Genomic DNA, 121,896 nt, shown 5'->3' on the forward strand with positions numbered 1-121,896 from the left:
TTTTATGTTTATTTCCTTTTAATGAACACCCAAGTAGAGCCTCGCTACAATTGGATATAACAAAATAAATGGTCAATGTAAAAGAAATATTTAAAACAAAAATCATATTTGCAAAGCGATTCAAGATAATATCTCAGATTAAATACTATAATAGTAGAAGAATTCTCGTATATTTTAATTATCTAACATTGCTTTCTCTCAGCGGCTGAAATAGAAATTCTTAGAAATTACAGAACTAAAATATTAAAAACTACCCTAGAAAATGTTGCTTATTAAAAAAAGTAGCTTACAGTTGATGTTACAAAAAAGATATATTTAAAAAATAATTTAAACAGGTACAATGCCCTTCAATTTGCAAAAAAAAATGTACAATTCTTTCAAATTCTCACGATTGTGTTTTTGAACACTTACATTATAATATAAATCATAAAATAATTGCTAAAGTACTTGACATACTTTAGCCTCACTTTATAACTACTTATTGTGGTTAGTAATACAATTATTTAACAGTTATACGAGAAACCTAATAGTTTTATTTTCAACATATGTAATAAAAACTCGTATTACTTATTTAAAAACCTAGGGAATAGTGAATAATTAATTATTAAAAACTGTTAAATTAGTCTCTATATTGTAAACGAAAGCTACCTTGATTATAGTTTTATAAAAATGAATCTGATATTCGTATTTATCTGTTACATTTTCTTATACCTAATTAAAAAAAATTGTAAGCATTTATTTAAAAGGAGAAGATAGGAAAATAACACAAGCCATTTATTTTGTAAACATTTATTCATTCACATAGAGTTTCAATTTATTTACAACTAAATTATATAAATTATTTATTATTTACATTACTTACTATAATTTAAAACCACTCGTCATCGTTGATAAAATATCTTTAAATTTTCTAAGAGACCATGAATAATTGCGATTTCTTTGTAATAATAAAGTGGTTCTTTTTTTTACTCATCGCTTTATTAAATAAGGTGTTTCGTGTTAATAGGCGTGCAGTGTGATTTTCCTGTAAGGCATTGTTCACATGATTAATACATATTTTTTAATTTTTAATTCGGTCCGCCCCGTCTTCGCCTGTAGTACATGTTTACTTTTTCTCTCCATAAGAACCATCCTCGACTATTGCGTAGATTTATTCAAGGCTTAAGTGAACGGGTGTGTAATGTGTATCAAGCAGTTGAAATATAATACAGGGCAATCTAAGAACACCTGCCTTTATAGTTGAGGGTACAAATCGAGATTTCTACATAATTAACATTTTGCGCACTAATGTTAGATGCGAGGTGAATTATTAAATACACGGGAAATGTTCAACATTACATCTATAGCAATTTAAATTACACTGAGACTTTCATTTTGCAATGTGAGTCAATAATTTTATGTGTGCGATGTGTGTAAAATATCTAGGAAAACCACAAAATAAATGTTACTCTATACAAAAACGTGTAAATATTTGTACATAATACACATACCTAAATAAAATTTTGTTAATTGAGAGCAAAAATAGACCATATTCTATTATAATACGCTCGGTTAGTACAATTTACAAAACTCTTTATGTCCCCTTTTTAATCGATGAATACCTACGCTGTTAAGGAAAGCACGGCATACATTAAATAACATTTTATTGACGTCAATGGACGCTACAGGCTACAGCAGATGTTCTATTACAAGAACAAAGTCCTAAGAAACCAAACTAAAGTATAAAACTAAAGTACCAAACTAATGTATATAAATGAATGCTTATTCATTTATATACCTACATACAAGCGTATGCGATATCTTTTATAGAATCGTAAACTATGCATTTGATGATCTTCAGCAAATTATTGAGCATGAGCTCAAAACGGTTTTTGAGTTAGTACGACCAATAAGAATAGCAGTGCACCCCATAGTTTTCTATATTATGCTGTAGTATCCCATAGTAATACTAAAAATCGTTGATATAATTTTGTAATTACAGTGGTCAATTACCGTAGCTGCGGCAGTCGCGATTGGCCCTTTCCTCTCTCAGTTTATTATCGATTAAGTAACACCGATTAGATAATAGGTAGTTGGCCCCACTTGTCGTACAGATCTATAGCAAATATGTGAACACAATAGGACAATAATCTAAAGTGAGTTTTCACTTAATTAAAACTAATGTGGAATGCACTATTGCCGTTTGACGACCGAATTGAAACATTTATGTTCAAAACAATCACGTTTTTTATCCGATATACAATTTCATACTACAGACTAAAAACTAAAATAAATCTATTTATTTGATTTTATATTATAAATATTTCATCTACGACATCGTCTAATTTATATCTAGTTAATACCTGGAGTAAAAGCATATTATTTAGATCATTAGGACAGTTTAATGATTTATTATCACGAAGTATTCAAGAATAAACTTAGAATGTTTTATTGCTTTTTTGTGTTGTAGACATTTCAGATACTTACACCGATATTTTACATTGTTTGTTCCCAAAAAAATGGTTTTGTAGCACATTAATTTCGGAGGCACTTTATTCGAAAGCTCACTAATATTAATATGTACAAGCCCTTACATTTCTTCGTGCTGCGCTGTCAATGGGGCTTTGCATTCGTCGCGGCAAGCACTAGTTATGAAACTGTGACGCAAGCAAAGAGCGTCATTTGTTTTGCGGTCAATTATTTACAAATGGGTATTTAAATCGAAACTAATTCGAGTCACGGTCCGTTGGGCAGTTTCGCGTTAAAAAAAGGTATCAGGCTTTTTGCTACATTTGAGTATTCAAAATGCGTGCAAGATGTGCTAAAAAATTTGCGTAATGTGCACTTATTATAATAAAAAGTTCATTTAAATAATATATTGATCACGTTTTCTTATATTATATACACTTATTTACTATAATGGAACATTGCTCACACTGTATATTAACTATAAAGTAATTTTGTTTACTGCAAAATTTTACAAAAAGTTAATTTGATCTATTCAATCTCACGTGAAAGTACAATCACTCTAAGCGGATTATTATGGCATCTGAAAAAAATGTTCTAACTTGAGCTAAAAATTCTTAATGAGAGTTTCCCAAGAGTTCGTTGGCCTCTCATTATTTTTAGTTCCATCCGTACCAAGGCCGAACGGAGGATCCGCTGACGTCCGCAAAAAATAAAGACCTCGCGTCGACGATGAAGAGCCGTACCCGAGAACTGCGAAGTCTTTATCTTCACAGGCATTAGATTCAAAATGCTTCAAGCTTTTGCACCGTACGCCGATTAACGATTTAGGAGTTTCAACACTTTCAACGTAAAGTTTCGTCGCACGCAGGTGACTGCAGGAGGGCATCAAACAGCCAGGTTGCATCGGCCCCCCGCCGTTCACGTAAAAGTCCGCATGCCCCAAAGCTTCCGTTATACCTTGCACTAATTTATTCGTATGAATCACATCAACATAATCAGCGTCCAATTTGTCCAATCGCTGATCAGAATATGCGGACGAGAAGCACGGTCCCGCGGGGTCCAAACCGGTAATCCGACCCAGTTTACGCATTTTGTATTTTTGGAAATATTTCCCCGCCCACCCCGCCGTGTGCGCTCCCAAACTTATTCCGAGCAAATGAAAATCTACAGCGCTCGCCCCGAAGTCTTCCAAGTTAGCCAAGAGATTAGCCAGTCTCTTCCCAATTAAACGAGCGTTATGCACAGATAACATATATCTTTTATTCATCATTTGTTCTGAATCCACTAAAAGAACATTGAACATTTTCTTCTCGTTGTACACTTTAGCTAAATCTAGTGACACTGAAGATTGAGCACTGTCCCGATATCCGTGAATGATAATTTTGGTTTGCTTCGTTATGTCGAACACGTTCGGCTTGATGAGAGCTTTGTACGCTGTGTCAATGGGGTAATTGCTCATCTCATCGCCGTTTAGAAAGAATATCTTCATCGTCTTCAATATATCGTTCTGGCTATTCATCGAGTCAATCTGCAGGTTCATGATCGCCCTGCCTGTGAATTAATAAAAACACGATACATGTGACGTAATGAGCGTATTAAAAATGAGCGAAGGTCACTTACATGCTCCGGATATTTTTGCATATACGGTTTCAGCGAAATTAAAATCGGTCTCGGTTTGCGCGGCAACCTCGCGCAGTATCAGACAGCGCGTGGCTATCAAGAGCACAATCAAATTTAAGTGGTGCATGGCAGGCCCTCTGCGAACACGGTCACTGTGTCACTGTCTGTTGCGAGAGAAAGGTCTGCTGACCACAAAGGAGAAACCGTGGGTGGGGATTATCTCGTGCAATTAATGTGCACGCGATACTTACGTCATGTTACATTCGCTATTAGAAGGCCACGGATCATTGGTGTTTATTAGCATTATAGTCATGACACTATTGTGAATTCAAATGAATAAATATTAATATTTATGAGTACAATATCATACGTAGTTATTAAGTGTATTGTGAGTACTTTCACTTAGTGTTTAAATTAAATTAATAAGTTTGTGAGTGTTAGAATTACGTTAAATAATAATAATTAAGCGAGTTATCTCGTTGAAAAAATCGTAATGTATTGAGAAGTCTGAATTTGGTATTTAGTATAGATAATAAAATTATTATACCCCAAGTGAAGAGGGTTTTTCCCGGATGAGATAATTATGTTAAAAAAATAGAGAGAAAATTACTGAGAACTCTGGATGTAAAATAAACATTTCAAGTACAGTTGGTTATTGCATTAAAATATTACCCAAGGGTTTCAACAAACATTGATTCAACTACCGTCTTAATCCACAAAGTAACTGTAATCTAATCCCATTAAATGAATAAATTGTTTCGTTAATTTCTATTAAAATCATTGTCTTTTATTTTCAATTGTCAAGTACGAAATTTACACAATTATTGCATTTTGGCGAAGATGAAAAATTTCGTAAAATATTTAATCCAGTCTGTAGGTATTTATGCTCTACAAAAGGTGGCGTAGAAAATGTTTTGAAATGATATTGTTTAGGTATGAAAGGTTAATCAAAATCCAAGTTTTCGACCTTGACGGACCCAGGCGCTAGCCGCCATCTTGAATTAAAGGTGCTAAAATTAGGTATATTTTAAATAACTTCTCAATTGTTTACTAAATCACAAAAGTGTCTATGAGGGGTTCAAAGAAGACAAAATTACCTACATTTTTTTGATACATGATTATTCTGTAAGTCTTAAAGGTAAAAAGTTACAAGCGACGGAAATAATAATATTTACAGAAATCATATAATTTTAATTTTGTTTAAAAATTGTACAGCTATCATTTTTTAATTCTCTTTGATGGCCCGGGCTGGTGGAATGGTGGCTTCTTCATTATCGTCGCTGAAATTTTCTGTTTCATTGTCTGTATTTTTAGTTTCCAACCATGAAATTTCGTCATCATGACCAGAAGAAATCGAAGACGCTGGAGCACGCTTTCTAGTAACTTTTTACGGAGGGGACATGGATAAGGAATCCTTAGAAGATATCCGATATGAACGATTCATAAAGTTATCAATAAAAAGTAAATTTAATCGACGAAATTTCATGGTTGGAAACTAAAAATACAGACAATGAAACAGAAAATTTCAGCGACGATAATGAAGAAGCCACCATTAACCAGCCCGGGCCATCAAAAAGAATAAAAAAAGATTGCTGCACAATTTTTAAACAAAATTAAAATTATATGATTTCTGTAAATATTATTATTTCCGTCGCTTGTAACTTTTTACCTTTAAGACTTACAGAATAATCATGTATGAAAAAAATGTAGGTAATTTTGTCTTCTTTGAACCCCTCATAGACACTTTTGTGATTCAGTAAACAATTGAGAAGTTATTTAAAATATACCTAATTTTAGCACCTTTAATTCAAGATGGCGGCTAGTGCCTGGGTCCGTCAAGGTCGAAAACTTGGATTTTTATTAACCTTTCATACCTAAACAATATTGTTTCAAAACATTTTCTACGCCACCTTTTGTAGAGCAGAGGCTTTTACATTTCCCCACAGACTGGACTAATTGACGCTTTGTGACATTCTTTTTTTTAATTAGATAAAGATATTAAAATAAGAACCTTATTTTTGTTTGTTCGTTTCTCGAACACTCCATTATCGATCTAACAATATCAATGATTTCTTAACATAATATTATATTATTTAATATCCTGATAATCCATAGGATACTTTAATCATCAACACAAGAGAAGTTAGGTTGAATGCCAAGTCTAATATAACCTTCAATTATATTTCAATGTTCCTTGGACAATAATTGTTTTACATAAAATTTATTTAAATAAAAAAATGCAAAAAATAAATGAAAGGCATAAAATTAATAATAACGCTTCTGTCGTATTATCCTTGTAGGAAGTTGATATTAATTTTAAGGATCGTATGTTAGTTACAACACCTTATCTATTTTTATCCGAGTACGTTGAAAGTGTGGGTGTTGTGTTAAAAATTGCAATACAGGACAATACAGCTGCTGTTGAAGATGTGACAATAAGTTATTAACAGTATGAAACTGAAACGAAAGTGAGAGGATACAATGGAATACGCAGAAGTTAGTCAGTGTCTTAGTTAAAATGCAACTACATTTGTATGATTAAATGTAAATAAGGTAGCTTATGATATTTAGATTTATTTAAGCTTGCTGTAAGTTTGTATGCAACCGCCTGTTAGACTCAATTTTGAACTATTTTAAACGGACAGATTTCAGTCAAATTTTGAACACATATCTGGAATCAGTGGCGATACAAAAATTTGATGAGTTTTACTTATTAAAGCGTGGTTTTATGTTTTTTTAACTATAAATTTATTAAAATAAAAAATCGATTTAAGTTATTGGAAATTCCCAAATAAGCTTTATAAGCTGCTTAATAAAGGCACGTTTTTGCTGTAATATAGTCAATTAGTAGATTTAGTCAATTACTTTTATTTCGCTTTAGGCAATAGACTGAAAAAAAGGTACAAAAATCTTAAAATCTAAATGCTCAGTTCTTTTATTCAGAACGCTTATTAATTCATTGAACAGTAGAATATTTTTCAACTCTTTCGTATTATTTTCACGTTTCAATCATAATTTATAGATAAGTTGTTTTCTTATAATTATAAAATTAGATGAAATATGCAGATTAATACTGTTATAAATATAGGAAGTGTATTTATAAGTTGCAGTATTATTAGTTTTTGTGCAAATGTATGTACTCTACGCTCTACTGGCTCTACCATCACCAATTAAAACTAAGCCTCAAATTTCCTAACAAATAAACATATAAAACATTGTAAAATGTTGTAATCTGTAATAATTGTTTTATAGATATTTTATAACAATGCTATATAATAGAAGTTTTATCGCACAAGTTTAATGAAGCGGCTGAAATAACAACAGCCTTTAGGAATAGAGAATAAACTGAGATAGGGCTTTGAACGGATTTAACTTTCGTAATAATTGAATAGCAAGAAAGCCATAGTTTTTCTTTATGTAATTACATTTAAGCGCCGATTCTAAAAGGATTATAACGAGAGACAATGATGTTTAATAAAATCGCTTTTTCATTGTATTTAACATGGATTTTTATCCTTCTTTTAAATAAAATCTTTAAATTTAATTAATTAATTTTACTTTATATTTTATAATAATGTTTCCTTCATATAACGCAGTGCTGCACAATCAATGTGTACGAGTACATTTTTCATTGAGATACATTCATTAAACGTATGTGAGAGTCGTAAGAACCAGATATTTTTTTTAATAATTCATATAGACATGTAAACCACATCCAAGCTGACCGAGCTGCTTCGCGCAGCAATTCTTCGCGAGGCTGCACGCTCTGTATGGACTCGCCCTTAAGCTTTTTAGAAGTTATCCTGGGTTATATCCAAAAGATTTGGAATACACAAACAATCTTCGTGAAATCCGCAAGACGGCGGCCCTAATGTTTTTTTAGGCATCTGATACCTTTACGCCTAAGGGAGAATATATTAAGACTGGTTGTAGATATGATATGATGTGCTATACCTATAAGATTGATAAAATACACTTATGTTTCTTCTTGAATTGACATTTCATATTTGGGACTATTTGAGTAGGTATGTAGTTGGGTTATATATTGGGTTGTCTTTATAATTTCCTTCATTTGATTCAAAATACAACTATGAAACTATATTGAAGATCCACTTCAAGAAATATTGATTTCGTTTAAAAGTTTACCTTAACATTTATAGAGAGTTTCCTGCACAAATTTAAAAAAAAACTGTAGACATACATGTCGACGTGGTCCGACGATATTTCTAAAACAGCGGATAAATCTTGGATGCGTCTGGCCAAAGACCGAAAAGAATGGAAAAAACATGTGGAGGCCTATACCCGACTATGGGTGAATAGGCTTGAAAGAAGAAGAAGACATACATACTTAGCAAGATGTGTCAATTATGCGAAAACTTTTTGATCTTTATCGATGAACGTTACTTGTAAGGATCAAGAGATTTTATCGGACTAACTGATGTAAAAGTCAGTACTATCAGAAATCACTAGAAACTTTTTCAAAGTCTACCGGCTTAAAAGTCTATATCTACAGAAGTGAATGTAAAACACAAAGCGTTTAGTTTATATTATATTCTTGAATAAGAACTTGATAGCCAGATTCACATAAACTTGTTAAACCCGAACGTCGTATTCTAAATCCATACTAATATTATAAATGCGAAAGTAACTCTGTCTGTCTGTCTGTTACTCAATCACGCCTTAACTACTGGACCAATTTGCATGAAATTTGGTATAAAGATATTTTGATACCCGAGAAAGGACATAGGATAGGTTTTATCCCGGAAATCCCACGGGAACGGGAACTATGCGGGTTTTTCTTTCTTCTGCGTGGGGGATGCCGCGGGTGGAAAGCTAGTGATTCATAAACACTCTATAAAAGGTTTCAGAAATACTAAAACATGTTGTTGTTCATAGCACGCTTAAAGTAACGAAGCAAAGTAAGTAACAAAAATATACATAATGAGGCATCATATAACAAACAATTAGTTAGGATACGTTACATACTGTTTGAAAACAAAACCTCATAAAAATAATATATACTCGCATTCGAGTATACAAAAATACACAGCAAACTTCATATTTTAAATACATTTTATTAAACCGCATTCATTCACATTCACGCAACTGCAGTCGGACATAGTACAAGCAAATCATTTTTATTTTAAAAATAATATTTTAATGTACTATAAAGTATAATGCTTTTTCTTTCCCCGCTAATGTCTTTAAGCTCATGTTCTATTTAATCCAGTGCGGTCTAAATTCCAACGGCCCATTATGAAGGATGAGCAAGAGAATTAAAACTTTATAATTGTTAAGAGAAATCTGATTTCACGGACTTTTGGGATCATTTTTGCTTTGTTGTTCCCGCTGTTTTACGTAAGGAGAGTAAATTCAATTTGAGAAAATTAGGAATCACCTAATTGTTAGTTAGAATAAAGCCAAGTTTGTTCTATTTGTAGATTTTTGAATACTATGTGTATTTAGATTGCTCGAAAATATTTAAAGGTAGTTTATTATGCAGGGAAAAAGCAAGTATGTTGTATGATAAATTATAGCTTTTAAAATAAATTATATGCCCACAATTTAGCTCTTACATTTCAAACCTTTTATAAAAGTGTAAACTATTCTGATTTCATCTATACAGAACAGAAGTACGTCTTTAAACCTTTTGTAGATAATCTATACTAATATTATAAAGAGGAAAGGTTTGTAATTATGTATGTATGTATGTATGGTTTTCACGCATAAACTACTGGACCGATTTCAAAAATTCTTTCACCATTAGATGCATCTTATTAGATTAGCTGCATCTTCACTGAGCAACATAGGCTAGGTTTTATACCGGAAATCCCACGGGAACGGGAACTATGCGGGTTTTTCTTTGAAAACGCGGGCGAGGCCGCAGGCGGAATGCTAGTAACAGATAAATAAAGTCGAGGTTACCAGTAAAAATAGAAGTTATTATTAAGTTTTTAATGACAGTACCTAGGTACTGTCATTAAAAACGTCTAATATTAATCGTAAGGTTTTCGATTGCGTAATTATTAACGGTCAAATATTAAACGTAAGGTTTTCGATTGCGTAATTAAAAATACACCTAAAATTTATGCTATTCAATAAATATCTACCCATTAAAATTTGTGTTTTTGGAACATCTATTATTGTGTTCATTTTTTAATCCTTCTTTACAAAAGTCAATAAGAAAAGTTAATATTTTCACGGCTATCAATATCTCGAAATTCACGCGAGAAGAAATCTTTTAAAATATTAAATAGAGTTAAGTATTTATATTACATAGAAGAAAGCATAGAATAATTCTATTACATAATTAAGAAATTAGTGCTCTTTACCACCCCCAATTAGTTTGAATAACCAATGAAATCTTAATATTCATTTATCTCGTCCAGTAACTCGCACTATGAACAAAATGAACACTGTATTAAAGAAGTATTTACAAGAAATCCCTTTTGTATTCCCAAGTTTATTTGTACCTGACTGTTGGAAAATGTAATTCCACGTAAACGAACTATGAAATAAGATTTGTTGAGATAATTAGTTGTTCCATTTTATAAGCAAGTAAGTGGGCGGTCTGTTTAAACTTAAAAGGAGATGAGGAGGCGGTTTAAACATAATAGAAACATATTACGTTACAAGTTATAATAGTGTGGTATAGTTAGCAGAATTTTATTAATCATCGTGTAAACTGTAGATCTTGGAAATAGAAAAGGTTACATGGTGTAGAAGATTATGAGGCTTTACGATGTTAAATTTCAATTTAGTCTAGGTATACTTATTCTTATTTTGTACAATTTATTAATGTTATTGGTATAAAATTTAAATGCGATATTTACATGATTTTAAAAGAGAGAGCCTTCCTCGGCTCTGTAGAGACTGATTCCCAACCGGTGGTAAATGGTCTATGTTATTACGATTTCAAAGTACTCCTACATAATCTATTTAAACATTTTTTTTTTTGTATTATTGCACCATGATTGCGCCAAATCATGTAATTCATTTTATTTTCAGGTCTATAATATATCGTCATTCTTCAGCCGCAAGTAATATTAGTTTTATAGACTTAGGGCTTTTTATTTCTAGATCAAACTTAAGGACATACGATCGCTATCACAAATATAATGTGATTATTTATTTATATTATGTACTAGTTCAATCAATATAATGAATCATGCTATAATTAATAAATCATTTATTCAGCATCGTAGGCACACACTTTTTGAGGCAAATCACCAAAAACTTATGAAAAACAATAGTTTTTGTAAAGAAAGTATAATAAAGAATTTATTGAGCCTAGAGAGCGTGTAAATAATAAATAAAATCTAAAATATTCTCTCAATAATCTGCACGATTCTTTCCAGGTCTCTGCAGCCGTATTTTTAATCTAGATACCAGATTGAATAAGCGCGGCAATTTATTTTTAAGATTACATCCGCGAGTTCTTTATTAGGTGTGTTGCCTTGCATTTCTTTATTATTATACTATCCTGGTTACACAACACGTGGAACATATACTAGAATAAGGGAAGAAGTTGTGTTTGTGTATAATTATTATTTAGTTTGCATCAATTTTTAGGTGTGTAAATTGGTAGATGCTGTATGCATGAATAAAGTACCTACTCTAAACTGTACCTTATTGCCTTAGCAATATATTAATGTTCAATTGGTACATTTAATACTTGTAGTTTTTAACAGGCCTATTTTCTGATATTTTTAAAAATATCGTTTCGTTTAATAGAGGTGTTTGACTTGTCAATAATGGTATGAATTTTTAATGTTCAAAACATAAAGCTTTTTAGCTTTCAACAACTGACGGTTTATTCCGTTCCTTTAAACCACGCATCATTTAAAATTTGTTAGCAACAATATTTTTTGTTGCAAACCTAAAAACATACAGCGCAATATAGATAAATGTATTGCTTTCCACCGCAACTATCAAACCGACAACCGCACAGTGTAAGGAAATCGCTATCTAGCGGGATTTAATTCAAAATTTGAACTTTGATTTATCTAGCATTTATTGATGTCTATTTATTCCTTAGCTACTACTTAATAGGACAGCTTATTTTTTTCTTATGTAGGAAGGTCAACGTTAATATGAAAAATGTTTATATCGGCAGCAAAACGGAGTCACACTCACTGCGTGTTTTCCAGTGTTAATTTGTACCAATTCCGTTTACTTATTACGAAGCGATTATTAAGTCAATAGTGTTTTTTACTTTATTTATTATAGTGTTAGTGTTTAATACGTAAGTACATGCACATTTTGTTTGATTTATATAGGCAATAATAGGCAAAACCAACCATTTCTGTTCGTACACGAAATATACTTCGATTTATTTAGATTTTAAATTCATTGGACCCGAAAACACATTATATAGCATAATATAGCAAAGTGTATACCATCACAGTAAAGCTGATGATTTAAACTAACTGATGCAACTCAAAAATTTTGCGCTTTTTTGCGGCACCCATACATTTTTTTTTTCAATTTTCAGCATGGCTATCGAAATAACGAAAATGCAAATTTTCGAAATTTGATCATCTAATAGTAATCAATTTGACGAAGTATTTTCATTTTTTATGTGGTATTATCCTCGTGTAACTTATTATGGATTTTATAAAAATAAAATCAAGGGTTTGTTGAGAGCATAATGCCAACAAATTGAAGTTAAATCGACTACATGCCATCGTCATCGGGGTCGTTTTTTTTAGAAAAAAATGTGATTTGGTTAAAAACAACTTTTTCGCCTGAAAGTGTTTTACTAACTATAAAAACACTTATTATAACCTATTTCAATCAAACTAAATAATTTCCGTATCATCAGAATTAAATCCCGCTAGATTGCGATTTCCTTACACTGTGAACCGTCGTGCTATACAGGTGCAGTATTTGTGTATCTTTACCAACCTGTATGTTTGTTTGCATTCCTATTCAATAAACTTCCCCGTACATTGAATGTTCAACAACCGAATATAGAACACATAATCGATTTGAAGCTGTTAGTAAGTTGTAATTTATGTTATTGTGTTGTTTACGAATACGCTGCAATTGTTTACCGCGAAGCGTTGGGAATGGAGAGCTTTATCCGTCCAATGGCTTGTAAACTGAACGTCAGTGTACACTTTTCAATTCTATTTATTCTCTAGAAGCTGCACAGTGCACTCTGCAATGTCATCCGCGTATTTTATCCCATTCTCGTTCCATAGGGAGTGACTTTTGAGTTAGAGAATATCGCTTCCATGTCTCAGGGAACATTACACGATGCTCGATACAGGGTCTGTGTTTAAGATGATCAATTTTTATTTGCACATGATTTATGTTCATGGTACTTATGAATATAATCTATATATGTGGCAACAAATTGGTTGCAGAATTCGATGAAAAAATATTTTGAGAATTAATTGCATGACGTTGTATAGTGTATATATACTCCGAAACAAAGATGTAGTATAATGAAAATTCTAATTATACCTTTGAATAAAGATTGTGACTTTTTTGATCTATATAATCTATATAATGTACCAGACTTTATGTCTAACACAAAGCGCTATTTAGAGACGATAATAACCGAAATTCGGAGATAATATAATCAAAGTTGCATAAGCCAAACAGTAAAGGATATGCTACGGAGAGAGTTTACACAAACTCTCTGTTTTAACAGACGCAAAACTTCAAGTTTATATTGTACTGCACGATCTATATTATTTGGAATTCTTAGTAATGCAAAGAAAAAATTTAATTATGATTAAAGCATGGGTGAATATTATCCTTTATTATCTAATTTAATTGTTTGTTTTTTTATTCTATGTTTTTGCAATTATTATCGTTATTCAAATGAGTACCTAACTACGCAAAATTGTGTCGGAGTGAAATTAGGACAAAATCTCTAAAGAAGATTTCGATGGAAACTCCAGTTTTATCAAGTTAATTAACTGATTTCACTTTATTAATATTATGAGTCTGTGATAAATTATTCTTATTAAAAGTGTTGGAAATAAATTAAGATGTAGATTTCCATGAACATAAACTGAAATTAATTTATGAGGTAGCCATAATAAACGAGTGCAAATGATTTAAAAAAGAAAGAATGATGAAGCTTTACCAAGGCGTCATACAAACTATGAGTAAACAGCTAGTAGCTTTGAATAGCCCACGGAAAGGTTTCTTATAAAGTTTTCCGTATAGTAAGGACATTCTTTATGCTCTGAGAGCCGGTCAAGGTCTGCCGTTCCTGCAATCGACTTCCAAGAATACCACACTTGAATCCTCGCAAATTGACAAGCTGCCGTTTCATTTTATCTTCACTGCTGTTGTCAAGATACCAACTTTTATGGAGATTATGCGTTAAAAATATGGTAATACCTGCAAGTAGGAATTAAAGACTTTCATCTATATATATAAAACTCAAAGGTGACTGATATAGTGATCTATCAACGCACAGCCCAAACCGCTGGACGTATCGGGCTGAAATTTGGCATGCAGGTAGATGTCATAACGTAGGCGTCCCCTAAGAAAGGATTTTAGAAAATTCATCCCCTAAAGGGGTAAAATAGGGGATAGAAGTTTGTATGAAACTTTTTATTACTTGGATGTATTTGCATGAAATTTAGCACACATATAGGTTTTATCCCGAAAATCCCACGGGAACGGGAACTATGCGGGTTTTTCTTTGAGGACGCGGGCGAAGCCGCGGGCGGAAAGCTAGTTACAATGTGTGTATGGTAGTTTAGATTCACTCTAAGAAGATAAGCTACATATCTAACATTATAACCAAAGATATATGGATAGATTTTTATTATTATATGTAGAAATTACTCTTTAAATAACAGAATCCCCGAAGGAAGTTAAAACAATTACCTAAATCATAGTTTAAGTGTAAACTAAACAACCTACGTATGATTTATAATCGAGTCTCATAAATATTATTTAAATTAATGAGTCGGTTTGCAAGATAATTAATTCCATTCAAAATGTTTGGCTCACTAATATCTTGTAAGTAATATACGATTATATTCTCGAAACTTTATACATTAACAAATAAAACCCAGTATCGTATAAGGTGATAATTCAGGACGATTTAGTAAAAGTAAACGCAGATTAAATGAGCCAGCATCGGATAAGAAGTTAAGGTTTTATGTGATGCTTAAGTAGTTTGAGAGCTGCTTCTAAATTGCCCATAAAATATATTAAAAGTCGATCGCGCCAATTTGTTTTGCTCGCATTTCGCTGTTCAATTATTCAACTGATCGAACCTTTGATAAGTGTATCTTACGTATACTTTTCTTAGGAAGAAAATATCAAATGAACTTTCACTGTAAAAGACACAATATGTAAAATCTTTTGAAAGTATTGCAGAATTGTAGAGAGAAAACCGATATTTTATTTCAGTTGATGTTAGTGCATTTGAATAAAGTTTAGAAGCTATGTTCGTTGTACGTGATTTAAAAAGTTAATCTCCACATGTTTTTTATCTTTTCCTGTCGCGCCGGGAACTATACTTATCTTCAAAATATGTTTTAAATATGTCCAAGTACTTCTATTGTTCTCTACTGCACCCGTCTTGATTAGAAGTATAGAAGAAGGAAAATCATCAAAGCATTATTTGAAAAGGCCTTAGCATCAACAGATTGCGTAATACAATGTTTACAGAGGCTAATATTAGCTAAACTAATATACTGGAATCAATAATGCGGTGTCCACTACACAAATATAGAACGATAAAGTTGCAAATGGCTCCTTTGAATCCGCAGTCGACGGGTGCAATCCAATTAATTATTATCAAGGTGATATTATTCCACAAACTGTTGGTTTGAAATATTAATTAAGGATGCATTTCACACTTTCAATGATACTGAGCTTCAATTGTTAAAGTTATTAACAGTCTCTCGTTTTGTTCTTTTCATTGAATTCATTTATTTCGGTATTCTTTCTAGGAACAGTTCGAAGCTATTTTAACTCTCAGCAAGATTAATGTTCTAGGATTATTCAGGTATTATGTAGGCATTTAGTAATCATTTTGTAAAAATAGTACAACCTTTAAATGTTGTTAATTTGAATTACGATAATATAATAAATTAAGCTTATTAGAAAACGAGCTTTTTTTTTAAGGATTATCCGAATATATTTAATACTGAACGTATCACAATGATAAGTATAATATAAGAATAAACTAGAGAAATTGTATAAATTGGCAGCAAAGTTGTACTTATAAATAATAGCAAACAAACACTTTCGAGAATGATGACGAACGAAAATAGCCTAATTTGAACTTTCATATTTCGCAAATAGAACAACACCTTTACCCGTCAGGTTCGCATACTAAATATCATGTTAGCGCTAATTAATTTCAATATATAAGTCATAAATCTACAATCTGAGCCCGGAATTACGGGCGAGTGTGATGAACGCTTTCAAAATTTATTACAAACCTTTTATTTTATTTTATATTACGTATAAAATACTCGTTTAGTAAGAACATTTTCATAAAAATCTTTTCTACAGAACTGTAGTAATTAATTAACATCACTTTAAATTTTAAATTCATTAGCTAGTTCATGGATTTTTTAATTAATCAGGGTTAATACTATGTAAAATTGCAAAATTAAATTGAAAAATAGACGCCCAGCTCGTGTTAATTTTTGCTATCAATTTAATTTCTTTGTAAGCTTATTGCATCAACGCGATGAAATTTTAAGGTAAAATAAATTACGGATATTATTTGAAAATTCTTCCATTTTGAAAAATCGGCTCTATTTATAGCGTTCTTAAAAACCGTTCCTTTTTATGAGGTATTAAGAATTATATAAATTAGGAAGTAGGATAAACTGCCTAAATAACCGTATTGTTTGAATATCTTCAAGATTTTTTAGTACATTGAAATTTAAAAAAAATTTCTTACACATTGATACCCTCTGAAACACCTCATTCCGCAGAATTACATAAATGATTAAATATCAGTAACGACTGTATTTCTTTATGTGCGTCAAGCTATCAAACAAGCTGACGTGACCCGATGTTTAAGCTCATCGCCCACTAGCTTCCGACGTAATATCCGCAGGTGAATCGCCCACCTTTATATCGTAAGAAAAAGCTAGTTTAAAATATTACAAGCCATCCCATATAATTTTTCTTTCACTGTTGCCAAGCGGAAAAAATCCAGTTAAGTCCAACCATGCGGGAGAATTTCCGACAAAGCAAATATGTTTTTTATTTGCGTTTAATTATGCTAATTTGCTTTGCTCTTTCATTATTAAAACGTGTAATATCAAAGGAAGAGTCGCACATTTCACACAGATGATATAGGATCTGAATTCTGAACACAATTATAAAAGCATTATAATGATTAACGTAAATAAAATGCGAGATTTGTTCAAAATTTATAAATTAACTGTCAGGTGATTTTATAACAAACACAACCCATTGGAGTCGCATCATCTTAAAAATGAAAATATTCTAGAAAGTAAAAATAATTGTAAAAAACTGCAAGCATATTTCACGAGATCGTGCGTAGAACCTTGACCAAGTCGTACCAGCCAGCCAAATGGAGTTCGAGCCAACATTTTTGGATTACGCATTTGAAATTTACACTGGCCTTAGGTCAATTCAGTAGCATTGTCAAGGCCAGTGGAGTAAGAACTTTATATGCCACGAGGAATTTATAGATATTATCATGAAACCCCATGAATTAACATTTTTGAAGATCTATTTCATTTAGTGATAAACTTTATAATAATTATGTCGAATGTATGAAGTAAATTAGGTTTTATCGGATGTTAAACAATCGAATCTATAATAATACGGTAGTAATAATGCTTGATTCAACGAGCCAATGATAGAAATTATTGATTCGATTAGATAATTTTTATATTAGATAGTTAATAATTAATCAACGAAGGTAATAAAGTATATAAGGAATATGATACATAATATGAGAAAGGTATCAATGAAAAATGTCAGAATAGCTTTAAGTCGAAAACTATGAAAATTCAGTTTTTATAACTACTTAAAATTTTCAGTATTGTAATTGAGCAGCTTGTATGAACTATGAATTGAAATATTAAATAAGAAGAGTACAGTTTGACTCGTAAAACTGCAGTACAAACAAAGGGGTTACATTTTCAGTATTGTGAAACCAAAGCAAAGCAGATAGACCGCTAATTCAAAACCAGAACTTTGTTCTATCTAAATTGCTTTCAAATCAAACAACTTAAAATAGTCATTTATACTACACTTTTAAGTTACTTTATACAAAATTAGATTACAGATATACATTTCTTTCTTGGAGAAAAAAGTCATACAAAGTACTTTGATTTTTACTTAGACCTAATAGATTTTTTAAATAAACTTTGCTTTAGTTTTATGGGTACAATGTGTATACGTCACGATATTTTGTTAAAGCTTGACAAATCTAATTCTACGAAATTAGTGCCAACCTTTTGTTGGAAAATGTGACTAACGAGCATAGAGCCTTAGTGTATACGAGAAGTCATAAAAACTTTTAACGTGCGAAGTAAAACAATTAAATAGTGTGACTCATTGGAATCGTAAAATGAGAATTAGAAATCCTCCTTTATTCTATAATTAATAAAAAAGGGGACTGCCGCGGTAAAGCTATAATTGCATAGCATGCCTTCAAGCCACACCTCCGAGCCCGTCGGAGTGGGGAGCGTGAGGTTTTTTCGTTACGGAATTTCTCGATTCGGTCCCCGCGCTCAAGGCCCGCGATAGAAGCTATGCAATAGCTTAACTCTTTAACAATTCCAATCTGCGGTAACATAACAGAGCTGTATCTCATTCAAGATTCTGTGAAGGATTTCTATATTCGATGCAATCTGCTCCATTTCATTTATAGCTCAAAATATTCTCTGCTTACATCCAATATCAATAATCAATTTACACATAAATTTTAGTTGCTATGCAGGCGTAATTCGAAGAACTGTTCTCGGTAAACTGAGAACTTTTCTTGGTATAATATATATTATGAGTAAATTATGAAACGATATTAAGGCGCACATACATAAACAAACAAGAATTTGTAATAAAAAGTAAAGAAAAATCGCATATTACAATATGTGAAGTTAAATAAATTTCTTAGATGATAAACACAGTACAGGAGATGGAAGATACGCCTGCCATATCCCCACGGGAAAAGAGAGTAATTCCTCCCTTTACATTATCTCAATTGCAAATGAATAAAAATATGAAGCAGGTGTAATCAGTGAAATAGACACAGATATCCATCAAATTATATGCTGGGCATTCGTCACTATTTTGGTAGTTTTAACAGCGACAAACAAAACATTACGAGTTGTTACGTAATCATTTTATTTATGGGATTTATTTTTATTTATTTATTTATTTACTAGAGTTTTTCAGTTTTCTGTGCACCATACCATACACCACCACGTGCACAAACCGCTACATATGTTTTCATACTTTTGGAAAGATATGATTGAATTAACCGTTCAAAAGGCGTTATAAATTAGATTTTCCGAATATTCTTAACAGTTTTGGTAATTCACTCATACTCGTAACTTATTTGTACGGTTGCCAGATCCAATACTCGGTCTACTAAGAAGCATTGGCATTTCACATTCGAGCGGGGTCACGGTTCATTCAAGGAATCTCGAAAGGAGATGAAATTACTACTGTCATTTAAAACATAAAATCTCATACGTGCTACGAATGTTTCTAGAAATTGCTCTGGTTTTGGGAAATTATTTTTTGATTTCAGTTAAATTTAAGCTATGGTCTAGTTGAAATATAAAGGTTGTTTGAAATGTAAATACTTATAGGAAAAACATTTTGCACTTTTTGGTATTTATACCTAGTTGTAGTTTTATATTATTTACCCAATAAAGGGTTTTCATTAATATTACATAAATCTTATAACCATAAAATGCCGAATAATGCTTTATTAAGAATGAAGGTTTCACTTCAAGCCAACTGTGTATTAAGCTATCAACGCAAAAATGCTATCAAAGCCTTTCTTGGCAGCAAGCTTTTTCTCTCAGATTTAATTCATTCCACCCACATAATATATTATTAAGTATTTCTTAGGAATTGAGTCTCAATAACGTCCTTATTTGCTTTTTATTTACTAAAAACAAAGCTAGAGTAGCGAGGCTGGCGGAAAATACAAGTACCGGGGACATCACGGATAATTAAACGGCGAAGTCTTATATTTTATGATTAATGTTTTATTTACTTATTGTTGCTATGCATTGTGTTATATTTGGTATTTTGAATGATGAAGGATGCTTCATGTATTTAGTGTATCTACAAAGTATAAACTTTGTAGGATGATTTTTTAAAGGTCTGAATATTGTCTGTGTTAAGACGTGCTCTATGATCACACATAATATATATTGTATAAAAAAATTAACACAGATGTTTTTTACTTAAATACGTAGGTATATTATGCAATATAACGTACAAACAACGTGAAATTCAAACAGGTTACGTAGGAATAAAGCGTGTAGAGTGTAGAATGTAGAGTATATCTATTATTTGATTTGAAGATAATTTTTTACACGTCAAGGATCAAGGCACCAAACACCTTATACTACAATATTTATAAGCAAATATGATTACAAACAAATTGAATAAGTCGAATTGCAATAACGCGTGAATTTATTCGGCGTGATATTATTTCGTAGTGATTGTGGGGTAAGAGGCATGACGGCAGCCGTGGGCGGTCTGCGCCGTGCGCCGCCGCCTGGCAGAGCCTTCTCAGTATCTGCCCAACCTCCGTGGACGACGCTCGTGCGGACGTCACGCGTTCCCTTGCGCCGGCATAACAAAACGCATGGTGTTGTAGTGCCTCTCGACACACGGAGTCGCGTACACAACGTAAGTTTACCTGTGTCGCGCTTTTATCGCCGCTTCAAACGCTTTGGTTGCGTTTTATTCGACTTTTGTGATTGTTTTTAAGTTATGATCGATGGTTTTTTAAGTGGCTTGAAATTTTTATTTGCTTACTGTTTTATTTTTAATTTCGTGATTTTTGTTGTGTTTTAATTGCGAAATTTATGTTCTTCACAATTAAATGTGTAATTAGCATTAATTTGTAGAGAATATTGTAATTCTGCCATTTTGTATGTAATTGTTGTTAAAACTTTTAACTGTCATCATTATTTACACGTTAATTAATTTAAGAACGATGATGTATTTAACGAAAGATTTATAATTTATTGTATGAATAAAGAACGGATTGTGATCACAAATTAAGAAAGCTTATTTCGCTCCCTCGCTCATTAGCTTTTGGTATTGTTTGCTTTTCTGATTAAATTAAATGGGCTTTTCTTAAGAAACTGACGAGGCCAATTCGCAAAATTAGAGATTTTGACGTTTTCCTTAAAAATGTGTACGAGTAGGTTGAAACGAGGTTGTAGGTAGAGATCAGGATTCCTTTAGATTATTTTCAGGTTTTTAATAATTAAATTTAGGAATAAAAAAGAGTATACATAATGATCTACACTACATTTCCCAATTCTATACACAACATAAAGGCAATTTAGTATCAAAGGCATTGTTAAGAATTGCGATTGTTTTCTTATGTATATGTATACTTAATGGGAAACAAATATAAGATGTTTTATCACGATTCGCAGAGCGAGGCAATAAGGCATAATGAAGTAAACGGAAGCAGGTTGATTTCCGCGCTATGGGCGGACTTATTTAGTTAACACATGCGCTCACAATACTGGAAAAAGGCAAAAAAATGTCGATGTTAACCAATTAAATAACCGAATTTAAACAATTTATCTTTAAATTAACTGAAAATGTACAACTTCAAGTACCCCTCAGTAAGATCTCTTTTAAAGGATATCTAAGAAATGAAAAGATTAAGAAGAGTTGAAAGATTCCTTTCAAGAAATTGGTTTGTCTCTTGTTGTTTTTAAACCGAATACATAAGATCAATGCGCAATCCCAACCCTTGCCTAATGATTCTCCTAAATTCCTTGTTTTTAGAAACAGATAAATTAAACGGATACAAAAAGTTGAAAATTTTATGAAATAAAAATTATTTGATCGAAATGTTATAAATATAAACTAAAACGTTTCTTATGTTCTAAGATATTTTACGAAGAGAATTCTTGACTTGTTTTTTTTTTTGTTTTTGTCAAACACGTGAAAACAAAATATAAGGTGAAAGTAAAAGGGAAGAAATGAATGATAGGTATTGACACCCAAAAATATGAGTAGCTGCGAATAAATAATAAATATAAAGGTTTAGGAATGGCTGAAATATAAATAAGAACTTTTAGTTAGAAGACAGTTTACCTAAAAACTAGCTGACCTGCGTAATTTCGTCGGCTCCCAATAGGAACAATTTTTTTGTTAATTTTTGCTACATTTCATTTTTCTGTATCTTCTGGTCAGAGCATCATTTTATGTAGCCTTACCCTGTCTCCAAAAATAGACAAAACTGAAATCAAATCAATTAATACAAACTCATATTATCAATTTAAAAAGTTTCCCAAGAATTCTGCGAAAATCAATCAATTCGAATTAAACAACGGTTTTTTTCTTTCTTTTAAAGGTTTTTTCTTTCTTTTCAATAAATTAAGATATTGCTACCGTAATACCTACTTCATAGTAAAATTGCTCCTCCCTTCATGATAAAATAAAACAACATTGTTTTATCTTTTATATTTAATTGATGGATTACACGAAGCCATCAATCAATTCTTGTATTTGTTCTGAACGTCTTCGTAAAATAAAGACACATTTTAATATTCGTATGAAATAAGATAACAATGTGTGAATAATGCGTAATTTCTTCTTGATTAAACTCATATAGCAATCGAATAACAACTTTTTTAAGGAGTTAAGCTTTACTTAATACAAAGATCTCGTTCATGAACCAGCAATAACACAAAAGAAGATAAAATTATACATATGCGAAGTAGAGTTACAATGAGCTATAATCTATATATATAGGGGATCAAAGGCAACACTGTAGAGAATTGCTATATTTATTTTCCCAGTATAAAATAGACTCCAGGCGGCACATTGGAGTAATTGAAACTTTGTATTCCGCGTGCCGGGTACCTCAAGGATAGAATTGATCGATACGGCCTTTTTCCTCCTTCAAATTTAATGATTCATTATTATAGAACTGGGAATCATTCACTGAAAATATGTGGTTTAATATTTTGTGAAATATCTTAGCGAAATCATGAAAAATTTTCGTGGATAGTAGAAATCTTATTTTTTTTACACTACTACGGCAACATTTTTTGTTTTTTTCATTGACATAATTTCTTTGTCAATCGCCAATTTGAATGCAATAAGTACAAGATCCGTCTTGCCTCCGATACTTAAGACTTACTAATTTCTAATAAATAAGGTATTAAAAATATGAAATCAGATCACATTTTCTGCGATGCCTAAAATTGATTCTATAAATAGGTTAATTTATGCACTGGGTGTTTATACAAATGTTGAAGCAAGCTTTATAATGTAAGAAACGTAGCGACCGAGAATTCACAAAGAATAACAAACCTATATTAAATTACAAATATTATTTTCCAGCCCAATGATACCAGAAAGATGAGATGTCAAATATTACGCAATTCGTGTTACTAACTTCCGAAAAATTACTTTTTATATCTTCATGTAACCTATTTATAACTTGGTTATTATCGTCGAGAAATTAAAGTTTCCCCATTTTGTATTATGATAACTGTTTTCTATTTAATAAATCCAGATTTGGATGTTCTTACGCGAAATTACATTTCGCTTTATCTCTTTATTTGAATGTATACCTACTCAATTATTCTACTTACAAGCAATTTATAAGAATTTTGTGTGCTGGTAAAATAGATAATTAAATTCAAACTCACGGCCAGTAATTTGATTTTCGATATAAATCCACGTTAAGCTTTAATGAATTAAAAATATATATTACAAATTAGTGAGTAGAAAACTGTTGAACAAAAATGACTTGTTATTCCACACTAAAAGCTTTATAAAGTTCAAAGATGGCGCGTTTAACGCACCAGCAGTTTGAGTAATTAATGTGTTTTACTTCGCGGAACTAAGTGACGGTAGTACTTCTTAATATGTACCAGTATAGCGTTCAACTGTTATCTACTTACCACTTGTGGATCGACTTCGTGTTCCGTACATTTAACGAACTCAACTATCCGTTATTTCCAGTTGTGATTTTGAATATTTAATGACACCGATCAAGTTTAAAATTAGAAGTAATTTTTATCAAGGGCTCTTTCGAAGTCTTTGTAGGCGATATTAGAAACTCAAAATTAACATCAGCTTTTTATTACTCGTATTATTAACTTTCGATTGAGCAGAACAAAACTTCTTTGACAATTTTAAGTTTCATAATTGGAATCTTTATGATAGTATTTATAAAGACTTATTTTATGGGTGATAAAAAAATAGATAAAGAATTCTAATAATACAACGTCCTCTACCAAAATAGGCTAATAACTTTCATAAAAATACTGCCCAACTCACATTTAAGTTTGTTCATCGACTGAGATGGAGTCCTATTTACTTATATCAGATCGAATATAGCAAAATTGTCACACTATACCAAACAGAACCTATTTAAGACACATCATGATCGATACAAATACGTTTGGACAGCAAATTGATTCTATTAGACCCTATCAGAGTGATTTTGATACGAATGCCTAAAGACATTTAAAGGAAATCTTTGATATGGGTAGGCGGTCTGTATGACTATCATCAGTTATCAGTTGTCACACAACATACATATTGGTTTGGAAACTAATGTGAACTAATTTAAGTTAGTTACCTAGTTTTATAACAAGTCTGAGAGAAAACATTTAAACTGTTACACCAATGTAGTTGATAAATAGCTAAAAATATAATCCTTTTTATTTTTGTCGTCTTGTTATATTTTGTTAAATCAAAATCTCAAGATCTGCTTTGTATTTTAAATATTATTTAATGCGTTATTTCCACAAACTCTATGACGCACTAGACTCCTCTAAAATATCACACAATTTTGAATATAAAGTACGTGAGTGTGTACAACTTAGTATGAATTTCATATGACGTGACATGAATTAAAAAGGTTCGTTAGCGTTTCATTCATTCTTGAACAAAGTCCGTTTGAAATTTTCTCAAAATATAATATTCTGTGTTTATTATGATTTCTGAGTTTACAGCCATAACAAATGAATTTAATATTTATACATTCTGGTTTTGCGATACATTATAAACATTATAAATTAAGTAATGTGTTACACAATTAAGATGGTACGATTTTCCGGAATTAAAGGAAAACTTATCGAGGAAAAGGGAGATACTTAATAACTTTTGTTAATCACATCGTTTGTAAGGCGGCAGTCAAAGAAAAGATATTTAAGATAATTACAGACTACTTGTAAGTCCAACAAAGATCATCATCAGAAGTTTGTTCATAATGAAACATTAATCTTTAAATAAGCCTTCCTTGTAACGTCAAGCGCTCTTTATTATTAATAGTTGATAAGCCTAGCCAGTAGCCTGTGAGTATTAAAGTCCACCATTCACTCATAATATAATTTGAATATTTCGTGAACACGTCGAACTCTTATATATGTCATGTATAAAAATAATCAAGGAGCTAAAACCTTACGTACGTATAGTACTATACAAAAACAAAGAGAGCTAAATTTTTAAATATATTGAAAAATAAAAATGTACTAAAATGAACTCTACTTTTATTTGAATGCCCAAGAGGGTAGTGCAGGTTTGTTAGAATAATAAAATTTATGTATATCAATTTTCATATAACATGGTAAATTCTGTAAATTAAAAAAAATTGTCAGTACCACAAAGCCATCGGAAAAACTTAAATGAACTTATTCTATTAGATTTTTCATATCGTTTTCAGTACTGATGGTACTAGTGAATATGCAGCTGTTATTCATATGAATATGAGAGGTGCTAACTGCTATCCATTTTTATTACTTTATTAAAATACAGTATCTACCACATGGTTAAAAAATCGTCTATTGCATATACAAATAGTGGTCGTGCATGTAAACAAAGGCGAATTCATTAAATCTTCGGCGCGCATAAAACCAATTTACATACAGAAACACGATTGCTCGCTTCCGCAGTTGCTAAATAAAACAAACGCCGCCCATATTGGTTATATAATCAATTTAGTTTGAAACTAGTTATACTTTCATTTGATTTAAGTTAAAATTTACTTGTTTATTTTAAAATTTGAAATCCATCCATGAAAAACTCTACATTTTACTCATTTAACATTGCAATTGTTTATTTAAATTTTGTTAGCTTTTGAATATATTCAACTGAAACGCGTAAATAAATATTTTTTAAACAATGGACAAATCGAACGATACATAAGTGTTGAAACAAATTATCCAATCACTTTCGTGACACTTTATGATTCATACCTTGGATGTTTTGATTAAAATATTCACTGATGCAATACGGCATATCATAAAAACTATGGTTAAGGAGTTCGTATTCCATCACATCGATACTTTTCTATTTAAAAATATATAAGGTGGATTTGCGTAATGCCGAATAACGGGGTATCTCAATGCAATAATGCAAAATAAATACGTAAACAGTGATGAATTAAATATGCATGCTATAATTATTATACAATACCTTAATGATACAATATTCTGAAGTGATATTAACAATATTCTTAAATTCCCAAATTGCTCTTAACAATATTGTAAAATTCCCCCATTACTCTACGCATATTTCACACATTAAAAATTACTCAAAATTTCTCTTTTATAAAAATGATCCGCCTTAATTCGTGCATGATGCTTTGATATGCTAATTTTCAAATCGAATAGGTCAATAATTGTTCGGAATATGAGTAACCACGCAGAGTGCAGTGCTGACCAAATTCACCGCTACGATGCGGAACTAACGCAGTAGTTTCAAACTATGAGCTATTCGGTTAGTAATATACCTCCTAAATTTAAATGAATGTACTGGTGTGTAGTACTTGCCTGATTAATTCACAACAATAGCCATCGTATAACAAAAACAAACAATACATTCATATTCATTAAATGCTTTATTCCTGACGATGTTAAGCTATTAATAGCACCATTATACTAAAATCTTACATAACTTTTGATAGGGCTTCACTTCTTCAAGAAAAGTTATGTAAAAAACAGAATTATGCTATGACGGAAACAAACTGTAGGGTTATTTTTGGAAAGACTTTCAAAGTAAATGTTAACCACTTCCTTGTTATTGTTGTGTTGAATTTTCTCATAATTATTTTTTAAATTAGGTATTTTTAACTGCTAGTTCATTAAACCACAGCATAATATGTTTCTATTGTTCAAATCAAAGCAATTTACCGACTCAATTCTAAATAATTATGTGACAATTAACTCTTAAAAACTTGCAAACTACTCAGTCATTCAATACTTACCTTAGAATTATTTTCCTGAAATTTTCCATCGAAAGACAACATTCTCAATTTTCTTTATTCCATATTTGCCGCAGGAAAATAATCACTTATAAGAGGTTTAAAATTCATTACATCAGAGCGTCCTCGTTCAGCTGAGTGGACAAACGTTATGCAAGTGCAAACAATCCACTAGCTAACAATATTTCCAGTCGAGCAGCTTGTGCAAAGATCCTTATCAATAACCAATTTTATTAAAGCTGCAAGACTAAGATTGTGCGGAACTCCTTGCCTATTTCCAGCAAGATAACAAACTTCCACGTTCTGTATTTACATTGTTACTGTATGTAAACTAATTGCGTCTGAATATCATTACTATGCAATTCAATTGTTACAGTGGTAGTTCTAATTACGTAGATAAAGCTGTGTGTAATTATTGGGCTTGAGTAAATACTTCTGTAATTGAATGTTATAAATCAGGGGTAGCTAAACAATTGTTCATTGTCAGCCGCGCGGGTATTCGTTTTCGAGTAAAATATATCATTTAATTAACGTTTTACTAACATAGTTTGACTAAAATGTAGAGTTTCTCTTATCCATCATGTTTTCTTTATTTGTTACTTATTAAAACGTTCTATACTTAAATGTTATTGATGAATAACTTAATTTAAAAAATACTCATAATTGTTAACGTCCCACCCAATCTATATCATCCTAAAATTATACTTCCATGAACGAATAAAATGACTTCAAACTAAATGTTAAACTTAGTCAACTCTGGTCAAATTGTTCGGTCGCTATGCTCATGAATTATGACTTCAGCCGCGAGGAAATCCATTTTAAACAGTCCACAATTCTAATGAAATTTCATTTTAAAGGATTTAAGGTACATGTAGCAGCTAAGTGGCTGAAGAGTCTAGTTACAGCACTTTATAAGAGGAAGCTGTGGCTTTGTAGTTTACAGCTTAAGGATTGTCGCCATAGGGATTAGGTACCAGCTCAATGGTCCACCTAGTTTTTGGTTTTATACTTTATATAACAATATACTTAACAATTTTCTAATGTATGCAATTTGAATATGTATTCTATAGGAGTTACTTTTTTCTTTTTTCATTTTCGTGTAAAATATTATTTACACGAAATTATTAATTTTAATGTTTCTTTAAATTAAAACAATTCATATTTTAAATTATCTGCAATCAAAAATGTAAAATAAATCGAAAAATAAACATGGCGTACCTACATGTATCAGAAGACATTTTAGTGTGGTTTCGTGTTACATAAATGAATCAACATGATATTTCGGTTATGAACTTTAGAATTCATAAAGCTTTTAACGATATCCGTTGCGAACAAATCTCTGACAATATTGAATGAAATGAGAGTACAAAAATTCAAAGGAAAAGTGAGGTTCAAGGAAATCAATTAAATAAAAAAGACGGCAAACTTTGTTAAAATAACTGAATATAATTATATTTTCAGACGCACAGATATTAAATAAAAGACAATTCGTTTCCATTAATCAATCATTACGTATGGTAAATGTCACAGTTTAAGAAAACATTAATCGCCATGATTAATGGCAATATTTACATAGACACATAGTATTTCCGGTAACGTTATTTAATACGCTCGATTTCGCCGAAAGATATTGTAACTGAAAAGTATATTAACATAAAACTCGTTATAGTCACGAAGGGATACAATTGAATGTAAAACTCGCACAACGTCGGTTAATTAAAACGGCAACAGTAAATTAATTATGCTTTTCTGGAATCCGTAGGAAGAGCCGAGTGGAATAAAACGGGCTTATCTTAAAATTAGTTCACTTGTTAGTTTGACCTCCTACTGTCTTGTTATGTGCAAGAACATGAGGTCGTTACAACCCACATTTATAACTTTATAGCGTGATACCACATGCAGTAAAGGTTAACGTATTAATTAATTAGAAAGGATTAGTTGCGAGGATCTTTCGTATCATGGCTCATCTAAACTCGAGGATTGAGCTAGCTGAATTATCTAATGTTTGCAAGATCGTAACCTGTGACTGTAATACCGCCCTGCATTGCCTGTTAAAACGAGTATAATGTTATTACAGCCCACATAATTAAAAAGAAAGCATCACACGTGCAGCAAAGGTTAAAAGTCTCAATTAACTTTAAAGGTTGAGTTTGATACCGCTTAACTATCTCGCGTTTCTTCAAGATTTTTTTTTGCAACATTATTGTTAGATTCCTTCATTTTCCTTTTCTTTAAAATACGACTGCACATTATTCACATTTATTATTATTTAGAAAAAAATTTGACTTTTTTCTGGCAAAACATATTTATTGCTCAACTTTATTAAATTCTGAAACCTATTAAACACAAGTGTCATGTCTAGGAGTCATGGAGATTATTTTATACAAAATTATGTAAGATTAATTTATTTTCGCGCCATTAATTCAAGCTTGTTAAGTGGAGCTCATCATAACCACGGTGTAGACTGAACTGACGTATAGTAAAAGATAACGGTCTTAATTAATTTTAAAGGCAAACTTTCAACTACGTCTGGCGAAGTGCCCATCTAGAAACAAGTGGATGCCTGTTAACTAAATTTCATGGGCTGTTTATCACCTATCTATACTCATCATATTATAAAGCTGAAGAGTTTGTTTGTTTGTTTGTTTGAACGCGCTAATCTCGGGAACTACTGGTCCGATTTAAAAAATTCTTTCGGTGTTAGAAAGCTCATTTATCGAGGAAGGTTATAGGCTATATATCATCACGCTACGACCAACAAGAGCGGAGCCACGGGGGTGAAACCGCGGGGAGCAGCTAGTTGGATATATATGGAATCTCTCTGGATAGATTTTTCACCCTTATTGGCTCTATTGAATGTACTAGACAAACGACGGAGCTTTGTTAATATTCCGGAATATATTTCATTTTGACCAACCAAAAAAATGGAATTTTATATTAAATCACATTATATGAGTCGTCATTCGAAAGAAAAATATGACTTCATACATATTTTCCACTCCTATTGTTTTGTGATAATATCTTAACCATCACTTTAAACGTATTTATGAAAACTACAAAACACTCACATCAATTTCTATTTTTGCCGCAAACTAAAAATAGCATTATGCAAACAAATGCATGCGAAATTATTTATACATTCAAAGGGTTATACGAAACAAGCTCAGCAGAGAAAATTCCATAATAAAATTACGAACCGAACACATTCTGACTTAGTGACTTCGTTTATCGTATAGCTTGTGCCCAAAAATAAACTCGCCGAAGTTTCAAGACTCAGTGGTAGTTGCCTGAAGACATAAACTAGTAGAAACTTACTCTTGCTAGCTTCGGAATTATGTAGCAGCGTGGAAAAATATTTTTCAAAGCTACAATTCAATTACAAATATGAACGCATGAAATATTAATGTGTGTATCATATCGTACATTATTTAATGATTTCTAAAATAGACGCCATGTCTTTATTTTTGTTAGTGTCTAAAAATAAATACAAAGTTCTAGACTTCGATGGGCCTATAATTACGTTGATGATTGGTATGCGATGTAAATAAAATAACGATTTTCTTTGAATTCAAACAATTATAATACCAGTCTAAAGAAAGTATGTCGCATTTCTTCAGGGATGTTTATTTATTCTTGTTTTAATACAGCCAATGTAGCGTAGAGTTACACTGATAAGGAAATCAAGGGTCCCAGAGGAATCGTAGAAAGACGTAATATTTTACGTAATACCTTCGTCTCTACGCATACCTTGGTAGTATAGAGCACGCCCACCTGTTTTAATTTATTGGGCCCTTTTAGCCACCCAGGACGGGTGTGTCTACCAAAATTAACTAAATTAGTTCATATTTCCTTTTCAAGATGCTATTATGTATAATTTAAAGTATGTAAACCCCGGTCCTCTTATCCATATTTCATATTATGTACATAATTTATGTGATACTTCCGAAATTGAGAACAGATATAAATAGAAGAGGTTCTAAATATTTATGAAAGTATGTATTTTCTTCTAACATATTGTTAAATTTTTCATATTTTCATCTCAATAAAACAAACCACATTACTATTTATTATTTATAATTAATACTAACATCTTTAGTATTCAACAGATTATGTACAATTCAAAAGTTAAGTAAAAGGAGAATCTCCCACTAAAGCTGTTTGAGGATAAGCTTATTTCACTGCATCTGATCTGCAATTAATTGAGCCAACCGTCCGAACACCCGATAATACTAGCAACCAGAATTCACTTTGTTCATCAACACGAGTTTAATTCCTGCATCGGCAATCATTTTGATTGGTACTAAACAATTCGGATTAACGATGAAAAGTTTTTCTAATTATTATCAATGAAAGCCTACTTCCCTATCTAATACACGCGTACATTATTCAGTCAGTAATTGGTATAAGAAGCATTAAAGTTTAATAATTACAGATAGAAAAAATAGAATTATCTTTAAATATTATAGAAAAATACCCCTTGCAATGTAGTTGGAAGCTAACTCAAAAAAGTTACACGCTTAACGTGTCAAAGGCACTCAGGAAAAGTTAATCCGGGGCCAGTACGTTTGATTTGTGGTTTAAAACCAAAGGCTAACAAACGAGGGAACCGCCGACCTATCGATTTTGCATATATTGTAGTTTTCATACAATTTAGGAATCTGAACCAACGTTCTAAACTTCTGTGTGCAAACAGTGTAGTTTAACTAATGGATAGTTCGTAGAGAAGAGATATTGGTGAATCTATTTATAGAACCGATCCAAATTTATTTTACTTTATAATACATGTTTTCAAAGTAAATTAAAACATTTTGTTTTGAAAAAAAGATGTATTTTAAGAAGAAACTCAATAAGAAGATAAAATGACATACACAGATATTTTTCACTAACCTCCTTATATAGAACGAGGGGCGCTTCATAATGAAACTAAATTAAAAATCACTCAAGATTTTCCAACAACTTAAATGTCAAAAACCCCACGAAAGTAATTATAAAAGAGTAGTTGGCAATTTAAATATAATTTCTTGGTGTAAATTCATAATAATAAGAAGCGTAATACTATGAGTTCGTATAATAAGATTTTATAAAGTCTCAAAATAACGATCTCAGCTTCGAGAAGCTATTGGAATTTTATTTCAATGTAAAAAGAAAACAAACCTTTAGGTTGTCTTGAAGAATGCCATCTTTCTATTATATAAGAACAAACTGACAAAACTTGTATGATATTCGTTACTTTGGTATAATCTTTTTATTGAGTTTTTTCTATATACAATATTTATGAAAATAAGAATGTTTTTAACAAATATGTATCGTATTTTATCTTTCATCAATAAAAAAAGCATGTCTTAATTCAAGTGAGAAATTAAGTATAGTTAATAATTTTACAGCGTTTTCACAAATAAAAATTGGTGTAAGCTGCATAATTAGGCACAATTCAAATTCATATTTCTAAGTAATGTGTAATGGTGTACTAAAATTTTCCTCCAAGCCCGTAAAAGTATCGTTTACCAGATCCCAATGAGAATTTAGATACTAATTAATTTTCACCAGCTTGTATATCTTACGCGTTAACTTCCTTGCCTTACCTTATTTATTTTTTATGTTTATTTTATAGGCCTAATAAAAGTTTAATTGCACACCCTTACGTGGGAGTGTTTTAATTTATTGCATCATAGAAGATAACTAAATAATAAAGTCGTAGGGCTGGTAAACTGCAACTTTTCTATCATATTTTAAGTGTAGGCACAACGTTGTAAAAGGATACTACATTCCTATATTATTTATCTTAGTCTTTTAAATGGATTTCTCATGATCATATTTTTAATTTTACATGAATAAATATAACTCTATACCAGATGCTAAGTGAGTAAATAAATTAAGCGCTATTTGTTACACCCTTATATTCACTATTTGACGTATTTAGCATTTCCATGAAGTTATGAACCTCGATAAAATTCTATGAACATACTACATTAATTACCTTTTTCATACGTGGGACGCCACAGTGCTTTCAAAGAAATTCACTACGCGCTCCATTGCAAAAAAAATTAAGGACGCTCAATAAACCACCTTAATCTCACCACAACACGTCGAAATCAATCTGTACCTAACAATAAATTACATAAATGTGGAGACATCTCATAAAATTAGCATTATCCAAGGAATTGACGCCAATTAGGTTAACGGCACAGTCTGAGCGGCCGAGCCGCCGGCGTGTCTGCTACGGCGCTATTTACATATTGAGCACACGTATTCAAGTTTCAATATGCAATATTGATACCGGCCAATTGGATGTGAATGAAAGAGATTACTTTGATAATAAATGCATGAGAAATCTGACACTACGTAATATGTTTGTTATGCATAGCGCATACATCAGATGGAAATAGCCCGGGCGAATATACATTGAAATGTAATAGCCAAATGGACATGGTTATTCAGGTGTTTTGTTTTGAAAGAAGATATTGAATTATGGAACAAATAAAAATATATAAAAGTAAAAAGCTAAAGGAGAAGAAAGCAGGATTGGTTTAAAATTTTCGTCACATACGACAAATAACCCAATTTTTAAAGACCTGAATTTTCGAAGCTATTTGTATTCCATATTACAAATTCCAAACGGGTTCGCAACTTATACAGAAACTCATAAGCGGTTAAACATTGAGATGAAATTCAAAATAGTCAACATAATAATGATTTTGCAAGTTATTATGAGTGGAATATAATAACAAAATAAGGAGGTAGCACTTAGAGCTTTCAAATTTTGCATAAGCAAAGCGTGTAGCCAAGTGGGTTAGTCCACAAAAGAGCTGGCATTGCTCGCCACATTTACATTCGCATCGTCGCGACATATTGTGTTTCTTTTAAATATTATTATTCTCTTATTTTTCTACAAGATCAGCGATATTAAATAACACAATACTCTTTAGTATGAATTGTAATGAAAGTGATTGCAAATATTATATTACACAAAGCGCATATTAAATGGGTTAACTAAAAAATCGATGAAGTGACTCTAGAATAATTGTTTTCACGCTCTATCGAAGAATGTAAACACTAACATCGGAGAATATCGATCACCGCTAACTGCCAATTTCCATTAAAAACGGGTATTTGGTTTGACCGTTATCATGTCAAAAGCGAGTAATATAATACTCATTATTTTCTGAAATACAGCGATACGTATTCACAACCCGCCTTTCAGTTCACTGGGCGTAAAATCCAAAGCTTTGTTAACTCGCCACTGTGAGTGCATTAAAAACTAATGAAAATAATAAAACGGAACGCGAAATAAAGCCGTCACTTATCGTCGCCATATCGAGGTTTAGTATGGGCATAAAAGTCCTCTTCGTTATGATAGCCAGCCGATTGCACCGAGAGTCGCTCAACAATAGTCCCATTTATATCCACTTTATGTTTCCTAGACGTCCATTTCAACAATTTTAGGAATTCATTGTTGTAAATTGACAGTTGGCTCACGTCATGCAATGCAAATCACGTTCCTGAATAAAAGTGATTGAAGAAGATCTCCACTCCACTGTATAACCTAAAAAGAGTTAAAAAGGATTAATAAAATGTCTTTATTTAAATCTTATATTTACGTAAATTACAGAAATATATATTTATCCAACTAAAGCTGCAAATGAAACAGTATTTTTATGAAAGGAAACCTCACTATACTTTATTGATTACAATAGCATGTCGAGCTGGTTAATGGTTTTATCGGTTCAATTAATCTTAATACTCATTTATAAGATTAATGCAATAAACATTACACACTGCAATTATTCACCTTGTTTATATTTAAGAATGTTAAAAAGCACCTGTAAAAAGTTCTACTTTTTACAGGTGCTTTTTTTAGACAAAATAAATTTCCTGGGTTTCATATTATTATTCAATCATAACGGTAAAGTAGGAATTGTTTTCTGAGATTTCTTACGTTAAGAAATATGATATTTCGAATATGTGTGATAAGATAATCTATGTAAATGAAAATAGAATCAAAAGCGTTTTTTTAGCATAAACAAAATTCACTTAATTTACACAAAATGAGTCACGTAACGTAAACAAAAAAAAATGTGTCAGTTTAAAAACCGTGAAATAACTTCCAAGAAACCCTAAAGTCTAAGAATTTCTCCTTTAAATATATTCTTAGTAAAACATTTAAAACTTGTGCCTTTTAAATGCCAAAGACGGTGAAGATTTGTGAATATTTAGAATATAAATAAGGCAGGATTATTGTAGCGTATATACCGAACACTTTTTAAACATTTTAATAAAATCATCACACACCCACGTTCATTTCAAAAATAACACAGTAATTTATAAAAAAAAACATTGATTTATTTCAAAACTTAAACTATCTCGCATGATTTAAAACTGACTTTAATTCAGCTTATACTGCAATCTTAGTAGAGTATCACAAGACTAAATTTAAACATCGATTTGATTTCAATCAACAACTAATTTCAATCGTAGACATTTCATTTCCGCTGAATCTTATATCTAATATTGAGTTTGATGGTAAGACGCTGATGCTGCGTTAGCATATTTAATGTAAAAATATTTATGCATCAATTATATTACTTAGATATGTATGTTGGTTCTATTCTGAATATCGATATTAACAACTGAGAAGAGAATGTACTGCCACGAACGAACATTATAATCAACATTAATTTTCATTCATGACATTTCAGAGAACAATACCGTATTATATTCAGAGCTATAAGTTACATCGCTTTAATCCAGTCGATGAAACTCATGTCTCGCTACAAAATGCAACAAACGCTGCTCGGAGCGGGGAATATTGTGTTCCTTTCAAAGTGCTGAACTTTGTGCCCATATTGAGCGAACGCTACATGTGTGCAACAAAGAATGGAATTTACAGAACCATTTGCATACGCCATGCACCGTACACGCAGCCCCGCGGAAACAATGTTTGGCTACAGACTGTTCCGTCTCAGATAGTACTTTCAAAATATAAAGCAATACTTGACTAGGTACAAAACTTGTGCAATTCCGATAACTATTTATAGCTGTATTATTAATCAATCGATATACACGTATTGACTTTGGTGACGGTGCCAGACATTAAATACATAATTGATTTAATTAAGAAATATTTTATTCACCGGAGCGAAACTATTCGTTCTAATTACAAAATGTAATTTTACATATTCTTTAACGTTAGTTCTGTTTCTTTTAACAACTGTTCTATTTTGGGTATTTATTCATTCGTTCAAAATTCTTATCTTTCGTAATTCCTCCACCTTCATATCGATATTATTTTGTTCTTCTTTTCTTATACGTTTTTTGTATGTCACCCTTAATGTCACCTCGTAGGCTCGTTACGATCAATCTGGATAACTATCACCAAAGCCTTCTTAAGTTCATGGTGGGCATAAGAGTAGGTGTAAGGATGGAGTAGCTTCCATGCTTATCACCTAGAGCTGAGATAAGGCTAGTTCTTGTCTATTCAGCTTTAAAAATCCTCATACATTGAACGAACCTTTCTCCGATAAGTAAGATGTAAAAGTTTAACAAAATGTTCTCGTACTTTGTGTCGATGTTTCGTGTTCTCTGGTATTTGCATACGATTTTCTTATTTACAACAAAATATCGGGAAACAATGTAAGAAAATAGAAAGTTATTTTGTTTCTTTATTTGCGCTTCATAAAATAACCTCTGAATTGCTTTTCTGTACAATAAGCAAAAGATTTTACAATTTTTCTTATTGCCCATTTAGTATTGCAAGATGCAATTATTATATTAATATGTACGTTATACCTATTGTTCCTACAATGATTTTAATGCAGCAATTCATGTTTTGGAATACAATACAACTCGTTGGAGATAGTCTTGGCAGTGAGACGTCAATACAGCTATGAACATATTTTTCTTTTGTTTTTATAAAAACGTCGAGAATCGAAAACAATTTGTTTTCGATTATTTCATTCACATACGTCACTTGTTTACGTGAAAAGAGTGACGTATTTTTACTGTTTTTGTTTGTTGAATTTGCGTTATAACAATTATTTAGATCGATTCTTAATAAAAACAAAAATGGTTATTTTAGTTCTAAGTCTTCACGACATATTCTCCTTACTAGCTGTTGCCCGCGACTTCGTCCGCGATTACGTCGTTTTTCGTCATTCGTCGTTTAAAAAAAATACGTGACACTTCATTTTTGAATGTTCTTAATTGTCTCTTATAAAAATTAACTACATTAAAATTGAATACTCTGATAAGAAAATCTTAAAATCGGAGGACATCGAAAATCTGAGGAAAACATGAGTGAATTTGATTTAAATTCTACATTACTTAGTAATTCAAATAATAATCTAAATTAAATGTAGATTAACAGTTTGAGCGCATCATTATATAATATGTACCTAAGTATTAAATTACGTTAGTTTACATAGTAATTTTACTAAAAACACGATTACTTTCTTTCGCGCTCGGTACAACAAACTAAGCATGTTTGTGGTACGTGGCCCGCGTCACTCGACCCCCCGTGAGTTCCCCTCCGTTACTATGCGAAAATACATTCGTCGCCCTACCGTAGGAAAAATTGTAATATTTTAAATTCGAGAAATATTGATTTCTTGTATTCGACTATTCGTTGTAGTCGAATACAAAATATATTTGAAGAAACTTAGGTTGGCCTTCAGGCAAAAGGGATCCTATCAAATGATAAACTTGACCTTGTATCTTAAAAGTAAGCATGAAAGGATCCTCTGATAATTGTTGAGCACCAAAGGATCATTTAAAACGCACTACTATAAGAGCGAATATTGTCTAAGAACTGTTTAGATTGCACATGTTCCTCTAAAAGTAGTGATTTCAAAGGTTCTGGTGTATCTTCAAACGAAAGCCGACTCCTTACTCCTCTTTAAAGCATTACAAAAAGAACATACTACGTTAATATCGCCTATACAGAAGATGATCTGTAATCAATTGTGAGGTTATAAGCAAACCCACTTTTATATTTGTCGGACCACACCACCGAATTCGTAGATTGATCTTCTATGTATACCTCTAAGTCATTAAGCTATTCGTCGCTATTCGTCCGTTTCAAGAGACCAAATAGTTTCAATTCTTAATCTTTCATTAAACAAACTTATTAATCGTACTTGTCTCAAATAATCTTGTCTCAAATAATGGTAATATTCGCGTCCCTACTCTAGTCATTGCTTATGCTCATGTTCATCTTCAAGAGATCGAATAATATTATGGTGCACTCTATCATTTGTCAAACGGTCTTCATATTGAGTAAAAGTTTCAGATTATCGAGATAAAATATGCCGTTCGCGGTCAGCTGTGAGCCGCAATTCTCGTTGTGAAGCGGTTTCAGGTTCTCGGCATAACACATGTTGTTTTCGGTCAATAGTAAGCCTCTTACCTCTAACGATCCTTGAGAACTCTTATTTCTCATTTTCTTAGCTTTGCTCGAATTTCGATATAAAGATTTTTTAGGTGGCACTGATGCGAGTGAATAAAAATTAAGTTGAAACGGACTGAGAGTGTTATAATCATCAATCATCATCATCATCAATACATATAATAAAATTGTGGAAAAGCGATGTCTGTACAATGAAAATATGTAGAAAAAAATTAGCAGGTGTTATTATTAAATCGATCTTGAACCCAAAACTGTAGTTAAAATTTTTTTTGTCTGTTTGTATGTATGTTTGTGCACGCTAATCTCAGAAACGGCTTATCCGATTTGGATGCGGTTTTCACTAATGTATTGTGGTAATCTTCATTTAACATTTAGTGTTTAATTCATGTCAATCGGTTCATAAATAAAAAAGTTATGACAATTTATAAGTAATCACGGCGAACATTTGCTAAGGCATTCTATTGTACACTGTACAGTGTACGATAAAACGTAATTTATCTGTTATACGCTACAGTTATTCCTTTACATGTCCAGATGATCATATCAAAATTCCCCAAGGGTTTGGGGGTAAGCTGAGGTAGTAGGGGGGGGGGGGCGGGGTCAAATTAACATTATGGTTACTTCTAATAGGTAAATTTTCCACATAAAATGTCCTTTAAATTATGTCGTATTATATTTTTAACCCCCGACGCAAAAAGACGGGTGTTATGTGTTTGACTGCTATGTATTTCTGTGTGTGTGTGTGTGTGTGTGTGTCTGTCTATGGCACCGTAGCTGGCTAACAGGTAAACCGAATTAGATGCGGCTTTTTTTTTTGTTAGGCAGCATATTTTCCGACGCTGGTTCTTAGATAAATTGTATCAAAATCGGTTCATCCACTTATTATACCTACATAGGGGTAAAAGTGGGAATGAAAAAAATGATATAATAATTTATTTTTAAAGATCGTCGGGAAGTTTATGAAATTATTTATTCCTTTTTCTATACACTTTTCTTCGATTAAACGGTTTAGTTACGTGCTCCCTCTCTCTCTCTTCAGCCTTTAGTTACGTGCGTGAGACAGGAAACATCTAATTTGGATTTGTTGCTGGATTTGATAAAAATTGAGTATCGATTAAGCTGATCAGTGGCTACACCATACATTATTAAAAACATCCATTTAAGAAAGGAAGGAAATAGAATTTGCTCCTCTCCCCCCCTGGTTCCTAAAAAATAATATGACATAATTTAAAATAAATTTTACGTAGAATTAGTTAGGCATTTCTTTTTTGATTTTCGATATTATATACTAATCATAATTTTTAATTACAATATTATGTAGTAACTATTTGGAATAGGTTAGGCATTTCATTTCTTGATTTTCTTTAATAAGTTGGTACGTAAGTTTTTTAGCTCAGTTTAGTAAGAAACTTTAATAACAATTCTTTTAATTATTTATGGTAGTACGTATTTACTCAATAATTGTATGTTAAGTAGTAATTCAGCATGGGCGTAGCCACGGTGGGGCTGGGTGGGGCGCTTACCCTGGCTTTGATCTGGTAGGTACCAATTGTGAAGTGTAGGAAGAGTGGGCGTGGGCGTTGGCGTGGGCCTGGGAGTAGGCGTGGGAGTGGAAGCATGAAAATAAAAACAATTATTCTTGCCCCACCCTGAGCCCATGGTCATAGGTCCCATAGTCACTATTCCACGCGGACGAAGTCGCGGGCACAGCTAGTAGACAAATATAATCAGAAAGCTTTGAACTCCTAAGCTCAACCATAAAAGATAGACATTTATGATGTCGGGAGATATTTTTTATATAATATGGAGAACATTTCTTTCATACTTGATTTCTGTGTAGCTTTAACCCGTAGGTTGCACACGCGACGAAAGCTTAAAAATGGAGTTACTGCTCTGCTCACGAATATGAAAAATAATTGTACCAAGTTTCGTTTAAATCCGTCGAGTAGTTTTTGTTTCTATAACGGTTATACAGACAGACAGACGGAAAAATTTTTGGCGTCAGTGTCGATCCCTAATCACCTCGTGATAGTTATTTAGGAAATATATTTCATGTACAGAATTGACCTCTACAGATTTAATATAAGTATATAAGTATACATATAATTAGATTCCAATTTCCATGTAACGTTAAATTCGACTATACAATAACTAACAGACAACGCAGGTTACTCTCGTTTCCGTAAGTTGAGGCGGCTACATATTCGGTCCTCATAACATCACTTTTAGTGAACGAAACGACAGCGCGGTTTAATTCGATGCCAACACCATCAAAAAAAAGGAAATATTTTTAATTGTGAAAAAATATTATGATTTGTACACTATTAATACTATTTTAACATTAACACAAAATATAAGACTGTGAGTGTGTAAAAATAAATCCAGCTAGTTTCACACCAAACTTATGTTTTTAATTAGGTATACGACATGAAAATATATTAATTACCAAGCAATAATCATACAGGTAAATACTTACTGAACAAAAGTATTAACAGTCAAAGTATATTTTTACTTACAACATGTAAATGATGAAGGAATAATAATTATCAACGAACTAACCTTTTTGTATTATTGTTTATAAATATAAATTCATAAACAATAAATTTATAAAGAATAGAAAAAATTCGACCACTAAAGAATGCTGGTTCGAGTCCCGCCTCGTTATCGAATTTTTAAAACACGAAGATTTTTAAAAATGTAACCAATGAACACAATCAATATTAGATTAACTGTAATGGTGTCTAGTTTGACTTAAAATAATAAACATCTACCCTCACTTTTAAAAATGTAGTATATTCACACGAATTATAAGCGCACCAGGGAAGGGAAGATATGGGTTAAAGAGTTAAATAAATAAATAACATAATTATATTTAAATTATTAATTTTTAACATTGTGTCCAGTAGTGTTAACATGTAAATTGATTTGATTTTTACGAAATCTCATAGATGGCGCTGTTTCAAATTTGTATACTAATAAATTCATTAAACTGATTCTCTGCCCAAATTACGTAAATGACATAGTTTTTATTGTGTAAAGCTAGATAATAGCATGGCTTACCCGAAACCAACATTTAAACATGAGTCTTTAGATTGTACGCTGTCGTAGTACACGGAATACGTAAGAAAAAAAAAAGGTTCACAGCTCCTCCTCCGGAGGTGATAGCATGATAATATGTTTAAAAAAGCCTCACTCGACCTGTTAGTAATATTCATGCAAAATTTGAAGTCAATCTATGCAGTACTTTTCGAGATTAGCCTGGACAAACATACAGACAAACAGACAAACAGACAAACAGACAAACAGACAAACAGACAAAAATTCTAAAAACTATGTTTTTGGCTTCTATATCGATTATAGATCATGGATTATGTATTCTTTTAAAAAAATATTCAATGTACAGTTTTGACTTTCCTACGATTTTATTATATGTATAGATTTTTTCCAATTTACTACTTGTTTAGTATTAATTAAAACGATTAGTTTGCTTAGGCAGAATGTGTTGTTTTCTGAAATCATTTTTCGGCTCATGCGGAACATTTTTATAACAACAGTTAAAACACAATTAATTATATACGATGCGAGGAGTATATTTTTTCTTTTACTATCGCATTTTTTAAATTGATGAAATATTATGTTTATAAACACTTATTACTAAAAGTATACTTTTTATATATTCCTCAAAATTGTGAGAGCTACTGATACATGAAATTATAATTCAGTAAATAAATAATATGATCGACGCTTAACATGAAAATGGGCTTGTCTTCCCTATCATTTAACCAAATCTAACCTTTAACCATAAAGAATGAGTATCGACAGTAAGTACGATAGAAAATAACAGTAGATATCGAATCGTACAGCCTTAATCTAATTTTAATGACTAAAGTATAGGTATTGTGAAACATACTATGATTATTCTAATTTTGTAAATAGCGCCACGGTGAATAAGTATATACTTGAACAAAGTGAAAAATTCACAGAATTAAATAATTGTTACGGTCAAATACTGCAGAAGCATGCTTACAGAAAAATTCCTTTAAACACAAAATAGTTATGTGTCAAAACGATTGAAATATTTAAGCATCATTTAGCGGAGAATATTCGACTTATTTAATTAATTTCAATTTTATGAATATAAGTAACAAAAATATTCCTATATCAATTACATCAATGGTTTTATCAAGCTTAAGAGTAAATAAACACGCTCCAAATAGCCAAGAATAAACCCGACTTCCTTAACAATTACGTAACCCCATGGAGTATCAACGTATTCAGCATGTAAAGGCTTAATCAGTGATCTAGTCGCGTACATTCAGTCTCAGGGGATAATTCGATTCTTTCATTCATGGAGGTGCGAATTTGCAAGTGCGTAGAGGGCGCGCCCGCCTCCCTCCCGCGGCCTCCCCGCGCCTCGACTCAACTGCGATGACGTCAACGGCCCACCGCTCGCCTGGCTATAAATACAGCGACGATAGCACGCCACAGGTTTTGGCTCTTTATTTTAAGTAAATATATTTTTAAGACTCTATTTATATGATCGATGGAACTTAATGCCGGGTTCAGTCACCTATATTACCTACTTTATAGCCACACCTAGTATATTATCCAAGTCTTACTTATAGAAATACTTTTAGTGGTTTATAGCAACGACTTCAAGAATCTGTATCGATCGTACCTATGTCGAATAAACTTTAACTAGCTTAAGTGCGGCAATCCGCAATGCACACGAAATATTTTGTGACGTTTCACAACACTTGTGCACTATTATTTATTACTTTATATTCGGTATTTTAAAAACAAATAAGTGAATATTAATATTTACCACACCCTTTAATCAGCATATTTAAATTAGCAATTTACGAGTGCTTTATCATTTCATGAAAGCACATATAAAAATACAGCCTTGAACTCTCCCCGATACATCAAATTAAAGCGTAACTGAATTAACCAGAAAAAGTAACAGGATTGCCGTAATTACAACCTCTAAGTAAATGCCTGTAATTAAGACTCATGATTTATACTCCAATAGATAGAGCAATGAAAACTGACGAATCATTCGTCTTCTCAGAAATGGTAATAAAAGCTGATGGATAGACGTTTTAACCAAATGAACCTGTACAATTTACATCGCGGTCCAAAATCTCAATTCATTGCGTGGGTACACAAAAAGATAAACAAATGACTCGACTGAAATCGATACATATTTGTATAGGAATTCGGGAATACATAATTAATGTAATATCGATTATTACATTCATTTATAAAGCATCTTGTTATAATATTGTTGTGGGTATCCGGTACATTTAGTTTTATCTTCTATTTCATTGTGTCTTATCAAATTAATTCTGATATTAAAAAAGTATGTTTTAATTCAGTTACCAGTATATTTTCAATTACTCATAGAAAATACGAGAAGCAAGAAAAAGTGTTTCTCGATATTGCTCCAATATTCATACTTTATACTCAACTAACGGTTATTGTAATCACCTTGTACAAACATCATTTCTTATTTTATATTTGAACACCTTCTACGAGTACATATTTTTACATCGGAATAATAAGTTTTGCGTTAATTTTTTAAAGAACAACTATTATTATTATGTTTATTTGATCAATTCTTATGAAAATATACAATCCTCAAAATCAACATTTTGCACTACGATTCTTGAAATCATCTAGTTATAAACGTTAAATTAAGAATTGAGATATGATTATAATGTTCCTTGGTAGAGCTTAAAAAATATTTTGTAGGTGACTCTTGAAAAAACATAACAGATAAAACACACATCCCAAAATAGGATTACGAGGTTCCTACATCTGACGTAATAATTTAAGCAAGAAAAATAATAAAGAACAAACTTCGTAAAAGTTAAAGAGAAGTTGCGAACGTGCGTACTTAGAGCAGCTAATTTGATTTTATTGTGAAAGTTTCCACATTATCAGTGAAGTCAACGGAATCGTCCACTGGATAGAAATAATTCTCAATACACGTCAAATGTTAAATGTTAGTGCACGCAGAGATCTACTTTTAGCTAGATTTATTAACAAACTTACGGAGTTCCGAGATTTTTAGTACTGCATTGAGGTCGACCGTAAACATATAATGTATTTTATCTTACCACAATAGAGGTCATTTTCCAAAACAAGTAAGCAATTACTTGTTCCACCTTACATACATTTACGTCAGTAATGACGCACTATGTGTTCAAATATACCATAAGTACCTTCAGGTAAAAATTAAGAAGCTTCTCAAGACAACCTCAGCTCCGGTTAATATGAAAAAAGGTTTTGAGAACATAAAACTGCTATTCTCCGAGGTATATAAAAGCGAAAGGATGACATTAAATTCAACGCCCTAGCTTACATTTTTTCTATTTAAGCATTGAAAATTGTTATCTTATTGTTATTTTTATTATTGGGATACTTTCGTTTTTTCATACCGCAAGAATAATTTATCATAATATATGAACTGCAAATCATACCTCAAATTATATAGGTACCTAAAGTGAACACGTGTTTTACGTTGTATTGACAAATACTCACACATTCATCGTCTCGCATATACAATAGAATCGAGGTCGGGATAACGAGCTAGGTTATCTTAATCTTATACAACGCTAGCATAAGCATCCACTTCGACGACTCCGTGCACAAAATATGTCATGAGCCATAAAACACACATCTCTAGGAAAGGTTAGTTGTGTTAAGAGTAGTTAAAATATTGAGGTGTTTCTGAGGTTTTTCCTTATGACTTCAGAGAACTGTTTGAAAACTAATTTCCTGCTACTTTCAGGTTTTTTCTTTGACGTAAAAGTAGATCTATCCTCCATATCTACAAATGAAATTTATAAAAAATAGTTTTCTTACTATCTTAAGTGTGTATATTTAAAAATTGAGAAAATATCTCGATCCAAAGGCTCTTGAAAAAATATGCATGGATTTTGCGATTCTTTTCTACTGTTAGGCACATATTAGGAACAAGTACCTTCAGTATAAGACTGGTTCGCGTGCGTACTAACAAATTGCGAAATTTGACGACCATGTTTGTTTCCAAAAATAGAAGATTGTTTGTCTCACGTAAATAAATCATTACCATTAAAGAACTGCTTATAAAACAATAAGTTCCACAGTGTCTTATTTTAGCTTATCATAAAAATAACTTTTTAAAGTGGAGTTTTATTGCTTCTCATAATAGCAATAGCGCACAGGTTTCGCTACAAACAGATTGACGTTAATATACGTTTTATTTTCCTACGAATGTTTTACTTTTTGTTATGCGTGAGCTTTCATATTAGTGTCGTTGTCGCGTGTAACCGACAATGAAATGGACTAATAACAAAAGAGAATATGCACACCTTGTCACATTCTGTTTTCCTTTTGAAATTGCATAAAAATACACCCCAATTCGTTTTTTTTTTTTTTAAATATACACGATTGTGTAAGCTTGATAAAAACACTTACATGATATGAAAGATCAGAATAAAAACATACGAATAAATCGCTCTTTAGGTCGTTAGAAATCATTAATATCTCAAGGTAATGTTACTAATACAGATTTATATTATTATCTGTGATTTCTCATATAAAACCGAACACAAATACCTGTACAATTTTGTTTAATCTAAATTTAATTTTTCCTTCGAGGAAATTCAAGGTTCCTTTAATACTGTCCATTCACGTTCAAATTATGTCAGTGAACCGATTTCTCAAAGGAAAAGCGAGTTCAATAAATTGTCAGTGGAGCTACCTATCAATTACTGCCACAGCAATTTGCCATCCATACAGTACGTACACCCGACTTTTATCAAGCTAGACTTGCTATAACCTTTGCGATGAAATGAAACGTGAATGGCCCTTGAAAAACTCAACCTTCTGAATATTTCACACTACTCTTCGTTTCAATATAATTTAATACTATTTTTATATCACGCGCAGGCATCACTTTGTAGGACCTTTGACATAGAATCCCTTGTATAGTGTGAATGGCCTTTGAAGATGTCGACCTTCTAAATATTTCACTGTCCTTTAAGTTTCGATATAAGTTGATACATATTAATTCTATCCGCAAACCAAGGATTCAGTTAGTTTGTTAATTGAATTTGCTGCTGGTAACAATTTATTATCTTCTACAAATTATAGCTTCGTAAATCACTTTAATTATATTTATAATAAAATGAAATCTTACCTACTTGTATGATTTTATTACTTTTAATGTTATCTTATTACATTTCTTAGATTTATAACACTTTAATTAACGGGACGTCAGTAATGGCACAATAAAGGTTAAGCCTTTGCCCAAACACATTTCTCTTTCTATAATCTGTAACATCAGTCACCTGTCAAATTGCTGTCAGTGTGTCGTTTGCAAACAAACTTCGCTCGTGATATTTTTTAGTTTCTTCTCCGTTGTTAACGCTGAAGTTATTTTTAACACAACTCTGTACCTCATTAGTCTAGCTCCACAATACAACACTGTTTAACACAACATACGCCAGAATTAGCCAAATTTTAGAACAAACATGAGGTTTATACGAGACTTGATGCTCGATATCAATTAGTGGTCACGTCAAAACAATGTAGATACAGCCTCAAAAGAAAACTGAAAACAAAAGAAAATGAACGCAAAATTTCTTCAAAGGAATGAAGTAAACGATATTTTTTAAAACAATAGGTAGCTTTTAAACGATCCGGAGGCCGATTCCACGAAATGCCTTTGGTCAAAACTCAATGAAGCTAAATCGAACTTGAAAAAAATATAAAGGTACTTAACCTTTATATTTTTTTCAATACCTACAGATTACACATATAAAAGATACATTAAAATATTTTGCTCTTTGTTGCAGGTAACACTAAAGTATCCCCAAGAGCAGAGCATAGCATAGCCGACGAGAAGCCGCGCAACCCTTTCACCCTGGTGGTCAAGATCAAATAATGCGGTCGGGCAAGCGCCCGGGGAGTGAGCGCGCAGGGCCGTGCACTTAGTACAGGGATGCGCAGGGCGCGGGCGGCGGTGAACATGCGGGTGTGCGTCACCACCGTGATCGCGGCGCTGGCGCTGCGCTCGGCCGCAGACCCGACACCTCGCCGCTACCCCGCGGAATGGCGCGCCGGCCGCGAGCTGCAGATACGCTCCCGGCCGCTGCACGAGCTGTTCGAGTCGGACGCGACGGCTCCGGAGCCGCAGCGCGAGTACCCGCCGCCGCAGCTGCACAAGGAGCGGCGCCGCGCGCGCACCAACAAGCGCGCGCCGCGGCTGCCCGGCGAGCTGGCCAGCCAGATGATGCTGCGCGCCGCGCGCTCTGGCCGACCGTATGATGTTCCTCAAATAGGTCAGTCTTGCTTCTAAGCTATTTTTTTAAGTTTCCACAAAAATACCGTGAGCCAGCTTTGAATAGGTACATCATTCAATGAGCTATTTTCTAACAGCGATTTAACCCATTGAGCCCCGAACGGCCCGATCGGTCCACGACACAATAGGTTTTCTATTGTGTCTGTGATTCCGGGGCCTGAGTTATTAAGTATGCGAAAAACAATAAATAACTATGGGTAAAATGTTATATAACATGTTATATAACATCAATTTTCGTTTCAATGGAGAGTCCCCTACATAGTATCCGTATATATGTATATACAAGTTTATAATTTCATCGTTAAAATAGATTAACTAGTCAATCGTCTGATATAGCCGCATTATGGATTCACGAGGTCTGCGTCGTATAATGGATACCAGTTAACCTAACCAATCTTCTATTCATCGGTTAATCAAAATTTACTCACGTCTTTCCCATTGGCCGGCGGTTGAAATTTAAATCATTTTCGTGACGTGACAATAATATTTCGCCAACATTTGAATGTAACGAGTTAGTTCTTTAAAGCTATTCAATTTGGACCCTTTAACATTTTGAGTTTCATATCTGTGCACTGAACAAAATATTATACAAATGTTAACTTTTTCCGTTCTATTATTCTTATATTTAATTAGTAATTCTACACTGAGTCGAAAATTGTTTGATGCAAAAACGTTAAAAACGCTAATCTAGTTTAGATTCACGAATCACGAATTTCAAAAATAGAACGAGTTTTTTCGTGGAATGATGTTTTATTTTTTTATTAGTGGCGAGTGTCACGTCACTTTCTAAATAAAAGCAGTGTTGCAACATTTTGCATACAAGTATTTTTGTAGAAAATAAAAATTAAAAATGTTTTTAAATATTTCTATATTTTTCCTGGTTTCCCTTTATATTAAATTTAGATAAATGTCCTCCCGGTGGACTAAACAGATAGTTCTTGTCTAGCTGGTTTCGTTTTTAAATAAAAGGTAGCTAATATAATATTTATAAATAAACCTCAGTTCATTGACGGCACTAGACCACTTTCTGTGACTGTAGACCACTTGAGGAATAACAAGCATGAGATTTTAAATCAGCAAAATGTTACGGCAAATCTAATAAAACTCTTCGTCAGTTTATTCTAGTCCTATATTTGCTTTTCCCTGAAGGTTTCTTTCTTGTCGTGACCTTCATTACTTCCTTTGGGACCGAAATGGATTACAATTTTTGTATATCGCTGAATTTAAAAATAGAAAACCATCCGTTTTATGTCGAAACACCTTTTCTTGGATATTTTCATTTTCCTGATTTAATTATTTAACACCAATAAAAAAGTATGAATTAGTCGGAATAAAAATTGATACAAGAAAAATATGTTTTCAATATGCGAAAGAAAGAATGAAGAGTCCCAGACTGATTTTAAATTATTTAGGAATACATATATCTATTAATACACTAAGTGGGTGCAATAAACTTTTATTTTCGTTATTTTAACATTACATTTACTATTTAATTACAATGTCTAGAAAATTAAAAGTTTTTCTTGATCAAAAAATTGGAATGAACTTTTCGAAAGGGTACATTAATCAACTTACATCATAAGTCTAACTAACTTTTTAAATAAAGTAAACACAGCTAAAGCTGATTGTGTATCTAGAGAATCTTTTGGTATGTCACTAACAAATATTTGATTTACGGCTAACTTGCAACTTGGTAGCGAACACTTTGATTATGTTTCGTAGAACTTTATGTACATTTTTACATCCGAGAAATTGATAACGTAGTGAACAATGTTGTTTAAAAGCTATTTTATGGAACGCATATTACCCTTTTTGCATTAGCATTAAGGATCTTTATAGCCTTGCATTTATTTAGCTTTTATTTTTCGCTACAACAATGAACAAGGTTCAACATAAAAGCTATAGTTAAGTATGCCCGGAGTTAGGTCACAGACGTAATGTGTACTATAATTTCTTATGCGTTTTTCTGGTTTATGAAATAAGTTTAATATGTGGATTTTATTTTATTTATTATCTAAGGCATACAGATAAGTACTGGTAGCTAACTTTAATATAATTTTTCACAAGTTGTAAATATCACGGTCTCATTTACATACTTATTTCATTCAATTGCAGACCGGGACAACATAAACATCATTAAGCTTTGACTTTATAACGCAAACTAAACTGAATTTTGGTTGAGTTCATTAACGTTATATAAATATGAAGTTTACCTCGAAATAGACAAATAATGCCCTGTTTCAATTACTTGTCTATTTTGGCTAAAATTAGTTATCATGCATTATCTCATACCGACACAAAATAAATAAGTACTTCTGTAAATTATGTTTATATCATAGTTTTATACAATTTGAATTTAAAAAAAGGTAAGGATGCGTTCCTTACACAATTAAATATATTATGAATAAAATTTTCTTCACGAAATAACAACCTCTAGAGAGCTCTAGAGAACTATCTGTACAAATTTATTTATACAGTTCCCTTTGTTGAATTAAACAAATTAATTAGTTCCATTTGATATCGTGAATATGTTACAATAGGTTAAAATTAGTTTATGAATGTTTCAACACTTCCCCAGCTTGTTATTAAGCGTAAATCTCGAAACATACCGACAAAAATTTGCATAAAGCACGGCCTATTCGTTGATTATTCCGACAATGATGAATTTGACTCTTCCGTTTTTCGTTACTGTTCATTGTTAACATGAAACAAGCCTGTTAACGATACTTTAAATACCTTAAAGATAATACAATTAAATCATAACATTTATAGAATTCTATTTATTTCTTGTCATTAAAAATGCATGTCGTTTTGTCGTCGTCATCTTCAAATAATCAATCGGCGGAATATTTTGAAAGTATAGAAGCTAAATAGGCGATTCGCTTACCATCGGCTAAAAATGTTATTGAACATTATTGAATATTCAATTTTTTTATACTTTCAATTGCACGTCTTTTTAATAATTTGAATAAAAATGACTGAATTACTGTAGAACTTAAGAAAAAACTACGTCCACTATGGAATACCCTCTCCAGATAAAATATAAAAAGGTAATAACAAATTAAATTTAAAACTATACTCATTCATGTAAACTACTCTTGATAATGTGAACACCGTGTAGGTGTTATTCGTAAATTCCTAAGTAATTGCCAAGGGACACATTGCATACTAGCAGTGCTTTTAAAGTTTCCAAGCTATAAGCGGGGGAAGATTTACTATTTCATACTTTTAGTACTCGACTGTAGCTATTGAGTTTATTTTTAAAGTATGAGTAAATTTGTGTATTCATTTGAGTAGAGTTACAATATATGATTACAAAAAATTAAAGATATAATTTAAATAAAAAGTGATGTTAACAACGATAAATGTACTTTTTTGTAGTACCTAGCAAACAATAAATAGAATAATACATAAAATAGTATTCTGTTCGGTGTAAGTCATGTTATTTAACAGCATTTGATTTTGAAGAAATTAGTTCAAGCGTAAGGTGAAAATAGGGCACCTAAATAGGTTAACATGTATGTAAACACTTCACGTAAACGAATATTCATTTTTAGATTTATAATATGGATTAAATATTTATGAAAAAATTTACTCGTATCGCATTGAAAATAAATAAAGAACAATTTATTGTGTATTTTGTCTATATAAAGGTTGATTTTGTATGATATAAATAATCCAATTCATCGTAGGGTAAAAGTGGGATAGATGCCGCACTAGGATAGATGCCCCATTTTCAAAAAACCTCACTTCCCAGAGTCCTGACTACGAATTAATGATTTAAATAGGAGCTTATATCACCCCGAACCTCGTATACGCATGAGCTGTTGTTTGGTGAAGACGTGTTTCGCTAGTGCGTGTTATAATATCGGCGGCGAACTTCACGAACACGTTAAAATTTAAAAAGGTTGATATTTGCCTTTGCATAACTTTATAAGTATTAATAAATTTCACTATATTTCTTATTATGTCTATACACTGGTTCATTAAGTACAAATCTAAGTAAAAATAGTGGCTCTTTTGTTTTTATTTAATAAAAAAAAATAAGGGCATCTATCCCTCAATACATATGTACATGTTATTATCGATAATCACAGGTACTGTTTATATTTTTACCTGATTGCGTCAGAGGTTTTCTCTATGTTAACCGATTTTACTCGTTTAATTTGCTTTTTTTGTTATGTTTACTTACTTATTAATGATCTGCCCTTATACTGATTGTAGGAGAACCACACCACGAAAATACAAACGAAATGTAGGAGAGCGCAAGTATATTCTTGGACAACAGAACAACTATGTGAACATGACATTTGCTGGTTTATCATATAAATTTTATTAGATTTCGCGTTTATAGAGTATGTAAGGCATCTATCCCACTCTGCAGGCATCTATCCTCCTTAGTATTTTCATGGTGGGGCAACTATCCAACTAGTTAGGCATCTATCCTCAAAAAAGGTGTTCTACAAAAATATTTATTACACATTATCTATAAATGATAGGATAAAAAAATATATATAGTAATTCAAAACAGATAATTAACCTAGCTATATTCATACAAAGTGTTCGTATAAGATTCATGTTTTTAAAATTATGAGGCTATTTCAAAAAGTGGGGCATCTATCCCACTTTTACCCTATAGGATTATAATTTCAAACAGTCACGTTTTTAACATTTTATTAACCTAATTCCCTCAATAAAACTTATTATTTAAATTCAAACCCAAACATATTCCCAGCGATGCCTGTTTAACATTCAGAATCTTCATATATCATTATGAAGTTAAATAAAATTAACGCCCTGAATACCCCTTACAAGATATACAAAAACATTAGCGTTTTTGATTATACTGAATCCATGTTTTTCTTGGGGTGATCCAATTTAACCTCGAGTACCCTTCGTTAACTAATACATAGTACTTGTATGTAATAATGTACACAAGACTCGAATAATTTAGCACTCCCTTGATAATGCCTGCATTAATTTCGGTTACAAGATTTACGTAACACTTACGTCATTAACCCAGTTGTTACTATCGTTCTTTTAAAAGGACGCACCATAAATAAAATTATTATTAACAATGAGGGCATTTTTGAAAAAAATGTTTATATTCATTTGGCACCTCACGGTTGTAGGAATTGGAAAATTAAAGTGTTGTGTCGTTTTATAACAGTGGTATATTTTTAAATTATTTTAGAATTTCTGCCATTTTCCATTGATAAATCAAGTTAAATGTATTATCAATAAATTACAACAAATTACTTGATTTATTTTAAATACACGTAATTTGAAACGTGTTTTATCAGAAATATATATTACCTACTATTAGATCACATTTTATTTGTGATATTTATGCAGTTTTAATTGCCGTTCTTTTAAAAGGCCAGTAGTAATATGTACTACTACAGAGTACTTTTTTGCGCATGCACTCTTTGAAGAGCATCACAGCATCAGCGAAGCCATGGTGCCCTACTATGGCGGCCATTCATGCAAGCAATTTATAAGAGGGTAACCAATAAGATGGGGGTATGAATTTTGGGTCGGAGCGACACGGTTAGGTTGTATAGTTTGGTGTGATCCATACCAAGGACAATCGAATGATGTTGGTAATCAAAACAAATACCAAAAGCCTCTGGGATTGGGTGCAAGCGTTGTATTACAGTATGCCGATGTACTGCGAAAAATATAGGGCAAAGCTGCATTCCATTTATTTTTTAACAACTTTTTTACGTCCATTCATCTCATTGATGAACTTCGAGTACGAGGAATAAAGACTACTGGCACAGTACGTGAAAATCGCGTTGCGAAATGCCCTTTGCCTACTGCCTTTGAGAATTGAAAAAGACACCACGAGGTACATTCAAGCATCAATCGACCAGAGCAGAACAAATTTATTTTGCAAATGGAATGATAACAGTGTTGTGACTGTTGCATCAAACTTTGATACGATTCAGCCTGTGTCTACAACGGTAAAGAGATTTTCACAACAACAGAAGAAAAATATACTTGTCGTAAAAAAAGTACGAGAAAATGGGAGGGGTGGACAGATCCGACCAGAGCATCGGTTTGTATAAGACATCTATCAGAGGCAAGAAGTGGTATTTTTCTTTGACTTGTCATGGACTTGATATGGCAATACATAATTCTTGGCAAATATATAAGTAAAAGGGGGCCATTATGATTATCTCCACATTCGTAGAAGTGTTGGAACTGATCTGCTCGAAACTTATAAGAATGAGGAACGTAAAGGTGCTAGAGTTTCCGTGAAACCTCTGGATTTGATGGAAAAGATCACATCATTAGGTACAGAGACAAGCAGCTTCGGTGTATAGAATGTCACAAGAAAGAATTTCTATTGTTCTAAATGTAATGGAACCTTGCATCCTAAATCATGTTTTGAAAACTTTCATATTGCTACATAAATATATATGTGAAATGTATGTTGTCATTTTAATATCATAGTCTACTTACTTAGTAGTACATATTACTACCGTCCTTTTAAAAGGACACCATTTTCCGAGATTTCCACGATAGATAAAATTTTTATACTATTTTTCCAGTTAAACTTTTTGCAATATGGACACAATATATAAATTTCACCTTAATATGATTACAAAAATTGTTTCAGTAACATCTGGGTTAAGGCTCTATCAGCGTATCTTCTACTTATTCAGATTCAACACCTTACCATTTTTATGGAATAAAAATTCATCAACGTTATTACAAAGAAAATCAAAGGACAGACCTCCTCGTCGTCGTCGTCGAAATCACATCATTTTTTTCTACTTGTTAAATTGGTCTATTTTACAAATGAGTTGACTATTTTCCTGTTACACTACCAACTTCATAATATCTGCATTAAACAGCAATGATATTTTATGTATAGATACGTTATATACTCACAATATATCCAAAAAAAAATGCTTCCTTAAGCAGTGTCAGGCACACACAAATACAATTTTCATTTTACTTAATTTATTACATTGACAGACTGTATAAGAGAGATGGCTCTAATAAAATGATATAAATAAAAAAGACAAAGATAGTTTGTCACTTCCGCGCAGGTGTAAGCAAAAGTCATAAGAATTCACCAATTAAATATAAATAAACAAATAGTTGCCATGGTAATTGGCATAGACTAACGACACAGAAGGTTCAATGCACGGACATGTATCAAGATAGACTAAGCGAGTGTATGTACTTCCCGTGTCCAAACTAAGATTATGAAACTTACTTGACGCTGGCCTACACTCAGTCCGCGCTTGCAGTTCGCTAAGGAAAGACGTGAAGCTGAATAAAGTAAAATGCCGAATTACGCCGTTATAAACTGTAGAAACTCCACAGCTGTGAGTGGCCGAGTTAGCAGAGATGTTTCCTTCCACCGGTAAGTAATTTTCTAATCAGAATATGCACTATTTATTTTAAAATCAAATAAAGAATATCTGTGGAAAACGATCGTGACAAACACGGATACCAAATCATACGAAATGATTCGGAATACATTGCGGCTTTTACTTGGCACGGTAAAGATCGAGTCGTATGATAACAAGCAATGTATAGCGTCTTCTCATTTTTCTGTTCTCATTTTTCTGTCCAATTTTGTGGTTAGTGATGTTCATTTGATGCAACAGTTCTCGATTCTAATCGATTTTATAATCGAACAGAAAAATGATAATTTGAAGGAGCAATTTTTCAGAAAAAAAGGCATAGATTTTTTTTGTCAAAACTCCTTATTGCTTAGACTATGTTTGTTTTTTCAGTTTTCCAAGTAACCCGAACATAAAAGAAAAATGGATTGATGCAACGGGACATAAAGATTGATTGATTGACAGTTTCATTACTTTCTTTCGATGGCCTCTCTAGTACGTAGTACACGGTAACTCAATGGGCATATGTAAGAAAAAGCTAAAACACATTAGTTTACTTGTTAGAATATTAAAAGGTTTATAAATTTATTTTATCATTCCTCTGTCTATGGTAATTATCATTTTTCTGTCTTGAATCGATTTAGTAATCGATTACGATTCATTTATTTAATTACCTCTTAGACATAGATCTAGTTTGATCTGATTTCTTTCGATTTACTTCGATGGGATAGGACGATACTAGAATCGCCGCGCGAGTGGCGTCCTAATCGATTTAGCGTAAAATGAAATAACCATCACTAAAAAGCGCTCGTGACGTCATAACGCGTCAAGGTCAGTACAAAAAATATGACACGCTTGGTTTTCATACAGATCGCGGTACTTGCGTAGTCTATCTATGTCTGTGGTTCAATGTTATAGATGTTAGGTTTCCTGCACAAGTAAATAAATGTGACAATTTCATTTACTATTTTATGATTATTATGATGTCGTATTAAAATGAAAAAAAAAATAATAAAAAACTTTTTTGGAGATATAACTGTATTAAAGTATTTATTACTAGCTGTGGTGTTCGTTTTCGGTCATCATCATTTCACCCGATAATCACCCACTGCTGAGCATACTGCATATAGTCCTCCTTATAGAACTCCATAAGGACCGATCTTACGCTATTCATTTCAAGGCAGTTCCCGAAACCCGTACAAGGTCATCACTCCAACTTGTAGGATAATAATTATAATAATAGTGGTGCCTAGATGAAAAAAAAAGGATGAAATAAAAGAAAGGATGAAGTATAAGCCTTTTTTATCTAAAACACAAATAAAATTTATGTTCAATAGCTATTTACAGAAAAGCAAATAGCCTTTTTCGTCAGTAGCGATAATCTTTTCTTCAATGTATACGTATATTCAACATCATTTTTGCAAACAAACATTTTTGCCATCACGATTTCATTGTATATAATAAATAGATATATTTGTTAATTATATGCACTGTGTGGATTTAAATGTATTTACCCAAATCGAAATTAATAAAATAACCGTTCTATTTTAAATAATCGTATCTACATGATAATCTTTGAACACAGTGTACGCTAGCTTTGTCACACTAGTGATTGAAGCAATGTTTTATCCCTTTCATTATTTCAATACACGTGTCAAGCAAGTGTCATTAATAAAGAATTGTAAATTGTTATTTTTACTCTTAAACTAATAATTTAATATATTTTGCTGTGATATGATATTCCTTTATCTTTCTTTATTTTTTTGCACGAATACGTGCACTTTCTGAACACACAGGAAGGCATTTTCGACAACTTTAATGTACCTATCGGCACATGCGCTCACTGGGACCGGTGACAATCTGACTGATTGCATTGGTCCCAAATAGGACCAATTCACGGAATCAGTTTTGGTGCGTTGATGACGTATCTACCTCTTGTTTCTATATATAATATCATTGTTAAACAGACACATTTCATCAAAGAAACGTCACGTCACGAACCATATTAAGATAGTATATTACTATGATCAGCCCCCCTATGCAAGTGGCTTTCTGTCAGCGTAGCGTTCAATAGAATAGACTACGAATGTATGAGATTGACGTAAGCTGTAGATACGTTTATCTACAGCCTACGTCAATCTCATACATTCGTAGTCTATTCTATTGAACGCTACGCTAACAGAAAGCCACTTGCATAGGGGGGCTGTACAAGGCTCACGCACGCTACGTGTGTCGTCTCTCAAAGATGGGCTCAGTTATAACACTATAAGCCGGGCACAATGCAGTCCCCTGTCATGTGCCTCCTACGATAGATAATCCCGCGCGTTTGTGATGGAACTAGCATCAGGGTTCATTTATAATTTTGACGTGTTTCGATTAGTTTCGATCTTTCAATATGCTATTTTCGGTGCTACAGTTGAATGTGATGAATCGTCTGCATGTGCCGTTTGGTGTAGTGTTGATCTAATCAATTTAATTAAAACGTTATGGCAATTGGCATATATTAACTTTGAATTACTCTTTGATAAAACTAATACAATGTTCTAAATTGTTTCTGTTCATTTAATGTTAACTGAAACTTAAGATATAAACTATCATATAACACTTAAGATACATTTCATAAAGTTAAATAAACACAAATAAGTTTCTAGAATACTTTTATACTAAAATAATGGAATCAAGAGGCTCAGGTGTGCCTCAGACAGGCCGACGACCCCATATTGTCTGCAATAAGCAAAATATGAAACATCTTTAATCGTTTGTAATATGATACGAAATAACTTCAATAAGATTTTATACGATTTTAGAATATACTTTTAAGTATAAATATTTTATTTATCTATCAAATAACTATATTTTACGACAATTGCAAAACATGTATTGTGAATCTAATTTTCTTAACAAACTTTTTATGAAATGTTTTAAACCTGAGTTATTTCGTCGCGACTTCTTTTATACCGACTGAGGTGGGTAATGAAGTTATTCACTATTTTTTACTTTTTTGAAAATATGAATAAAGTAGTGATTTTATTAAAAAAAATAATAATTACTTCTAAGATTTAAAAAATAATTTTCACCAACAATTAAAGACGCAATATATATCTCAACAAAAACTGCTAACAAATATCAACTTAATTGCTTAGAACAAAGCGATTGTAATATGTACATTTGAACAAATGAGAGACTTCTAAACGACCGACATCATTAATCGCTATTGTAGTTAGATAGCATCTCTGTTGAGAGCTTTGACACACTTTAGTTGGGCGGACACTGCGTCCCCACATTAAATAATTAATTATTACCTCTCTGTGCTCTCACAATTTTAGAACATAATTTACGTATAAAATTTACTCAAATCTTCAAATTAATATTCATGTTTAGAAAATAAAAATGCCTCACAACTTCCCTTGTTTTTATTATATTTTATAATGGGAATAAAACATAAGGATTTTTTTGTTAAAGGAAAATAAAAATATATTGTCGTCGTCGAAAAGCGATGTTTTTTCGCTAATTGGAGCGGTTTATTGGAAATGCTATATTTACAAACATAATTAAGCCTATTACAACTTTTCAAAGAGCTTATAGGCATTTTCTTTTATTCGCCAAAAACACTGTCTTTGATTGTTGTAAGTGATCTGAAAATCTGTTGAAAGTTCAGCTATAAATATTATACATTATATTTCATGATGAATTATAAATCAAAGGTATATAAGACGTATGGGCTTATAGTAGTTTAGCAGATTATATTACATATTCATAGATATAAATTATAGTAAAGTCGAGCAATATTTTACAGGGATTATCTCCGCGAATTGACTCACATTTGCATACTCAACATATTGATATTAATTTATTAATAGTGTTTTGTATCTTACGGATCGTTTCTTGTAATTATTTATTCATCCTTTAGAAATACAAAGCCTAAAGCTATACAAAGACTGAAGAGAGCTGATGTGCTCCCTAATTAAGACGAACTAAGGCACTGGCCTTAGCTTCGCCCAATCGTCCACACATTTCAACCGACCTGCTTATAGTTTTTCTGACTGATTGCAGATATGTAACATCAAAAAAAAATCCTTTAGAAATACTGTTCTTGTATTTAATAGGTATGTACGTAATTAGCACACTCTAATTCACACAGATTTTATGTAAAGGAATCGTCCTAGCTTAGCTGAATTTGTGTCAATTAAACTCCAATTTAAAACAATACGTGACAAGGGATTAAGACGTCAGTGTCTTTCAGATCCACTTACTGTTATATTATCCCGGGAAAGCCTTCTCATTCAATTCCCATTACCTAAATGAATAAATTGAAAGGAACACCATAAAGAAAGCGTTGTTTATTATCAAACCCCCTTTGATTTATCAGCTTCGAACATCTGTACTTTGTAAAGCCTTCTGATTTCATATTTTTCGCTTGCTCTAACTTTTTCAAGATTTATTGTTGAGGAAATATATTTTCAAATAAAAATTCCATTGATGTCGGATTCTGCCGAATAAATTAATGATTATCATTTTATTTGTCAAAAAACGACACTTCTACACTAAAAGACGTGTGGCACTCGTATCGGGGACTACCGCGGTAAAGCTATTGCATGCTATGCCTTCAGCCACACCTCCGTGCCCGTCGGAGTGGGGAACGTGAGGCTTTTCGTTACGGAATTTCTGGATTCGGTCCCCGCGCTCAAGGCCCGCGATAGAAGCTATGCAATAGCTTAAAAAATAAATAAGACTTTCATTTTAACTATTATGATAAAAATTATGTTACCCTGAATAGTGAAATTTTCCACACTAATGAGTATTTCTCGGTACTAATTTTTTTTCATCGTGTAAAATTCAACGAATAAGTAATTTGTTTATCCATCCATTCATCCCGGTTATTTCTACATATAATATACTAATAATATACTAATCTATTTACCGCATATTGTTTAAGCAGTATTTTATAGACACAAAACGAACTTACGCTAGCACAACATATACATATCTTTATTATTTTCATTTCATTTCATATCTATAAAAGCCTGAGGCATTAGTGTACTCGGCAAGTTATATTTATAAACCAAACGAATATAAGGAAATAATTTCATCAGAATACAGCTGGTCTTAACACAATGTGCATAAAAACAATTCCGACTGCATATAAAACGTGCTAATAATATTACAGCTTTCTAAACAATGTGGATTGTGGTATAGAGACGTGCTTGCGGTCGCCAGAGCAGGCGCACCTGTTGCTCGTTCTAATGGACAAAATGACTTCCTTATAAACCTTTGACATATCAATGTTTCTAATTAGCTGGGGACAGGATTAGTTCAACTTGTTAGGTGTTTAGCGAGCTATCATTCTTGTAACTGTAACGAGGATTTGTAATTTATGTTTGTAAAGTAGATCGAGGTTTTAATAAAATTTATTAAAAGTTTTATTCATCTCATGTTATTGATGTATAAAACGAAACATAAGCAACGAACGCAATTAACGAGATTGTAATGTATCGATCGAATCTACCCTGCAAAAAACACCAACCAAAAACGAGTAAAAAACACAAAGGTTTTAAAATAAACTGCTATCGCGATCAAAGTACAGGAAAGCTTACAATTATCAACCCGCAGACTAGATAAATGTGTCTCCCTCTCTGTAGGCTTTGCGTAATGGATCACGCCACAATTATCCAATGACAATTAACGTTAGAGCCTCGGTTTTACATATTAGAGAGAAGCTTGTTCTACTCTCACCTCTAACGACTGACATCGGATTGTCTAGCTTAACCTAAAATGCATATTTTGAAAGGTCAGGCTCTAATTCAGTTAGTGTGCGTAGGATGGAATATAATCAACACTATAATTTGAACTCTAAACTTTATGGTAATGAAAGAGACGCTTAAATTACATTTATTATAACTTGTCATATTCGAATATATGGAGTACTACCTAGAAAGAATTATATTCATGAATCTGCCTAATTTACCCGAAATGTGGTTCATGTGAAATTCCGTTCGCTTGTTACATAATTCATGTTAATAACATTCATATTTTTGGACACTTATTAATATATCTACGACTGAAATTCTAGAAACTCCTCCACTCCATCTTAATATAAACAATCGTGCGTTAACCCGTACTCGTATGATTGTTTGATCTGACATACAATAAATAGAATTAAGTAATTAAATCGCTATGGAACCTTTAAAAATAAAATAGAGTAGTAAGGTTTATCTCTTGAAAATATAATTTAATAGCAACAAAGTTGTAACGGAAGTACTTTCTTTAAAATCTATTATCAATATAATACTCGAAGTAAAATATAACTAAGAAACAAATACACACAACAAAGGATTTTATTATCTATATAAAATATAAAACAACCTGAAAGTAACTGTTTCTGTGGCCATTACTGATCGCAGAGAACTATACTAGTAAAATAGAGTTAACCTTTTCCCGGAACATTATGGTAAGCAAGCTACAACCCTGCGGCTCTACAGAGAAGCTGTAAACACCCACGCAACCCAACTAGCCCGCCCAATAACTACATTAACTCTACCACAACTTTTTTCAATCCATTAGCTCTAATACTTATAGGCCCGTTTAATAAATTACGTCGTGACATTCATAATATACGTAGCACAATAAAAACTTTGCTACACACCATTCGCTCACAAACTGACAACCGTGAACTGACTCAAAAAAAACAACTTCAATATACATATTATTATCCATATTAAATCTAATTGCTTCGCTCTTTCTTTACTCCATCTTCATTTCATTTTGCGCCAAAAATAGACGGCATTTTTATTAGAACTCCTTTCCGCACATTACGAAAAATTCTCAGACCGAAAATATTGGTATCGGAATTCGCGAAATGAGATATTCAATCGAACAACTCGATTAATACGTTTCGACGGCCGTAACTCCGTTATGTTAGCACTCGCTTGCTATATTAGTTACTTATGCAGACGTTATATCGTATAAAGAATGGCGTCGTTTCTTGAGACGCAAACTATGCTTTTATTTCGGTGTCAGGTGTCTACTTTAATTTAGAGTATCTTTCCATGGCCTCACGGCAACAGGTGAGGTACTCGGCGCAGGCGCGGCGCGCGAGTCGATACCGCTCCCGCCCTTCAGCCCTGGCCATCTCATTCACACCCTCACACATTCACATGATACTTCGTAACTGGAATATCCTCACAAGGAACACTTATAGACCGTTTAAATTTTGAATCGGAACGGTCCGAAATAGCCTGCATTGACGTTTATTGACGGTCGGAGTGAGGTAGGATGGGCAGGGAGTGGCGACCCCGCACGATCGGATCTGTCACGGCTGAAGCTCGGCCGGACGGAACGCAGTCACGCACGTAGCCGCTTAAGCGCCCCGCTCGAGCCTTTCTATTGACAAAAGGCTTCACTACGCGTGCTATAAGTGATCGATTAATACTTAACAGATGCCGAACAATGGGTAAACACGGCTAAAGATAGTCAACTTTAGGCACGATATACATATATTAAATACTACATTGAAATGTCAAAGTCAGTTTAGCTAAACTATAATTATGAAAATGTCACAACACATTAGCTGTTCAGGTAGTTAGTGCTGGAACTTTGCCTTTCATTACCATAATTTTGAGTGTGAGTAATATTTATGTAATATTGTAATAATTGGATAAATCCAGTGCGGAGTTTCACGTTTGAATTATTTATTCGTGCTTATGTTGTACTTTGTTTCACATTAATACACAGTAATATGGTACACTAATTTATCCATAGATTTATTTATACTTATTAAATTCATCATTAAAAATTAGGTTCTAACAATAAAAGAAATTAACACTGTTCACAGAGTTCCGGATGTAAAATAATAACTTGATAGCATTAATTATAAAACGCGGTATCGCTTACGTAGTGCTAATTCACAGAAATCAGTATTACACTTAATTAAATATTCATAAAAACGACCTTACACGTAGTCCATGCTTATACACCTCGCTTCCAAGTAAAAAGTATTCATCAACGCAGTTAATTTGTTTTAATTGTTACTTTGAGCCGATAAACGTTGGAAATACAATGTAATTTTTCCGCAGTGTCTCCTTGATTAATTAGTTTTGAATACACTCGACGATTTTCTATATTCTGGGCAATATTTTATCGTACTTAATTAAAATGTTTCCAATTATGATGAATGACAAATTCTCGATTTAGATGCTATCCATGAATTTATTATAAGTTTGTAAATAACCACGGAATTAGACAAAGACTTTATTTTTATGAACTTTTAAAGCAATTATAGCGAACGTGGTCACGGCAAAACAAAATCAACTATACATTACTTATATTAACAATCTATAAATAGCATTAATTAAAGTAGATAAAAATAAATAAAAAGTTCCGTGCTATATATGTAAGTTCTATAGAAAATAATCGAAAACGATAAAGTATAAAAGTAATAGGTTAAACTCGATTAAACCAGCCTTGGAATATTATTGACCCCATTAGCATATAAATATCTTGGATATTTATAACGTCTATATTTGGATGGATTTAAATCAACAATCACAAACTGAAGCTGTAGCTTTATTAAAGTCGTAATATTATTAAAATTATTCTATTTTCATACTAATAACCTTTGATTTTACGGTAAAATAATCGATTTATTTATTTATTTATAACACTTCATTGTACAAAACAATATAGGAAATGTGGTAGATACAAATTAATGAGGTACAAAAATTTTGCACAATAGGCGGCCTTATTGCTACACAGCAATCTCTGCCAGGCAACCTGGTAGGAAAGGATCGATGTATGAAAATAATGATGAATGAAAAGAATGATGTATGAAAAGAATGATGATCGATGTATGTTAAAGTAATGATAATTTGTATTTGCATAAATAATATAAAAGCAATACTTTCGAACCAACAGTGTACTCTTATCTGATCTTATCTTTATCGTGGTTTATTCATATAATTTTAAATTCAGAAAGAATCGTTGAATTTTGTAGCATTTTATCAGTAGAAACATTTACGGAACTCGTATGTTTTGAGGATAAGGTTTCACAATTTGTGTAATTAAATAAATTTTCGGGAAGCTGACGTCTTAATTACGAACATAAAGAGCTTATCGCGGTACTTGGTTACAGAAAGTAAACATACTGATAATATAATACTACGCTTCCTTCTCTTCTTTCGTAATTACATTGAAATTCCTATTCCTATTTAATGGATGGTTTTTGGCAAGTGTTGGTGTCTTTAAACAATATTGGTCTTATTTCATTATTTTATCACAATAACGATATATTTGATTTAGAAATCGATGACTTTGAATTGATGATTGATTAAAATGAATTGATTTAAGCCTTTTGCAATATGAAAACCGTACAGAATCTTCTTAATATATTTTATGTTTGGTCCTCTGGTATATAAAAATTGTGGTCCATGACTAGCTTATTCTTCATTATCACTACATAGTATAAAACAAGGCGCTTTCTCTGTCCCTTTGTATACTTAAATCTTTAAAACTACGCAATAGATTTTGATGCGGTTTTTTTAATAGATAGAGTGATTCAAGAGGAAAGTTTAAGTATATAATTTATAAGGTTTTAGACAAAGCGGGCGAAGCCGCGGGCGGAAAGCTAGTTTATAATATAGAATTAATTAACTTAACAGCAAACCGGACGGCTACTTCCGAGATGATCGTTACGCCAACTTTTAGGTTTACGTTAATAATAAATAATCTGAATGAAGCTAATTAAAACATTGGGTTCATTATAAATATTGATTAGCTAATTAGTGAACTCACAACGATCAATCGTGGCTCTTATTTCTCCGCGATAAAACCGTGTCAAGCGGGAACCTTCGATATCCAAACAATTACTGCGCGCGCCTCTGCACAAACAAAACCTTCATGCGTTTATTTCGCTTGTTATATATTCCATTGCTGCTAACGAAGGCATACCAAATCAGGCGGCTCCCGAATTTCATACGTAACACGTAATGTACGACGCGACGTTGTGATATTGTGGCCGTTTTGTATTGGGTACATAAAACATTGCGACACGGTCGGTTGAATCGCCCAGTTAACATCTCTCGCGTGGTTTTACATTTACATTTCGGCGAATTACAGGTATTGGCTATAAGAATGATTGTGGTATTCTTAATAAAAATAGCATTGTAGGTACATATTTTCTGCATGGTACTACTTTATATAATTAGTATATATGTAGTAAACCCAGTAGTGTAGTTCTACTATTAGCTTTTGGAATTTTTCGTCGTTTTATAAAATCGTAAACGGTAAAATATCGATTAACGGTAAGTATCGATTCTAAATCTGGATACTTTTTTCTGAGAAATAATGGACTTCAATTGATATTGAAACAGTACTTCAGATGTTCTTTTTTTCCTGTTAAAAATCTTTTGTGTTTTTAAAAGTAATACAATAAGCATATTTGAATTTTACTTTAAAAAATACAGAAATTTTTCAATTGTTAAATTGATCCTGACATCCCGAGATCTATACAAAAGTTGTTGTAATCCAAATTGTTTTTGTCAATGCTTTTTGAGAATTAGTACGTCGCTTTCTATGAGATTCAATCGCTCACAGTGTTGACAAAGTGGTTCTACGCCGTAGCTGCGTAGCACGGCGCTACGACACTTTTATATCCCGTAAAATTATATAGAGGAAACTTCCAATGCACGTTTGTACAAATGGTTTTTTCATACTCTCAAATCAATTCATTGCTTTATTTACTTATTATGTGAATTTTGATTTGAATTATGAAAATTTTTAATATTTTAATCAAAAAAAATTTTTTAATAAAAATAAATATTATTTTATTAATAACCTTTTTTTATAATTGATTGTTCAAGAATCTGCTAAATAGTCTGATTAGATCCGTTCACAAGAATATAAAGCAGGTATGCAAATAATAGCAGCATAATTTGTATAATAAACATAAAATAATTTTTTTTAATAATTATTTATTAATTATTATTTTTGTTTCTTTAATAACAATTAAACCACATCGAATCAGACCCTGAAAAATGAAAGGGTTCTATTCCTGAGCATACTCAAGCGTAAGAGAAAAAAAAAGACTCGATTAGTAAAGTATTTCGGTCGCTATCGTGTTAACAAGAAAATCCTCCGCACATACAGACACACGGACGTCCAAGACAAAACTTTTTTAAACTGTTTTTTAACTAGTTTAAATAACAAAAATGACATCAAAAATATCATGAATGTTAAAAATAGTGTTTTTTCTTAATATGTGTGTGTATGTATTATCTTACAAGTGCAATGTATGATACATAAAGACATTTTAAGTTTGAAAAATCAGATGTTTTGCGCGAAGTGACAGTAGTACCCACCTCAACGCTTCGCTTATGAGGCGTGCAATATGAAATATCGAAAAATATATTTCCGTGTATAAAATTTCTGTAATATAATTATTGTTTTGCAGCTTTTCACAATAAAACAAAACAATATTCAAAATTAGTTTTTACTAAATGAAATTATCGCTATTTTAATTAAAATGAGTAGTCACATTTTAAATTCACTCCAACAATGTTGGTATTCCATCTCATCTAGAAACGTCATCTGTTTGCGGAAAATATACCGTTTAAAATAAGATACTTTATAAAAACGGGGAAGCTTTAGCAAACCATAAAAAATGGAAGAAAGAATTTCTTTGGCTCATTTGTCTTGCTTGAAAAATCTTCGCTGCACCCACGTTGGACTGATTTTACTGTAAAGTGTGAAGTATTTTTTAAATTCATTTCTATTACACTTCTACCTTGAATGGAGATAATTAATAACATTATTACTGAGCTAATGCCTTAGATCGTAATCTTTGATGAATTAATCGTCAATAAGTAAGGTTTGAAACCTAAAAGCAAAGAGATTGATCAAATATAATTTTCTAGGCTTAGAATTTAAATTAGAACGTGTTGTTTTTCTTTGTAAATTTCATTATTAAAAAGTAATAATTGCCAAATATTATCAGGCAAGGTCACAAGCACGCTCATAAAGTTTAATCTTCGTGAAAACTACTAAATTGCATTAATCTTTATAACAGGGAGCATAGGAAGCTAATAAACATATATTGCATCTTAGTTGTCTGTGAGAAACACGCAACCACTTGTTACTTCCATTCTCATATATTTTATCTCTAATTGTAAAAGAACCTCATTTTTTAAGTCGTTTAAAACTGACAATTAATATAACGCATATTCAAACTTATATTAAGACTATTTTGAAACTATAAATACTTGAAATGTAAATTAATAAATACTATTTAAAAATTGAGAACATTAATGTTACTAGCCAGCATAAAAATAAAGCGAAAAAGCAAGATCAGTTTCTAGTTAAACTTAAATTATACACATTAAAAATTTCCTTTTAAACGATGCGCTAGAAAATCTCCGCCGTAACACATTATTCTTACAATTTACCATAATTTAAAAAGGGGTTGGCTATTAAAAGCTATTTATAAATTTCATAATTAAACTTGGTTGCAATAAAAGCAATTAATTTTAAACCCGAGAGAGAAATACAAAGCCTTAATTGTATCCATTATCAAGTTAAGCGGTTAGAATGGTTTGCACCTTAAGCTCCTTAGCATATTAAAATTGAAATTAACTTTTGCTGAAGTCCTAGATTCTAAAAGAATCTACAAAGTATTCACGGGAAGTATTCAATCACTTCATTATTCTGTCAATTCATTGTAATTAAAATTATTATGCTATTTCCGTACAATTTTATCGTTAATCGTGGAAAACTTTATACAATTAATAAGTGCTTGGCACTAATTGACTACGAACTGGGAACGGTGATTAACGTGACAAACATTAAAACAAGGGCATCTAGATTCGATACATCATAAGTATTGATATATATTTTTTTTAATTAGGCAGAAGACTATCACTTACTTAAAAAATTATGTTACTAGTAAATGAGTACACATATTTTTTCATGTTACGAAAATTCATATTTTAATTTATTATGTTACTTTGAAAGGTAAATTTATAAATCTTGTTAAGACTTAATAGAATAGTTACAAAACTGAGAAAACTTAATATTCGTAGTTCAGCGAAACATGAACATGACATTGAAAACAAGAAATTTGTAACGGTAGTACACCGTAATTGGTTTTCGGAATTAACTGACTTGGCCACAATTGACCAAATGCGATTTAGAACTAGGAAACCCAATCTTGATTTGATTTCATACAGTTATACATATTATTTACTGCTATAGCATTTCGACTGCAGAGAATAAACAGTTATTATTGTAACAATTTTTAAACAAACAAATCATTCAACTACAAACATCAAATATTTAACAATGTTCACACAATATTGTACGAGTGTACTACAAATTAATGCTTGAAAATTATTTAATAGGTCGTATTTCAAAATATTAAAAGATATCTCGGTATATAGAAACTTTAGACATGGTTTGACAACACCATAAAAAGTCCATTAGTGAAAATATCAATAGATTAGATAGATAAAATTTATAACATTCTGTTCTTAAATAATATTAATTGTGATATTTCTCGGCTGCATCCTTTCGACGATAAATTGCCCTAGTAAATAAATACTTTATATAAATGTATAAAAGAAGTTAATCTATACATATAATAAAATCGTAGGAAAGTCAAAACTGTACATTGAATATTTTTTTAAAAGAATACATAATCCATGATCTATAATCGATATAGAAGCCAAAAACATAGTTTTTAGAATTTTTGTCTGTTTGTCTGTTTGTCTGTTTGTCTGTTTGTCTGTATGTTTGTCCAGGCTAATCTCGAAAAGTACTGCATAGATTGACTTCAAATTTTGCATGAATATTACTAACAGGTCGGGTGAGGCTTTTTTAAACATATTATCATGCTATCACCTCCGGGGGAGGAGCTGTGAACCTTTTTTTTTCTTACGTATTCCGTGTATTACGACAGCGTACAATCTAAAGACTCATGTTTAAATGTTGGTTTCGGGTAAGCCATGCTATTATCTAGCTTTACACAATAAAAACTATGTCATTTACGTAATTTGGGCAGAGAATCAGTTTAATGAATTTATTAGTATACAAATTTGAAACAGCGCCATCTATGAGATTTCGTAAAAATCAAATCAATTTACATGTTAACACTACTGAACACAATGTTAAAAATTAATAATTTAAATATAATTAATTAATTATGTTATTTATTTATTTAACTCTTTAACCCATATCTTCCCTTCCCTATAAGGTGCGCTTATAATTCGTGTGAATATACTACATTTTTAAAAGTGAGGGTAGATGTTTATTATTTTAAGTCAAACTAGACACCATTACAGTTAATCTAATATTGATTGTGTTCATTGGTTACATTTTTAAAAATCTTTGTGTTTTAAAAATTCGATAACAAGGCGGGACTCGAACCAGCATTCTTTAGTGGTCGAATTTTTTCTATTCTTTATAAATTTATTGTTTATGAATTTATATTTATAAACAATAATACAAAAAGGTTAGTTCGTTGATAATTATTATTCCTTCATCATTTACATGTTGTAAGTAAAAATATACTTTGACTGTTAATACTTTTGTTCAGTATTTACCTGTATGATTTGGTATATTATTGCTTGGTAATTAATATATTTTCATGCCGTATACCTAATTAAAAATATAAGTTTGATGTGAAACTAGCTGGATTTATTTTTACACACTCACAATCTCATATTTTGTGTTAATGTTAAAATAGTATTAATAGTGTAAATCATAATATTTTTTCACAATTAAAAATATTTCCTTTTTTTGATGGTGTTGGCATCGAATTAAACCGCGCTGTCGTTTCGTTCACAAAAAGTGAAGTTATGAGGACCGAATATGTAGCCGCCTCAACTTACGGAAACGAGAGTAACCTGCGTTGTCTGTTAGTTATTGTATAGTCGAATTTAACGTTACATGGAAATTGGCATCTAATTATATGAATAAATAACTATCACGAGGTGATTAGGGATCGACACTGACGCCAAAAATTTTTGTCCGTCTGTCTGTCTGTATAACCGTTATAGAAACAAAAACTACTCGACGGATTTAAACGAAACTTGGTACAATTATTAGTATGAAAGAAATGTTCTCCATATTATATAAAAAATATCTCCCGACATCATAATTAATGTCTATCTTTTATGGTTGAGCTTAGGAGTTCAAAGCTTTCTGATTATATTTGTCTACTAGCTGTGCCCGCGACTTCGTCCGCGTGGAATAGTGACTATGGGACCTATGACCATGGGCTCAGGGTGGGGCAACAATAATTGTTTTTATTTTCATGCTTCCACTCCCACGCCCACTCCCAGGCCCACGCCAACGCCCACGCCCACTCCCCTTCACAATTGGTACCTACCAGATCAAAGCCAGGGTAAGCGCCCCACCCAGCCCCACCGTGGCTACGCCCATGCTGAATTACTACTTAACATACAATTATTGAGTAAATACGTACTACCATAAATAATTAAAAGAATTGTTATTAAAATTTCTTACTAAACTGAGCTAAAAAACTTACGTCCCAACTTATTAAAGAAAATCAAGAAATGAAATGCCTAACCACTGACGCCAAAAATTTTTGTCCGTCTGTCTGTCTGTATAACCGTTATAGAAACAAAAACTACTCGACGGATTTAAACGAAACTTGGTACAATTATTAGTATGAAAGAAATGTTCTCCATATTATATAAAAAATATCTCCCGACATCATAATTAATGTCTATCTTTTATGGTTGAGCTTAGGAGTTCAAAGCTTTCTGATTATATTTGTCTACTAGCTGTGCCCGCGACTTCGTCCGCGTGGAATAGTGACTATGGGACCTATGACCATGGGCTCAGGGTGGGGCAACAATAATTGTTTTTATTTTCATGCTTCCACTCCCACGCCCACTCCCAGGCCCACGCCAACGCCCACGCCCACTCCCCTTCACAATTGGTACCTACCAGATCAAAGCCAGGGTAAGCGCCCCACCCAGCCCCACCGTGGCTACGCCCATGCTGAATTACTACTTAACATACAATTATTGAGTAAATACGTACTACCATAAATAATTAAAAGAATTGTTATTAAAATTTCTTACTAAACTGAGCTAAAAAACTTACGTCCCAACTTATTAAAGAAAATCAAGAAATGAAATGCCTAACCTATACCAAATAGTTACTACATAATATTGTAATTAAAAATTATGATTAGTAGATATATAATATCGAAAATCAAAAAAGAAATGCCTAACTAATTCTACGTAAAATTTCTTTTAAATTATGTCATATTATTTTTTAGGAACCAGGGGGGGAGAGGAGCAAATTCTATTTCCTTCCTTTCTTAAATGGATGTTTTTAATAATGTATGGTGTAGCCACTGATCAGCTTAATCGATACTCAATTTTTATCAAATCCAGCAACAAATCCAAATTAGATGTTTCCTGTCTCACGCACGTAACTAAAGGCTGAAGAGAGAGAGAGGGAGCACGTAACTTAACCGTTTAGACGAAGAAAAGTGTATAGAAAAAGGAATAAATAATTTCATAAACTTCCCAACGATCTTTAAAAATAAATTATTATATCATTTTTTTCATTCCCACTTTTACCCCTATGTAGGTATAATAAGTGGATGAACCGATTTCGATACAATTTATCTAAGAACCAGCGTCGGAAAATATGCTGCCTAACAAAAAAAAGCCGCATCTAATTCGGTTTACCTGTTAGCCAGCTACGGTGCCATAGACAGACACACACACACACACAGAAATACATAGCAGTCAAACACATAACACGCCGTCTTTTTGCGTCGGGGGTTAAAAATATAATACGACATAATTTAAAGGACATTTTGTGTGGAAAATTTACCTATTAGAAGTAACCATAATGTTAATTTGACCCCGCCCCCCCTACTACCTCAGCTTACCCCCAAACCCTTGGGGAATTTTGATATGATCATCTGGACATGTAAAGGAATAACTGTAGCGTATAACAGATAAATTACGTTTTATCGTACACTGTACAGTGTACAATAGAATGCCTTAGCAAATGTTCGCCGTGATTACTTATAAATTGTCATAACTTTTTTATTTATGAACCGATTGACATGAAATAAACACTAACTGTTAAATGAAGATTACCACAATACATTAGTGAAAACCGCATCTAAATCGGATAAGTCGTTTCTGAGATTAGCGTGCACAAACATACAGACAAACAGACAAAAAAATTTTTAACTACAGTTTTGGGTTCAAGATCGATTTAATAATAACACTTGCTAATTTTTTTCTACATATTTTCATTGTACAGACATCGCTTTTCCACAATTTTATTTTATGTATTGATGATGATGATGATTGATGATTATAGCACTCTCAGTCCGTTTTAACTTAATTTTTATTTACTCGCATCAGTGCCACCTAAAAAATCTTTATAACGAAATTCGAGCAAAGCTAAGAAAATGAGAAATAAGAGTTCTCAAGGATCGTTAGAGGTAAGAGGCTTACTATTGACCGAAAACAACATATTGTGTTATGCCGAAAACCTGAAACCGCTTCACAACGAGAATTGCGGCTCACAGCTGACCGCGAACGGCATGTACTATCCTGTGAGACCGAAACCTTCACTGAGAGGGTATAACGTCTCACAGCTGATCGCAAATGGCATATTTTATCTCGATAATCTGAAACTTTTACTCAATATGAAGACCGATTGACAAATGATAGGGTGCACCATACTATTATTCGATCTCTTGAAGATGAACATGAGCATAAGCAATGACTAGAGTAGGGACGCGAATATTACCATTATTTGAGACAAGATTATTTGAGACAAGTACGATTAATAAGTTTGTTTAATGAAAGATTAAGAATTGAAACTATTTGGTCTCTTGAAACGGACGAATAGCGAGAGGCCCGTCTTACTGTAGACAGATTTCGACAGTCTTAATGACTTAAGAGGTAAACATAGAAGATCAATCTACGAATTCGGTGGTGTGGTCCGACAAATATAAAAGTGGGTTTGCTTATAACCTCACAATTGATTACAGATCATCTTCTGTATAGGCGATATTAACGTAGTATGTTCTTTTTGTAATGCTTTAAAGAGGAGTAAGGAGTCGGCTTTCGTTTGAAGATACACCAGAACCTTTGAAATCACTACTTTTAGAGGAACATGTGCAATCTAAACAGTTCTTAGACAATATTCGCTCTTATAGTAGTGCGTTTTAAATGATCCTTTGGTGCTCAACAATTATCAGAGGATCCTTTCATGCTTACTTTTAAGATACAAGGTCAAGTTTATCATTTGATAGGATCCCTTTTGCCTGAAGGCCAACCTAAGTTTCTTCAAATATATTTTGTATTCGACTACAACGAATAGTCGAATACAAGAAATCAATATTTCTCGAATTTAAAATATTACAATTTTTCCTACAGTAGGGCGACGAATGTATTTTCGCATAGTAACGGAGGGGAACTCGCGGGGGGTCAAGTGACGCGGGCCACGTACCACAAACATGCTTAGTTTGTTGTACCGAGCGCGAAAGAAAGTCATCGTGTTTTTAGTAAAATTACTATGTAAACTAACGTAATTTAATACTTAGGTACATATTATATAATGATGCGCTCAAACTGTTAATCTACATTTAATTTAGATTATTATTTGAATTACTAAGTAATGTAGAATTTAAATCAAATTCATGTTTTCCTCAGATTTTCGATGTCCTCCGATTTTAAGATTTTCTAATCAGAGTATTCAATTTTAATGTAGTTTATTTTTATAAGAGACAATTAAGAACATTCAAAAATAAAGTGTCACGTATTTTTTTTAAACGACGAATTACGAAAAACGACGTAATCGCGGACGAAGTCGCGGGCAACAGCTAGTAAATGTATACTAACCACTAAGCACTCCATTGTTTGTAACTCCATTGTCTCTAGATCCGCTCTGTTCACATTAAAAGAAACTAACCAGATCCTCAAATATTAAAATACGGAAAGCGCGTCGGGAAACGTTTAGATAATATCGACATCGAAGCGACTACAAATGGAACGGCGCAGCTGATCGCCATCAAGCAGATGTAACTTTTGATTCCATTCTATTCAGCTATATTGTCGAACGGCTCCCGGCATCTCAGGGACATTTGTATTGAATATTTCCATGAATAATTTATCAAAGCCAGGCCAATTTTAGATCTTAACTAACGGTGCGCATAGAAGCCACACACAGCTTACATTTGGCGTTAGAATATAGTTTAATGAATAGCAGAATATATTAATGTTTGTTTTGTATAAATTAATTGAGCATTCTATAACAGTGGAGCTTACATTATTCAAGACATATTCATGTTCTGACTCTCGGTTTCTAGTACAGTCTACGTAGCAACGGTTATTATATTGTTTCAATAGCATTCCTAGGAATTATTAATGCGATATTTTGTAAGAAATTTACGTTTCCAATTTTGTAAATGTTTTACGTGTAAAAAAACATAAAATAATGTTTTTATTTATTAACGTGAAACGATAAATTGTTTCAACAAACCAATTTTAATAGCCTTCAGTTATAGATTGATTAATGGTGATATACACGATAGAGTTTATCGTCCATTTTGTATGATTACTTCGGGTATATTACTATATTAAGTCTATGTAAAATGAATTAATATACAATATCGACAATATAATATGGAAATTTCACTAAAAATCTATTGATTGTATAATCTATTATTTGTATAATCCCACCAGTATCGATGAGTTTAAGGATTTTAGATTCTCTCAAATTCGTATATTCGTATTTCTCAAATTTGTTTCGGTACTTTTTCCTCAAAGGAGCTTAATAACTGTCAACTATACAATTGCTACAAAGCAAGAAAGAGGTCAAATATAATTTTAAACATTACAACCGGGTGCTCCGGTGGTCGAAATTCGATCTCTCTACTAACGACTCTCATCTGTGATTCACTGCACGTTTCATAATGAAACATACATACGATATATGCGTATAATTTTAATGTGAAAACAAGTACAGATTTATTATCGCTTTGGAACTTTTATATGTTATTATATTAATAAAGACGTCAAAACAACAAGGTTTTGTATTACATAGTTATAATCATAAATTATAATTTCATAAATTGAATATTCATCCTAATATAAATAATGCATATATCTTTATTTCTTAAAACATTACGTCCTATTTATATTCATATATATTATACTTTAATAAAATATAGACCTTTTAACGATTTTTCTTTTGCTATCGAACAGGCATAGAAATTATTTAGATTTTTATGCAAACAGGTTTACCTTAATTGAACGTGGGAATATCTAGATAAAAATATAAATTAAATATTCTTCCGGATATGAATAATGTATCAATATTTCTAAAAAAAATAATAACATATTGATATTTCAAATTTAATGCTTCAATAAAAATATAGACCTATTTCCCGATTTTTTCCTGTCAAACAGGAAAATGTTTAACTCAATACGCGGATACAAGCGAATATATATTTTTTTATTTTTTTCAAATATAAATATGGAACGTGTTATCACAAATATGTCACCTATTTCTCAGATCTGTGTTGGGCACGTACAAATTCTTCATACGCTTTATAACGGGGCACTTACATCAAACGAACATAGAGCGTGTAAACGAAAACTTGTACTTATTCATTGTTGTTCAGTATTAGAACATTGCATTGAATCGTTTCTAACGCACTAAGAACAACGAAAGAGTGCTCTACGCCAGTTTAACACTAAAATAATTTGACATAGTGGGATTAGAATTCGCTCGTTTGATGTAAATGCACCTTGAAAAGAGTACTGCAATCAATTTCAGCTCATCGATACGGTCCGTGGCCGACGCGATTTCCACGAGGGCATTGCTCCTTCCGTGCGCGGTGTTGCCTGTTCAAAAGTTTTATTTATCTACGTTTTAACAAGTTTTTTCAAAACCTTACACGAAAATTAACTTAAGCTATATAATGATGGAAGGACCTATATTTGATACTCTGTATAGTATTAGTACTGCTTTATACGAAAATATAATATTTCCCAGGGAATAGTAAGTACGGAATGCTTACTTTCTGATATTTTTAAGCGGTATTAGTGATCGTTTCATATTCTATGAAATTAATACCTACACTATGCTCCTTAAAACAAATAAATCTTAATTATTATAGAGAAGAAAGCGGAGAATATATATTTTCTTCTAGAAAATTAAATTCTCGGAAAAGCTCTACTCAGGTACTGTTTTTAATTATTACACCTGAGGATTAAACTTTACAATCATATGCAAATATTTTACACAAAGTTGTACCTTTATAATCCCTGTCCCAACTCAAAATTATTTGTATTAATTTGACCTTCTTTTACGTAACAACAAATAACACGATTAACATAATATTTGAATGGAGATTCACCCAAAAAACAAATTAACTTTATTTTGCAAACCAATATTCTTATATTGGTTTGCAAAATATATCATGCCACACGTAAGAACGTGGCATGATATTTATATCAAATGTTTTTAGAGAAAGTTCTTTTACGTTATCATCATACAAAGTCTATTGTTATTGCACGCCTCATAAGCGAAGCGTTGAGGTGGGTACTACTGTCGCTTCGCGCAAAACATCTGATTTTTCAAACTTAAAATGTCTTTATGTATCATACATTGCACTTGTAAGATAATACATACACACACATATTAAGAAAAAACACTATTTTTAACATTCATGATATTTTTGATGTCATTTTTGTTATTTAAACTAGTTAAAAAACAGTTTAAAAAAGTTCTGTCTTGGACGTCCGTGTGTCTGTATGTGCGGATCCTTTTTCTTGTTAACACGATAGCGACCGAAATACTTTACTAATCGAGTCTTTTTTTTTCTCTTACGCTTGAGTATGCTCAGGAATAGAACCCTTTCATTTTTCAGGGTCTGATTCGATGTGGTTTAATTGTTATTAAATAAACAAAAATAATAATTAATAAATAATTATTAAAAAAAAATTATGAGGCGTGCACTTTTGGATTTTCCAAACTATTTGGTATTATTATGTAAAAATAAACACATAATAAATAATTATCTGCAATGTTACGATCAGTCATTGTTATGCCGAACCAATGTTAATTATACAAGTTATCTATGAATAACTACACTTATTCAACTTGAAAATTACTCTCTGGTCTTTTGTATTTTTTAAATGACGTATTAATCTCACTTTGCATAATAATGGATAAGATGAATCGTGAAACATCGTCCCTTGCGAGTCTAATATCCACTTGAAAGTTTTTAATATTTATCTCTTTCTTTTTAAACTTTTACACGAGCGTTAAGCTTATTGAAAAATATCCAAGCTAAGAAGCATTCACTAAATGTCACACAAATAACCGTGCAATTTTTTATTCACATTTGCTTGTGGCTCGAGGTTTTCGACGATTAAAAAGTTTGACTTCGAGTTAAAAAGTAATTTTCGTACAACAGCATTGGCCAAATCATTAAGCTTTCGTTATTATGGCAAATAAATAAAAAATAAACCTTCAAAGTTCTTTAACTTGGGAATTTTCATTTTATATAAATGTAGTTTAAATTGGCATAATATAATGGGTGAGTGTATATTTATTTCTTGGCTTATTTGAACTATTTTAGTAAACTGATGATATAAGCTTGTACCTCGTATATATGTATAGGTGTATGTGAATGCAGTGGGAGAGAAGAAGGATCGTATTTCTCAACGTATTTCAATGAATTCAATACAGTATACGAACTTTCTATTTTAAATTCCTGTTAAATCCTCTTCTTTTTATTCATTTCGCTTACTGTGACGCGTGGTATTGCTTTCAACCTTTTTCCATCACATTTCATTAACTATATTATTCCAATATAAAATAATTGGTTAATTATATACTTTATTTAAATTTCAATTACGAATTCAATTATTCAGTAAATTCCAGTATACGTAAGTGATATGATAATTATATGCTGTAACAATACATTTGTATAAAGGTCAGAGGAACACAAATATTACTTAAGTTTATTTAACACCAGCAAAATGTCATTCTACACCATACATTATTCATGAAATTTGATTTTCATACAGGGCAAGGTATTTTCACGAATCGAAGGTGAAAATATATTCTCCCTGACTTCGTTTATTCCTGTTTGAGTATTCAGATGTTAAGATTTTGTTGTAATGTTTTATGAACTTAACTTCTTATTCTTCACGAAAGAATCGTTAACTTTGTTCAAGTCAACCAATATTTCTTTGAGGAAAAAGAGCAAAGAAATCCCATTTATCCAATCAAATTAAAAGCTTTCGAATAATTAGGCAGAAGACATTGCCTTAACGTTTAACAAATGCTTTAGAAAAATTAACTTTGTAACTCGTTAACCTATATTTGGTTCTTCCTAAAAGTTCTCTTCTAAAATTAGACCCAATCTCTAATTAGCCCCTTCCCTCGGTGCCATCATTATAATGGTTATCGTTTTAAAATTTAAATAATGACGACTTTTATGAGTGACAGTTAAACTTATTATCATAATTATTGTAATCAATATCCGCGACCATAGACCGTGAAAAAGAAAAAAACCATTTTTTCCTGTGGTAATTGAATCTGACAATCTGACATTACTCACTGTAGCTTTTTTGGTAAGCCTTATTTTTTTCGTTATTTCAGTGGTAATCGAACCAATATTATCATCTTCCAGTGTTACCCAACTCCTCCGAATCCACTTTTGCTTTTTGAAGTGAAACTTCTTTATCGGGGTTGGAAAAAAATTTATTGTAACATTTTATCGTTACGCGTGACATTTTTCCGTTACGCGCCATCTTGATTCGACGTATTTCTATATAAAATTGCATATAGTAAATTATGTTTTGAAAAATAAGGTCATAAAGAAGTTTCACTTCTTACGTGTGTACACTAGTACAAGCACACATTTTTATTTGTATAAGGTCGTAAACTATTTTTATACCCTAAGTGATAATAAGATGGTCTTGGCAGAACGACGTTTGCATTTATTTCAAAATATATACGTTTCAGTCTGAAACTATGATAACAGGAAATACAACATACAAACGCAGAACCATCTTGGCATTGGTCTAAAAATAACTTTAATTACAAATTGTATCCTTCAGCTATCTTATTGCTTCGACAATATCAGTATTTATTATTTTTAATCCGCTTATAACAGAGACAGAACAATTTTGTAACGCGTTCTTATTCTCTACAAATTCATTCCTTTTTTTTAAGTGGGGAAATCTTGCAAAGATACCCACGGATTCCGGGGAAAGGGCCGTGGATTATGTCGGATTCCTACCGACCAAAACCCCACTGTATTCCGTCAAGCCGCATCAACGACGGGGCCACGGGTATAGGTAGAATTCGTCCGTGACTACAAATTCATTCCTAACATAGAGTAATCATTTGTTGTTCCAGTATTAGTAAAACCAGAATAACCTATACATCACATTATCAATAGCAGAGCAAAATCTTTGAATGCATATATAACTATAAATCGTAATCATTTGTTCCAGAGTTTTGATTTAGGTTACCAACCGGGTCACATATATTTGATATTTGCTAGCTTCCTTTTGATAAACGAGTACTAAATGTCCAATATAGGAGAGCAATTCTAAACACTGTATTGGATTAATTTAAAATGTTTTTGTTGCAATAAATGTGTAACACTTCGGTATTGAATAGTGTCGGATGGTTTACAGATTTATATTTGTGCTTGATCTTTTGGAAATGTAGAGTATAACCTTTTGTTTTTTTGTCATAGAGAAGTAATAGAAAGAGTATGCTCCGGTTTTTATACGGCGATTCTTTGTCTAAATTTAAATGTACAAATTGATTATGAAACTCCAATGTGAACTTGGCCTAAATGTTATTAAATTAAAAGTCACTAAAAATTCATATAGTATTCTATTGAAATATAAACTTCAATAATACTACAAGTTAATTAATCAGTCCAATATTAAAATATAATCCAATGACGCTCAGATACGGTTTACTTGGTAGCAAATCTGAGGCTCCTTTATACAGAATATAACTTGTAAATGCACGGAATTGCTAAGTAGGGCTTAGCCCGAATCAATTCCACCCTCAAGGGAATTATCTGCTTCGGTCCCGACACCTAGAAATTGCAATATTGACACGCGGCTTAAGGGCTTTTATACACGGTCCTTTGATACCTACATCTTTTAATGAACTAAATGTACCGTGCGATTTCACCTGCGTACAAAACCACGGGCAAAAAGCATATGCACATAACTCCTAAATCAAAAACCACGAGTAGTACAGTAGGTACCATGTGCATAAGTCCTAAATCAATTGATCATTTTTATTAGTACTTAATTAAGATATTCAAATTATAATACGCTTTATATATTTGGATAAAATGGTTTACACAAACCTAATAGACTACAAGCCCGCATATGAAAAAAATATGGGTCAAATGAACCACCACGGGACATATCTAGTACGAAAGAAGAGAAAAAAATAATAAGATTCATCACTATGCCGTCACTTGTAAGCTGTCCAACTGAGTGCAGATGAGAATTCAAAAGTACAGGTAGACTCGGTAAATTTTGGTCATATATTTTTGTACGGCATTCTTAACCATTGATAGATCCATTAAAAATAATAAGAAACCGCTCAGTGCCGTACAAAAATGTGGGTCCACCAAGTCGGAATTTTTATTTAATTTCCGAGAGTTACCGGGGGTAAATTTGGTCATTTGACCATGTACGGCATCTGTGTCATACTATTGCTATACTGCTTTTAATCCATTATTCCGCAACGCCGTACAAAAATCATGGGGACAAGGGGAAAAAATCGAGAGTTGTAATCCCCTCTCTTTCCCCACTCCAGGGGGTCATTTGACACAACACGAAATAAATTTATTTTTAAAGTATTTTATGCATAGATAATATTTTTTCATGTGCCGTACATTTTCGTTGGTTCAAAGGGGAAAAATCTGAAAAAGAAAAAATCCATATAACGAAATGTTTGCTTTATATTTTTCTAATAAAATATAAATATACATTAATATTAAGAAGCTCGAGGTGGTTAATTATCACCTTGGAAAGTCGGAGGCAAGTGGAATGGACTCCGTTAAATTGATGAACTAATAAAAAGTGAATTATATGCAATCAGCCCATGAATACAGGTAAAGTCACAAGCAAATGCTAGTAATATATACATATTCAAAATGTACAAGTAAAGCGCTTTCAAATGATACCAAACACGGCATATTTATCTTAACTTTATTTTTTTACTCTGTATGTTTTGTCCGCTAGAGGGCGCCACATTAGATTTTGTGAAACCCCATATAGCCTTTAGCTAGCTGGTCGCTGGTTATCCAGTGAACAATTCAGACGCTTCTAATGATATGTCATTTGTCGAATTCTGATAAGTAGTTTAGAAGTTACGAGGGAATAGATGAACATACATACATGACCTGTCAAAACCATAACTCTCCTTTTGCTTTGCCGTAGTTGGGTAAAAATATGTTAATGCCGTATGTTAATGTGTATCAAATGGCCATAAAGCACCCTTAAAATTGTAGCTTTCGTCGCTTTCATCAGCCTAAAAGATGTGGTCTGCACAAAAATGTACGGCATCGTTTTTTCCTAATTTATCTATGTTTATACTATTTAAAACAACGAATAAAGTGTAGAAAACTATTATATTTCATTAATCTACGATGTTTAAACTTTAACAAAATTTCTGGTTTTGCATTTCTCTATAACTTTTTTTAGAACGGTTTCTTTTGAACGGCAATACTATACAACAATTGAATTTTACAATATCATGTTAAAAAAAAAGTTCCCGTACAGGGTCAAATGACCTTACAGCTCTTTATATCAAGAATTCGATGAAATTAAGATGATTATTGGTATACATTTAAAAGAACAATTATTTTTTGACGGCATTGCTTTTAATAGTACTTTTGAGTGCTAGATAATGTTTTGGAACCGAAGCCGTACTTAGTCAAATGACCCCCTGGAGTGGGGAAAGAGAGGGGATTGCAACTCTCGATTTTTTCCCCTTGTCCCCATGATTTTTGTACGGCGTTGCGGAATAATGGATTAAAAGCAGTATAGCAATAGTATGACACAGATGCCGTACATGGTCAAATGACCAAATTTACCCCCGGTAACTCTCGGAAATTAAATAAAAATTCCGACTTGGTGGACCCACATTTTTGTACGGCACTGAGCGGTTTCTTATTATTTTTAATGGATCTATCGATGGTTAAGAATGCCGTACAAAAATATATGACCAAAATTTACCGAGTCTACCTGTACTTTTGAATTCTCATCTGCACTCAGTTGGACAGCTTACAAGTGACGGCATAGTGATGAATCTTATTATTTTTTGCTCTTCTTTCGTACTAGATATGTCCCGTGGTGGTTCATTTGACCCATATTTTTTTCATATGCGGGCTTGTAGTCTATAAACACGACCGCAACTGCCAATTTTGACATTTTGCCAATGACTATTCCTAATTTATTTACCGTGGATTGATTTAACTTACAGTGGCATTTAGAAATTATTTCATTGTGTTTACATTAAATATTAACTATTATTCAATTTTCAATTTCAACATTTCAAGTTCGTGTATTTTCATATCCAAATTATTAAAAGGTTGTAGGAAAGTTATCTTTGTAAGTCGTAAGTCGTTTTTTTATAAAGTTTTAAGTTTAATAGCTTTTATCACATGATATGATGATAACGAATATAAAACATAGGTAGGTAATTATATTTATTCCATTAATCAATTAAATTAAACCACATGCCCAAAACAATCCTCTCTAAAATAATCCAGTTTCTAAAAAAATAACAGCAACACTTTTCTCCTTTTTCTCCCGTTTCAAGTCCCGTTTCAATTTGTAAGCAACAATGTCTCAATGCACGCAGGCACGTGTAACTCGCTATATATTTATAGCTGCAATGACCTTTATTTAAATTTGGATGCGTAAAACCACAAATTGCTTCCCACAAGTGAAGCACCCACATGTTATTTCCCGCAATCCTAAACTGCGATTAAAAATTTATAAAATTATACCAATTGATCGGCATAAATATCAAAGTTCAGGTTAAACGAGGAATGACTGCGAATCTACGGATGCGTTTATAAACGCTTTATCGAATTATTTCGCGCAAATTTAACCAAAGAATTGAAAATACAAAGGCTAAATTATGAATTGTATTGGTGTGGTCGTGGTAGATATAACAATATTGAGGATTAACCATTAACATAATATAATATGTCATATAGAGTAAAATATATCCCGTTTGAATCTCCATGTATATCTCATACTTACATGTATAATAATGTAAAAGACATTATTGAGTATATATGTAAATCTCATGTACTTTCAAGTTTTTTGACTACACGAAGAAGTAACTAAATGGATAAATATATTTCATTTTATAGCTCAATCAAGATGATTAAAGGAAGCGCCTCTCCGTTTTTGTTTCGCTCTTCATTTATAAAAATATAGATTACAGATATATATTTATGGGTAAAATATTAAACAGTGTTCAGATTATGCACACGTATTTTTGCAGTCGAGTAATTGCATCTCTTTTCACCCGTCGCTTCATTTTATGCAAGAATACACACAATTTTATTCTTTGTTAGAAAATTTTCTTTACAATAGATAGCATTGTTGTTAAATACATACATTATGTTTAAATGTGAGGTGGTTAAGAACAAAACAATCTATAAAAATAATCTAAAATCGAATTAAATTTTGAAGTCACTCGAATTCAAATGTATGTAGGTACCTATAACTCAGAAGTAGTTGAATATAATGCAAAGCTTTAGGATGATCGTAAGCTACAGGATCTAATCAAAATATTTTACTTTTAATAAAAGTGGACCTTTTTTTAAATGTACTATATTCACGGATAAATATAATATTTGGTGATGATTACATCACCAAAGCAGGACATGAAATAGGTATACTTGCATCTTTCGTTGAGTTCATACAAAAATAATCTTGAATATACTTTATGAAATAAACAAACTTTAATAATTAACTTTTCGCGATATTATAATGAGTTTTCTTGGGCAAGATGAAGTCGCTAAGCAATAATTTTCCGACAAAACTTGCCGTAAAGATCCACTTTAGTAAAAGTATAATTCATGAAATTCAGAACAGTTTTATTTTTGTTTTACGAGATGTAACCTAAAAATTGATCTAGATTTATTTTTGTAGTTTTGTAAATTGTAAATGAACACTATCGATATTTAAAAACAGATAAAAAAGCCCTAAAATGAATTGAAGAAATTTATTTTAGACTAGAAAATAATATAAATTAAAAGTACCTAATAAAATTATATGACGGAAATAAATTTAAAATCCTTATTAAATTGCAGTTTGAGAATAACGTAATGCGACTATCACTCATTTTAAATGTGACGGCGTATTTACCCGCACATTTCCTTGAAGTCGGTTATGAACCAATCTAAACTTGTTGCCAATCGAAATATCGCCTTTATTATAAATTCTCCATACTTTTTATTATTGAAGTATCGGTTGATTGTAATTTATATGAATATCAAGAATAAATCTGTATTTATAAGAATAAAAACCATTTTCGTTAAGGAATGATTTTCTCACTTTGGTTAAAGTAAAATGGTAAAGTTATGACTTTATTAAACACAAGATTCATTATTATGACTTGCATTGCTTTATACGGATCATAATCATTTGATTTAAATATTTTGTAACTAGATTCGAAAATCTCAGTTTAAAAATGGCTTGCCGCTTGATATATATTTTCATAATAAAAAATAAAAACACATACCTACATTACGTTCCTAAATTAATTCAATAATTTAAATACAACTTGAATATATATTTAACAAAAACTTCCAATACAGAAATATCGTTATATATTTTCAATATATAACAGACAAACTGATTTTAAGGCTTTACCTGCTTATAGGATAACCATTGCGAGAAAATTCTCAATGCGTCCACATTGCATATTGCATGAAATATCTAAATTTAAACACACTTAGCATATTCTGCTTTTCTTGAAATCTCTTTCAAGGTATTGTGTAAAAGGTTTTGTTTTTAACTATCCAAACTACTTTATTTTTTTATTACTAGAACTATCCCTACTAATATTTTAAATGCGAAAGTAACTCTTTCTGTCTGTCTGTCTGTTACGCTTTCCCGCTTAAACCTCTCAACCGATTTTCATGAAATTTGACAGGCATAATCAAAATAATCTTTAGACCCTGAGAAAGAATATAGGCTACCTTTTATCAAAACACCACGTGAGCGAAGCCGCGGGCGGGAGCTAGTGCTTTATAAAACAAGCAAAGGCAAAACAAAGTTACTTCGATTTCACCACGAACTCTAATATTAATCATAAAATTATCGTAAACATTTAAACACATGTGATTCAAATTTACAAACAACTCTTGATTTATTTGCGAACATACAATTTAGGTTGCCACGCTCACTGGTTTAATTTGAAAATAAACAACAATTAAGTACCTTAACGATCTTTCACTTGACAGTCAAATGGTTAACTATTTGATGATAATCACGTATTTTGTGTATTAGTAGTTACTATCTGCGCCTCACGGTTCACCCGCATAAATGGCTTTTCCTTTTAATCTTAACGTCTTGAATATAAATAGAAAAATATGCCTTTGTTACTCTTTATTACATCAGCTATCTGTGAATGTTCCGTCTTGTACAGCCATTCCCCAGAATAGCTGGAACAAACAGACCGATACACAAAAATTGTAAAAAAAAAACATTTCTTTTCTATGTGCATTATATGCATTGTTAAAAGGTAATTTAATATTACAAACAGACAATCCAATTTCATTATTGATATAGATTTCCTAATCATGAATGAGAGCTATAAATACATTGACAAGTATAAATGCGTGACATAATCAGAGCTAAGTCTATCGTGTGTGACAATATCTAGGTAACTAATGACCATCCGATTTATCCCGCTAAGTACAATCTCTAGTGAATGGATAATTCCCCATTAGCCAACCTTATTGCTGTGTTCCGATTGCTCGTTTGTTAGACAGGTCGGTCTGTGGGCGGTATTGTCTCTATTTTTTGTTATATAACAATTTGCGAAAACGTTTTGTGTTGTATAGTTTTCTTGTGAGATCTCTGATATTTATTTTAATGCAGCAATAAAATTGATAATCATTATAAGTTTAATTTCTTCTTTATAATTTCGATCATTAAATATATAAGTATTGGAAAACAATAGCACATCTGTTATAATGGCAAAACTGGGTCAAGAAGAATACACTTGCGTTGTTGCGTAATGCGTTACATGACTGATAATTATCGCACGCTTCGAACTTCATAATGTTCCAATTCGTTCCAAATTCAAAACACGAACATAAACTTGAAGTTCGCTAGTTCCACAGACTATGTAGAGTGAAGTTAGACGTGAAAATGATAATATTTTTTCGCTTTTCATTCGTATACAGCACAAACTGGAGCGCGTGAAACAGGCTGCGAACGATATACTTGTAGTTTGCATTCTTGAGTGTTTGCTGTGAAAACCGCGGCCAGAAAATTGTTTGAGTTTACATTTCTATTCAATTTAATGTTTCAATTCATTCAATTTAGCTTTCTTTTGTATATTTTCTGCATTCTGCAAGCGCAAATAATTTTATATTTTTAGTCAGTTGTGAAAAAGTTTATTACAGCTTTGTGGTATGCAACAGCCCTATTTATAAACCATTTGTATTATTCGAAATTCAATTCTACCATATGATTTTTTGAATATCAGTGTTAATTTTCTCATTTTCATTAATCCAGAAATATTGCTCAAAAGCGACAAAATATAACACACAAAATAAGATTAAAAAACACACATCAGAAACACACGTAACTGTATACAATCTACACAGTAACAGCTCCATATTTCGGCAACAAAAATCTCGACAATACGCTTCATTTATGTATGTGACAACGTAGGAGTATATTTTACGAGTTAAGACATCTTTTTATGCTTACAATATATTTGGGTCATACATTCTGGTTTTGGCGAGTGTAGTTAGTTCATTGTGATGGTCAAGGTCGGTTTTATAGCCTTTGTAATACAGTAACGTCCATTCTTGGCACTATCAAAGGACTTATAAAGCAGTGGAGTCGGTCGTTTGTTAAGAATTTTCATAACAATTATTTGCTTTACGATCTACGAATGTTTTTATTATTTTTATGGGTTATTGTTATTCAATATTAATAGTAGAATTTACATTAAAGTACAGTTGGATTTTCCATATACCTCACTGTTAAACTTTACGTAACAAGATTACGTTTTGCATTGCGCATAAATAAAAATATAAAAATATCGTATGCACATATTTAATACCACCCACTCATTTAACCAAATTGCTTATTAATGCGTCAATCTATATTATACTAATTTATGAAGTAACGCTTCGATGATATTCGAAATAACAAATTTGTATTCATTTAATTTACGATCGTAAAAATAAACACGAATGGATTAACATTCATATTACTTGAATGTACCTATATCAGGATTCAGGAGCTACCGAGCTACTCCTGATAAGTGAAAACAATTGTTTTATTTAAAAGTAATTCCAATTACTTATTAAATGCAACAGAAGTTAAATTTATAAAATTATCCTTTAAAAAAAAGCTAAATATAAAAAGTTAAAATCGTGTTCAAAACTCCTTAACAACGGTGCAATAAACGTATTTCTAATGAAGTGATTAAAAAATTGTGTGAACATTTTGCCCGTATGACTTCGCGTAAACGAAAATGCTAACGAGGCTTTTATAAGTTGCGGAAAAAGTGCTTTTAAAAGCTTTACCTCGGCGCACGAATGATCATCGACGTTAAACCATTTATTATGGCTGGGGAATATTTTACTGCGTCTACTTGACGTTTTCCTCACTTATTGGTGATAAAATGCCTGTATCAAACGATTTAGTATTGCCCTCGGGAAGTTATCTCAGTGACGTGCATCAAGCAAAATATATCTTTACTTGCGCTTTGATAAATGTGATAATACGGCTTTTTGGAGAGTACATACTCCATAATTATTCACAATATATGTATGTTAAGCGATACATTGCCGGAAAACATTTTTATTTATAAAGTTTTTAAATTAAATTTCATGATGCAAAGGTCACGCGAATTTCAACTAACCAGTTAAACTCTAACGCTATCTCAGCGCTCAAATAACATTCAATTTCCGAAGAAATAGGAAGGATCAATTAGATCCTAAAATAATTGGGTATCATTGTAATGTTTTCGAAACGGGATAGGGAGTCCAATAACAAATTATCAATCAAAGTTGAAAACAAGCTAGCGTGGGTAGCGGGGTGAGGTGTGGGACGAGGGGGTGTGCGGGCGCAGGGGGGAGGGGGGAGGCGCCAGACTGGCTGGCGCGGCGGCTGCACTTGCAACGTGCATCTGAGCAGGTGCTTTGTAGGGCTGTCACACAAAATAAACAAAATTGCAATAACAACCCGGCTTGAAGAAAATATTGAAAAATAAATTACGAAAGAATACCAAAAAAAAGTTGGATTTTATCGAAATTGTTGATTGCTATATCTTTAAAAAAGCAAACGCAAGAAAAATTTGATCAGAATTAATTAATAATAAAACAAAAAGAAATTGTGTTGTTGTAAATATAAATTCATGAAAATGAATTTCACATTCTACATTTTTTGCTAAAACAACAAATATTTAACGAGGGTCTTGTAAATTCCAATGAATTTTTGTAGTAAATTTATTTTCCGCTGCAAATTTATTACAAAATATTCATGAGCTCACAATACAATTTTGTTCCCGTAAAGTTAATAAACAGCTCAGGTGGCAACCCTAGCTTACCCACCCGTAGCTGGTCCGGGATCTTACAAGCCATTTCATTAAAGAAGCGATATACTGCCTAGTTGTTTTGGTATCTGCTACGAACTAGGTAAGCCCCGTAGGTATAATGCTACGAGCGGTCGCTACGAGCTACGTATTACAAAGTGTAGAACTTTAGTGTCAACCCTGCGTTTCAGTATGTTATTTTAGAGCTCAATTCTTGGGAGAGTGTAAATACACATGTTATTTCCGGGAACATTGTTTCGAGTAACCAATACCTATATATTTTATACACAAGATCCTCGTATATTTATCATCATTATATGCTTGATTTAATTAATTATCACGAAGGCTATTTATTTAACATTCTTGAAAATTATTTTATAAATAAGGATGTCCTGTTTACATTTAAATTATATGCCAATTGCTCAAACATCATTTGAATTATCGAATTGATTACACAAGTAAACATTATTCAGTACTACTTAGCCACCTCGTGCCCGATGTGATCTTGAAGCCCATCCGTAGAACAAATTGACCTATGAATAATTTAGCGAACCCTAACGGTCTAACTTTGAGCCTGGTTTGTACATACGATGTAAACGGAAGCTATGTCTCATTTTATTTTAGGAACAGTCGCTGTACTTGCAAATTTCGTCCTCTACAATGAACTTTTTTGTTTGTTACGTGTATTTTTAGACTACAAAAATATTATGATAACTTCGGATGAGTCGTTTATTATCTCAAAACATGAATGCGAAATCTTTTCTACATAAAACATAACAAATGCTTCCTAAATTACAATATTTTGCGAAACAAAAGAAACTTTTGTCTTAATATAATAGCGCTGACGGTACATTTGAAGATAAAATCGCTGGAACTACGAAAGTTATCTAAACGCAGTAACACACTCGTATAATATATTTCACTCATCCACCCACATGAGTACGTCTACGCCTTGTTTTTCCGTAACCTACTTTAAGAGAAATGAAATTGAACTAAAATAGCAATGAAAGGGAAACGGACTCATTTCGCTCGACTATTCCAGGCATTTGGAACCTTCTCACGCACGTTACCATAAAGTTTATTTTTAGACTTGGCTATATCTGCGATCAGCGATTAGCCCTATAACCTCAATTAATGCGTAATAAAATAGTCTAAAATCAACGCAATTTGTACTGTATTTGGTTAATTAAGCAACGGTAAAACTTAGGCGTCACTTCCACGAACCGCTTCGTTTTCGTGAATTAACTCCCTGTTACACTTGTTTAACGGTTTTGTTATACGTAAGACAACTGTATATCAATTACAATCATAATTTGAACACAAATTTTTACACATTTAAAGCAATACAAAATAATATTCATTATCTTTTATTGATTTTTCGAATATTTAATTTTATGGTCTATATTTATCTATTGTATAATATTATAAAATGCCATGTATTTTAACTACTTGGCATGCTCTTCTTCGTGTAAACCATGTTTCTCTACATTTTTATGAAATACAGACAACTGACATAAGTATCAATTAAATATGTATACAACGATTAAAGAAATCATAATATAGTAAATAATAAAGATAAAATCTTATCGTGAGTAGCGTGCCTTTATGCATACCTTAGCGTTACAAATTGGTCTAAATTATGTATTTGTTCCAAAATACCTTCGCCAATTGCCGAATCATAAATACTGTTTAATCTACAGTTCTATAAATAAAATGCTATTTTCCACGGAATAGCATTAACGGTAAGAACTTAGATGACAATCGTATAAAATATCTTGGAAATGTGATAATAGTTACTTAGAAAATACGGCAATGCTTTGACTCTCTAAGAATATAAGTTATTTTAATCTCAGCTTGTTTAAACTTAAAAATCAGCTTGATTATAATAAATTTTCAAGTCAAAGTCCATAAATGAATTCACTGCATTATTCCATAGTTATTATTCCCAATTCGTTATCTACAGTATTGGAATACAATTCAACATTAAGTAAGCCGCTTGAAAACGAATGTTAAATATAAACGCTGCTATTTTAAAACGCGACCCCAAATCGAGCATCGTTCTACATCCCCAAATAAATACCTACAAATAGTTGAAGCGATCTCAAAGACGACAAAACTATTACATCACGGGTTGTTCGCAGCCTAACGAGGAAGTTGGAGAGTAGCCAGGCTTGACTGGGCATAAACTGTGGTCACGCGTCGACCGCTCCAGGCAAATATGACGCGGGAAAGTGAATAAGTGTTGCCATGCAGGACAATGTGTCGTTTTAGCAGTTTTAGTGTTTCGCTCGCTTGCTTTTTCAATTCTTTTGCGCATGGCAAGGATGATAATATTTAAAGTGGCGTACTTATTGTAATAGAGTTTTGATTAGCGAATCAAGTCATTATTTTTCTTCCCATCAACAAAATATAATCCCATGTTAATATAAACGTAAGATTGTTTTATTCTGAAAAACACATTACACAGATTTTGCGGGAAATTTTGTCTATTTGGTTTATATACCAAACATACTTAGTTTATTTTCAAGTCTTTTAATATATGATAAGGGCAGAAAGGACTCCTTTTCTTTAACTTATCTTAAGCTGGCTATTTGTTTGCAGACCAAGATACATGTTCAAGGGCTGTAAACTATTATGTCCGCATTAACGTGAAATAAGGTCCTTATAATTGAAGGCACTGAGATGTGGTACGATATGAATAGACGTTATTATCGGAGCATTCGCGTTGTTTCAATCGATTTTTACACTTATTTTCCACCGTCGTTACTACAACTCTGTAAAGGGAATTTTTTAATCAACGTTTCCTTTTAAAATTAAATTGTATTAGATTCTTGAAAAGAATAGAGCATTTTATACGGAAAAAAAGGTCACTCAACCGCGATCTTTAAAATTAAAGTCTTTTGTCAAAGCGCGCAACCTCAAATTGAATCTAATAAAGCAAGTTTACCTTTTTACCAGTAATAAGGTATTTCAGAACATTTTCCCAGGGTTTATTTAAAATGTGAAAATAATTCCTTATAATTTAAGACTTTATAATTTTTCTTTTGACTAAAAGAGGTGCTAAAAATAAAATAATAAGCGTAGATATTATATCATAAATTATATTAAAGCTTGTATTGAACTTATACATTTACAAAATAATAAAGCATAAAATAAGCACCATGCCAGCGTCATATTACCTACATGATAGCAGCACCAACAAAAATACCGGTTATAAAATGTCAAGTTCTGAAAATTCAAATACGAATATAGCTGCAAATTGCGATCTCATTTTACACGTAAATGGTAATTGCCAAATAAGGGTATTCGTGTAACACAAACAAGTAATAATAGCGACGTGCAGACCGTTGTATTAAATGTTATTGGGTGACAATGAATCCAATTTTGCGCCTCAATGAATCGCGTCAATATTGTTTTGTTCCTCAAAAAGTTAGGTGTCATTTCTTTCATTTGCGCGATTAATAAAGCGATACAATTTTTGGGTGATTTTTAAGATGCTCACTTTTATAAGAGACAGTTTTTTTTGCTCAAATTATTATAGTTATGAAACTTTAAATGTCTTATTACTCGTCGTCGTCGTCGTCGTCGCCGTTTCAGCCTAGGACAAAGGCGGGAGGCCTTTGTCCTAGGCTGTCAAGGATTTCCAGTACGACCGGTCACCGGCGGCCTGCATCCAGCGGCTCCCTGCCACTCGGACCAGGTCGTCTGTCCCGGACCAGGTCGTCTGTCTTATTACTATTTTCAGTTAATAAAATGTTACACAATACTAACATCAAGAATACAGTTTACAAAAACAAAAGCTGTGTTATTTAAAAATAAAAGAGTATCTTTTGGAAGTGTGTTGTCTTTCTCGTAAATCTAACCATTAGCTAGAAACGTGTGCCGTGTAGGTAGTTTGTTACCGTTACATTTGGACAGCCGCGACATTTATTGATTTAAGAGCTTTATTTTAGTTCCAATTATGGCCATGTAACATCAATTAAATTTATTTGCTACTCAATTACTTTGAACGAGTTCGTGGGTTGTTTTTTAACTAAGTAATTTTGTACTCGTTTTTCATTTAAAAAAATCACTTTAATCAAAGAAATAAAGTTAATGGGTGGGACTATCTATTCACAATTTCATGGGCAAATCTTATAATAGATAATATTTTAAGAAACTCAATCATTCATTCCGTTTTATGCACCAGCATCAAATGCAATAAATACTACAGTCGCTACACACCGTCAGGATACAAGATGGCGATGTCTTCCGAAGTGAGAACTCGACAGCAACAGAAACCATAACTATGCGAGCACAAGCACATATTGCCTACTGTTTGGCATCTTCCTCTTTTGGCATCGACAACACAGAACACACTCAGCTTAACCACACATGAATATTTATACAACCCCCATTTAGTCGTCTACAAATTATGCTATTCGATATAATTGTATCACGGATTGTAAATATGTTTTGTACAAATTGCTATTGGAACTATACGATATTTCATTATTGGCTCTAAAACTGTCATTATAGAGAGTTCATTGTATTGTGTATTGCAGTGTTTAATTTAGTATCTTGCGAGCTTTTCAAATTAGTTCCAAGTCGCGTAAAGACAAATTTCATTACACATAACATTCTATGATTTTAATTTCATATAGACAGTGAAATGTAATAAATGTATAGCATTCCAAAATATTTTCCTTAGTTTTATAAATCTTGTACGTAAAAATTATGAAATGAATGGAAGGTTTCTACAAATTAAACGATGTTAAATGATGATAAACGAGGGTTCCTGTTTGACGGCTATTATGACTTCGGTATAAATTAATGATGATGAGAGAAAGGGGATATTACTTATGTTAATTTCTATTATTCTCTATAGATCGATACTATATCTTTCTCATTTGTACTTTAAATTATGTCTAGAATTCAAATGTTATGAAAATTTAAATTTTATTAATTAATTCTTAATGATAAGAACTTATTTCGTTTGCTATATAAATTGAATAACCAAAGGCAACCTTAATCTTAACCGCATTTTAATCTTATGCTATCTTTCAATATTTAAAGTTGATTAAAATAATAAAACAAATACTGTCTCACGCCTACACAAAGATCGTTAAAATGAACCAATGACCTGTCGATAGACCCTAAATTAATAAACAAAATGAGTAACATCAACATGTCTAAGTTTAACTAATTAATAATAGAACATAGTCTCATATAGCATGTTATATGGAAATAGGTATGACCTTTATATTTTTAGCCCTATCGCTAATAGTGTGTATTATAAATATATCTGGGGCAGTTTTACGTTACATAATTTAGTACTACGCGCGTCGATCGATTTCAACTGAATCGACTCGCAGATTACAGACCATTGACCATTCATCATTGTTCATTTGTTTTCACTTGGAACATTTAAGTACCAATTTATTGATTAAACGTAAAACGTGTATTATTTGTGAGCGATGACGTGAGCAATTACGTGTAATCTATGGTAATTTAATGAACGAACCTTTTGTTTATTTGAACACTCGTTTGTTCGCTACGGTGTTAGTAAATATTTAAGGATAGTAAGTCTTGAGTAGGGTATGAGATATAGGTGTGATGATAATATTATAGAACACTAGCGCCCCGGCTTCGCCCGTGGTACATATTTCGCAATAAAAGGTAGCCTATGTTCTTTCTCAGGGTCTAAAGATTGTCTGTGCCAAATTTCATCAAAATCGGTCAAGTAGTTTATGCGTGAAAAACATACATACAAACATACAAACCTTTTATCTTTATAATATTATTAGTATAGATGAGAGTTTTTATAATTAAACTACAAGCATACCGACTAATATATAACTTTATCAGATAAAAGTATAGTTGTAAAAAATTGAAAATAGATTAAATAAGATAAGATTAACTTATGAAATTATTGTATGAAGTGTAGGTATGTTTCAAATAATCTGTCAGTTTAAAAGTAGGTAATCGGCCCTAAAGGAGTTGCAGAATAAAGGCGAGTTAAAAAGGTAAAAACTTCCCGTGAGTAATTAAATAAATACGACATTCGGCTTTAAAATACAATTGAAGCGTTAAAAAAATCTGTATAATTGTAACGTAATAAAGTATCTTATATCAGAAATAATACCATCGTTGAAAATATTGTCGACTATTTTAAGAAATAAACGGTTAAACTCAATAAATTATGTAACAACAGGGAAAGATAGCGTTTTGGGCTCCAAAAATGGATCATAAAGTAAAATATCCGTTGCGAGGTCGTGCGTGAACATCAAAAATGCTGACTTAAGAATTTCCTCTTTCGTTAAAACGTCCAAGGGGAGTGTACCAAAAAATGTATACATTTTTTTTAATTTTAACATCTAATAAATATGGGAAAAGGGGAAAATTTGCATTTGCTTGTTAATTTTTTTTGTTCTTGGTTGGGTTTACTCTACATCTCTTAATATTAGGTAGCAATGAATTTAACATGTCTTGTGAACATATCATGATATTATTTTTTATTTTATATGTCACTAATCGATGTCGTCTACATTGACTGATTGATAAATAATATCCAATTCAATTCATTCAACCACCACGGCATTAAATATAAAACCTCTTTATCACACAGCGCCATACAAGAACTACTCCAGTTATTGTATACTAATCACATCCTACGCAAGCATAGTATTATAGTAAGATATTGTAAAGTAAAAGCTAGCCAGTGTGGCGCTCAGACACCCCATTGAGCCCAGATTTCCTGCATTGACGGCTTATAGGAGCAATAAACCACCCATATTATGATTAATAGCTTACGATATCAAACGCCCACTCACTTACTTCCGAATCTTGAGTAACTACTTTTCTTAATGTAAAGCAAGCGTTTTCATTTTCATTCATGAGATTTTATTGCTCTTCAGCTTATTTAGCGTTAATTATTTGAAAGAGCGCGGAAATAAACATCTGAATCAACGAAGATATTAAAATTACAAACGAACATTTCAATCGTAATTAACTCTAATATTTCCTGGAATTCACCCATTGTCACCTTTGTAATCAATAATCTTAAATCAAGTGATGAGTGAAAGCATCTCAGAAGCATTGGAATGGAGGCTAAAGAAAGCCCCTCGACGGGGACACGTACGGCGACGCTTCGTAAATATTCATCAGTAAAAGGACCCCGACTTTCAGTTCAAGCACAAAATACTTAACCTGCTTCCTTTTTTTAAATTCCTTCCTCAACGCTAACTTATTTATTCTAAGCGAAATCATGCAGCCTAAAATAATTGTTGACGTAAAGCAATTATTTTTTCTGTCGAGTCTAAATGGCATTTTTAAATTTTAATTCCCTTGCTGAAGCGAGATCCTGTCTTTCTTTGTAACGCGATCTCTTCATTTAAATACTAAAGAATTAAAAATTACAAAAATGTTCAACTTTTATTAATCTAAAGTCTAAACAGATACAGTCACGTAATATGATACAATTAATACACACATACAAACAATATGTAAGAAATACTAAAATAATAAGCTAAAGCAACAAAATAATTGGAAACGTATCCATTTGTTCAGCCATAAGAAGTAAAAACAGTCCTTAATTCAAAATATCGAATTACAAAGATCCTTTAAAAATAGCTTAATATTTGCAGCCGAGTCTCAGCAAATAAATTCGTTATTGGTTTAAGTCGTAAACGTTGCCAGAGATTGAAAAGAAAATAAACTTTTTAAATGGAATCAAGGTAGCGACAACAAATAAATAGAAACTTCTTGGTAGCCTTTCACTATCTGTGTTGTTTATTAACGTGGCGCTCACTTTAATGAAGAAAAGGATTTTATGGCTAATGTTTTTAAAAATAATTGTTTCTTGTGACGTCGTGGGCTTCGTGTAATTTCCAGCTCTGTCTCTATAATGAAGCCTACTAGAAAAGATATAAACAAAGTTCCTGGCAAATTACCAAAAGATTAATTGAAATATCTTGAGCATTGTGTTAAAACCTGTAAATTGTCATTTTGTTTTTTGTTAAAACAATTTACATTAATATTTGTTCTTCAAATGAAACTTATTACTAACTAAACGCATACAAACAACGCCTGTAATCTTCGTCAACAATTAGAAAACCAGATAAAAATAGAATAAATAGATACGCATCTATCTGCACACTGGGGATTTACGAAAAGACAACACGAAGAAAAAGAAAGTCAGCGGTAAAGTTTAAACTCGAAACTTCAATTCAGCATCGATATATAAACTATGGGAAAGTTGACTTCGGCAATAAGACCGTAGTATTTACAACTATATTCTTATCACGTACATCGCCAGACGAGAGTAAATTGAAGTTATGTTCGCAACAATATAAATAGAAAGGGAAATAAATATGGATGCGTAATATACTTCGCAGAATCTTCGAGCGTAAAAGATAAATATACATTTATGCACATCGTAGCTGAACTACTTATTGCTACGATTGTACTACGTGATTAACAATAATCTATTCCTTAGGAAGCCCAACCATTCGCTTTTTCTAATCTCGGTATTTTCCTCATTTTCGTGAATGTAGGTACTTGCACTAATCCAAATTTATTAGCGATACATTTTAATCCTAAACATAATTTGATAGTGTTAAATTGCCTGTGTTCCGAATTTTAGCGCATTAATTAGAGGCATATTTCATTGGTAGTACCTAATGTAATGCAAATGGGCTAATTCATTACAATAAATCATTTCTCTTATTACTAAATGCTATAAAAAAAAAATGTTGTGTGGTTTTATGAAACCACGGTTAAAGTGAAACTGTTCGAACGGTTCCGAACACTGCTTTGTGTAGCGCATGTCGCGTGTCGGTCGGCTGCCGAGTAGATACCTACTCGGCAGCCGCGATACGTACGCGACATGCGCTACACAGACCAAAAAGTTTAAGACGATGTAATAAAAGTTTCACTTTAATAATCATTGAATATGGATTAAGTTTGTATCTTTTAGTCCGTAAATAATTGCAATAAAATTTAAGAAGAATAAATTAAGCAATCTTATATGATTTGATTATAGTTAGTAACGGAAAATGTTCTAGATTTTCCATAAAAAGACATACCCCATCTCAATTACTGCAACGGAAAGGTCGCCAGTCAGTCTAGGTATTCTGATCTTCCGTTGACTATCAACATCGCCCACGACTAGGACTGTATTTACTTACAATGTCAACTTAATGATACCCATTAACTCGATACTCATTAAGCCAAGCAAATGTCTTGCTTTCCACGAACTAATTATTTGTAAACTATTAGACTCGCTAAAGTATACAGAACAGAATAAAACGAGCCGTTTTATAGCTGCAAGATAAATATCCAAGTTATTTTTAGTAGATCCAATAAAAACAAAACTTTGTCGGAGAATTTGCAAATTTATAGTTCTCAGCTGTAATTGAGACCGTCAATATCGGACTGCACGATAGACCGCCATTTTGTTTATACAATTGATGAGGCCCTTCAAGCTATTGATTTTATATTAACAATACATTCGTAATTCGTAAAATCGAAAGAATAAACAAATAAGTTTATTGTTTACACTTTCCTTAATAAAATCAAGTAAATTGTGTAAATAATAGATAGTGTCGAAAGAAATCGAAAACAATAAAAATAAAATAAAGGAAAAATAACACGCTTACTTTTAAATAAAAATTTACTACAGTTACAAAACCAATTTCAATTTGATACAGGACCAAACTCGGGCTCGTTAAATAAAATTTTCCTCAATGAAATTAATCTCAACACGATGCTAGCACAATAAACTTCTCTTTAATTATGATATATTTATAGTACACATTTTGAATAAAAGGAAATTCCTACGCAAGGAAATTATTTTATATTGATTTTATTTGTATGCCCTGTTTACGAATACATAAGACGTCGCGCAGCCCGCAAAGCTGAATGAATAGATAAATGTATACCGTAGACCGTAGAGGTCGCGCAATCGAGCTACGACCCAAAGGGCGGAACCTCACATGCAGCGAAAAGCGAAAGAAAAACCGAGTTATCAATATAATTACTTTATAAAATTTCTGGCAGCTCTGACGCCTATTATAAACTTAAATATTTATGTACCAACTTAAAACTATAAAGATTAATTAACGCTTTAAGTTTATTGTAAATAAGCAAGCATCGTCATCATTCATTGATTTATCGATGTAGCAATTAGGTACGTGATGAGTTTAGTGTGTAACAACTTTGGATGGAAGACGTAAAATTCCTCAGAGGCTTTTTTGAAAAAGCTTTATTATAATAAGTATCAAAGCTATAAATAAAATTTAAATCATAACATTAATATTTCCGTACAACACAAAACATAATAAGCGAAATTTATTCATGAATAATAATATTTGAAGCGTTAAATTAAAGCCAATTAAACAAGTGCGAATCGCATCTGGCATTTCACAAGGGATCCATATTGTTTTTAAATAATATGCATACTTTATGCAGAATTTGTACACACCATATTAAAAATTTATAAATATACAAACGAGATTTATTTTTGAACGTAATTTAAAATTGCGACCAGACTTTTACGGATTAATAACTATTTTTTTAATCTTATTAAAGTTTATCGCTTCCGCTCAAGCGCCGCTCTTGGAAGCAAAGCCTTAAGCCCCGGCTGGCTAAAAATAGACGCTCACGATAGAGTAGCCGGCCCTCTACGACGCGAAGTTATTGTGAAATACGGCGCTTTCTAAAGAGCCTACATTAAATTTAATACGGTTTTTAGCACCTGGTTTTTACGTTTCTTTCCTATATATTTGGCGGTTATGGGCACGTATTGAATTGAACTGTTTCAATTATTTAAAAGAACATTTTTTTTTCAAAGAAATTCGTGACATATTTAATTTGGGGCAGAAATAGTATTTATATGATAATACTGTATCTTTTACCAATCTATTTTAAATATTGTTTTCAAAATAAAAATCAAATTAAACAAGCTCGGCCAACGGCACTATTACATAATTAAAAAAAATATTTTATAAAAAAATACTCACGCATTGTGAGCTATCAAACAAACTCATTTTTATCCGTATTTATTTGTCGAAACTGTAAGCGTATATAAATAATCAATATATCATAACTCAATAAAAAATTAATTACAAATACGAGCACGAACAATTTATCAATTGAAATCGAATTAACATTCAAATTTATTTTATGGAGATTCGACGGGAAAGCTGACTCGTTAGATTAGTTTGTAAACCTAATTAACGTGACTTGCTCTGACTTCGTAATATTTGATACATCTCCGATGTTATTTTGGGCCTTATTTAATGATCATTGAATGTAGATAAATCAAACGTAACTCGTCGTTGGTCTATTAATTGTAAACTTAAAATAATTCATAACTGCATACATGTAAGTACATGGGAAAAATATTTTTTTTTTATTTATATTTTATTGTTGGTATACACTATGCAATAACAACAGTATAATGGTGCTTAACCACCAGAGATGTGCTTTACATCTATGCTAGGAAAATGTAAGACGGTTTCCACCTATGCAACGCTATGTGTATTAATGAATATGATTGGTGGACAACAAACGCATCTACAGCAACGTAGCATAGCACATCTCTGGTGGGAATGCACCCCAATACTTAAGTATGTATTTGGTAATCTGTGGTATAGGTCAATTAGGGAAAGCTGGCATGTTCACAGTACTCACACTTATACAATTTCACTTACAGTATGTTCAAAAATAAATGCGACTCTAGTTTCATTTTAGACTTGAATTGTAAAATGGTGCGTTGTAGATAAATAACTATATGCAAATATAATTATGAAAGATCTCATAATTTACATGTAAAATTATAATTTAAAAGTATGTAAATCAATTGATGAACTTAATTATTTATTCTAATAATAATCAATTGGATAAAAGTATTCAATTATCAAATAATAATTAAATTTCAGGTAAAATAAAACATACAACAATACAATCATAAAAACAATACAAATAACACGTGTACGCTCACTCCCAACACTGAACACACCAATGATTCCGGTTAGGTTTTCATCCGGATCCACGAAGAACACGAGAAGGAGAAACGCTTGGGATAGTTAGCCATCTGTGGCATCCTCAGGAGGTACATCTATATCATCACGGGAATATCATAATGTGGGTCCGGATCAGGAGTCCTCTTTGGCGCATGAACCCAGCGCGTTTGTTGGTTACAAACAGAGGCGGCTCGCCCTAAGGAGCGCTGGTGCAGTGAACTCCCATAAATAATTATAATAAAATCATACTCCTTAATTTAATTATTAACATTAATTATTACTATTTAAAATCAATCGTAATCTTTAAAACTACTGTTAATACCAATGAATATATCCATCATTCCATCATCCCATACACCTGTATAATACCTACTGTATTATGTAACGCGCGAAGCGGTGCGCTCACGATTGCGCTCCAATGAAAAAAGATTTAGTACATTTCCTAATACGAAATCCAATAGGAGTGAAAGAGAGGGTTTTGCCAGAGCCCTGCGCGTGAAACAAAAGATTTTCTATGGAAAAGTAGCAAAATTCGGTGCGCCGCACCCGCAAACGTTGCCGGTTTGTTTTTACCGCCCGGCAGGACAGCGATTGCGACGTTGCCAGTTGCTACGTCTATAATATAAACAAACACTCGACTCTCGAGTCAACTTCAATGCACGCGCGCGATTCATGCAATTATCTAATTAAAATTATAAAATACGTGTTGAAATAGCCTGTACTTATCAGTATTACTTGTGAGTGTTAAAATGAACAATAATTATAATGTGGCGTTCATTAAAAAGTGTGATAAAACGTTACAAATTCGGCTTGAATGTAAAGCTAAGGGACCGCCACGGCCTGAACTTGATCTTACGCAAAAATGTACGACAAAAACGAAAACATATACGCGTGTGTTTAAATCTGAACAATATGTAAAAAAAACCGTGGTTGTGTGGTTGTGATGAAAGCAACAACAGATATTTACGAATGTCTTGTCGCTTTAAGTTATAGATATTTTTGCACACCAAAAAGAAAGACGTATGTAGGTATTTCCTTTATAAGTAATTTTTTTGATAAATGTACTGCTTTACACCATGTATTTTCAGTGTTTTATTTCAAGTGAACACCCATAAAATTTTGTCACGAGCCGCCTCTGGTTACAAAGGTAAGTAAGTATAAAAACACGAGGAGGTAGTAAATTAAAGTAGTAAATTAAAAAGTATTGTCTCATACAAAGTAAAAATGGACCAGAAATTCTTACTCATGAATGATAATGTCCCTTCGCATACGACATGACAGGGAACGGCCGCTCTTCGAGACCAAAATATTCAAGTTTTAGAATGGCTTGCATATTCGCTCGTCTTTTAATTCTATTGAATATGCTTAGGATATGTCACAACTAAGCGCTCTAAAAGATTTTCCGCAAAATCAACAACTTTACGAACACTTCCAAAGAACACATACCGCAATAAGACATTGGTATTCAATAATTTTAAGTAAGAACAACCGATATCGTTTGTAAATTAATGTAAATGGTGATAACTCTGATTACTAATTGGTAATTTGATTTTTGAAAAAAAATGCCGATTTTAGTCTATATTTTTCTAACAAGATCCTTATCATCCAAATTTCCACATTGGTGAGAAAAATTGACATTTTTAATGAAAATGAACAACAAATTAAATGATTTTATTAAATACTGTAAAATAGTCTATAATTCTTCCATTTACCGTATCACAAAATTCTTCATAGATTTTTAGATATTCGTACTACACCAATTACAATATCACCCTGTATTTATAAACAATTGCAAAATAAAAGCTACACATAGGCCGGGAGATACTGACACAAAATTTCGGGTCATTTGTAACAGAATGGCGGTTCTACAGGGATCTTATTACGCAATGACAAAAAGAAAAATGATGGTCAGAACGCTGGTACCGGCGGACTAGTCGCGTGCTCGTTAGTCGAACTCGTCGGATAAATAGCGAAAGTCAAACGATTTGTAACACAAAAATTTTAGAATTTACCGATAGCCCATAAAAAAGATGTAGTCATGGTAGTGTCATGCCATACTTTTCCGGTGTAACTACGAATAAAATCTTACAATCCTGTTACAAATGACCCGAAATTTTGTGTCAGTATCTCCCGGCCTAACATGTGCAATGTGTAAATGTGTTGACGTTCCAGCTCTTCTTAATATAGGTATAATACATTACCAAGACTTTTCAGCCTACGTTACGTAACGAGCAGAAATACGGATTTCCCGCTAGTAATTAGCAGCTTCCATGAACCCTAGAACGGGCGAAACCACAGAGAGAAGGGGAGCACGTAATCATTACCTATCTTGTTACACTTGATACCCAAACCACAAATTAGTCGGTACTGGCTTATCGGATATCGATATGTGTTGAAATTGTTCATGAATTTAACATCATGCATGTAAATATTTGCACTTGCTTTACGTAAGGTCAAACTGTTAAGAAATACACATTGTAATTACTACACTTACCAATGTTCTACTATGTATAAAAATAAAATACTGAAAAAATAAAATAAATAATAATAGCTTATTTTACACCAATAAATTGTTCAACACCGAAAAATATTTCAAAAGAAAATCCGAGCTACACCGCGGCAACACAAAAAAGTCGAGGGCATTAATAGTTTCAATAAGTCAAATAAAACAACAAATTGTGAAAGGGCCTCCGTGGATCGAAAAGGTTGATTGAAATTCTACCTCAAAGGACAGTCCCTTGCTGATTAGATTACTAACGTCTAACATACGTTTGAAGTGGCACGTGGACGATTCACTTTATAATCACTCGCACTGTTCACTCAAATACGTGGATTTTGAGGGATAAAGATGGAATAAATTAGAGATATATTTAATGAATTTATCCGGCGTGTGATCACTGTAAATTAAAAGGAGCTACATAGACAAAGATGGACAAAAGTGTATGCCCTGGTTTTTAAAGTTTCCCCCACTGTGAAAGACTATTTGTTTCCAGTTCAATAAACAGAAAAGCTCTTTTTTTGGGTCTTGGCCATTTTTTACCATTCGAAACCTCTTTACTGAGTAACATAGGCTATTTAATTATCCCTGGTAGTGTGAATAATAACTAAAAATCTTTTTCAGAGTGTCCGCCGGCCGCGGACGGCATGGAGAGGTTCGCGTGCCCCACGCCGGACCGCCAGGGCCGCTACAGGTGCATCGACGACCACGTGCTGTGCGACGGGTTCATCGACTGCCCTAGTGGGGAAGACGAAGATCGCCAGTCCTGCATGTTCTATAAAACGGTGAGTTACTAAACGCTGTAGTTTGTTTTTGGAACGAAGTTCTTTATCTAGACGGAATTAAGACCAAAAGTTGTAACGACACTTTTTGCCATAGTTTTAAACCGTGCGGCGTGTGCTTTTTACTCTATCTCTCTATAGAAAACAAGCCAGTTATTTTAGTTCGTTCCATCCGGGTGTGTTTTAAGGCCCTTTCACACGACGTAAGTTCTTGCCTTGCATACAATTAAATTTAAGCAACAAATTACTTGTGTAGATTAAACATAACGTAGGTAACAAACTTGATGTTTTCATTCCATTCTTTCTACGTCTTATACTCGCGTGAAAACATTTGCTTTCAATAATAATTGACAATTAGGTATTGCTCCTTAATAATGCATTCAATTATTACGAATGTGCAGGAAAATGGCGTCATGAAAATGGATTTTATAGACGGTAGGCATGCGTCAATAGCAAGACTCGACTGGCAGTCAGAACTGTTTTTTTTTCTTTTATACGTCCTCTTGTTTTTCCAGTATAAAGCTCTCGCTTTAGGTATAGCAGGTATTGTCAACAGCAAAGCTCAGCACTAGAAGCGACTTGATTTTAACTGAACGTTTGAGAATAACAAAGAAAATCTACAAAGTCCCTTCCAAAATAGTATAGAATTATAGTATGAAGATTCATAAGTAAAGATAACAAGATTATGTTGAGATAGCATTTTTGGAAATTCTATACTATTTTGGAAGGGACTTTGTAGATTTTCTTTGTATATCTATACATACCTAAAACATATTTTATCTTTGAATTGAAGATTCGAGAAAAACACGCTTATTCAATAAGTAAAAAAGAAAATAGGTATGTGTAATGCACAGAAAATATAAAAACCAGTTAATCTAATAACTCAATTAGTACCAAATACGGATATAAAAGATTTGAGTCACAGAAGAAACCTAGGAAGCAAAAATATGTTATCTGAAACTTCTAGAAAGAAAATAATGTCTTCTAGATTGAAGATAACCGGTTTGATTACTCCCGAAGAATTTATATCACATTTTGTTCAAGCCAATTAACGCTAGAGATCAGGAACAAATACGTTTTACAACTTTAGATAGGTGTATAATATGTCTATTCATGTAACTGAAACTGATGGACTTCCACTGTTAACAATTAGGTAGATAATTGTAGATAATTCCTTTTTCAAATAAATCTATACACATTTTGGTATAAATTAGTAATATAGAATTGTCAAAGTAAAATGTAAACAATTAGGAATGCAGAATATCTTCTTATTTTAAGTTTGCCATTTTCAATAGGTATATCGAACACTTTGTAACTTCGATAATCCGCTGTTTCATTTATTCATAAACTATTAAACAGGGTATAGCAGAAACTCGATGTGTAACGATCAGGAAATAATATAATATTGATATGTTTCAGACGAAGGCCCACTTGGACGTTCTCGCCGACGCGCTACTGCGGTGGGCGCGCGGCCGCTAAGCATCCCTCCGAACCCACATTCTGTACTCAAACATTCCATCAGTGAGTCTCAAATAGACTGAGATTGTATTGATCCTGTTAAGTTAAGCTGCGGACGGCATTGACATATTTGGACGCAACCAGCCGAGTTAATTAGAGACGTTATGAAACATATCAAGTAGTGGTGCAGTCTGCCGGTGACCGCTAACGCGTAGTGTAAGGACTCCCAGTGACCCATTCGTTATCTGTGCAAGTGCGGCAAATTGTAAACGGATTGTTGATACCTGGTTACGTCAAAATAATCTCTCGGCAGCTATATTTCCTCAATGTTTATCTTCTAGCAATTATTAAAACTAAAATGTGAGACTGGTAGTCGCCATTGTTAGTCGGTAGAACGTACATATAAATATTTTAGTTTAAAGTTCATTTGACATAATATGAATGTTATCTATTTGTTATCGTATTTATTCAGTATAGTTTTAATTTTTATGCATTCCTTGAATTGAGGGTTGTAAGTAAATAAACGTTCAGTAATGTACATAGGTTATTGACTATTGATTATTTGTATTTATTTAAATTTCGGCCTATATTTGGCGAACTGCACACGACTAGCAGTTGTTAAATGCTATAGTTATTCCTATATATTATTTATAAAGTATGTAAATTAATTTTTCTAATAAGGGCTTACGAAGTTCAAGTGATCTTTAACACAAACGGTCTTCTTTCTAGGCAGCTATTAATGTATAAAAATTCAAGAAGAATTAATATGTTTTGTTTACCTTTAAGCACAAATTATTATATTATTACATTCAAAATCATAACTGTCGATATTAACTTAGCCTGTTTGCCGAATAAGTCTGACTATCTTACCTATTGTACTTAATTGTTGATCGTTTAATTTAATATGCCATGTTTTTTATTTCTTTTTATTTTTATGAATACTATTACCATTGAATTATTATTTCTATATAATGAAAAATCTGCGGCATTAACGAATAGTTGTAGAAACTTAACGAATCAAAATATTAAAAATATAATTTTTATTATTTTGTATTATTTTATAATATGATACGGGTATAGGAAGATACATTATTCATTTGAGTAGGTATATATTTTTTTCCTGTTATTTTTATTATGTATAGAGTTTTCTATGGTAAACATTGTTGTTCGCATCATTTTATAATGATTTTAAGAAAGTAGATATATAGATCATAATCTCATTATTTGTCGTCATTAAAATCGTAATTATTACCATGTGTAATTTCTAAATTGTGCTATTATATTATAATTAGAAACATTTATCTGATGTTATGATATAGCTTAATATTGAAAGTAGTAATTAAAGATGAATTTACGAAGTAGATCTGCATTTATTGTAAAATTATATTAAAATTTAAATTATTGCACCAAATTATATGAATAGATATCTAGTTATTATAAGCACTGTATTTTTGTGTCTAGTAGATTATAAATGTATTGTTTAAAATTATCGTACTCAGATGTCTTTACGTAAATTATTAAAGATAATATTATTAGTAATATAATTTTAAATATTGATAAGATATTTTAGGATGCGAACTTCAATGTTGATGATAAATCTTTGTGATACTAAGGAGGCCGATCAAAGTAAATTGATTGCTTTTTTGTTGTAGGTAATAAACACCGTTGTAGTCTGATAGAACTTAGGTTCTTGAGCCATCAGACTCTACGGTATTTATAAAAAAATAAATTAATTAATAATTTTCTTTTAAATAAATTTTATAAACTTTGATCAGTAGTATCACAAACGAATTATCTGTTCTTTTCAATTGATTATTTACATTAATTTATTTTTTATGAGCGCTACTTAATGCCAACGAATTTTCTTGTATGTAGTTCATAATAAATTTGTCAATTATTTATTTTAAATATTCGAGTACCTACTTATAATTATAAATTTCGTAATTTTATTGTTAAGAATTTGTTCAAGTGAAAAAAACGTGAGGACATACACCAATTTTAATTAAAACTGATATTACTTTTATCTGTTCTCTATTGTCAAGGAACGGATTGTCTAAACTCTAAACTGTATTTTATGTGAATTGATTTAATCCCTAAATATCTAAGTACAACACTGCTTTATATAATTTATGACTTCAATAAGACTTTTCGGCAACGTGAATGATTCGCCCTTATCGTTTTCACTAAGTAATTTCCTCGATATACCCACCAGTTTCATTAGATCTAATTGTAATACTTATAAATATTACCTATAATGTATTTGCACTCAAAATTTGCCTGTTTCGTATTTGCACTGCAATTTATTGTGATATTTTATATATTTTAGATTAAGGTGCAAATCATGATCTCGAGAATAGACTATGTATCCTTCGATAAATTAGTTTGTATACATCTATTACCTATACGTTACCACGTTGCATGTCTGTATATAATACAGGCTAACATGACCGTTTGTCGTGCAAAATAACAATTATCAGATGTTAGTTAGCATTTTTATTCAATTGAATGCACAATGCAAAAAACGCTAAACGACAAAATGGCCAACTCAATTTCATGCCTATAAGCCGGCTTTTGCTTTACCTTAAGCACGTATCTACACTTAAAAAATTAATGTTACTAAATGGTGTGTATCTGTGTTCTATTCTAGATATAATGGTAACTCTATAACGTTGATTTTGATGCAAAATATATTATTCTCGCAAATATAAAAGGTGTGTGATTACAAATTATAGCTGGTTGCATTAAAGTATTATTGTCTCGTTCAATTCACCTTTTCATAAACGACGACTGCTATATTGTTATTATGTTTATGGAAAATGCGCTTAGCTACTGTTTGTATTCATCCTTTACTACGAGAATACTATATTGAATTACATTCTCAGTAGATCTTCCTATACAACAATCGTACTCTAAAGTAGGTATTTCATATTTTGTGGTGATATACCCTGCTAAACCTTTACACCAACCCACGGATAAATTAATCAATGAGCATTGATTACCGCATCCACCATACGTTATTGTTTAAAAATAAATATTTTTAGATGACACACTTGTAGTAAATATAGGATTTGTACTTTGGTTTTTCTTTGTTATAAGTCTCATACTAAACTTTCATAGAAATGCGACAACCGCAGTTATTCTTGAAGACAAACTGTATGTTACTCTATGATTTAGTCAGCTGTTTTCTGAATGATATTATTTAAGAGTGCAACTATTTTTGTAGATACGTATATACGTTCAATTACCACTAGATAGAGATTTACATATTATATTTTCTCATAATGTTATGTTTGCCAAAGAAGACAAACAATGTAAGTAACTATTCTTCTTACCGCACAAAATTGAAAGCATTAACAATTTTTAGAACATTCTATTTACAGACAGAGAGCATAGATGCTGATTTTCCATAGTTTCCACAAAGGCGTTTTGCTCAGACTGTTGTCGCTGCGTAGCCTTTGAAAAAGAATAACTCCGAGAGAATTTCAATTCAATTGCAACACCATTTTTAATTTCATTTATTGTACATTTTTTCCACTGCATTATTATTGACGTCACGACAGTTAATTCTCTCAGAGAATATTCCTAAAATTTCAACCTAGTCACGGGTGAGTTGCCTTAACATTTTTAAGCATAATGTGTAAGCAACTCACATGGCGGTAATCTTATAACGACTACGCTATTTTGTAGGCGTAATATACTTTTGGACTATTTATTACGTATTGTTAATTACTATATATGTTGTATTAAGATAAAAAATCGAAAAATAAAAATAAATGTTAATAAATGCCTCAGCCAGAAGAAAGCAGTGTTTTAATTGTTATCCTCTAACGACATACTCATCCCAAGAAGATCCAATTACAGAGTAGAATATCTCCCATTTTCTATACTAATATTATAAAGAGGAAAGGTTTGTATGTATGTATGTATGGTTTTCACGCATAAAGTACTGGACCGATTTTGATGAAATTTGGCATAGATAATCTATAGACCCTGAGAAAGAACATAGGCTAACTTTTATTGCGAAATATGTACCACGGGCGAAGCCGGGGCGGACCGCTAGTATTTAATAAACGATAAACATTGTAGCGGCCTTTTCAAATAGGTACATAATTATGCTTGGTGTTCCAATAGGAAAACATGGGGAAAGCAAGCAGTACCTAGTCCTAGTATGCTACTACCTACCAGAGAGTGAATGACACAAAAACAAATTAACCTGATAGTACCTAAGTAATTATAATTCTCAATGATAATCATATATCTATTATTATAATATAAGAAAATATACAGGGTGTTAATCGTTAAGTGTGCACAGGCGATTTTTCCGTAGGTAAGTATTACAGATAACAAAAAACTTTAAACTGATATCGAAAGTACTTAACCTACTGAGTAAAATGGCCGTAGTAAATTTTTAAAAATAAATCGAGAAATATTTTTTATATTATATTTTGTATATTATATATAACTAGCGGTCCGTCCCGGCTTCGCCCGTGGTACCTACATATGAAAAATAGATGTTGGCCGATTCTCAGACTTACCCGATATGCACAGAAAATTTCGTGAGAATCGGTCCACCCGTTTCGGAGGAGTATGCAGACTAACATTGTGATACGAGAATTTTATATATAAGTTAAGAATAAGATAAGATAAGATAAGATAAGATATACATTAAGTATGAAATATGAATATCCCATATACATTTAATATGAAAGATTTTAGCTTTCTTTTTCTTTTTTGGTTTTCTGCTTTAATTACTTCGCAAATTTGAAGTGGCATTTTCCACGCTTTTTCCGGACATTTTCACGCATTTTCCGGATATTTTCCGGGGATTTTCCGAGCATTTCCCTGGCATTTTCCGGGGATTTTCCACGCATTTCCCAGATATTTTCCGGACATTTTCACGCATTTGCCGGATATTTTCCGGACATTTTCACGCATTTTCCGGATATTTTCCAGGGATTGTCCACGGTTTTTCCGGAAATTTCCACGCATTTTCCGGATATTTTCCAGACATTTCAGAGCATTTCCCAGGCATTTTGCGGTTATTTTCCGGGAATTTCCCAGGCATTTTCAGGGGATTTTCTGAGCATTTCCCGGGGATTTTCCGGATGTTTTCCAGACATTTTCCGGACATTTTCCTGGCATTTTCCGGGGATCTTCCAGGCATTTGCCACGCATGTCCCAACATTTTCCGGACATTTCTCAGGCATTTTTCGGGGATTTTCCAGGCATTTTCCACGCTTCTCCTGGACATTTTCACGCATTTTCCGGATATTTTCCGGACATTTTCACGCATTTTCCGGATATTTTCCAGGGATTTTCCAGGCATTGCCCACAGTTTTTCCGGAATTTTCCACGCATTTTCCGGATGTTTTCCAGACATTTTCCAGGTATTTTCCGGGAATTTCCCAGGCATTTTCCGGGGATTTTCCGAGCATTTTCCACGCTTCTCCCGGACATTTTCACGCATTTTCCGGATATTTTCCGGACATTTTCACGCATTTTCCAGGGATTTTCCAGGCATTTTCCACGGTTTTTCCGGAAATTTCCACGCATTTTCCGGATATTTTCCAGACATTTCCCAGGCATTTTCCGGGAATTTCCCAGGCATTTTCCGGGGATTTTCTGAGCATTTCCCTGGGATTTTCCAGACATTGTTGTGTTGATCATGTCCTTTCAATAAGATAAATATTTTAATGTAATAATTTAAATGTTAGAATATTATGTGATACCTATATTATAAATCCTATGATACCTACGTCTTATTCAGCTACCTACATACCAAATTTCATTTAGATCGGTTCAGTAGTATTTGCTTAAACTTGTAATTTATTTGTTTATATTTTGTACACCTATGTAGGTTTATCAACTATTTTCTCAGAAACGGCTTTACCGATTTGAGTGCCATTTTCATTATAATATTTCAAAATCTAAAAATGTTTACAAATTAAGTGAAAGTAAACACATCTTAAAGCTAGTTCTCTCCAATCAAGGAGGAGGGCGATTAATAGATAATTATGTTTATAAATTTATTAAGTGGGTCAAGCCGAGTGTGGATGACACTTTTATAATATAATCTAGTTTTTCATTGAATTCCACTTGAATTCCACCATTAGAATGATAAGTTTTAGAAAAGTGTACCTATTATTATTACTCTTTTATTTTATAGTCCAGATTTTTATAAACTAAAAATTCCATATATGATAAATAATTTAAACATCTATGTAGGTAAGTATTTAAAACTTTTAAATTCCCTTCACATAAATAAGATATTATTTCACTGTACTATTCAAAATATCGCTTAAAATAATATGTAAACATTTCAGTAAACATGCTGCATTCAGCTGCATTCAGAACTGATAAATGTCAACTGTCAAAATGATGTCAAACTAATAAGTGTCATTCTTGAACGCAGTGTAAAATCTCCTGGCAATGACACTTTCACAACAAAACGACAATTTGACATCTCTTTGTTTTCATTCTGCTGAAGCGTTTAGCGTTCGTTATTTGTTCCCGGTTTAATTATTTTATTTTATTTCCTGTGTGCACATTTTCCATTGTCGTTCGGAATTAATGTAACAATGTCGGCCTGTGATACTCAAAAAGCTGAGGCTTCTAAAGATAATGTATCTCAGAACTCAATCGACGAAGGTTTACCTCGGGAACTTAGTCAACTTAGTCTTTCGAGTGGTTCCAGTCCCGATGAATTTCACTGTCACAAAGGACATTCAGAATCAACACTAAAGAATATATTCGGTTATTATCAGTCCCAAAAGCTTTGTGATGTAGTTCTTATTGCAGGCACTTGCAGGTAAATATTTTCCCTTTTAAGTCGCAAACCTTTTTCGAAAGTCTTTTGTTGGTGTTGTTGTGAACACAAAGAATGATAGAATATATCTTTATAGATTGTATTTCCGCGTTGTATTAACGTGTGATTAAAGGAAGAAGTAATACAATATTCAATTATTTTTAGGATACCTGCACATAAAATAGTTTTAGTATCATGCAGTGAATATTTTGCTGCAATGTTCACGGGATCACTGCAAGAAGCCAAATCCACAGAAATAACTCTAGAAAGGGTTGATCCACAAGCACTGAAGACACTAGTACATTATTGTTACACAGGAATTATAGGTAGATAGTGTTATATATGTAATATGTATGTTAATATTAAAATAAGAATTAATAAGCTTATCATATGTGAAGTATCTTCTAAATATAAAAAGATTAAATATCCCATGGAAGTTTTTCATAAAGTGTATCTATCACTTATTGATTTTCCCTGGGGAAAATGGAAATGAACTTTCCGTTCCCTATAAAACTTAATTAGAACTTACCTTTTTCTTAGTACTTATCCTTTACTAAACATTGAATCCATTACTTCTCACATATAACATTGAAAGAATAATCTTATTGCAACAACATTTTATGATTTTTAATTTATTGCAAACATTATCTAGTAGGTATTTTACATGATTCTTAAAAAAAAGTATTTTTTCAATATTAAGGATTATATTTAACATAAATTTTGATTCATGCTATTTATATAACAAAGTTATAATATGTAATTATGTTTTATGTAAACTGCTTTCAATGATTACATAACTATTTGCTGAGTTTTCAATGCTGCAGTTTGTTAATGATTGAGTTTCCCCTGAATCTCATATACAGAATTTTTTACTCCTTAGTTTTTTGCTATTAAATAAAGCATATTTTTCATAAGGACATTTTATAAATAATTACAAAATGTGTTGCTACAATAATAATTTAAAGAACTATCTCTAATATCCCATATTCTAACAATAACCAAGAAAATTTTCAGAATTAAGTGAAGACACAGTAGAAGTCTTATTATCAACTGCCACATTACTCCAACTTCACGTAGTAGCCAAAGCATGTTGTGATTTCTTAGAAAAGCAGTTGGATCCCTGCAACTGTTTAGGCATAGCATTATTTGCCGAACAGCAGTCCTGCATGTTGCTACATAAAACTGCTATGGAGTACACATATCAACATTTTATGCAGGTATTTAATATTATAAGTACCTTATTATAAATAAATAATTAATTATATGGTAAGTGATTCATGTGTAAGAATGCAGTTCTCTTCCTTTGTACAAATATGTTGTGTAATAGATGCTATTAAATTCTTGTCTCTATGTGTTACATTATATAAGTTTAAAGAAATATTATTTATTGTTGTGATAAATACAATGAATTAACAATTTATGGAATTTTTTAGAAAGCATACTTATTACACCTCATTCACACACATATTTGTTATGTAATCATTACTAAAATAACTCTACATAAGTTAAATCATTTTTGTATTTTTTAGTCATGCCAAAATTCACTTTAATATTTTTCGAATTATTTTCGAAATAGATAAAACTGACATACTCATATTGAGATAAACAGTAAAAAACATAAAAATATTAAGCAAATTGAAGTTTAAATACCATTTTCTTTATATGTCTAGGTGGTGAAAAACGAAGAGTTCCTATGCTTAAGTGATGAACAATTAGCCAATTTATTGAAATCTGATGATCTCAATGTTGTCACTGAAGAGAATGTATTTGAGAGCATGATGCTGTGGGTACAGCATGATCTTGTGAACAGAGAGAAATACTTGCCGCATTTGTTGAAACTTATTAAACTGCCGTTATTGTCGTCAGAGGTATGTTTATTTTTATTTAAACATCTATAGGTGCATGTTAAACCCATTTCCGGCGTCGCTACGCATCGAAATCTAAATAAATTCACATTGATTATTTTTCCGACCCAAATATGGACCAATAAAATTGCACCATTCGACGTCACATGGTACAACCTACATGGTATTATACTGATAATTTTTTGAAAATTTTCTCTGGTCGTTGACGTCAAACTGACAGGTTCAATTCAATTGTGAAATTATTGGCCGACATTTGGGACGGAAAAATAATCTCTCGAATACCACACGAGCTTCAAAATTATCTGGCATTTCCCTCAAGGTTCCCTGCAAACAAATAAAGTCGTCAAGTTTTTCTACTAAAACCTACGGTTGACTAAAAACTTGACTCCTTCATTTGTTTGCAACGAACCTATCGGAAAATACCCGATAATTTTGAAGCTCTTGTGGTATTATAAGTGATAATATTGATGTTTCACATCTACCTTTTAACGGACGTTCCTTGACGGCTCATTTTTTTTTTTATAGGTACTGCATTCATGATCAGACTTGTATAAATAAATGATTTATTTGTTTTGTTCAATTATGTTTGGAGAATGTTTCATTTAAAAAAAAGTCTAAATTTATTTCGTCTTTGCTGTTTTAAAACTAATAATAGCTAGGTAATATTTGAAACTTTATCTAAAACCATTATACAGCAACTTTTTTAAGCAATACAAGAATTAAATCAAACAAAAGTACATGTAACTCAATGCATCTAATTTAATTTTAAAGTGAAACTTTTATTACATCGTCTCAAACTTTTTGGTCTGTGTAGCGCATGTCGCGTGACGGTCGAACCGTACGATAATTATCGTACAAATACGATAATTTTGTGCCTAAGTTTCACTTTTACCGTGGTTTCATAAAACCACACAACATTTTTTTTCTTTCAGTATCTGATAGACAAAGTAGAGCAAGCGTGTGGCAACGTGGCTGAATGCCAGCCGCTCATTATGGAAGCTGTGAAATGGCACTTATTACCTGAACGTAGATCCCTCCTGTTCTCACACAGAACTAGACCGAGGACCTCTACGATTGGACGCTTGTTGGCTATCGGTGGCATGGATGGGTATAAGGTATTGGTAACACTAGGATTATAAAAAAAATGTTTTTTTTTCGGAGTTGTGTCTATAAATTTGTGTTTAGGGAAATATTGAACATAAGGATTATAAAAAAATAATAGTTTACGAACGATAGATTGTGTTTAACAAATTTATAATGTGATAGCAAATATGATTACATTTACATATAAACTTTAACAAGTATGAAAATGCAGTACAGTTTTGACTGAAATAATATTTGTTCAATTAAATTTAAGGAAACAGTTGATAAAGTGTATCTTATGACATAACACTAATAAAATAACTATCAGATTTTAATGGCAATGTCTTCCTTGGCAGACATTGTTCTGCTTTATTGTCCCTTTTTCATGTTTCTCCCCAATAGATTCTTCCATGTGAATTAAAAATACGTTAAAGAAATTAGCCAAATTCGTTGAGCCGTTCGAGTTTTACGCTCATTACCTAACACAATTGGCGATTTCTCTTTTAACCGACTTCAAAAAAAAGGACGAGGTTATCAATTCGGCCGGTATAGTTTTTTGTTATATAATTGTAGATAAACCAAACTAATAGTAATAATACATTAATAATTGTGTTACAGGGTGCTAGTAACATGGAAATGTATGACCCAAGGACAAATACATGGACTCCCTTTATGAGAATGGGTGCTCGAAGACTGCAATTTGGAGTCGCTGTGATGCAGAATAAACTTATAGTTGTAGGCGGTAGAGATGGACTTAAAACTCTCAATACGGTAAATAAATGAGTCAATAATGCTAAGTAATTTGTTATAACACATCGTTGATAGTTCATTGTTGCTTAGAATTTTTTATTAATGTAATGCTGTATAACCTATTAAAGAGACTAATTACGAATCTTGTAGCTTTTATTTGTATCTTATAAATATTGCATTTTTGACGTGATATTATTTAATTTCATAAAAATCACAAAAAATACAACAATACAAAGAAAAGATTGCATTTATTATATTTTAGTGTGTGTTTTACTCCGTTATCTAATTTAACCTTTTATTATGATTTTTTTTTTTTTTCATTTGAAAGGTTGAATGTTTCGACCTAACGTCATTAAGCTGGAGCACACTAGCGCCAATGAACGCGCACAGACACGGGCTCGGTGTTGCCGTGCTCGGGGACGGGCCCAACTCGCCGATATACGCTGTGGGCGGACATGACGGATGGATTTATTTGAACTCTGTGGAACGGTAAGTGATGTTTGTGCTAAAATTTGTAATTATTGAATAAATTCTGCATTAAAAAATGAATATGGTATGATTAATTAAATTTTATAAATAAAAACCAATTGAAGAAATAAAAATTCAATGTTTTTTAATAGTTTATCTTTTCATTTAATCTAAACAATTAAATTATGAGTTCTATGGAAATTTGCAATATCCAATTTAAGAAATTAAAGAATTTAGGGATTTTAAACCCTTTATTCATTATTTTACCCGACGTTTCAAATACTATTTGAAATGTTGAAAAACCACACAGAACAGTAAAAACAAATAGAAGTGTGATGTGGGCGTGGCCCACGTGTCACTGGTAAGGTAAGATCACCTAACTTGCTCTCAGTTGTGCGCAGAAAAATATTCGAGTCGGTTGTCAGCTGTCTTTTTTCCATATTTATTCATTAATTAGGACGTGTTGTTCGGTATTAGAGTGCAAAAATGATAGCAGACGAAATAATATCAGCAATGGAGGCATTTCATACCATCGGTAAGTCTTATTTTTATTTATTTTAATTATATTTTATGTTATAACTTCGCTTGTCGTAATTTGTCAAAATTGTATACAAATATCTAGTCAAAATGAACCTTAAGTTATAAGAAATTAGTACTTTTATAGATTGAACAGAAAACAAGACTTTCTGGAATATAATTGCAATAAACAAACGAATGTCGGTTTAGTGATGATTGTGGCGCATATCGATAGTATCGATACTTTAGAAAAGACAAACATTATAAATATTAAATTTTATTTTATTTTTCCTTAGCTTTCATCTGTCCAATTTATTTATAGATTTCCCAAAGAGGCTTATTTAAAAGAGAAATGGATAAATGCAACGTGACGAGTTAACTGGATGTCGAACAGCACTAAGCAGTCTAACAAAGGCCACTGATACATCAAACCTACAGCAGTTCCAAGATTTAAAATAATGCATATTTTCTGTTTGTATTTTGTAAATATAGATATAGACTATTCTATTCCGTTTTTTATTTGATAATAATAATATGAAAAGACGTACTTAGTAGTAATAAACATACTCCAAAATGTGACGCATTATACTATACTCATATAATAGAAAGAAAAAAAAATGCCCAAAAAAATATTTATTTGTGAATTATCGAAAACAAGGCTGACATCCCTTAGAGCATAGCATCAGATAAATATCAAGTTAATGTCATTAATGTTGAGTGACACAAATTTCAACCTTATCTCTATGTGTTGCGGTTCAAAGTTATATCTATCGAAAACTAACGCCCTCTGTTGTGGAGTAGCTGAATGTTTTCGAATTTGGAATTTCTGAGCAATGAGAAAAAAAACAGCTAATATACCTAGGGATGTTATACTAAAATAAACCGTAACATGGTGCGTTAGGGTACATATTGAAATGCTGAATTTATAACCTAAGTCAGTTTCTACTCAAATTAAGCTGTGGCTGAAAGAAATAGTTTACTTGTAGTGTACTGTATAACTATCGGTTTAAATGTGTGGGTTTGGCGACACTGGTTTTCATACAAATTATGGCATTATAGCACTTCTATTTGTTTTTAATGTTCTGTGAAAAACCACAATTTTTTTTTGTTCGAAATTCAAATTTCGAACGTTTCACCGTACTATTGTTCAAAACGTGTGTATGTTTTCCGTGTCAGGTGGGACGCGTGCTCGCGCACGTGGACGATAGTGGCGGGCATGGCGGGCGCGCGCAGCACGTGCGGCGTGGCGGCGCTGCGCGGGCGCCTGTACGCGGTGGGCGGGCGCGACGGCGGCGCGTGCCTGCGCTCCGTCGAGTGCTACGACCCCGCCACCAACCACTGGGCCGCCTGCGCGCCCATGACGCGCCGCCGCGGGGGCGTCAGCGTGAGTGTGTGACGTCATACATGTGACGCACCACGATGCGGTTACGGGGTTCAATGCAGAGCTTTCGTTTTCTTCTAATTGAAAACAACTTGAAAAGAGCGTGTGTGCTGAGCGCATGAGTTAGAAGTGATACTTTGACAAAAGTTGAAAGATACCAAAATCGTCGCCTTATACTCAATGATTTGACAGTACTGCCATGACGCGACGTTGACATATTACTCTCAACGCGCCTAAAGAAGTTACACTTCAAAATTTGTATTAAAGTTTGATAATAGATATTTGCATAAAATTTTCAAAAATAAAAATTATTAGAAAATAGAAATAATTAATTCATATGAATTATTTGGGATACGCGTGTGGTGGCAGGTGTGCGCGGCGGGCGGGTACCTGTACGCGCTGGGCGGGCACGAGGCGCCGGCCAACACGGCGGGCGGGCGGCTGGCGTGCGTGGAGCGGTACGACCCGCTCGCCGACAGCTGGCTGCTGCTGGCGCGCCTGGCGCACGCGCGCGACGCCATCGGCGCGTGTCTGCTGGGCGACCGCATCGTGGCCGTGGGTGAGTGTCTACACATGCACATACATGTACACTGCGTGGAGCATCGTCGGCATCGTCGCCGTGGGTGATCAAACACATACACACATACACAAACTAACAGTGAGCATTTACACATGCTCAGCAACCGCATCGTCGCCGTGGATGAACAAGCAAACACATACAGATACTAACGGTGACCATTTATACGCGCACACACACGAACTGATACATATTCAGAATTAAAAAAAACACGTGTGGCACTCGGGGACTGCCGCGGTAAGCATGCTATGCCTTCAAGCCACACCTCCGCGCCCGTCGGAGTGGGGAGTGTGAGGTTTTTCGTTACGCAATTTCTGGATTCGGTCCCCGCGCTCAAGGCCCGCGATAGAAGCTATGCAATAGCTTAATAATGCTTCAACGTTACCACGACCGCAGTGTCACCGTTGATGAATCCACGCACACAGACATACAGCTACGAACTAACGGCGACCGCAGCGTTTGTGCGCGCGGATCGTTGAATGTTCTATCTTTACATTTTTTTATTCGTAGCATTAAACGCACATGTAATTAAAAATACTTATCGATCACAAGTTTCACCGTTTCCACATATCATAATATGAACACACCAGAAATTAATTAAATAAAATTTCAGGCGGTTACGACGGTGTCCAATACCTCTGCATAGTAGAGGTGTATGACTCAGAGTCGAACTGCTGGCGCAAGCTGGCGCCGCTCAGCACGGGGCGGGCTGGGGCCGCGGTAGTAGCGATACCGCCGCCGAGGAACATCTTCTGATATTGCAGCCACCAGCTCGTTGTATACGTCATCGGCTAATGTTTTTTGAAGTGAAAACTTCTTTAGCGGCGTTGAGCACTTTTTCTGTAATTGGTATAAAATCTTAAACTCGCGTCAGGACTCGTGACCTGATCGAAGAAGCGTAAGACGGATACCATTCCAAAATATAAAACATGCTCAACGTTAATAATCAAGTTTTCACTTCTGCCGGCACTCCCGGAGTGCAACCCGTCTTTTTTTTTGGCAAACGATTATTGCTTGCCAGTGAATGATTAACTTTGACGCGTTGATTTTTTTTATTGTAACATTTTCAGCCCGCTCATGATTGAGCTTTTTTCTGGCAAAAGATTATTGCTTGCCAGTGAATGATATTAACTTTTAAGACGCGTTGATTTTTTTTATTGTGTCATTTGCAGCCAGTTCATGATTAACTTATGTGTCTCATTCTATTTTTATTTTTGTTTTCATGTTGTGACATTTTCAACCAATAGGAAAAGCTATAGGGCGTTTGAAATTTTTTTTACAGTGAAAAAAATTGTTGAATGCAGCGAATTTAAAATAGCCATATGTTACTAAAACTAATAAAGCGTAATTTTTTTAGTATAATATTCTAATTTGAATTTGGTTATGGAATCTCAAAAGAAATTGTTGCGGTCATGCAACTAATCGCAATCTGACTTAAATGACCATTTTTTGTTTTACAAAAATAGACACAATCATTCCAATTGATTTTACATAAAAAATTGTCAATAATCGCAATTTTCAATGCATTAAATTAGAATCAATAATAAAATATCGACCATATATGTATTTTTAAATACAAAACCATACAATACTCATAGCCGATGTCGTATAACATAATTTTAATCACTTAATATGGACCCAATATTCGTCTAATATATTATTTTTTGACGAAATAGACTAGTGTGTACTTAATCGCTCATATATTTTTCTAGGGTAATTTTGTTTAAATATAAATACATTTAAGTGAGACATCACATTACTAATAATTTTATACAAATCTACAAGTTTACATCTTTCATGCTTCTCTCAAAAACACTTATTGCATTTTTTGTGAACTTATTTTTATTTTTTCTGAATTTTTAATTTCCATTCATATTTCATTCCATTATTTCTGGCAATTTTTAGATTTATACAACGGTAATTGTTATGTAAATATATTTTATAACTAGACTATCGAATAGAATTGAAAAAAAATCGAATATATAATTAAATAAGTTCCAGTTGTAGTAAAATAATACAAATATTATAGATACGGTGCATTTAGAAATACGTGTATTTGTATATAATTAATTAGATACAAATTTTACTCCAAAAATAAAACCGGTAATGTATGCTAAAAACTCTACCGGCATGCTACTCTTACATCGATTCAACTAAAAATAGTAACATAGATGAACTGACGAGAGTAAAAAAAAATACTTTCTCATTGTCATTTTTTGCTTTAAAAATGAGGCTTTTTTTTGTTTCTTT

At 32.3% G+C, this 121,896-nt stretch overlaps 3 protein-coding genes across 3 annotated transcripts; 2 read left to right on the forward strand and 1 right to left on the reverse strand.

The window, feature by feature from the left end:
- Nucleotides 1-829: 829 nt before the first annotated feature.
- On the reverse strand, nucleotides 830-4,229 carry LOC149483017 (phospholipase A1-like). Its single transcript, XM_089703121.1, has 2 exons — nucleotides 4,069-4,229; nucleotides 830-3,999 (listed from the first exon to the last, which is right to left on the reverse strand). Exons 1-2 carry the CDS (start codon nucleotides 4,193-4,195, stop codon nucleotides 3,053-3,055), a joined length of 1,074 nt encoding a protein of 357 aa, XP_089559247.1. The 5' UTR covers nucleotides 4,196-4,229; the 3' UTR covers nucleotides 830-3,052.
- A 16,619-nt stretch (nucleotides 4,230-20,848) lies between these two features.
- jeb (low-density lipoprotein receptor domain-containing jelly belly protein) lies at nucleotides 20,849-107,410 on the forward strand. The gene is made up of 4 exons (XM_089703211.1): nucleotides 20,849-20,919; nucleotides 47,729-48,214; nucleotides 104,586-104,746; nucleotides 106,163-107,410. The coding sequence occupies exons 2-4, from the start codon at nucleotides 47,875-47,877 to the stop codon at nucleotides 106,220-106,222; spliced, it is 561 nt and encodes a 186-aa protein (XP_089559337.1). The 5' UTR covers nucleotides 20,849-20,919; nucleotides 47,729-47,874; the 3' UTR covers nucleotides 106,223-107,410.
- Nucleotides 107,411-112,653: 5,243 nt separating this feature from the next.
- LOC149483019 (kelch-like protein 5) lies at nucleotides 112,654-120,638 on the forward strand. The gene is made up of 10 exons (XM_089703153.1): nucleotides 112,654-113,009; nucleotides 113,172-113,332; nucleotides 114,021-114,223; nucleotides 114,677-114,874; nucleotides 115,804-115,986; nucleotides 116,573-116,725; nucleotides 117,033-117,193; nucleotides 118,865-119,072; nucleotides 119,439-119,628; nucleotides 120,260-120,638. Exons 1-10 carry the CDS (start codon nucleotides 112,780-112,782, stop codon nucleotides 120,400-120,402), a joined length of 1,830 nt encoding a protein of 609 aa, XP_089559279.1. The 5' UTR covers nucleotides 112,654-112,779; the 3' UTR covers nucleotides 120,403-120,638.
- The last annotated feature ends 1,258 nt before the right edge of the window (nucleotides 120,639-121,896 follow it).

The sequence above is a fragment of the Colias philodice genome, chromosome 14 (assembly GCF_061535455.1).
Source record: "Colias philodice isolate Cphi_HAF_F1 chromosome 14, ilColPhil1 Martin Lab GWU primary, whole genome shotgun sequence".
NCBI lineage: Eukaryota > Metazoa > Arthropoda > Insecta > Lepidoptera > Pieridae > Colias > Colias philodice.

Coding starts and splice junctions, on each gene's coding strand:
- LOC149483017 (XM_089703121.1), bottom strand. CDS start 4,195: ATGCACCACTTAAATTTGATTGTGCTCTTGATAGCCACGCGCTGTCTG. Junction 4,000..4,068: donor TGCAAAAATATCCGGAGCAT/GTAAGTGACCTT, acceptor ATTAATTCACAG/GCAGGGCGATCATGAACCTG.
- jeb (XM_089703211.1), top strand. CDS start 47,875: ATGCGCAGGGCGCGGGCGGCGGTGAACATGCGGGTGTGCGTCACCACC. Junction 48,215..104,585: donor GTATGATGTTCCTCAAATAG/GTCAGTCTTGCT, acceptor AATCTTTTTCAG/AGTGTCCGCCGGCCGCGGAC. Junction 104,747..106,162: donor CCTGCATGTTCTATAAAACG/GTGAGTTACTAA, acceptor GATATGTTTCAG/ACGAAGGCCCACTTGGACGT.
- LOC149483019 (XM_089703153.1), top strand. CDS start 112,780: ATGTCGGCCTGTGATACTCAAAAAGCTGAGGCTTCTAAAGATAATGTA. Junction 116,726..117,032: donor GACTTAAAACTCTCAATACG/GTAAATAAATGA, acceptor TTCATTTGAAAG/GTTGAATGTTTCGACCTAAC. Junction 119,073..119,438: donor GCCGCCGCGGGGGCGTCAGC/GTGAGTGTGTGA, acceptor GTGTGGTGGCAG/GTGTGCGCGGCGGGCGGGTA.